Source organism: Pipra filicauda, unplaced genomic scaffold, assembly GCF_003945595.2.
Source record: "Pipra filicauda isolate LSUMZ 115617 unplaced genomic scaffold, ASM394559v2 scaffold126_size2276778_pilon, whole genome shotgun sequence".
NCBI classification, from domain to species: domain Eukaryota; kingdom Metazoa; phylum Chordata; class Aves; order Passeriformes; family Pipridae; genus Pipra; species Pipra filicauda.
Genome location: NW_024103729.1, coordinates 612,722 through 739,627, shown reverse-complemented (window position 1 = coordinate 739,627; position 126,906 = coordinate 612,722). Strand labels below are relative to the sequence as shown.

The following is a 126,906-nucleotide window of genomic DNA, read 5'->3' as shown; positions in this document are numbered from 1 at the left end:
AAGCAGTGTATGCCATCAGCCCATATCTCAGTCACGGCAGCAGCTTGACTGGTGCCACAATATCTGACTCATCCTGCAGCAGAAACTCTTAATTGCTGCTTTACTCTCCTGAGGTTTTTTTTATCTTTTTGTACTGAACAAACATTGCAGTTTTTCCTTTCTTCTTAAATCTAATAGTGTGACATTACAGTTAAGTAGCTTATGGTCCCTGCTGTTGAATAATAACATTTTTTGTATCAACAAGAATACTTTGTAATATTTCATGCAGTCAGTGCAGCTGTGAGCTGTGGCATTCTGAATGTTTTCTGTCTGAGTCCTTGAAAACCTCTTCTGTGTTTAAGATGTACAGAAGGGTTTTCTTGATTGAAGGAGATACAGTGACAGATTCTGCTGGATCAGGTCTCTACTATACACCTTCTGTTACTGCTCAGGTAGTGGAGATGAACGAGAGATGGGAACCTTTCTTCCTGTCAGTAATTCCAGAATTTTTTGAGAAGAGTCCATGTTCTTTTATGGAGAAGTTGTATGGATTTTCAATACTAGACTTTCTGCAATATTTGGGCTTGTGGGTGCAGGCAGTTTTTTTCCATACCAAGCAGAAATACAAATGGAAACAACACTTTGCTGTTCCTCTGTCTGTAAAAGTGATTTTCCTGTTGCTGCTATTCACTGGCTATTGAGTTGGAAAAGTAAATTCTGAATTTTGGCAACTTAGATCCATTGAAATTAGCAGAAAAATATACGGTCAATTTAGCAGAGGCTGAAGTTCCCATCAAGAGTGTGAGAGGGTCTGGTTTTATAGCACAGTTTGGTTCATATTCTGTGGAGCACAAAGTAGATATGAATATCTAAGGATAGTTAGGAACATATCAACATAAATATCAGTAAAATCAGTTGTGGTCAAGATAATGCCTATGCAAGACACAGATCTACCAGGACTATCTCCAGCCATTCTAAAGTTTCTCTGGGATGCAATAACTTACCTGTTTTATGACCTCTAGCTCAAACCTACCTTTGGTACTTGAGGGCTGAAAAACAGAAAATATGACATATGTGGTTCATAAGAAGGCCACAAAATTACAAGCCAATAAATCTGATGTCAATACCTCAAAAATCATTAGAAAGGACAAGAAAAATTGAAATAGATAAACTAGAATATAGATGAGTCTTTATTCTTTGTTTTTTTTAAGCAGACAAAAAGTCTTTGATAAAGGAGATCCACTTGATATATTTGGCTTTCTAAAAGGCTCTCAAAATCTCCCTCACCAAAGGAGAAGGATTAAAGAGCTGAAAACAGAGAGTAGAAGTTGAAGCTTCACTAAAGAAATACCCTTTGAGGGTATTTCTATAAAAACCCTTTGAGAGAGGCAACTGGTCATTGAAATGGTAGATAAAATCCAACAAAATAAATGGGAAATTATATAGATGAAGGAAAGAGAAATCACAGTTTCACATATAAAATGATGGGTTCTAAATTACTGCAGACTGCATCTTGCGGAGTAATACACAAGCCATCAGCTCACAGAATAGAAAAGATAAATGTTAGGGACTATTAAGAACAGGGAAAAAAGAAAACTCTCTCTGACTGAGGTAGTTTCTGATTTCATGTTTGGTCTGTCTTAGACATCTACTTTTGGTCATGGCTTGAGACAGCATATTAGGAACTTTGGTCTTACCCTGTATAGCCATTTTAATGCTTTTACCCACATGCCTCTGTATTAAGCAGTTTACTCAGTAAAAAGTATAAAAGACATACTTCTATAAATAAAATAACTAAGGCTTGCTTGCATTTCCAATGAGTATATATATATATATATATGTTTAATTTTTCTAATCCTAAATTGCAATGTTGTTTTTATTCCATCTTATATCCTCTATATTTATAGCTCCTTACATGCTCCTAATATGTTTCTCAAGACCATGACTCTGACTAGGAAGATGAAGGAACATTAAATCAACCATACTGAACTTGCCTGAACATAATTTGACTGGCAGTTTGCCTTAAAGACTATTTTGCTCTCTGTGTATCCTTTTGATTTTACAACAGAAATTTCCCTTAAGCAGCACTTATATTACAATGCTTTCCCTAAGACAGGTTAATTGCTATTCTTTTTTAATTATTCTCTACTCAGCTTCAGAAGAGCTGTCAAAATATATCTTCACAGTAATATATTTAACAATAAAATTGGAATGAAGACTGGACCACTGAAATAGTAGTAAAAAAAGAAATGTTATTTCTAGGAAAGTTAGTTTTTCTCATCAGCTACCTTGGAAGAAATTGGCCCAGCATAATGCATTGCATAAATTTTTTGCAAAAATGCTAGGAACAGCTTACTGAGAGCAACAACAATTAAAACAATTAAAATAATTTGATAGAGGAAAGATGCAAGCTTATAAAAACATACAAAAATATTTTTTATTAGATGTGAAGCATACATAGAATTGAACTCCTTCAAGTACCATCCTCCTTCTCCTACACCAAGCTCAGAATTAAACAAATTGAAAAACTGGTATAAAATTATGTCCCACCCTAGAAAATTTCTTCATCACTTTGCTGTAGGTCGCCAAAGAACTGTATAATAAATCAGGGTCTGCCTTGGATCTTGCCAATTTATTCTCTATTTTCCCTTGGTTTTTGAGATGTATTATTTTCTTTTGGCTTTTGCTACTCTCCATGAGGGACAGCTTTTCTCTTACTTATCTATCTTCCTCTGCACTTAAACAAACTGGCTTTACCTTGTCAAAGCTCACATACCTCAGGAGTCTGTGAGTGCACAATTTCTTCTGAAATGGGTACAGATATCCACAGGATGAAGCTTTCTCACTATTTCAGGCTGATCTAGATGGTGTGTTGTCAATGGCACAGTCTTTCAATTAGTCATAGAAAGTAATTGTTTTATTACTTGTTTGGGTACCTCAGAATGAAACTCAAGCCTACTCTTTGGATCTCTTTCTTTTTCTCTTCGCTCATAATCAAAATCACCCATCATGTAAGCTAAATTAATCTCAGCATTGTCAAGGAAACCAGAACCTTGGGTTATATTTCCCTCTTAAAATTTCTGGTTACCCATCTTTTGCTGGGTGAAGTAAATGCATTGGGCCATCATGTCTGCAGGGTATCTGGATTTTCAAGCACACAGCTTCCAATGCCTTCTGCTATGGGGCAGTGGGGTGTGTTTGTGCAAAGAATTCAGTAATTACCAAAAAGTTCTGGCATATCTGAAACTGGTCACAGGTATCTAACATGAAATACAATTCTGGTTTAAGTTTGTAAGACAAAGTGAAATCAAAAAACTGTTCAATGTGACAAATCTTTTTCAATGCATAGCTTGTATTTTTCAAGCCTACGTAGTTAAACAAAAAGACAGAGGCCAGCACCTCCTACACATCTGAGTTTGAAAAAAGTGTTTCTCTGAAAACGTAAAAATTCCATTTAGTTTCATGATTACTGTTCTAACATGCTCATTAAATGTAATGTAATACATGCAGGGTTTCCTAAAATTTTTTCTTTAAGAGGATTTTAGAAGATGTTTTGTTCTCATACAGCTCTCTCTGTATTCACTATTATTTGGCTGGTCAGATTTTGTAAGAGAGCTCAAACTTAGCCAAAGGGAGAGCCTTTAGGATTCAGAAAGAGCAGTAAGAGTTTGCAAATGCTCGTCTTGGTCTGTGCCTTTCTTTATGAGGACTGTACGTGAGCAAATACAGGTAATTGATCTTGCCTATCCCTGACTTGCCTATCCCTGTTGATTCCCAATTACTAGGTTTACCTCAACAAGATTATTTTTCAACTTTATCTTACTCTGAATCTCAAGCAGAGCAGCACAATCTTTTTTAGCAAAGTAATGTGTTTGTGGAACAGGGTTTAACATGCAGACAGAAATTGATGGCAGGATGAATCTGCTACATTTCTCTGCTTCCCACCTTCTTCCCTTAGCACAGTACTGCTTGTTCTAGAATAGAATAGAAAAGGTACTACTTTTCTGCAACTTTTTTTGTCAACATTTTGTGGTTGTTCTAAGTCTGTGATTTGGGGGCCTTCTCCATGGAATTTAGCCATTCCAATGATACTTTGTAATTTGCTTTGTTCGGGAGAGTTTTTCAGCCGCACAAGTAGCAGAAGTCAAGAATACAGAAAACTAAAATAAATGTTCTTCCAAACAGTGAGGTGTTTATATAGGAGGCTTACTGAGAAGTGATGTCATTATGGGAGGAATGAAAATATCCTGTAGAGGTCTAATGGTCACATACAGCTTTAGTGAATAACGCTTTGTGTTGTTTGGAATACCTATTCCAAAAACAAAACCGCAACAAAACCCACATGAAAGCTAGAAACCTTTCTCCTGCAATTTTCTGGACCTCTGAAATGTCAGATCTAAATGAAATTCTAAGTAGAAAACTCTTTGAACCTTCAGGAAAAAAAAAGTATTGTTTCAGTGCTTTTGTTGGCATATTTCAGTATGTTACTACAAAATTTTCTGTCTGGGCAAATGCCTGTTTATTTGTAATGGCACTGCCCAAGTGGCACAATATGAGGTGAGCATTTCATGTGCACTAACCATGGTGTGCACAGACAATAAACAACAAGCCCAGAGCAAGAAATGGCAACATAAGTGTGATTCAGAATGACTAAATGCGTGACTTAATTTTGTGCTATTAAGATAGCACGAATTAAATGTTTGTGCAGGGAACAACTATTTTTGGTGCTGTTCCATCCCTAATAGCAGCAAAGCAATTGAACTGAGGGCATCATGCAAAGGATTCACTGCAATATTGGCAATAGTTGGAATGTTGCTTTTTTTTCTGTCTGATAATAGGAATCTCTCACTATGAAGTTCCAGTTTTACTTCCATTTCAGTGTATAGGATCCTCACATCTCTGATTTTTCTGCCATCTATTTACTGTGTCATATTTATCATTTATGGGCACCCACATTCCAGGCCAGGAATGCCATGCAGGAGGCTACGTATGACCTGCATCTTGGGCACGGTGGGGCTGTAATTGAGTGACGGATTGTTACTTCCTCAGGGCTGCAGTCTGCAATATATATGTGGCATTTCTAGTCATTGCCAGCTTAACCAGAGCATTTTCTTTTTATGAGCAATTGCTCAATAGGGATTGAAGTGTGCAATGAAATATCAATACCTGTAGGTAAAGCCGTTTTCCACCTAGCCTGTTTTTATGGCTACTCTCGATCACTTTTTCATGTGTTCCCGTAGTAACTGTCTAGGAACTGTCTTCTACCAACACCTACAGTGGAAAATGGAAACCCACCCGTAGTGATGACAGCTAAATGAATATGCAGTATAATGCAAATATCTCCACATGTTACCTGGAACAAAATAAATTATTCCTATATGTGCCAAGACATTTCCAGGCAGATTTCACTGTTACAGCGGAATAAATCCAGTAACTCTGTTTCATAGTTGAAGAAGCATCAAAGGAAAGTTCACCATATTATTCCCACACTATTTTGTGTGGAAGTCACGTCTTGATCAAGGCTACAGAAAGCAGAAAAAAGTCAGCAGCAGCCCAAGGTTGAACTATCATTGAAAATAAGGAGTCAGTCCCTCTCTGGGCAGCATATGAGAGGAAATCTAGATCCCTGTATGTCACCACTGTCACCCACTTTTTGGTTCTATGTAATTTTCTGATCTTGAATTTGTGATGGGATTTGCTTTCCTTTGTAAAATTTGGCTATGCTAAAGGTTTTAACCCTTTTCTGATTGCACGAGGAGGCAGAAATAGCAGTGTAACTTTTCTGCACTGCAAAACTATGGAAACTTTAACCACAGGAAGTTGTGCAGCACTCAAAGACTTTGACTTCTCTTCCCTGATGGAACAGTGTGTTGCCATCAGTGGAGAGAACTCCTAAGTAATGCCAGAATTTTATAAGCAGATATTGTGCTCAATTTTTTATTCACTTCTAACAAATAAAAATAGAAATGGAAATCCTTCCTATAATAAGAATGGTTTTGGTGTAATTATTTTAATTTTTCATAGCTTCTCTTTTGTCAAGAGAAAGCAAAAATCAGGAACATATACAAGCACAGGAAAGAAGAAATTTAAAATAAAAAAAAGGATTCTGTGTAAATAAAAAACCCTCTTCGATTTTTGACAAACTTTTTTTTCCCTAATATTTTTCATGTTTTTTTCCTCCTGAGAAGTAGGTTCAAACACTTCTTTCACTCACTCCTTTTTATTGATTTCGAATTTGAAAAAATAAGAATTAAATGGTATTCTTGTAAAAAAAGGAGATTCTTATATCAGAAAATCCCTAGAAAATTAGAAACAGGACCTGTGCTGGCTTGTTTCATATCCTGCTGCACAACAGCCTTAAATAAAAACTTTTCCTTGTCAGCATAATGGGAGAAGGAGGATTTCCATTATGGTCTCTCACAAGAGAGAAACTAGTGACCAGTTCTGCGGTAATTTGCAGGATATAAATTATGTTAGTAAAATTTTGGCTCAAAATTTTACAAGAAATTTACTATAGCTCTTCTGCTATACAGTATTTTACAGTTGAAAATTTCATAGGAGACAGGGGTGTATTCCATTGTATTTTCTGCACATAAAAGTTAACAACCACAGAAGCTGAAATTTTTTCTCCAAGACTGGGTGCATCCAATACTAAGTGTGTCCTATCCCATTTGCATCACTCGTATGAAAACACTCCTGGCTGAGTTTAAGATTTTCCTGAGGAGGTCAGTGGACTTTATAATTATGTCTGAATGTATCTCGGAAACCATTGATAACTGGCCAAAAAAAGATGGCAATACCTGACTGGGAGAAGTGAGATATAAGAAAGGAAATGTGCTCTGCAGTTTGAGTTCTATGATTCAAATTGGGGAAAAAAATCATAGATGTTCTTACCAATGAGGTATGAACACAGTATGAACATACCAATGAGGTATGAACATTGAATAAAAATTTGATTGTAATCCCAAATCTGTTGAAGTCAGTGGAAGGACTCATATTGTCTTCAAAGAATGTTAAACTGTGGCATGGTTCCTCAGCTGCCTTTGGGTTATGGAAATCACAGGAACCGTCTGCTGAAATCATTGTTTCAACAGAAAAGTCAAGAGTGCACTTTAAATCATTTTCCATTTAATACAGAATTGTTTCATACAGAGTGGAACCTTTTCTTTCAAATAAGGTGTCAAATATGGCTTTCTATATGCATCAAAGAAATAGCTGTGTGGAAATAGATGTCACATTTCAAACTGGCACAGAATTGCCATTCTTTTTCAACTTAGAAGGTATCACAGATTTTTGCCAAAATACTTACCCGTCTGATCTCACTTATGTGTTAAAAATCATCACCACATACACTGCATTTAAGTTATTTTGACTTTTGGTCTTTTTTGTGAATGTATAAAGCACGTTTAACCTACTTTCAAAAATACATTGTGTGCAATACAATTTGTTTCTTCAGCAAAAATAAAACACTCTGTGAGGCACCTTTATGTGTGTTCTGCTGCAAAGCTCACATAGTTTTATGACTTTAACATTAACTGCTCCTGAAAGGAGGTCACTTGGAGTCTGTTCTCTGCCCTTAAAATAAAGACTCTTGTGTAAGGGTCAAAAGTCTGTACCCAAATGCTAAACTGCATGCAGTTAGATCAAAACTACCATGTCCAATATTGCTTTGGTTTATATCAAAATGAGGACCATGGATCTATGAATATACTACTTTAATATAATATTCATGTATTATAATGATAATATTACCATTTGGGGGCCTTATATTAACGTTTTGGGCCTCAATGGTCATAGTGAACACAACTCTGGTGACACATCCAGTCCTCATGTTCACTTAATGAGCTTCCAAGTATCATCAGAATGGACACAGATACTGTCAGAAAGTAAATACAGGAGGAAGGATTTAATTCTGGTTTTTAATCTAGAAAATAATTTTCAGAACTGATATCATTTAGTGGAGTCATCGGTTTTCAGTTTACCTATGTTGATTAAATAAGCACAGGTTTTAATATCAGCCAGTAGAGTGGAGCTGAAATATAGCAACGAGATTTCCTATTCTATCAAAACAGACTTCAGACAGAAGATGCTGTTTGTAAGGAATTAATGATTCCTTACAAATGATTTTGGATATATTTTAAACCTTTGCTCTAGACAGTATAAACCTTTGGCAATAAACAGTTTGGAAGAAAGCTAACATAGTTTTTGCTTAATAGTTAAATTCTTCATTCGTTTAGCCCTTTCAATGTGTCTTTTACTGTGTGGAAAGTTTTGAAATCCCAAACCAAACAACAACAGTATTTTTGAAAAATGCTATAATGTTTGGAATTACATCACTAAAATCAGAGACTTGTAGAAAAATCATAAATTTTTCACATTTATATCCTTTTGTAAATCAGATTCTTTTTTTAAGAGACAGATCACAGACTGAGTTGTGTAACATGGCTTCAATAAATTTCTGTCTGAAACCTGAACCAGCCAGTAAGTTTTTACTGAATATCAAGCTTTACATTTGCTCCTGCAAACTTCTATTTCAATGCAATACCAAATGGTGCCATGGTTATTAGGTACCAGTATGATCATGATAACCACAAACACACTTTTTTTCTTGCTTTTTCCCACTATGCCTCATCTGCCCCAGGCCTACATTGACTCCCTTCTGGTGTTAGAGACACAGTCCTTCTCATGAATCATGAATTGTACGTTTACAAAGGGAAAATTACACTATTTGGAATCAGCTTCCAGTACTTGAGCAAATGTTGTAGGCTTTTAGAGGAAGCAATGCTTGCTGCATAGACAGAAAAAGGATAGTTTAATAAAACAGGTGACATAGTGGGTCTGAAAAATGAAGCGGTTTGAAATAAGGATTTGTGTTAATCTGCTGGAAAAATTGCTTCTGGGATTTTCTGCTGGGATTGTTGCAGACAAGATGAACATAAATGATTATCAAATCCTTGTTTCTTACCTTTTGTTTTCTTTTTCACCCTGACTTCTACTTTTTCATTTTCCAGATATGGTGTTCCATCTTCTCTAGTGGTTCCTCCATATGTTTAAAAATCTTTCCTTCTGTTAAGCAAAACTATCACCTTTTAATTATTGATTTTTTTTAACCTTTTCAATTCTCTTTTAATGCTGCAAAACAATAAAATGCTATAGTTACCAGTAGTTCTCCACTACTTAATAAAGACAAAGTCCACCTCAGCTGTCACTCTTAGCATCCTCCTTAGTTCTTGCTTTATTTTCTAGAGGCAGAGATGACCACTGAGTAATTTCTTCAGGAGAGAAGAAACAATCACTAAGCAGATATTACAGTGATTGGGAGACTATGGTTATTTATTTCATTAGCTAGCACCAGCATCTCAATAGTTGTTTCTTCTTCTGACATCCTACAGTTAGACTTCAGAGAATTTAACTGTTTAAGCTGGTTTAATTAAAAAAATATCCTTGGCCTGGGTCCAGTTAGTCTGGAAATCTTCTTCCCAAGCTACATTGGAGATTATTGGTTTACTGTGTCCTGGCAAGCTTCCCAGGTGGTAAAACAGATGAGCAATCTGTATTGACCTGTGTACAGAGCCATGCTCCAAGAAGGAGGAATGTGCAGGTGTTTTCAGGGACCTAAGTATTTCTGAGTTGGTTTGTTTGAATCCATTGCACTGGGTATTGCAGAACACTGACAACAAACAATTCTTGGTTTGGAGGAAGCTGTTTATAAATCACCTTCATTAATTTGATCAGACGCTTGTAACAGGAAATTGATAGGATAGGACAATCTGAACTGGTCTGTTCAGTAAGAGAAGGACTACAGAGTGGGCTGTCCGCTACTGGTGGAACCCCATGATTCCACCCTAAACTGGACAAAACCAGGTAAACCTTCCTCCAGCTGGCAAAGTGACCTGCAGCTCCTTGGTTTCACAGCACGTACTGAAAGAAATGAGCAATGTGTGAAGCTTCCTGAAATAACTGACCAGGAAAAACTGGGCATCCTTCAACATTGCAGTAGCAGTGGCTTACCTACAGTATTAACGAAACCATGATATATCTTTTTGCATGTCATGTGTTTCTTAACGGGCTTCGTTACTTGGCTTTGTGTCTCAACTGGGCTCTTGTTCAAACAGAGTAGCTCATAGGTCACGAAGTAATGATGTTCTCAGCTAACAGAATATTTCTAATGATCTCGTACATCAGCCTTCCCAGTCTTTTAAAATCTAGCTTTCTGTGGGCTCCTGTCAGTTTTTAGTTTGCTGGACTTCGATTCAGCTCCATTTAAATTGCTTACTCAGACTCTCAGAAAGTGAATGTCAGCACTGGCACTGAAGTCCAATTAAGGAATTAAGACTGGAGTAATATTCAGAGGCCTCAGATAAGGTGAATGTCCTATTGCCTAAGGTATAGCATAAGAAATAACATGGTGTTAGGACATAGGCTATGGTATCAGAGGGAGAAAGTGTTTCTAAGGCACAGAAATAAAAGCAATTCACAGATCTCCTTCTCTGTCTTAATAAGAATTTTTCCTTCTGTACCCTGCTTTGTTATGTACTTTGTGCAGATGGCTTGAGCTAGATCCCAGTTGTTGACTTTTCTACTGGCCTGTTCTTGAAAAGTTTACTTTTAAAGATTTTCCTCTTGTATTTTAATATCTACCACAGCAGATAATCAGATTCCTAAACCACAAATTTGTTAAGGAGAAGGTCAGTTATGCCTGTGAATACACATGATATCACGTGAACTCATCCCTTTGCCTGCTGCGTGTTTCAGTGAGGAGCAGGCAGCACTCTCAGGCACAGTGAGAACAGCACAAGTCTTCACAGCTCTGACACTGTGCTAAAGAGCTGCTTTTCTAAGGAGTTATTCTAGTAACTCTCAGTACCAAAGGAAAGGTCCAGCCTTTGAATGCACATCTTTGTCTGCTGGCTGGAGGACACTGGTAAGGCCCAGCATAACCCTTGAGAGGTCATGCAGGGATAGGACTCATGTCCTTAAACAACATCCAGGAGAATTAAGCAAATACTGGAGAGAGTAAACAGTATTTTAAGTAAAAGGAGACTACTTTCGGTGTCTCTGTTTACAACAGTCTCACTTCTCAGTGAATTCAGAAACCTCAAACTCTCTCTTCATCTTCAGGCTTTTGCAGGTATAAAAATGAGCAAAACTTTTTCAGCTGACAGGATTTTGGCATGAGTCATTTGGCACCTAAATGCTGAGTTCATTTTGTCAGGCGTAAATTATTTATTATGACTTATTTTTAAAAATAATAATTATTTCTTATGCCCGGTGTTTATCATACAGGGAATCATGCTTTTTTTTGCAGCAAAATGACTAAATTTTTTAGAAAATTTTATCAATGAGTACACAAACAAAATTGACATAGCTTCAGCTTATATAACCCATCTTGTACCTCTCCATTTCTATTATAAACGTGATCTCAGCAATTCTTTTCATCTTTCACAAAATGCTTTAGAAAACACTTGCAAAAATAATAATCAGAAATTTAACTCCTTAGAGATCTGACCGGACTGTTTAAAAGAGCTTTAAATTTGTATTCTGAAAGCTCTGCTGTTGAAAATCTATTCTGATGAGAAAAAGTTCTAAATGCCCTTGACCATCAACAAGATTAAAAAATTAAGGTTGCTCATATTTTTTTCCATTTATAATTAATAGCAATGAAATGGTATCCAGCAATTACGTATAAAAAGCTTTTACTTCCTAGGTGCCTTTTCTAGAGCCACCTGCTCCATATAATGTCCTATTAATTTTTATTTCCAAAATGAAGAATATATTCAACTGCTTCTGTATAACAAGTGCAGATTTTTGACAAATATATGCAGAATGATAGCTCTGCTGCACTTACGGGTCTTATTTAAATTAGATCCCAGCAAAAGGCTGGAAAATAATCAGATTTCAGTGGACAAAGACCTAATTAATAAAGTGAAGTTTGCCAAAATACAAGTTCAGGTTGAATTTTCAAATTCAATTTAAAACATGTATTCCAAAAGAATGATTAATCAAGTAACTAGGGGGGAAAAAAGGGCAGGAAAAAGAAATCAAGTAGAACTGTTTTACAGTAGGATGGTAAAAAGTTTAAAGAATTTTAAGCCGAAAATTTAGATGTAATCATATGCCTACATTATTAATAAAGATGATAAAGTAGAATATGGAGATAAAACTGTGGTTAACTAATGAACTGTGAGTATAGAAATTAAAATTACCATATTCAAAATTCATCCAAAGCTGAATTGGATTTCCAAAGCTGAGCTGGATTTCTTGCGTGCTCACGCAAGAAATATCAATCCAGAATACTAAAAGAACTGGCGTGGGGTCAGACTTGAGATGCCTCATGCCAGAGGAAAAGTAAAACTTCCATTGACAAAAAAGGGAAAATTGAAATCCAAAGCGCTGACTATGTCATCACCACCAAGACAGAATAAGTTAAACCAGAAAATATATGAATATCATAAAATAATGAAAAATATTGATAAAGAAAACAAGGAGTAAAATGCAGCATGTGATTAATAGTGAACAGATGTATCAAAGTCATTGAGCTGATTCTTGAATGAACACTGGATGGTTTTTTGTTGCTGTGCTTTGTTTTTTGAAGATGTGGAAAAGTCTGTATTCTGCAGGAGTCATTTGGGCTGCTGAGAACGCTGTGGAACCCCGGAGCATCCCAGCCAAGCAGCTGATTGTGTCAGTCTATTCACATATCCTACCATCACCTGCTTCCACTCTCAGCAGATTTGCAGATCTCTGAAGACTGCACCTTCATTACAATTAGAAGGTAGAAATAGGATCACTAAGCCACTACAAACTTAAGAGGACAATTATACCATTTAGCTATCAATGAATATATCAATTCCAGATATTTATAGATAAAATTGTGTGCGCCAGTTTGTGCATATGTGAGTAATTTTAGCTTTTTGGACTTTTTATTTCATGCAATATGTGGGAGACACAGTAACTTATTTTTAAAACCCACAAAACATAAGCTTCATTTCCTCCTACTTATAAAAAGATCTGAGTTTATATACTTACATGGAAATACAGTGTTCAGCTTCCTGCTAAACTCTCAGCATGTTTCTGCCAACTTCTCAAAATATTTTCCTTTACCCTTGTTGATTGTGAAAAAAATCCAAATCTTGTGGCAAAACATACTGGAAAAGAACAGATGTTATAAGTGGCTACAATTAATTTTTCACATTGTGAGCTGATATTCATGAACCTTTTTCCTAGAGGTGTGAAAGATGAGAAATCAGACTACAGGAAGGGAAAGTCTGGGCCTGCCCAATAGAAACCATTTCTTCTGCCACCATGTCTGCCAACACGTCTGCCACCGTGAATTAAATAATGTTCCATGGACCACAAGCCCATCATTCCTGAGAAACCTCTGCCAACTCCCTTGTAAACTGTAACTGCATTTCCTAACTAAAGACTCAGCAAAAAGTCACTCACTGCTCCCTCAGCACTGGGGTAAAAACAAACAGTATGCATTTATGTCCTTCAATACAGTTCATGTATGATGGACTCTATTACGGGCCCTCCATCACAGATTCCCTCAGACTGGAATTCACTGACAGCGTAGCTGTGCTTGGGTCACATTTCTATGCAATATTTTTCTTATAGTCAAAGAAATTATTACACTTGCACTGAAACCAATCCGTTTCTTCAAGGCTGTGTCCTTATTGGAGTCACCATCCCACATAAAGGATCTGCTCTGATCTAGTAAAAATGAAAACTAAATAATGAAATACTCATGGCCACAGGAGAGTGATAACTCCAGCTTATGCTATTTCCACTGCCTGCCCCTACCATAATAATTTCTTGCAACTGGACAAACAGAAATAAAGGCAAAGAAACCTTAAGTTCTGTTGCCCAGAGTAGGGAAAAAAAATTAAGATCAATAAAAATCTTTGAAGCTTAGTTTGGAATAATCTCCATTTTCTTCACCCCTGAATTAGTAACTTCACTTTTAGTGGTTGCTTCTTCCTCTTTTTGTTTACCAGATGTAGACAGTGAGTTATAGCAAAATAAAAACAGAACTATCTTCCCCCTTCCAGCCCTTATTCCTGCATGCTTCTTCATATGGTTTTATTTTTAAACATTTTCCCATAAAGATGTAACTTACTTTAGGGCTTACTTCAAGGAAGCTTCCAACAAGTTCCCATATGCAATTGCTTAACGCAGAACAGCTGAGCTTTGTAAATCAGCAACAGACCCAGCAGCACAATCTGACTGCACCAGGCTGATGACTACTATTTGTAGTGCAGTCAGTTCACTAATGAGGAGCTGGCAAGAGGCACAATGCCCCCTGGACCTCATTAAATGAGCTTATTTTGGCCTGCTGAAACCTTACCTCAGGACTTGAGCACAGAGGCTGGAGCAGAAGTGCTACTGCAAAAATGGGGTCCTGTCTCCCTGTGGAGGTGGGGTCTTCATGAAGAGTTTTGAGTTTCCTCCCTGTCACTGTCTCTCTAGGTGTGACATAAGGATGCAACGACACTTTAATAGAAACTTGTTGATGTTCGCACTGAGGAGGCTCAGCCCCAGCCTGGGAACTCTCTGCACTTGCCCCCTCACACATCAACTTCTCTCTCACTGACAGTCTTCAAGCACATGCTGGCCCTGAAGAGCTGGCCAGTTTTAAACTTAACAAATTGCACAGGCATCTTCCCAAAGTAAGGGAAATTGCCTGAGCAGCAGCAGAGCCAGCCCACACCACGCTCTGCTCCCAGGAAGGCAGATTGGGGCTGCAGAACAGGGAAAAGCACATTACCATTGCTCTAGTAAAACTCATTACTCAGTTCTCTCAGGTGTAGGGGAGTCTGAAAGTGAACTGCAGTCATTAGTGCTTCCTAACCTACTCTCATTCTCCTCAGCTGTCATGTCCAGGTTTGCTATTTCTAGCTCAGACCTGCTGGCAAAAGAGATGCTTATGAAGTGAAGCTGAAGTGCCAAGTCCAATGGTCCCTTGAGGCTGCACATTATTTTGCTTGGAGACTCATCTCCACTTGTGACTAAACAGAAGAATAAAAACACGACAAATCTGATCAGTCTTTCCTCAGCCCACGAGTATGCAACTTCTAGTACTGTAGAAACGAGAACCTGAGGCTCTGGTTGTGCAAAATCCTCAAATTGCTTTAGAAGAGAAAGAACTACCTGAGGACCACTTGAGCTGTGACAGCAGTTCTTTGAGAGAAGAAAAACTGTGTACACCTTATCCCATGCCAGGGCTTGATGCACAGTGCCTGCCAACTCTGCACTGCTAATGGCATGTGCAGGAGTCTTGTGCAAGCGCAGTGGGAGCATTAGGTTGGTTGGGGGAGCCCCTGCTGAGTTTTGGACTCTCCCTGTGTTGGGCAGCCTTTGGGGCTGGTACAGGACTGTCAGCAGAATGGCCTTCTCCAGATTTTTGCTTTTAAGTCAGTGGGTGTTGGATTGCACCCAAAGCTGCAGAAGTATTTGGGAAAAAGACTTAGGATCATAACTGCAGATTTTCATTAGAAAAGATTAAAAGCTACTTTAAGTTAGCCTAACTAGGGGCTTTACTTACTAACAGAGCATTATACATTTCCAAGTCCCTCTAAGTCCAGCTGGAGGTGCAGTGTCAGCACAACTGCAGTTGGTGTCTGGAGACCACCCATGTCTGTGTCAGGTTGTTAGCCAGGCTGCACAGGTGGTGCTTGAAAATGTCCTGCTGCTTGGCTATCCCTGCAGAGGCAGGATTTATATAAAGAGATATGGGAGATGTGCTTTTCTAAATTAGTAATGACTTTATTAATCTGGACAGGAATATTCTGGCCATGAACATCTAATAAGAAATGAGAGAGCTATTTTCGCTCTTCTGTGTTGGGGCAGAAATATGTTTGACAATGCTGATAGCAGCCAGCTTTCTGAGACATCCATCGGAGTTACTGGAGCTCAGAGTTAAAGTGGGGCATTTGTTCCTGACAGCACCCCCAGCCCTCCTAGCCTTTCAGGGAGTTTGCATCTCCCACTGGCTCAGTGGGGTGCAGAGTTGGCTTGCTGTTGTCATGGCTCTGGCTGTGCTGTCACTTCCATCTAAGCCTTTATTCACTTGATTGAAACACAGTGTACTGAAAGGCAGGGACAAAATCTCAAACTTTGTGGTGTGCCTTATTTGACAAAGTTCACACCTCTGCTGCAGCCCTAGTTTATCATAATAAAGTAGCTGGTTTAGTGTACACAGAGCTGTTTCTTTTTCCTTTCAGTCTCCTGTTCTTCTGATGTATTGTGGTTCTGTGATGTGTCCCCTGATAACTGCTCTCACCACGTTTTCAGCAGACACATCTTGTGGCAGATTGCCATTTGGAAGGTAAGCAGTTTTTCCTGTTTTGAGATTTGCCATTCAGCATCTCAATGGAGAAAACTCACATTAACAAAGGAGAAAGCTGAGCACACAGCTCCTCCAACAAGATCCAGGAGCCAGGCTGCACAGCTGAGCAAGGAGCCATAAGGGGCTTCAGCAGCATTTCCCTGGTTCTCTCCTGTGGTGTGGGACAGCAGCTTAGGACCAGTGTGACAGATCTACAGCTGCTCAAAACAGAGAGAGAAAGATTGGCTTTGGTTACACTGTTTAATTTGTGATGGGATCTGGACATATTTTCTGTTTCTCTTATATACAGTTCATGTCTTAAATACAGAGTCAAGTCATAACTAGTACTACTTGAAAGCACTTTGCCTTATGGATTCAATAGATTTTTCAAAAGAGGTAATTATAGTCCAAAGCATTTTGACTGAAGAGGACTAAATGAAAAAAGAAAAACAGAAAAAAAGAATAAGTACAGGAATATCACATCTAGCACCTAATATCTCTGTTTAGCCTCAGATAACTTTTTACCCCAACTCATTCATTTCATTACTGGACACAAGCTGTGAGTGATTTGCTTTCATTGGTTTTGATGTCTATTTGATAAGAGACTGCTTGTTAACAAAGCTGCATGGAGGTTTAGGGAACCATTCGAGGTAGCATTAGAAAGCCACCTTTTAGTTTTCTCTAATTTGAATAGCACACTTTTGTCTGAGTGACCCACATTTCATGTCTGTTACCTTCATAAGATAAAAGCAAAAGTAGAAAAGTTCCATAAACTTCACTCTTAGCATAGGGCAGCTCTCAAAGGTCTGGTGAGGAGCCACTGCATCTTGATCCTTTCTGAAATTTACCCATCAAAAATTAGGTGAAGTGTACAGACAAGTTGTTTTGTTTTGGGCCATTCTGCCTAGTTACTGATACAGGAAAAAAAAATACATCTTAAAGAAATAAGTAGCAAAGGCAATTTAAAAACACATTAAGTTCATATATGATCGTATTCATCTCAGCTTTCTAAATTTCCACTAAAATTAAAATCCAGTGGTGCATTTCCCATGCTTACTTACAGAACTTAACCCACAGTACTTCATCAACACTACGTATCAACTGCTCACAGACAAACAGGCTAGCACTTTGATCATTACCTAAACCCTAATTTTCTGATTAATTTTTTTTTGTTGTTGTTCACCAAAACCCATTTGTGTTGCTAAATTATGTTACTGGCTTAATCAAGTTTCATTAGAACCTATTCTGCCTAAAGTTTAGTCTCTAACTAATAGCTTTTACACATCCTTGACAGGATTTCTTCTAAGATGGACAAAATTAGTATAAGACTCTTACCCATCTTGAGTGGTGTGCATCTGAGGGTCAGCTACACCTTGGTGGCTGAAGTTGTATTAATAATGAGTTGCAAAAATGCAGCTGTAGGATGAAACCCCACAGAAGTACAGCACTGAACAGTGGGAATTGTGTGAGATTTTGCAGGTTTTCTCTTGCCATGAGATCCTGAACCCCCAGAAAACTTTCCAGCCTGGCTGTAAGTGGAGGCCAGGCAGGCCTTCTGACAGGCTCTGTGGAAAACAGGATTGTAACAGTAATTTAAATAATTGCTTTAAAGTCAGTGTGCATGAGAAATATCTTTTCAGATGAGTTCTACTGATAGTGGCTTCAGACTGAACTGTTAAACAGATTAGTTCTAGATGGGACCTAGCATTGCCAATGCAAACTCTTTACATCCAGCTACAATCACTACATCCCAGTGGAAATGTTTCCACATAACTACATCCCTCAAGCTGGGGAAAAAAAAGGAAAAATTTGCACTTTTACTATTCAACTGCTGAATTATTTATCTTCCATTTTCTATTTCCAGTATGAATTAAGCTGTGCAATAGATCCCCAGAATCACTGATCTGTTTAAATAAACAATGTGACACACATCGGGCCACAAGGACCATCTGACACTGATTTCTTTAGTTTCCATTTGTGGAGCAGGAAAATTATATACTGCACAGTTTGAACAGACCTATGCATGTGATTTCACCAAAGATCTCCAGTTGTGGTGGTAAGTTCCACACACCACTTGATGGTATGTTTTTCATAAATGGAAACATTTCTGGCTCTCAGAAGGGAAAGGAGATGACATTTCCGTAAGAGAACTTGCTACATATACATTTGTGGTTCTGTCATTGGCACAACACTAGTAAATGCCAAACTCGTAGGGTTCAGGATCATATATGTGTTAACCACAGACTTGTTTCTCCTTTGAAGGAATTGAAAAGGAGCTTGATGGAAACTGTTTTTCTGCCAATTTGTGATACAATTTACAGGTTAGAAAGGCTAAATTCATAGGTACCATTTACTCTTATGCAGCAAGATTGCTTCCATAAGAAAAGAGGTACTATTTCCTGGTCTAAATATATATTAAGTAAAAAGACTCTTTGCACACAGAGTTAAAAATTGCACAAATGTTAATCGAGCAATTGAGCAAACATTCAGACTCCAAGACAGGAACACTCAGGAGAAGAGCATGTCTCTCCCTCACAGAGTGGAGGATGCTTTGTAGCACAGGACTCCTGCCTCTGTCTCAAGGAAGCATCTCCTTAAGATTGCCCCACAACCACACAGAGACATGGAGACCACCCAGGTCCGAGAGACTCACCAGAGTAAAGGCTGCACCAGCATTGCTTCCTTCTTGGTCCTCAGGTTCAGGAACTTGAGTCTCTGGGTTTCACCTTGTGGTCAAGACCCTGAAGCAGCAATACCAAGCTCTACAAGCAAAGACTCTGAGCGAAAAGAGGATAGAGGAAAGTTAATTGCTCAGAAGAAAACCTGTGAAGGCCCTCTAATGGCTCCTTAACAGAGAGAGAAGGAACCTAATACTGGGCGCCAGATGGTTACACTGTGTTCAGCAGCTCACCCAGTCCTCTTGCCGTGCAACAGTGACACTGAATATGAGGAAAAAAGTATGTGAAGCAATAAGGGTCTTTTTTTTTCATTTTTCTTAGATAGTGCACTTTACATGCCAGGGAACTTTTCCTCTTTATGTATAAGGCTTTACAGCCAGAAGTGTTGATATCCTATGCAAGTATTTTCTCATATATTATTATGAATAAAGGATAACATTTCTTCTACAGCCAGTTTATTTTGTTCCCTTAGTATTTTAGGCTATTGGCAGTCTAACTGCCTGCTATTTATCAGAAAACTAATTTGATCAATCCAGTAGTGGGCAAATCCATGGCCCTTCTCCAGACAGTATTGAAAATGCTTACGTTTAAATGTTTAGCATCAAGGAGGTTATAAATCCACATGATGTGATCAAGCTGAAGTTTCAAGGAACAACTATACTCAAAAATAACTAGTTCTGTTCCTACGGCCTTGAGATAATTTCTAAGATAGCTGGTCCCTCTAGAATCTGACTTATGTGCCATTACAGCATATAAACTCAAACAGTATTGTAAATCTGTAATCTGTGTAACTCCAAAGATTTCTAAATTTTCTAATGTTAAGAGGTAACTACATAGATTGACAGAGCACATTAAAAAATATTTGAGGGAAAATAAAAACTTCTGGGCCCTGGAGTCATATAAAAAATTGAACTTCCCTGTATTTAGACATGCCAGGAGAGTTTTCAGTTCATAAGCTTCATGTAGTCGGGAAGTCCTTGGTACTCTGAGAAGACCAGTAAATGTGATTTGTGTTGAAGATCACATGTTCTGGCAATATAACTTTCCCATTTATGTCTTCAGGAATATTCCTTTGTCTTGAAGATTGATGTATGCATGTCATTCTGCTTGGTGTGGCAGAAGATGTAGGAAGGAACTGTTAAAGTTTGGACAGAGCTGATGGTAACTTGCTTGCCTGCATTTCATGTGGAGTAGCAGGCTCTCTGTGTGCCTATGATAGAGGTGCTAACTTACGTGTGGAAGTGTTAATTAATAACAATTCATAAGGTCACTTCTTTACAGTTGAAACTCCTTCCCTGTGGACAAGAACAGAGAGCAGCAGTGATGCCTAAGAGCACTAGAGCCATTGTAGATAAACAGGCATGTCCATTCCCTGAGATTCTCTGCCTAGAAAAAAATATTCTAGCATCCAAATAGTCCATACAACTTCTCACATAATACAAGCCCAGGTATATCCTCTGCTGCAGAACAGGCATGTCAATTTACCTAATAAGGATTTACAGATTTGTAGGAAAAGCTTGTAAATTGGTAACAAAGTGGAAAAGGAATGCAAAAGAGCCATGTAATTTCTTTCTGTGAAAAAATATGCGAGACAACGAACAATTCCTGCCATTCCTGCCTAAGCACCTTCTCTGGGAGAACTGCTTGCAGGATAACAGAGTGAAGGTCATGAAGATCAAGGTGTTCCTTAAGGACTCTCAAGGCTCTGGGGTCAGTAGGAATTTCTCTTCAGATCTGTCTCCTCAAATGGCTTATCTCAGTCAAAAATTAAACCCAGGGAGGATGCTAAGAGGCTGGTTCAGAATGTAATAAAAACTATCTAAGAGGTATATTCCCTGGTCTCTTCTCCTAAGTGAGAGGGTGCTAAATCAGCTAAAAGAGCAAGCAGAGACCTGGCTCTGTTGAATTATATGACAGAGAAAGAGAAAATCCTTTGTGTAAGCCATTTTCCTACATGATGTGTCAGGGAATTTACATTCCATTATGTGATCAGCAAGTGTAAAGATACAACTCCTTCGAGCAGGTGTGAATAGACACGCAGGATCAATCTACATGACAAAGCCTTTGTTTTCCAGTATCCTGTGGGCTAGAATTTCACAGAGATGGTGAGCAGGGAACATCAACTAAAAAAGAAAATTGATAGAGTATGAATTAACATTTCATTATGTCACATGTAGGAAGGTTGGATGACTTCAGACATGCAAATAATATGCATGTCCAATTGCATATATGCCACTCATATTTGTTGCATGATAGGACAAGCATGATCAGAAAAGCAGTGATGCTGCCATCTCACACGGAGGTGATAGGTGTGAAGTCTGGAGTAAGACTATAGTCAAGTTATATAGTCATTTAGAGAGAGATATTAGTTGTATCCTTTTGTGACAGCTGAGGTCCCTGCATCTAGAAAGCTGCTTCTCTGAATTTTTTCTGTGAGGAAGGGACTAAGCATCCCTCTCCATGTGGGAGCAGCTGGAAGGATGCTTGGATGAGCCCTGAAGTCCATATACAACTGTGCCTGTTATGTCTCTATGTTTACCAGAAATGTAGAATTTTTGCACTCAGGTTTGACTTATGCAACTCCTTCTGAGCAAATGGAGTTGCTGCTTCTTTATCTATCTGTCATGGTGTGTGCTAGCTGTGCTGCTATAGATCCTTGTATTGAGTTTAGCCCTAAAGCTATTAGAGTTTCACAGGTACTAAATTCTCCAACATAATTTTCAGAAATATAAAATAAGGCAGTAAAGTTGTTAAATTAGAAGTCAGTTGATATATTGTCAGCTCGAGGTCTTTCTAAGAAAACACATGGCAGAAAAGTAAAACAAAACTTAACAGTAACATAAATTCCAAGTTAATAAAATGCTCAGTGCAATTTGTAGCATTGATAGTAGTTACAGTTCTGTCCTATACTGACAGGAAGTATTTAAACATGCTTACGTCTGTATGCACAATCCACCCTGCCAGACAAAACTGTATGCTACATAAAGACAGATGGGAAAGAGCTGGTTTTTTCTGTACTTGATTGTTGTGTTGTGTCAGACTAAGACTGGTCATAGTCATAAAGATGGTTCATGCAACTATATATTTACCTAGAAGTTCTCAAGGCAGTCATTGAAACAATAGTTGTTTTCTTATCCAAGAAAAAAAGTGCAGAGGGTTTGAAAGCATCTGAGCTCTTCTGGAAGATGCTATTGTAAGCAAAGATTGCTTAATGTTGCCTTCCTTTCAGTCACACAGGCAGATGGGTGGAATGTAGCAGGCACTGGACAGAAAATAAAGCACTTGGAGCTGGGAGCCAGACCAACATAACGAAACAAATGTTGGAGATAAAACCTGTGAATCATTCCAGAAATAAAGTGGTAGTGATTTAAGCTTTGGAGAAATATTACGCTGTAGTAAAAATATGTGAATCTTCATCAAGAAATAAATCTAAAGCAGGACTATTTTTTTAAAGGACTTCAGAATTAAATGCCTCTGTCGTTCAGTAACTCTAGAGTTTGCAAGAGAAGTACAGACCATCTGTTCAAGAGACCAGTAACACAATCTGTGCAGCTAATCAGCACGATAGCAGAAGGAAATTATTTCATAGGGACCTATCACATCTGGTTTTAAAATTAGTAGACTTTTTTGTTTTCATATATTCTCTGCATCTCTCACAAAACCTATTTCCTGATAGGATTTGTGCTTTAGTAGAAAGCTTTTAAAATTTTTCATCAGTCTCTGCACAGGAACACATGTGAGTACATAAATACATACCCAGTACAGTGCATGGGTATTCCTGCAGCCTATTACTACTTCAGTGAATAGCAGTCAGGTCTATCTCAGCAATGGATAACATCACTATCATTATAAAAGGCTAATATAAAAATCTCTTTACATGGATAGTTTTGATTAATTATTAAAAAAAAAAAAGGAGTGCTCCATTGATTGAACACTCTACCTAGTTTTCATTTTTACTAGCCTACATAATTATTGTCTGAGTATATTTTTTACTCTTTTTAAACATTTTGTTAAATTCTGAATATTGAAATCTGGAGTGCTTTACTGAGTGGATTTTCAATCAATTTATTTTCATCAAGAAAATGTATGTTAAAAAGTGCTACAGTTTTCAAAAATCTATTTACTGCTTCTTCCAGTGGTAGGAATACCTGATACAAAACATCTAAATGAACATGACTTAAAGCATTTGGGGGGAAAAAAAAGTGGTATCCAGTATTTCTGAGGATGGTAGGAGATGCAGGGGGGTTTTTTGCAGCAGTGTTACACAGGTCGATACAAATATCCTCAATATTGTACCAAAACATCTTTAATGCTTCAATGAATTTCATTTTCTTTTGCATTTACCTCTATAAAGTCTACCTGACTACCTCCTTGGAAGGATGGCTGTGTGCACCATGCTTGATTTCAGGGCACAAATTGGTCACAGATTTCAAACAGCTTCAAGAAACAAATAGAAACTAATAAAAAACCTGACCACATGACTCTGTTCCTGTTGGTCATTCCCCAGTAACAGAGGAATTACAGAGAAAAGGCCAGATGAACTCTGTAGAAGGAACAACAATATTACAAGAAGGAAAAAGCCTCCTCGAACATGCCCCACAGTGGATCAGCTACAGTTCCCCCACACCAGGAGCGAGCAGACAGCGACAACAAGCCTCAGGTGGCACCAAAGCCCAGACAGGTCTGACCACTGGTCAAATGAACGTGGACCAAGTGGGTCCATTGCTCACCTTGCTGTTGGTACAAACAGGATTTGTTGGCCTGTGGCAAGAAAGGGCATGGATGGCACCATGTATTGGAGACTGACTTCTTCGATACCACCTTTACTGTGAAGCAGTCATTTTATAAGTCATTTTATAAGTAGTGTTTTGAGCTCGCTGGAACATAAAAGACAGGAAAGATGCATATATATCTTATTTTTGAATCTGAAAATTACTTTGACATTTGCTATGTCTTCATTTTCTAGTGACATAAACACTGAGATAAAAATTGCCTCTTTACAAACTATCTGCTTCTCTAAGACCTCTGGGGCATAAGCACAAGAAAGTTCAAACTGCTGATAACCATAATAATACTAGATGTGAACATTCTACAACTAGAGACTAAACACCATTTGATTGCTGACAGTAAGGCATTGAAAACAACTTTTGTGTATACAGTATTGATTTCATTACTTCTTGGATGTATGAATCTGGAAAAAATACCCTGAGAAATAAACTGATAGAAAACAAAATTTCACACCAAGAGCAGTAAGAATGCTGTTCATACCACTGTATGTCAGCAACTTGGAAAGTCAGTATGAAAACAGCAATGTGCTCTGTATCTTTGTTCCAACAGAAATATTGACTCTCAACTCCATGTGTCATTTTGATGGTTTATGGGATTTTCACCTAATTTCATTGTCATTATGTCTCCAAATTATTAAATCAAGCATAAGAGTTCAAGAACACAAAATATCTAATCTGCCATATGCAGCAAGAATGGCAAAGCATGAATGGTCACCAGAATAAATAAATAAGGAAGAAATGGAAATATTTGAATGACTTCTTTACTGAAAATATTGCTTATATGTCTCGGTCCTGCATTGTCATATGAACAATTTTCCCCTTTTGCACTCTTGCTGACCTACTCCTTGTATTGTTTCTGGCAGCATGAAGGAGTTAATAGTACTCAAAGAGTTTGGAGCCATAATACGGTAAAATAGAAAAAAGGAACTATGTGCCAGGGAAGAAACTCACAGCCTCCCTTCCCACACCCCTGTACTCATGCCAGCAATTCCCCAATGAGCTGGAACTTCCTTTTCTTGTGGCAGCTCTCCCAGAGCTCAGTCGTCCAGCCTTAGGACCCCAGGACATTACCATGCCATCTGCTGAAGTCTGGCAACACAGAGCCCAACAGGATTCAAGTCCTGTTTCTCTGGTGGCTGGGTGAGCTTATGTCCTCCCTCTCTCTATCATAGGAAATGGGGCCAGAGGAGACTTCTTCCTAATAAGGTTCACTCCTTTGCTGTGGAGTGGACTTAGCAAGCCCTATCATAACAACAACTCAGAGGAGATCGATCTAAGTGGTCAGCATTTCTAATGAGGGTATTCAGAGTAGATATTGATCTACTGAACTGGTTCAGGAAACTTAAAGATCCATTTTTGTGGGATATGGCTTATTCCAGTGTCTTACACTCCTACCCAGAGAAGACTAAGCACTGTCACTGATGGATTTGGAAGCAGGAATACATTTCCATATTCTGCTTATCTCAGTGTTAAAATTCTGGTTGGTTCCACTGATAACAGGGATGCAGCTGAACCTGTGAGAAAATGAGCTGGGCCCTGAGAAGTGAAGAGCACAGTAATGGCGATGTATCACCCAGGATAGTTTGTATTTTTCCTGAAAACAAATTTGACTTGTTTGTTATCCTCATCTGTTTGCACATGCCACATGTTGTCACTGTGTTGACTGCAGCTGTTCCAATATGGATTGGCTTTATGGGAAAGAAGTTTTCCTGCACATGAACTCCACTTGAAAGCAAAGGTTGGCAGAAAGGATCAATGTATATTTGCAATTTATAAGCAGTTATCAATCAACTTAATTTAGGTGGTCCCTGGACAATGTAGATGAATATTTAAAGCTATCTGACTAAGATTAGGCTAATTAAACTAATTTTCAGCTACTGGGTTTTAATAATAGACTATTGCTGTGAAGAAAGTAAAAGAGACTATTTGAATTTAATTTTGATTCCAGATCTGATCTTTGCAAGTCAGTGTCTAAGCAGGGAACTGCTCACATTCCCATCTATCTTCTGCTCTCTCCCTACTCTTACCCTTATCATAACAAAAAATTCCAGCTGTGAACAGTTTGAGGACTGAGTTACTTATCACCGCTAGTCTGTAATCAGGGCTTTAAAAATACTAATACAAACAACAGAAGGCTTACACTGAAAAAGAGATAACTTAAAATATGAAGTGGAATGGCAGGAAAATATAAGTGTAAGACCCCTAAGTTATCTGCTAAGTCACCAGGAACTAAAAGTGCATTTGGCAAGCTATTATTGTTAGTCCCTTAAGTGCACTGGAGGTATGTAGTTATGCCTGTAGGCCAGCAGACAGAAACAGAGGACTTAGTTCCAGTTTCCCTCCACCTGATTTACTAGAGTGGTCTAACAGCTTCTGCAATGCTAGCATGAGCTCCAACAATAACCATGTGGTTTAGTAAGTATAATGACAACATCTGTAAGATATTTAGGCCCAAAAATCAGGTTTTCTTGCATATTCCTAAAGGGGTTTTTTAAAAGAAAAAAAAAAAGTAAAAAAGTACTTCATGAAATACTTTTTTTCAGTTGAGTGGTTAAAGGATGATTTGCAGTCAGGCACTTCCTAGAATCACAGAATCATTTAGGTCAGAAAACACCACTAAGATCAATGAGTCCCACTTTTAACCTTACACTGACAGGTCCACACTAAACCATGTCCATAAGCATCACAGCTACATGGTTTTTGAAGATTTCCAGGAACAGTGATTTCTACCATTTCCCTGGGCAGCATTGTTTCAATGCTTGACCACCTTTTTAGTGAAGAACTTTTTCCTAATATCCAATCTAAACCTCCTTTGGTGCAACTTGAGGGCATTTCCTCTTGTGTGGGTAGAGTCCTTCCCAAATCTTCCTTCACGAAGCCTAGCCCTCAATCAATTGCTTGTTACATGGGAGAAGAGACCCCCCCCACACCTGGCTACAACCTCCTTTCAGGTTCCTGCTACATTTGCAAGTAAGAATTGCATTATCATGTAGATGGCATAGAGTGTCTACAAAACCATAAAAAAAAAGGCATAGAGAGAGAGGGGAGACTATTTGGCATCCGTAGCAGAATGTAACTCTCCTGCCTTCAGGCATGAAGGACCATCCTCCATACCAGGGAAATGCTGATCAAAAAATTTTGCATTTGTCTTTTTTTTTAGTCTCAGAGTCTTTTCCAACATTTTTTTTCCCCATGCTGAAAACCATGCCACTCCTCAGGAAGAAAGAAGTAATGTTTCTATTTGAGACAGTAAGCACTTCAGAGAACGGTGTGGTTTGCTAGACGTACACAAACCAGAGCGTCTTCTGTCTGAGAATTTTCAAAGCAAGCACCAGATTCCTCCTGACCACTGTGGATGCTTTACAGTGCCCAAGTGGTAGCACCTAAAAAGGAAATATGGGTTACTGTAGCACATTTTCCCGAGCTTTCTATAATCAATGTAAGAGTCTGTAATGTCACCTAACGCGGAATATAACTTGCCTGTGTAACACACTGCTGCAGTGACAGAAACATTGCTTTCAATGAGTTCATTTAGAATATTGATCCCAAAATAAAAGCCTCATGTTTAAAAGCCTTCTTACTGTAATCCTTTCAAAACATGTCAATGAACTTTTTATACCCCTAAATTTGATCAAATATGTTTCACATATTTAGCATATTAATCAGGTACTGAATTTGCTAAATCAGGCAGTTTGAGGTCACTGTGGTGTGTATTTGCTACCTAAGTACTAATTTTTTCCACCACAATGAAGAATCTATGCCTTGACTCTACTTTCTCATCATTATTAAATAATCAATAATTCTGCCACAGAGGCCACCTAAACATTATGGTTTCATGGCTGTAGAAGCTGGTAAATGAAAACCAGCAAACATCCACAAACAGACATTTTCCTGATCCTTTACTGTCATGGAAACAGCAGTGGGGCAATTTGCAAAGCCACAGCATCCCTGAACTTGTGTGTTGACACGAGGAATAGAAGGAATGGATTGGGCAGGTAGTGGTGGTAATAAACATATCTTTAATACTGCCACAAGTTTCCATCCAGCCCGAAGCTTCCTAGAGAGCTTTATGAGAGAGAAGATAGCAATTTCAGCACACAACAAAGGTGTTTTCTGTTCAATGACAAGAGAGACATTTTTTGGGTAGCAAGAATTTTCTTCTACATTTAGGAAGGCAATTCTGATACTGCAATAATAAAAGATAGGAGGTTGAGAAAACTAGATTATCATGGAATGGCAGCCAAGCTCTGCTATGATAGAAGGGAATGATGCCCACTGCAAGGCTGGTCACAAATGCTTTGCACCAGCCAGTGCCACAACTTCAGTCACATCAGCAAAGCAGAATTTTGCACTAAATGGACTCACCGCTCTTAAATTACAGTGAAACAAAACAACCCTTAAAGAGAAGTGTAACAACAGAAGACATGCAGACTTCTTGACACGTAAATCATTCAAAACCTAGATCTCTTTTCTTTGCCACAGAAGATCCCTCTTACAAGGCACTAAGCACCAAACCATCCATGCAAGTCAGATACAAGTCTCAACACAGCAATAACATACAGTTGTCAAAGATCACTGAGAAATACTTAAGAGATGAAACTACCCAAAATCTGTCTTTTCCTGCAGTCTCACTACTTTCACTGGTAGTTAGCATGTGAGACTCGATTTTACAGATCTTAATAGATTTCTGTATATTAACAAGGTTTTACAGGCATTATCCCCTGCAGTTCTCTGATCCACTCTTTCTGTATAGATCCTGAAGGTTAATAAGGTAGAAATTTTACTTACAGGTAACTTTTTTCCAATCAAGGAATAAATTATAGACAACTTCTGTGTAAAAAAAACAGGGGGAAGAGGCATATGTAATAGTGCTTTAAAATATTAGCAGGTTAATGTAATACATTCTTTAAAGATATATTTGCAGATGGTTACTCTAAAAAGACCGTGGATAATTATATACATAGATAAATATCCAGCTGATAATATTATAGTTATAAATAATATCAAAATATCCTGTGATTCAAATGAGGAAAATCTGGAAAATCAGCACTCTTTTATATTTTCTTATATAAAAGAGATGTTGAAATCTGTATAACACTTTTTTTGGAAAGCCAAGGTTATCCTGACTTTTATGGGTTTTTTTCCTGTGTTTGTCCTTAGATAACCTGGAGGACAGTGAAGAAGGCAGAATACCTGATGGGGTTTTTCTGATGACAGCTATTTTTTCAAAGCTGTATCAAGAATAGTAATCTCTTAAGACTTTAAATTTCCTTTCTTTGTAGTACTAAAGACTTCATCCAGAAGAAAAATTCGTTGGTAAGATTGCCACAAGTTGCCCATAAAATATATATATAAAAGTCAAATAATACAAATAACTCATAGAAACTTTGTTTGAGAGAATGACTATCTAAAAGTTTATCAAAAACATACACTTTATCAAAGATGAGATACAAACCATGTCACCTAGGTGGCAAAGCAATGGATGGCAAAAAACTTTGCAAAATGTTTGAAAACAAGTCTCAGAAATAGCTTGTCAAAGGATGTACTTCACTTTTCATTCTGAAACAGAAATTAGGACCCTCTTTGTTATATACTCAGCTAGGACTGACTACATTCAGATTACATGTGACTGTAAGCAATGTAATCAGAGAAGTAGGAGGAAATTTTCTTATTTCCTTGGCTAAACCAGAAATCCTAAATATGTAAAAGCAGGCTAACCACTTAAAAAAATTGCTTTATACCATTAATGGCTGTAAAGGAAACTGAAAAAAAAAAAAGACTACGTGCAGGTTTTTTCAAGTTTTTTTGCTCTTGAAAGACTTATAAAGATGAATACCAATTTTCAGCCTTAAAGATGACCACTACAACACCACATCCTGTGCTCTGAATATGTGGACACATGAGAAATTATTTCATTCTTGATTTCCGATAGAAAAAGGCTTTTTTGAAAAAAACATAGCCACCCTGAAATTTTTTAATAATTTGATTTAAATTCTCATTTGTTCTTTGTGAATAAAAGTTTGTGTCCTGGTATCTCTGACGTCAGTAATGCATAGCTTTTTGATTAAAGCAAGCAGCAGAAAAAGACATGGCTGGGAAGAATCTCTAAGACCTTAAATAACTGAAAAACCCTATCTTTCTTAAGCTTTAGAAACCATAAATATAGAAAGACTTGTATTCCACCTTAAACAAAACCGATCTAGCTTTTACTGAGAATATAAACTGTCTTCCTTCTCCAGTATAGATATATCCTTCCTATTTTGTACTAAAATCCTACTTAGGCTTCAATATACATGAAGTTTAAACCAAGGCATCAAAAGCAAACAAGTCTGATAACCTCAAATCCTGTGCAGGTGTTTTTCCAGTAATGAATAATTAAGTATTTTGATTAATCCCTACTCTTGAAGCCAGTGATAGTTTTATCATCAGTTTTAATTGTAGTAAGCACACATCTGAAAATTATAAACACGTTAAAGAAGTTTTAATAAAAGGATTGGATATTCTAGAGCCTTTTTTATAGATTTCTAAAATGAACTTTTTTACACTTAAATAAGTGATGGAAAAAGGCTGGTTACTCTGCCGGCTTTGCACACCTACCAATTCTAATTGCTGTAAGAATTTCAGCATTGAAATATTTCCGACTCTGAACATAATGGCTTTCATCTGTTTATTCTGGGCTTTTACACCTCCAGGCGAGTTAGAGCTTGAGAGCACAAAGCCCAGGAGGAAAGAAAAGCCACTGCCCATGGATCTCGCAGTTCTCCTTACGACCACTCCTCCATACAGTGCCAGGAAACCCCCCCAGGGTGAGATAGGCTTGTACATGTGCTCAGGCAGGTCCATGAGCACCCAAGGACAGGCTTGGTGTCTGGTGCTTTGGGTCATGGCCTTTGGAGTAGAAGATGGTGTGCAGCCACCGTGGCACAGCCTGGGGCTGGATCTGGGCTCAGTGCCATGGAGCACAGCTTGGAGTCCTCGAAACGTCCCGTTCCCTCTCACTCCAGACCACACACAAATAATGAGAGAGAATGGAGGGACTGGGTTAGATGAGTGCTAAAAGAAGCACAAACCTCATGTGCTTAAAAGCCAAGCTGAAAGAAATTAAAAAAAAAAATAAAATTCGTATTGGATTAAACTCCCTGTCTACCCCCACGCCATTGAGCTGAGACGTGAGATCAGCAGATGTGATAGCAGAATTTACCTTGGAGGACAACATTATCCAGCTATCACTTTTAGAAACATCTTTCTAAAAGATGAGCCTAGACTCAAAGGCATTTTAACCTGGAAATTAAAGAATTGGGAGAAATTATTCCTCAAAGGAAACCACCCATGTAGTTAATTAGCAATGAGCCCTTCCATGACAGGGTGCTTTTTCATAATTTTACTTTCACTGAACTCAAATGAATCATATATTAGCTTTTGAAAATGCTTTGAAATGAAGATTTCTGGCCTTAATGTAAGTAGTCATAAGAGAACGTAAAGGGGGTTAAAAGTTCAGGAAGATACTCGAGACAAATAATTGCATAAAATGTGTCAGTACATTCTCGAGGAGGAGAAAAAGCAATGGTCACGTATGAATATTTAATGATTTTACTCCAGGATCAGCAAAGTCTTAATCAAAGGGGGATGCATACTTAGCCTGAGCAAATAAGGCATGAAGATTCAAACACTCTTTCTGAATACTAATGTGGTTTTATACTTGGACATCTAAGTAACTGAGATTTGAAAAATGTCGGAAGACCTCCAGAGCATGTGGAAGAAATTCATGATTCAGTTAAATATTTTAACTTTCATGTCTTGAACATAGATATTATCCTAATTACTGAAATAATCTCTCCACTAAACATTTTTTTTTTCCAAGCAGACTCAGGAATGCTGAATGCCATTTGCAAGCACACTCTCAGAAAGTCTCTGAATATCCTCTTTAGCATCAGAAGCTATTTATCTTCTCCTCAGCAAAGAGCACAGCAGGCAATAGTAACACACAGAGAAATGCTGAAAGGTAGGAAACTCCACCCTTCTATGTTATGGCAAGATTGCTAGATGTGAAAATGGTCAAGTATTTCCCAGGAACAAAAAGAACTGTCAGGCGAAATATGCTGCTGTTTTGATTTTGCCAAACCTTTTTTTTTCCTTTAATACTTAATTTACTTTGTTTTCTAATCAATACTATTGCATTTAACTGCAAACATGACCTAACGGTTTATTAGGTTTTGTAGTTAATTAAAGCTACAGCTACAACAAACAAGATTTTGACTTTACTAAACTGGCCATTCTCCAAGGATACCCCAGTGTGAGTGCTGCTGCACACCTGGGCTTTGCCTGTTTTGTTTTTACTGTTATTATGTGCATTTGCACACATTGTCTAAACCTGAAAGAGGAAGAAATATGAAATCACAGCTATTAGTAACATCATTTATCTATGATTTGTAAAGCTCCCTGTAATCTTTTTTCATATCAGAAGGAAACTGCTTAATCAGTTGTATGGAAATTCAGTGATGGTCAATGATCACTAGTCAAACCTCACTTATTTTCCGAGACACAAGTTCTATAGAGAGAAAGTCAAAGATATTTAACAGCAGGCAGTAGAGACCAGCCAACATATGCATTTATTTTAATGAGCAAGAAGGGATTGATTTTAAGGTGCCCAATGCAGAAATATTTTTACATAATGTATGTTCCCCACAAAGACACCTTTAGTATTTTAATATTCAAAATATATATACAGGAAAAAGCCTGATATCCCTGGGAAGTAGGAGATTGAGATTTGCAATTATTTTTAATGAGTGCCATTTATGCAGTTAATTTTTAGAGGCTGGAAAGCTAGGTGGATAAATTACTTATGAAAGATGATAATGCTCAAAAGATTTTGCTATAGTGAGACTATTCAAAATCTATTCATTGATAAATGGGTGTCATATAAATCCATGTAGAAGACAGTAAGCAGAGAGAAAACTCAGTGAATGTATGAATACCAACGAAATATACAGGACAAATATTCATAAATTCTTAACATTTAGGAAATGGATGTTTATCCCTTTAAAAAAGAACCAGGATTAGCAGTTCCTTCTTGAATGTACACTGAAATAACTTGTACTTTGATGAAGAAGATTACTAATTCCTGCCACTAAGCTAAAACTAATAGGCAGTAATTTTTGCTGTTTAGCACTACTAAGAGTTTGCCTTCATTCAAATACATGTTGGCAGAATTTTAATATAAATTCCTCTAATCTGGATTTAGAACTGCTAGTAATCCATCTACGTTGTTTGGGTTTTTCTAGGGTTTTTTAAAGTGTCTGCTGAAAACAAATCCACTGTTATGATAGTCAGAATACCTGCCCTTAATCTGTATAGCTGTGATGTAAAAAACGCAAGCCAGCTGTACCCAAGGGGAGCTGGATGCAAACAGATTATCCTGACATTTGTTGGTGGTATTTCCTTCCCTGGCTTTATGAAATAAGTCTTAAAAGTATGAAAATCATCAGCACTCACAGCAAACTCTGGAAAATATTATGAGACCTGTGTAGTTCAACTTGCCTTTTGCTCCTGGAGGTGGCCCTTTCAAAACAAAGCTGAGCAGCTTTACCAGTGCTCAGTGCCAGCATTGGTATTGCTGAGTTTGTGCACACACTGAACTCATAGTTTCCACCTCTGCTGACATTTAGCAGAAGTTCTTTTTAGGAAGAAATGAAAGAGAAATCCTTATTTCAATGGGCTAGCTGAAAAAAACAGATTTTCAAACAACAAAAAATCCAGGATGGCTTTCTAAGGTCAGGTACTTCTGTTTATAGAATTCCTGAGGGAAAAAGTCCAGTCAGTTCAAATCACAAGTATTTGACCCTTACCAGCTCTTTGAGGGCACTGAGTTTGTGAGACAGTGGTATTAATTGTGTCTAGCAAAAAATGGACACTACAGTCTAGAAACTTATGGATCCCTTATTTGATAAAGGAGGACTGGCACCAAATAATTGATCCTGCAGTCAAGAACTGATTTCTAGTCACCACTCCTATTGTTTAGAGGAATTCCCAGGGAGACCAAAACACCAGTTCTGAGGGTCTGCTCAAACAGCATTGGCATACTACTGGATCTAATGGTTCCTGACTCCAATTTGACAACTGGGAGGATAGACTTATCCATACCTGCTGGGTAGAGAATTGCTCTTGGCAATTAGATTGACAAAACCTCAAAAAACCTAGATAATCAGGAACTTTAAATAGTAGTTGCTTTCCTTTCCTTTATGATATCTATTTTTGAAAAATCATTGTTTTCTGCCTTAGCAATGCAGATACTTTGGACTAATAAAACAAAGCAAATATACAGGGACTTCTAAATTTTCAAAATGGGAGCATCACATGCTCCTTAGTACTCTGTTTCCAGATATATGAGCTCCTTGCCTGTTCACTCTCAAATGTTTTCATAAGTATTTTCTCCAGAGGTGACACTTCTGGTCAAAAATCTCAGTAGAAAAAGCATAAGAAAAGGTTGGTTTATTATCCGTGGCTCTCTATTGGGGTTTTATTTTCTGTCACTACACAAGTACTGTGTGTTTAGATCTTAGAATTGGTATCAATTATTAACAAAGGTGGTGGAGAAAGCAAGCACAGTTTTTCATGACAAATGACACCATAAGCAGAGTTCCATAATGCAGCACGTAGCGTTTTCATTTTTCAGAGGACAAAGAGAAGAATGACTAATACATCAATTTCAGTGCTGTTCCCTTGCTTTTTTTGGAAAGCACCTTGCTATCTAGGACCACCCTTAATTTACCATCTTTTCAAGACAGAAAATGTAATGAAAACATCCGTCTCTGGTTTCAGCTAGCCTGTAATATTAAACATCAAAGTAATAGTTATTCTCCACCCACTCATCAATCATGCCCCTGCTCTTCTGACACATCATTTAAGCGATCTAAAATGGACACCCTTGCTTAAAGAAATTTCCACTATTGCGGAAGGGAATGAAAACTCTGAACTCTATGAAATTAAGATGTACAGTCCTTCTCTTACACTGATGATCCCAAGCTTTAGATATTAATTTCTTAGTCTTGTTAAGGAGTTTAGAATTCAATTCATCATGACATGCCAGGGGCCAAACTCTACAGCAAGAGGTTTATGGGAGATACATCATCATGTACTTCAGGAGAATGAGGGTGTTTATACCCACCTGAGAGCTTCCCATCCTTTTTACAATTAGATAAACAAGTTGTCCTTTACCTACCTGTGACAGTCAGAGCCAACTTGGGCTCACTGTGCCTATGCCCTGGAGGACACAAGCCTCCTCATCTGATCCAAAAGCCACCTGACCTGATCCAAAAGCCATCCGGGGGCTTGTTTCTGTCCATTACCCATCCCCATCCAGGGAGCAGGCTTGCTGGTTTGTGACACACAGCAGCATCATGAAAGATTTATAAGACACAGTGGAACAATGTCAGTCTCTCCTTGACAAAAATTAATGGCAACTGCCTGTTTCTGTAGGAGGGACTGTGCTTTTTAGCTGCAGAAACTGCTTGTTACCAAGCCTGGCTGCTCCAAGGTTCTCTGGCCATGATGTGCAGCCTCCTACCAACCCATCTGCCCTCCTTTACAAAGTTCTCAATTTCCCCAGCCCTTCACAGGTATATCTCAGGGTTCTGCCTACGATCACCCAATACCAGTCCCTGAACCCTTTGTAGAGTTCCTAACTCCTCCACAGTAGCAAGTCACTGCTGGGAAATAAATTTCAAATCATTTACGAATGTTCAAGGGCTCAGAAGCTGGGTGTCTAAGAGATTACAGATAGAACATACAGTGCATGCTGAGCACTTCTTAGGAGAACAATTTGTGTGTGTGCCTGCGAGCGTAGGTGTGTTGAGCAAATTTTTCAGTGACAGAATTTGGAAACACCAGTTAATCTTCCTAATCCTTTCATCTACTTCACTGACCTAGGCAAAGACTCTGCATACCTTGAATAAGGCAATCACTACAGCTGTATGGATTTCTGCCACATCCGTAGTTACTCAGGAAGGTCTCAACATCAGTGAATCATAGCCTAGTCCTGGCATACATACCAACGGTCCAGAGGCCAAGAAACTAATTGAAATCAGTGAGTTTATACACAAACACAACTACACGCACACAAAAACATGTTTCATTTTGAAATGCATTAATATTTTTCAATTGAAATAGTCAAACAGAGCCAGAAATCACTCACAAGTACTTGGTAGCAGAAAACTATTACACACCACCCTAATTGGTGTGATGTGTATAGCTTTGTCCAAGAGGTTGACATCATTGTTCAATGTTTTATGTTTTCTGAAACTTGATTTATCAGGGCTACAGAGTAAAGAAGTCTTTCACATTTACGTTGAAACAATATTAACTCCTGTACCAGCCCTCTATCCGGTCTCCTCCCTCAGTTTTGGATTTTCCTCTAAATTTCACCATTTGACACTTCAGTGTAGAAACTTGGCCAATAACTGGATCCAGTCCAAATGCTTCATGCTTTTTAGACACAGAGCGGGAGAGAAAGGGAGTTCTTTTGATGGGCTGTGTTTTTATGAATGTCATATTTCCATACTACATCATCCCACTTGCTGTAAATCAAGTGCCACTGAGAATCTGACACTCCAGCTTCACAGGCATTTCTCATAGCAGCAGCAATACCTTTGAGATGTTTCTCATCCAACCACAGACAGAATTTGTGCAGCTCCTCAGCAGCAAAGGCTCATCAGTGGCTGCCAGAGCAAGGCACCAGTGCAGGGGCTGGAGGAGGCACTGCCACCAGAGATAGCTTGTGAAACTACTCATTGTCAGAAAGGGTTTGTAGAGTGCTCCAGGGGTAGAAAAGGGGGGTTGGAGAACAGGGGTTATGGGTGGCATGAGAGGGGAATTTGTAGATAGAGATAAATTGAACACACTTGGGACCTCAGTTTGAGGCAAGTCAGGGTAGATTGTGCTCATCTAAAAAAGTGTCTTACCTACTCTTGTTACTCTAGCCTTGGGTTTCTAGTAAACAGGACTGAAAGGGAGGGCTTTGGTAGGCCTGGCATTGCTTCACCTGTTGTGTGAGCACTTCACTGTGATGGCAGATGTGGCTGGCTGAGCACTGGTGGCTGCCTTGCATGGACTCCTTTAGCCAGAGAAGGTGCTGTGCTGTACACAAGCCTGAGCCCTCCTCCTGCCCATCACCAGCATCACCACACCTGCATATTTCCATATGTCCACCTCCATGTGCTCATTTTGCCCCCTTTTTTTTTCCTGGATTTGATATACCTGACTGCTCTTTATAGGGCAGCCCTCCCCCCGTAGCAATGCATGGACCACCTTGCATTTTGACAAAGTGGTAGGAGGAAGTAAAATATAAGTGGGACAAATTTCCTAAAATTCTTCCACATAACCCATCAAAACTAAATCAAATGTACTTGTAGAAAATGAAGTTATTTTTAAGAAGTAACTCTTAAGAGAGTTAAAACTCATTTGTGCCTCTTTGGGTTTTTTTTTTTGTCTAAGTTTTTGTTAGCATAATTGAATTTAACTAAAAGCACTGAGCATTTTTATTACTCACCCGGAAAGAGATCATTCTGATTAATCTCTTAGTATCTGTACTTATACCCTTTGCTGATAAGTTGAGTAAATGCATCCAAAGACCTACAGTTCTTACTGGCAAGGCCAGAATGGCACAGACAAACAAACCTGTTCTTTGAGAGTCCAGTAATGCAAGGCCAACAGAGTAGATCTGAAGACCAGATCATTTCCGGACTCTTTTTTTTTCCTTTATTAAAGCATAATAATTTGGAATGGTTTTCAAATGCAAGTCTGGCTCCCAAGGACCCAAGAAGGGCATTTGCTGATAAGAGCAAAACAGACACAAGCCTCTTCTACTTGAGATTATTTTGAGACTTTGCAAGATTGATAGTTTCCCAAAATGTCAATTCCCAGAGAGTTAATCTTACTGGCTATATGAAATTAGGTATCTGCCTGTGGCTAAACTAGAAGTGATACACATCCAAACAAGTGCTTTCCTAATAAAATACTAGAATGTATCCTTTACACACCAATCCATCATCTACAACATCCTGTCAATGCTGTTTTAGTATATGCCAATATACTTCAGGAGTTCCTAAGGAAAAAAAAAAAGGAAAAAAGGGGCCAGGGGGAGGCATAGTTTGGTCTTTCCTGCTTTGAACATTAAAAAGGGATTTCAAGTACTATCCACTTGCAGAAACATGGAGTTTGGCACAACAATCTATGCCTTGTTACAGACTCCTGTAACTCATTTTCAGTTTCAAAAATGCTTTTAACTTATATGGTTGGGAGAGGACAGGCGTTTCCAAACTGTAGATTTTGTTTTAATTGGCAATATGTTGCCTCTATGAGTCCCCAAAGCGCATGAACAAAGATCTCTTAACCATACCATAAACTTCAGTGTAAAACCTGAAACTTCCTTCAACCTGAGTGTGGATCAGTTAATCTAATAGAGGACACCACTTTTACTAAATAACTTTGCCTTGTTTAACCCTCCTGATAGATACTGGTGTTTCTAACCAAAACTGTTATACCACAACCTCCACCTGTGCCTCCATCCTCCTTTGAAGAAAAAGCCCTGAAAGCTCAGGTACCCTGGTAATTCCCCTGGCAAAAACAGTGTTGCCAGCCAAAGGAATACAGCAGAAATGAGGATTGAAGAAAGGTTTGTGATGTCCCTGTTTCAGTCATTGGCCCTCTCTTCCCTTCACTTTCCTCTTACCACCAGCTCAGCCAGCACCCGGGGCTCAATATCCCAGGGCTCAGTATCAGTGGAAATGGGCACCAGACTGTAGAGTAAGCCCCTGCACATCACATCTCCTTACTAAGTCTTTAGCCATTTATTCTTTACTACTTTTCTTCATTTCATCTATACAAAGGCCTTATGGGAATAACGAATCTCTATATGTCCATAACAGAATAAGCAATCCTGCCTTCTTCATCCAGATTGAGGTCACAGTTCACAGATTCTGTGCCTGTTCATTTGCCCTTCCTAAACTTCTCCATGCTCTTTCATGATATTTGGTGCTCTCATTCCACTTGGTTAGCTCAAAGTTTCAATGTAGGTAGAGTACAGCACCTGCTTCTTGGACTGCTCTGCCATGCTCTGGCTCTGCCCTGTGCACTAACACAGGCAAAGGTACCAGACATCTGCTCCCACTCCTACCCTTACGTATCTTTGCTCCTACTTACTATTTCTAGCTTAGCTACCTGTATAGAAGAAGAAATGCTTAATTTTAGTAACTGACTGCAACCTGAAAACATCGTGTGTCCAGAGACTCAGGAAGCGTGAGCTCCCAGATCCCTTTGATCTGGCTTCCCAGCCTCTTAGGATCTGGCATATCTGCCTCATTTCTCAGCTCCTCAAAGTCAGGTTTCTCAGCCTCCCAAAGCACCTCACTCCAGACTGTGATCAGAATTTATGGAGACTACAGGTTACTGCAAAACAGGACCCTCTGTGCCCCTACCTTTGGTACACTGCTATTACAACTGAAAGCCACCTGCATGAAACACTACAGCTCATATGTTGCCAAAAGAACTGAACTTCATGCCATGAGTATCGTGCAATTCCCAACCTGCAATCCATGTAACAGTCCTTAACATACAGGTACTCTTTAGATAATGTCACAAATCAAAATCATAACCCTAACAGTCCATTTTCTTCAACACACAGTATTATGCAATACAGTTTGGAAAGAGAAGCATGAAGAAAAAAAGCAGAGCTACCATCCAATAAACAACTTTGTCTTATTGTTGACAACACATTCTTGTTGGCCACAGATGACAAAAGCAATTTAGAACAATTACAGATTAACCACAAATACAACCAAACCCAAAGTGGATGCAGAGCAACTAAATAGCCACAGTCTATAATACCTCTAAATTAGCTAATTCGTCTCAGTTCATTGATTCTTAACTCAGTAAATTGTTCACCTCCTCTGGCAACGCTTGTTTCAGCTGCAGCTCGATGTTGCCCTCCTGTGGGCCGGAAAAACGGGAGAGTTCTTGTGCTCCTTCACCCTATCAAGAGAAATCTGGGCATGGTTTGCTCTTTCCAGCTGAGATAGAGTAAGCACAGATGAGCTGAATCCCTGTGAATCATGTAAAAGCAACATTGTTCTCCAGATAAAATCTCTTCTGGACTACTTTTGGAAAAAGTCTGCTGCATAGGAAATTATTCCATAGGAATAAACATCTGCATCTTGCCAAATCAACCACAGCTTACAAGATGTTATTTATGCTTTCTTCCAACTGAGAAAGGGGTGGTGATATATGGAGTTTTCTGAAACAAAAAAAAGCAAAGCCTGCTCTTCATTTTTTTTCAGCAGGTTTTAATGGCAGATTGATTTTTTTTTTTTTTTACATCCTTTGCCTGAAATTAGGAGGCTTCAATCTTGAGTGACCCACGCATAAACCATTTATGCTTACAATTTGAGGAAGGCCTCTCCCTTGACTAGACTGGGGTAATCTGTCTACAACAGCCTTGTTACAACACAGTTAGGTGTTTGTCACTGCCCATGTTTTTGTCACTTGGGGACTGCAGGTCCCCATTTCTGTACCAGACTGAATTTGGGGCCCATCTGTATTCCAACCTGTGGTTGAACTGATTTGGGATAGTATGTAGTTAGGTTGGTCTCCAGCTACTTTTCCACTTCCTAAGGATGGGATAAAGAGACAAATTCTCCACCAGTAGGAGGTAGGAAATGCTCCAAACCCAGTGACTCGCAAAATACAGACAGCACTTAAAAACTGGGAAGCTAATATTTGATTTCTTCATGCCAGAAGCAACAGCAAGGAGACGGGATAGGATTACCTGGGCTTTGTGAGAAAAGACCATACTCCTTGAGCTTGATTCATGAGTAGTGAGAGCGGTTGAGGAGCACAGGGGAAGAGGGCTTGTTTTGGTATTTACACTGGTAATGAATAATTCTTTCTGCAAAGCCCCTAGCACTGTCACATCTGTCACTCCAGCAAGGTTGACTCCCCAAGACTCCTCCAGGAACTGCACAGACCTAAGGGAAGGAAAATGTGTTTGAGGCAGCTGCAAGCAGAAACTGAGCTCCAACTCCTCTTATCAGACCAGCACAGCTCAGGTCTGTGCCAGGGTCAGTGCAAACCTCGAGGAGAGATGGTCTCACTTCCAGCCTATAAAGTGAGACCATCCTCTGTCCTGCCATGATACTTATGGCCCTCAAGAGCAAAAGCACCTCAAGCAGAGACTTTCAGGTTATTTAATTCCTCTGAAGATGCAAGTTGTCCATAGCATTCTTACGAACGAACAAACAAAGGGGTTAAATCCTTAGCAATAGAATTTGACTCTACACGTAGTCAACATGAAGCAATCAGTTGCATAGTCTTGACTCACTGGTAAAATCCACCTCTGAATTCAGAAATGCACTTAGTGGTTGGGTTTGACTGTTGCTATGGGCCAAACCAACTTCTTAAATCCAAACATAACCTCAAACTGAGGAAACTGAGGTCAGACAATTGTGGCTTGGGTTCATGTCTGCTTGCTACCAAGTCAAAGGCTTCCCCCTTGAAAACAGAGTGCTAATGATAAGCGACAATCCAAATGCAAACAAGAAAAATGCACCAAGAAAACATCTGGAAGCAATCCTGGTAGGAAGAGAACACGGAGACGTGGTCAAATGCTTCACTGCCAAAGAGGGGTGAAAAAAAAGGAAAATATTTATGACAAGGGGCTTTTCCCTGCCTGTGTTCAAAGATCATCAATAGAACATCTGTGTAGAATAAAAGACTAGGAAAGTACATACGTGGCGAGGGAATGGGGAAAGAAGAAACTGCTAGAAAAGCAACTCCAGACTAGCTTTTTAGCTGCTGATTAGTATGCAGTCAGTTGAGATCTACACAATAAATAGCATAATCAGCATTCACATACATCTGTCCAATAGAGTCTGTAAGAGCCACCATTTTCCCTTAACAATCATCAAGTTTAAATCAGAAATTACCATGTGCTGGCAAAAGAAGTAAAATTTCTGAAATCTTTCTTGCCACAATTCATCCATTGATTAAGCAGCAGGATAACACAAGGAGTCAAATTAATCAAAGTCCCTGGAAACTTTTACAGTAGTGCTTAGGCTACAGTGGCTGCTGACTCAATGAATTTAAATGAATTCCAGAGACCAGCTGGCAAAGAAAATATGTTGAAGCAGAAAGAAATTTTAAAAGCAAATCTGTGCATTTCCTGAAAAGCTAATTTTGCTGGATCTTGTTTCTGGGGAGGGGAAAAAAAAACAAAACAAAACAAAACCCAAATCCATGCAGTTACTTTTCTCTCTTCTGCAGACACTTTAACAGAAACATTCCTCCTTATTCCCTGTCCAGTTCTTACACACACACACACCTTCAGGGCAGAACTCCAAATATTAGGAGATGGATAGAGATTAAGGACAAATATTTACTATGTTCTGGGAAGGAGAAAATGAGGGGCAGTAAAAACCAGGTTTTACTCTCTTATAAAAAGAGATGCATGTTGCCAAGAGCACCCACGGCCTGGTTTACATTTTCAAGCTCCCAACACCTCTCTGCAGGAGGCTGAGGCTCCTACCGGGGTCGGGAGAGCTCACAGCCTGGCAGCAGGCAGGACTCATGGTCTCTGTCCTCAGGAATCAGCTTTGGCACACATCTTTGAGCTGAGCTTCCTCCTCACAGGCTGTAACCACACGAACCAACTCCCCTCACCAACTCAGGACACAGAAAAATCTGTTGTCTGCTTTTAGAAGACCTGGTTGTGCAGCTGAAAGCACTTTTAACCTACTGTCAAATTATATAATGGAGCAAGAGACAAATTACTGTCTCTTTTCAGCCCTGTTTGAATTGAGTTTCACAGACTTTATTCTTCCTCTGAATCACTTCAGCTCTGAAACAGTCTTCCAGTTAAAAAGCCATTTCTGAAAGTGCCTTCATCCAAATGACAATTCAAATAAAATATACTACACACGTTTATTTGTCCTTAATAGCACCTTCCTTGATGGATATATACTTTCCATACATCTAGGAAATGAAACCTGACCAGAGATGTGAAGAATTTGCAAGAAGGCAAGGTCGTTTATTAGCAGCCATACAAATCTTGATTTAGAGGCTTCATTCACTCAGAGCTGAGAAACTTCTTCTGTGCCTGATGCTATAAATGTCAGTAAGGACTAAAAATGGCAACAGGACATTTCTGTTGCTTCCCAGACATGTCACCCGAGCTCAGTGAAGCTGAACGGGTGATAGAAGAAGCAGATCCCCTGGCAGTGGTGCAGCAGTCTCATCTCTCACATCCACACCTCCTCCTGTGTTCCTGCAGCAAGGACAGCTGTCGAGGGAAAGCAGAGCCATGAAAATAAACAGGTCTCCCAGTGACTGCCCAGCACACACTGAACCCACTCTGCATCTCAAAACTTTTCCACTAATGTGATGAAACCCTGGTGTCTCCAGCACTGCTGTGTACTTGCAAAACTATCTGGACTGCCAGATCTGTACTCGATCATGGCCAAGACTGACCTCTCAATACAAACACAGCATCATTTACCCAGCTGACAGCCCAGCTGTGGTTGAAGAGTGCTGTAGGATAATCAGGGCATCCAGCAGGACACTGGAGGAGACCAGCACCATGGTATTTGTGAAACAGTGCTGACACGTGGCACAAGAGCAACTTGATGTACCTTCGTGTTACCAACAACCTGATTTCTTTGTAAAGAAAGTTGTTCTTCTCCTCTTGTCCTGCAAGTCTGCTTTAACCTGACTCAGTGCAAGCAACCACAGGAGTCCCATTGTAATTAAGGATAGTTGCTACATTTTCCATTCTTATAGGAAAGACTGCTCTTAACCCTTTATGTTCCTTTAGTTTTTAATGCATTTAGAAAGAGTAAAACCTTAAGTAATCATCAAACAAGATATGGATTCTTTTCTGGATTAGTTTTTAAAGATAGTTTTGGAATTTCTTTTTTTTCCCAGTTAATACTTTCAAAATGCTCTTCCCATTCATCACAGATAGATAGGAAATCCTGCAGGATGAAAAGGCTCTATGTGTTTCAAAACTCTAACTTTTGAGCTCACATAAAAGAGTTAATACTTTCTACTAAGAAAAAAATTCTGCAGTTCTATTCTCCAATCTGCCACACCCACAAACTCAAAAAACAATCCAAAAAACTCAAACTGGCTTTACTCACTAAAAAAATTGCCTCTTTTCCTGATAATGACTTCCTTTGACAATAAAATTACATTGAAACAACTGAACTTTGCCAACAGAGAACTTACAAGATAGCTCAAAGATTTCACATTCTATCAGTCAGCAGCTCAAGATCTAGTGTAGAGCAGGTAATCAAATTATTGTTAACAATGAATATTTATAAAACATAATAGTCCAAGCATTTTACAGTTTTAATATATAAAATGTACATAATTTTTCCTTTATGTCTTTCCCTCTGCAGCCCACAAAGCACACAACCAGTTAATACACTCACTGAAGTATACAAAGAGTTTCCACTTAAATTTTTCTAACTTGACTAAAATCAGTAGGCAAATCCATCAAATTAGAACTGATAAAAATGGCTCTATCCAGCTACCTCTTGTTAAGAAACTTCAAGAAATGGTTCTGTGCAATTTTTTTTTTTAAATATAGTTTTAAGTTCTGTTATTTTTCTGACCTGGCTTTGAAAAGGTACAACCAAACATATATTTCAGTGGTCACTTGAAATATTTGACAGTGTTCTGTAAGGACTGAAGATAGCAAAGATAAGCAAAGAAAAAAAGAGCACCATCAAAAAATAAAATTAGTGCTTCAGTACTTGGAACAGTAAATAATTTCAAAGAAATATGATGGAATTTTACTTCTGGGAGGTAACTGTTATTTTCTCTCATCCAAATAATTAGCAGAAAGGCTTGAAAAAGGGGTCACACCTCTACAGGTAACTTCATACTTACCACATGCACTGTACTGAAATGGCACATCCAACCAACATCTAGGAAAGCAATAAACAAGTTACTCGCTCCATTATGTATTAATAGAATCTCTGTACATTAACAATCAAACAACAGAGGCACCATTTCATTAGAATGTAAAATGAGTGCTTAAGTGCCAAGTACGGGAGAGACTGTTCACAGTGTAGGGAGGTGGAGGCCTCTCTGAAGACAAGAGGAGGGAAGAGATGCTCCCACAGCATCGCATTGGCTGGTGTTGCTCTTGGCTCCTGCAGTCCGTGAGATTCTGATTTCATACCAGAAGACATTTTTAGAAAGTAACAGAATAGGACTGAGAAGAGATCCCGCACTAGACATCAGCTTGTTGGGGAAGTTTTGTCTTACTTTTTTGCTCTACACATCAAGCTGGCAGAGAGCTCTGTCTGGTATGTGAAGCACGTCCCTCCTCACAGCCCCCTCCCGTCCCGCCGCCCCCAGACTCGAGCGGGGCTGCCGGGAAGGCAGTCGGATGAATCGCGGACGCTCGCCTGGCAACTGAGTCACTCAGGCAGAGGTCAAAGCCAAGACTGAAAACCGAGACTCTGCAGTCTCTTCCCAGATTTGCTGCCAAATGGTATGAACAAATCAGTTCTTCTGAGCCACAGTTTTCCCATCTACTTACAAAATACTTTGACGCATTTAGATGAAAGGCTATACAAGCACTGCTCTATTACCAGACACTGTTTCATCCTCTCTCAGGTTATAAATTGCACTAGCTAAAAATGTGGGTATGCAAGTATTATTCATTTTTTTTTAGGTGTACATGTCCAAATGCACACTGTCCAAATATGGCAATATAGCTAGATTTGAATTCTATAACTGTGCCTTAAGTATTCTGTTGAAGTCTTTTTGCAGCTATTATTTCTATCCTAATTTCTATTATCCAGACCCCATCCTGTTTCTAACAAGCATCTGTAAAATTCAATTTTGGCTGCAGGATGGTAGACAGAGTATAAAGGCACTATTTTATCTTCAATTTCTACTCACCAGGGAAAAAGTAAATACATAAGGTAAAGCGCTTTTTCTTTCCACTGTCTGTTTGCTCAGACTTTTATTAACTAGGTTAAATACTTTGACCTCCCCAGTAAATTACAGAAGAGAGTTTATAGAATGCAAAGATCATGAAATGAAATTGAGAAAGGTAATTTCCAAGAGGAATCTTAAGTCAGATGTGCAGAAATTCAGCAATTTGCAAGTGTGACCCAAAAACAGATCTCACTATGGTTCATGCATACTGCTATTTTAATTGGGTTAAAATTACTATTATTTAGTTCTTTATTTATGAGTTTTAAAGATTATTCTTGTTAACAGTCTTAAGTAACCAACAAATTAATTAAATCTTGTTCTTATGGTATTTATGGAATACATACCCATGACAGCAGAATAACAGACCAGAAACTTAGGAGACAGAAGGCTATTGTAGGCCTATCCAAAACTCTCTCCTAAATTATAAGCATTTTTTCATGCTGCTATTATTCTTGGTTTAAGTTTAGTGAATTTGAGAATTTTTATAGCCTTCTGCCCCAGCTTCTCAAGAAAATAAGCATAGAGAGCAACATGAAATATTCAGAGGGCCTTCTTTGAGCTTTGTGTTATTTAACCAAAACATAATTCTCTGCAACTTGCAGAGGGTAGCAGTTCAGTTCAAAGAGTTACAACACACCTTCAGATAATTTCATGAATGATAAATACAAAATTGTCACTCTGCAAAGCTGTTAGTGCACTATCTATGAAAGTTTTCACATAGTACTGAACCTATTGCTAGTCTAAGAACAAAAGGAAAGTTCTTAGGCATTTGGTTTGAATATATTTATTTCTGAACTGAAGGAGGGATGGAAACAGAGAGGAACCAGAGCCCAGAGAAGCACACCATGAAGAAACCATGGTTCACATTTAAGTAGCATTTTTATTGCCAATGGTATCGGCTGTGTTGTTGGAGTGTTTTTTCCCTTCCCACACCACTCTTCTACAAAGAAAAACATTCATAATTTGAAATTTAGGCAGTTGGAAAGCTAGCTCAAAGGAAGAATATTCTCTTTATCAAGGTTCGCTTTATACAGAGGGCTACCAACATGCTGAACTAAAGCCAGGTGGGAATGCAGAAAGAAGCTCTGTATCTACAACCAATTTCCAGGAATCCAAGAGAAGTAGTTTCATAAAGTGGTAAGGAAGGACTGCAGGCACCTCTGTAATCGCTTTACCAGTGGACCACAGGCATTTAGGAAAATACTGGATTCAAGAAAGAAGTTGGCGCAAAGGATGGAGAAATGCCATGTCTTAGTACTCTGCCTGTACCATGAGACACTCCCTCAAGCAACACACACAAAAGGCAGCACAGTAAAGTCAAAAAATAATGAATCACATTTATCTAAAAGCTGGTGGCAAGGAAACAAAGAGTAAACTTAAGTTGGGGCGGGGGAACCTAAGAGTTCCGATTAGTTGCCTTATAAATAATTCTCATTGTTTCAGCTGGCCAAATGTGACAAATGACAGCAGTGATCTTACTGGGAATTCAGCTCCTTAGAGCAGAAAATAAACGACAGAGGATCTGCTAACTTCAGACATGATCAATACATTTCACTGTCCATTACAGCTTGGCAGGTGGATTGAAATAAGTCACTAAAATTAATGTTATTTTTTGCATGAATGGTACTCCATGATATGCAGTGTTGTCACTAGCTTACTCAGTTCCACTGCCTTGCACTTTTTCTAAACTCAATTCCTACACATTTAGACTTACAGTATTACTTCATATACAATTACATGGTTCCATTATTAAAGAAAAAAAAAACAAAACCAAACTCAAAAAACAAGACCACAAACTTTTATTTCTTGCCTTGTAAAAAAACTGAATTCCTAACCAGTTTTCTTCAGTATTTTTTCTTTTTTTTTTTTTCTTGGATCTGCAAGCTTCAATAGTGAAAGGAAAATATTCTTCTCATTAGCAACAAACACTCATCACTTCTTAGACATTTAAAAGAGAAAAGATAAAAATCTAGTAAAGTTTGCTGTAAGTTTTTATCACGAGCAAGTATTCTCTGGGAGATGTTCAGTCCAAAAGAGCTTCTTTGGCTTATCTTTGAAGTAAGGAGCAGCACTACAATACAGCATGCTGCACATAAAATCTTCAGTTTTGAAGATAAACACATCAAAAACAAAAGAGCAGACACAGATGGGAATATTTATAAAATAACTACACAGAAGCAGAATTTATGTATGAGTTACTCACAGTAAATGCAAGGGTATCCTTCTCTAAAGTTTCTTTGTGAAGCAAGGAAATATTTTTCAGCTATATGAGACCAATTCCTTTTGCATTAGCTAAGAGCTGAAGTTTTACTTTGTGCATATTTTACTCAGTTATCTGAAGAAATCAAATAATGCTGTAAGGGTATTTCCAGCAAAAAGAATAAGATTTGCTTACTGCAGATCTCCTACACTTTGTCAACGGGAATTTCTTTATGTTGGAACACTCAGATTATGTATTTTATCTATTTCTCTGAAAGAAGTGTTCACTTCTCATGTGTTAACACATTTCTATAGTTCTAGTGATTTCCATTGCTCAAGAACTGTATTAGCTTCCTTCATTGTCCAGTGTTAGTTCCTGCATGAAATCTGTCAAAAACACACCTGTCCCTACACTCTTCTGTCTGCTATCTTTGCAGAACTTATTTGCCACAGAATTTTAATGCCAAGCATGAGACTGGACAGGTATTAGAGCTATACACAGTACTGCATGTGGGAGCTTTTCAGCTGGGGAATGTTGGCTAGGTTGGAAATTTGGCTACATTTTTGAATACATATGCTTCAATGATATCTCTCATTTTTGGTTGTACATGAAGAAAAGATCCTTTAGGAATAAAGTCTGCAACTAGGAGATCTTTAAGACAGTTAAAATGGTACGAAAAAAAGAAATAGGTCTCCAGGCTGCAGTATTTTGATGACATTCCTCAAGCGCCATCTCAGGGTTCTGGTCATAAAATACTCCATGTAGGGAATATTTTTGTTGTTTTAATGGCTGCAAAGTTTTCCCCTCCTCTACAATATAATCTCAATTTATTATTATTTTTTTCCCAAGCTTCTGATTCCCAGCATTTGAATGCTGCTATGGCTTTATAATGTGCTTTTGTCCCCTTCAGACTAAAAGTAAATAAAAATGGGAACAACTTGCCAAGAATAGATCCATTTATTTGCTCAAACAACATTTCAAAAACACCTGCACAGCTATTTTGGAAACATACTGAGATGTCCATTCAGCCTTTCCCGTCTGTGTAATTTCAGGTAGATTATGTCTACCTAATGATGAAAAATGTACAGCATTTCCTGTACGTCTGTGTTCAAGCTGAAATATATCTCATTCATCCTACTTCTGCTATTTAAACAATCAATTTAATTGCTATTTAATCAATTAATTCATGCAAAGGTCATACTCATATTCCCGTTGTGTCAGTGATATTTAGAGAAAAATAAATCAAGTCCTGCCTGTGTACTCTTCTGTGTGCCGTAATTATCAGAATAAGGGAATAATTTTTTTCAAGTCTAAGCTGCACGAAGAAAAAAATCCTATTTGCAGAACAAGGCCAAGATACAGCCATGGAAAAAATCAACCATAGGTTTGTGCCAATACACAGACACATGATGGATAATGAGATGAAGACTAAAAAACCCTCACCAAATACACACCACAATAGTGAAACATGGCAGTGGTCACCTACTCCAACAGCCACCAGCGATGCCACAGGTCAGCATGAAGGACTTGCCTGTGGGATCCGAGAAACTGCTCTTGCCTGAAGCCCTCTGTATCCATCTCATCCCACTGGCTGTATAAACTACAAGATAAAAAAAAATCAGGAAATGTCATCTGTGCTGTTTTATAGAGCATAGCTCAGCTATACCCCTGATATATAATAGCTCCCTAGTTCTGATCCTAAGGCATCTTTCATTACCACAGAAGAAACAGTTTAAAAATTTACACTTCAAGAACACTTTAAAATAAAGATCCCTTGTCTCTGCCTTCCTTGCTCCTGCTTGCATTTATGCAAGAGTCATTGGCCACCCGTGCTCTTTTTTTTTGTCTCTGATGGAAAGCTGACATCTGGCAAACATATGGGACATGAAGGGGGTATGGTTTGAATGGAAAGAAATGTGCACATCAGGGATGGGGGCACATGCAAAGAGTATAAAAGAATCAAAAGTGGCCAAAATGCTCTCATGCAAATTAATGCACGTGATTGAAGTACAAGAACTGATAACTTCCTATTTTTTCAAGTAATGCTATCAAAATCTCCACTCTACAATTGATGATGGCACAGCAAAGAAAAGTCTGAGACAGCTGGATCTAGAAATTTTATGGCAAAATACCATTTTATACACCAGGACCTGTCCTTCTTTACATGGTACGTGTTTTAAAGAATGACCAAATGCTTGAAATAGCTCCCTAGTGAATCACAGTGTACAAAAGTGATTCAGAGATGATGAGTCTCTAAATTTGGCTGGGCCAGAAGTTCATTGTTGCACTGTGCACCCGCCCACGTCTTACATTCTCCCAGTACTGCCAAAGGTAAAAACTAGCTTTTAGTAACTTATGCTTAATAATTTCTTCCTCAAGTTCTCATGAGTTTGTGTTCACTTCATGCTAGAGTAACTTCCTTTAGAAGGCACTTACAGAAATGTCTCAAGGATGCAGCTTGCTTTCTCAGGTACCCTCACCAACTCCATCTCTCCACCCTAACTGCTACCACAAGAGGATGAAGAATATTAACACCACCAGTTGGACACACCTACTCCTTACAGAAGAACAACAGCTGTTATCAGTCACCAATTTACTTTAAGGAACCAAGACCTGAGCAGTTATTCTACTAGTTCTGCTGCTCTATGACATGGAGAAGATAATTTACTTTTCAAGCTTGGAAGAATATGCTTTAAGGTAAAACTGAACACCACTACTCTTAAAAAAAAAAAAAGGTGGAAAAAAGCAAGGTTGCAAACCTTCTCTTGACACACTGCAGTGGATGTACACTGTGAGAGATTAGTAATCCATGTCTGAGAAAGCTTAAAGCCTGAAGTGCTAGTCAAGCCCACTCTGAAAGGTAGTCTTGATGTCTTAAGGTATTAAGTATAGGCTTACAGTACTGCTCACACCAACTGCCCCTCCAGCTGAAGCTGGGGAAATGCACTGCCTTCATGCCCCGCTCCCTTACTCCTCTCTCTCCTCCCCACCCTCAACAGAGTACAGAAACAAAATGCTGCAGAGTCATTAGTAGCTGAGCAACTTCTTTAAAACTAAGTAAAATTCTTGGAAAAACAAAAATTTTGATTTGATGCCAGAAAACTAGTTCCCGACTAAATTTGTTACATCTTCCTTGCCAACCTCAGGCACCCTGAGACATTCGACAACCATAAACCACCAGTAAGTGCAGTAGGCAAGAGCAAAGGGATCAATATTCAGGACCCAAAACCCAAGTGAGTTTTTTCAAAAAAAGGCAGTTTTCTCCACCACCTAAGGGCCATGGCATCACCCCAAAGCACCACCTGCAACACGGCCAATACCTCCTCACTGGCCAGGCTCTCAGCTTTGCTATTTCTGCAGCTGCACTGATGCCAATAAAGGCTGTAATCATGCTGACTGAAATCCTTCTTTTGAACTGTTGCCATACTCCATTAAATAACTTAAGACCAATATGTTTTTATCAGAGAGCTGATCTTACATTTGATCCTTGTGCAAAATAATCCTGAGGGGCATTGCTTTAGCACAGCCAAAACATCTTTTCTGAAGTGAAGCTCAATCCAGAAAACTAACTTTCCAGAAGCAGTAAGTTACTAAGAGAAAAAGTTGATCCAGCATTTAACAGCCTTAGCATCATGCCAGGATATCAACTGCTTCTCAGATCTCCTCCTGTTAGTTTAGGACTGAAGTGCCATAGGAACACAGCACACAGCTCTGCACTAACAGCTGCAGAAGGAAGCAATTGCATGGGGTGAATTCTGAACTGTCACCTATTCCTTCCTCATTCCACCTTTCCCCAGCCCTAAAATACACTAAAAGACAACCATCATCCTGTAAGTGGGATGCATTTATACAGATCTCACCCATATATCAAATGGAAAATAATTATAGAAGGAAAGATTAAAAAAAAGAGGGAAATGGCTAAAAAGTTTGCTGTAGATAAAAGCTTCTCTTTTCAATTGTATTTCAGGTTTGGACTGAGGGTCTTCAGTACTGTTGAGTAAGACTATCTGCTTCATTAGATTCCAAATAACTTTTTATATTAAAATGAAGTAAGTATTTGGGAAACCATGCTGGAAAGCTGTTTGAAGTGACACTTCCACCATCTAGGTACAATAAAATCCTGGCAGTCAAGTCAATTACTTATTCTTGCAACTCTACAGTTAACTCTATTAGTGCAAATCTCATATCTAAGAACTACCAACATCAATTCTACAAATTTATTTTATGAAAGCTGTGCCCTCCAATTCACACTCTGCTATGGAATCAAAAACATCCCATACCTAAAAACACTAATAGTCAAGTCATTTATCTGACACCTCAGTCATAGAGGGCTGCTGAGACAGGTAATGTGTTCCCTTTCACTCACAAAAACAGCAGAGCAACCTACTCTGCCATGCAAGAAAGTGAGAGTTCATGGAAGAAAAGATTCAAAAAATACTTACTCATTCCAGAACTGAATCCACTGAGGCCATGTCAGAAATAAATCAAACAAAACTGAAGTTCTTAAAAAATCTCATTGCAGAAGCTGAAAAGAAAAATCTGAACCAATTCTTTGAAGCAGAAAAACAAAAGCAAAACTAGATACGTGCACATGGGAGGAAATAATCACAGAGGGCCTTTCTAGACTTTTCTGTCTCTTTAATATCCCAGTCTCCTTACTTCATACATGCTGAGAAACTGCTGTGGAAGCCCTGCATTGAATTAACATTTATTCCACAAATACAGCAGACATGGGAAAAGCATTAAAAAGCAATAGGCACAATCAAATAGATTTCATTATTATTGCCTTACTGCAAAAAAAAAAAAAAAAAAAAAAAATCTTCTTTTGGGGCTTGTAATAGCCTTACTCCTACCCATTCACAATCAGAGTGAAACAGTAATCCTTTGGGAACAACAAAAAAAAATAAAAATGAAGTGACAAATACATATTGGAATTACTTGTTCAACATGTATAAAATACTACTAAATGCCTTGAACATTTTTTAGGAGAACAGATGGAATAGTTCACAAATATGAAATAAAACCAAGCTATACTCAGTATTTTTAACCAAAAGAAGACTTAAAAAATATATTGCCTATATACACTCTTACCCACATCACAGTCCCTTCAACTACTTAACAGTTAAAAGTAAAGTTAGATGAAAGCAGAACAGACAAAATATTTTACAAATGTCTTATCTGTTGCAGAGCACCCTTATGTCCCTGTACTCCCAAGGTTTCTCATACAGTGCTGGAATTAGGGTTGCTGTTTTCCTACTAATGCATATATCTTCCACACCCTGAAACAAACTTTGTTAAGGAGACACGAGAGTCTAAGTGCTTTTAAGAATAATGAAAGAACATTCTAATAGTGACAATTCTGTTTAGCCTGTGTCAGCTTGTGTGCTCAACAGTATAGCATAGCTTTTGGAACTAATTCAGGTGAACTGTTCAGAATAAACTTCTTTTCCTGGCATGTGTCAGCTCCTAAGAAGTTAATGAGAACACTTCCATACCTGTTGCTGTCCACCTGAAAGGCAGCTGTCAGCTTTTGCAAATACTTCATTAAAAGAAAAAATAAGTGAGAATCTTAGTAACTTGAGCATGGTAAACACATTTTCCCTTCCAACAAATGTGCAGCACAGTAAACACAGCATTACGTGTCACTACGTGACAGTGAATTAATAGTTGCAAACAAAAATTTAAAAGTAAGTAATGCCATTCATATGTTTGATGAGAAAATATGCATTAAAAAAATAAAATGTGACCTAGAATACAAAAATACATAATTAAAACAGAAGTGTGTGGGGGGGGAATCTGCAAAAGAACTCCCCCTGTGTTACAGGATTGTATTTTTGTGAGTTTTTTCCAAGGAAGTTCCTCGTAACAATAAACTGACTGTAACTGATCCAGTGGTAGAAATATCATTCTAAGTCAGCTTAAGAGATCACAGGCAAATTCTCAGAAAAAGATGATTAACAAAGGCTGCTTTCATTCTGAAGGCTTGAAGATTTTGTTATCTGTAAGGCTTGCCTAAGCACAGGCAAGAGAGAGAGAGAGAGACACTAAGACAGCTGTTCCATGCCTGGAAATAAAGTTGAGGGATATCAATCTCCAAATATTAGCCTGAAAAGAAGAAAAGTTGACAGTGTAAAGAGAAATTAAAAGAAAGCAAAGCATTTTCCATCAAAAGCCATTCCTTTTCAAGCCAGCCCATTTTAATACATTTTTGAGGTTACCTCACTTTGATGTATTTGCTTCAGCATAACTTTAAGTACAGAAAAATGCAGAGCATGGAAATAAGCAGACATGCTTATATTCAGTAAACGAAAAATCTTTGAAACCCTCTCCAAGTCCTGTCAGCTGCAAATAAAGTTTCTGTCTGGGAAATGTGATATAAAACTTCTTCAAAGATTCACAGGTAAAAAGTAAATACTGTTTAGATCATCAAATAGCCTCTATATAAAAACAATACCAAGAATTATCACTCCTGCTGGGGTTGGTCTGAAAATGTAATGCAAGGCTTGGTACACAGGCACCAACACACATAAGAAATAATTTCAGTAGTAAATAAACCAAAACCCTACACTTAGAGAAACCTCCCATCTAAATGTATCTACAGATCGTTAGAAAATACTTGTCAGTAAGTCCAGTTTCTGTAAAACAGTGGCAAATGCAAAGAAACTATCTAATACAGTCAAGTAACAGCTGTTACATTAATTTAAAATTACCCTTTATTTTTCACAAGTTTTTCCAACATGTTGTGCATTTTGGCACTGTAGACTTTGAGACAGCTTCAAGTTTCTTTAAATTACAAACAGTAGATACAGTAGGAATATTTTAAACCAATTTCTTTAAAATAAATGTCAAGTTAAGACCCTTAGCTTTAAAGAGAGACTGCCACCATTTCATCTTCCTGATACAAAATTCAAGTAATTTTAAGAGTAGAAAATTGTCTCTACAAAACATCCTATTATTACAATTTACCAGCATTCTGAAAATAAACATCAAATTTCCAGTATCAATTGGGTGCAATTACACACTTAGAAAAATAACTCACTTTAAATGAAGGTCACTTGCTGAAGAAAAGTAAGTTTTCAACAGGATGAGTTCTCAAAAACAAATGATAAACCATTTTTTCCCCTGGATAAATGATTTAATCCTTGTTCTATCTCTGCAATTAATTTATTTTTTCTTCTAAAGGTGTACATTTCAGTATTGAAAATGAATTAAGGAAACAGGCTACGGGGATATTTTCCCTTCAGTATATACCGGCATATGCAATTATTGCTTATCCGAAACAACTGTAAACAAGATGCACTTCATTTTGTTTTTATGTTGTGATTTTTCACTGCTTGGTACCAAATATACAGACCACACAAACTTTAGCTGTGTCGCTTTACTGAACGAAAACCACAACAATTTTTTCCGATGATTTTGTATCTAGAGTTGTTTGGGTTTGTTTTTTTCTCAACGAAGACATGGATTCACTGTGCTTTTCCATTTGCCCTCCTTACCTACTCTTTAGGTCAGCAGAATGGAAAAACAAGCAGGACACGTTTATTTGTGACTGAAGGCTCAGAGCAGATATCGAGAAATCTTCAACAATATCAGAACATTTTCTGTTTTTCATTCTTTTTCCCCAAAGTACCTTTGTTGCGTAGGTACAAGAACTTAAAGTTTCTTTTATCACCATCTTCCAGAAGAAATCTATAAATAAATGTTTGTGTAAAGAACACTGCTGTTGAAGAGGGGAAAAAAAAATAAAATTAAGGATCAATAAATGATACTGCAATGTATCTTGTGCCATTCAAGATAGGAAGTCCTTCGTGTAAATGTGTAAGTCTTCCCGGGTGCATGAAACTCCATCCTTTCCTGGGAGACTCAATGGAGCAGTTGTACCTAATAAATTTGCATCCACCTCCCTGTAGTAAAAACACAAACAAAATAAAACCCTAAACATTTATCCTGTGTTTTAGTAAAGTAAGTTCATTTTTATATATCCATGACTTCAAATATTTTACTATTATTAATAGGCTGTTAATTTTTTCTTTTACTATACTAGTTATTTAAATGTCACCATCTTTAGAGCATTACACAATACACATCCATCTGCAATCAAAGATTTCCCCTTGCTTTGCTTTAGCGTTTGCTGGATAACAACTCATTCAAGAAGCAACTCTGACAAACATCTTCAGTAGTTTTATTGCAAATTATACCAGAGAGAAGCAAATCATGTTCACAGGCCTTGTTTCAGGACTGCATCCCTAACCAGGATAGCATTTAAACAAATCTTAAATGAATTAATCTGGCTGCTGCTTTCAGACTGAAGGTGTGTTTTCTAGAGTAGTAAGTGTGGCAAGCACCTTTATGGGTTTTAAGGACTATGGATGACACAGGCTTATAAACACAACAGGTTAAGCTTCTCTGCTAGTCAATGTTGGATATTACTGCCACTGCCCTGCCTAGCTCTATGCTCTGGGGACTGTTTTATTTCAATCAATATCAGAGTAGAAAATAATTTAGCTCAGAAAAAAACTAAACAGGTAAAAGAGTTGAAAATCTTCATTCTGCAGCTGATCTAAAAGAGAACCATTAAAAAAGTTCTATAGAAAAGAAGCCATTTGAGTCAACTTGGTCCTGTTTAAACCTGAAAAGGAATTAAGGAATTCAGAAATATTAAAAAAGAAATGGTTAACATCTCCAAAGTTTTTCTTTAAACCCCTTCTCTCCCATCATCTGAAACCAGTTTGATCAATTCAGCCTGACTGCACCAACAGTTCTGAATCCTGCAATTAAGCAAATTTAGTACTTGTCAAAAAACACTAAGGCATTATATATCCCAATTTGTGATATGCATCTTTTCATCTTGGTCTCTAAGAATATGCATTTGGGCTCTAATTTGAAAATAACATTGGGCACTCAAAGGACATTTTTTAAGTTGGTAAGTTGTCAACTTACTTGAAAGTCCTCTCCTACTTTGTTGAGAGCAATGTTGATTGTGAACGTGGAGGAATCATGATGAGGTCTGAGTGACCGTTGTCTGTCAGGGCTGTATTTCACAACAAAATTCAGTAAAGCATACCCCTGAAATAAAACATACAGTCAGACTTCAAGTTGTGAACTGCCAAGTCACATACAGGACACTTGGGATTTTTTCAAGTTTAGTTAAAAAAACAACCAACCAACCAACATTTGTTTATACCTACTGCTATGCCATGTATAAACTCCCCAACAAAATCAAATAGGGTAATTCGATAAAATTCTTAAATTTAGTCATGCCACGGAGTAATTATCTGCAAAAGTTTTAATCCCATACCTTGGTATAATAGCCAGCAAACACTTTCAGCGTTACTGGTGCAATGAACTCCCTTATGAAATGCAGCCATTCATTATCCAGTCCGATTTGCTTCATATGAATATCATCAGTTGGGACATTTTCATAACCTCCAGAAATACGGCTGTCCTAATGAAAACACCGCAAACAGCCATGAAATATGAACGTGAAATGTTTCTGGCATTTTTACAAATATTTATTTGAAATCTACAGAATCACAGAACTGCAACAAAGCAATACTTCAGTGAGCATATGTGAGCTTGCTGTATAGCAAATTCCACAGCTAACTGTCATAGAAAAATCCTGAGATATTAATTAGCAAAAGCTGGAAGTTTTTTAAAGGATGAGTAAATATTTGGATGTGTTGCCTGTAAGTAAGAAGGTTTCTTAGGGTAATGGTTTTATTTATTGAGTTGCAGATGGAATTGAAGTTGTATCAGATTAAGAGAGTACAGGCCTCAACTTGACATGGCAAAAAACATTGAAATAATTTGAAGACGAAAGTATGGTAAAATCCTTTCTGGAGGCTCCTACCTTCAGTAAAATTGTGACTACAATTATTCTCATTTCCATGGTACCACATTTGTGAATTAGACAAATAAAATCCTCTGCTTTTAGTGGTAGTTAATAAATACCTTAAAATTTCTGAAAACACTGACACAACACCTCAGAACATCCCCCTTAGGGGGATGAATTTGACAAATTAGTACTTAGGTGGTAAATTAGCAAAACTTGTGGAACAGTTATCAACAGCCATCCAAAAATCAGCCTTGGGTAACTGTCAGGTAACTACTACAGAAACTGCACTACTGTTAGTGTCTAATTTGCTAATTCAATCTTGCATCGGGTTTATGTGGCAGTTTTGGTAGCGGGGGGGGCTACAGGGGTGGCCTTTGTCAGAAGCTGCTGGAAGCTTCCCTTACATCTGAGAGGGCCAATGTCAGCTGCCTCCAAGACAGACCCACAGCAGGCCAAGGACAAGCCCAATGGTGTCAGAGACAGCACCTCTGTGATGGTCATGTCTTTAAGAAAGGGGGGGGGGCGGGAAAAACAGTGCAACAGAAATTGCAGCTGGAGAGGGGAGTGAGAATATGTGAGAGAAATAGCCCTACAGACAGCAGGGTCAGTGCAGAAGGAGGGGGAGGAGGTGCTCCAGGCACTGGAGCAGAGATTTCCCTGCAGCCCGTGGTGCAGACCATGGTGAGGCAGCTGTGCCCGTGTAGCCCACAGAGGTCCAAGGTGGAGCAGAGATCCACCTGCAGCCCCTGGAGGACCCCATGTCAGATCAGGCGAATGCCCAAGGAAAGCTGTGACCCCATGGGAAGCCTGCGCTGGAGCAGGGTTCTAGCAGGATCAGTGATGCTACAGGGATCCCACACTGGAGCAGACTGTTCCTGAAGGGCTGCACCCCATGGAAAGGACCCACACTGGAGCAGAGGAAGTGTGCAAGTCCTCCCCCTGAGGAGGAAGGGGTGGCAGGAGACAATGTGTGATGATCACAATCTCCCATTTTCCCATCCACATGAGTTGCTGAGGAGGAGGAGGTAGAGAAAATGAGGACTAAATTTAAGCCTGAGAGGGAGGAGTGGGGAGAAGGTGTTTTTAAGATGTGGTTTCATCGCTCATTATATTATCAATCAAATCAGAGTAGGAAGGAAACTAATCTCCTGAAGTTGAGTGTGTTCTGCCTGTGATGGCAGTTGATGAGTGATCTCTCCCTGTCCTTAACTCAGGAGCCTTTCGCTGTATTTTCTCTCCCCTGTTCAGCTGAGGAGGGCAGTGATAGAGCGGCTTTGGTGTCCAGCCAGGGTCAACCCACCACTGGATTAATTGAAGAATACCTCTAAATCTACTGAACAAGAAGCTACGTGCTAGACAAAACTAAGCATTTTACACCACAAAGCAGAGGTTTCAGGTCATTGGCAATTGTTGGGATATTTTTTGTTGCAGTACACTGTGACTCACTATTGTAAAGGTACTCACTCATTTAAGGTCATGTTTATATAGGCTGACACTTACCTGGTGTTTTCCACCAGACCATTGTCCAAAATGTTCCATTTCTTCTACCAGTTCGTCACAGGCAGCGTCAGAAAATATGGGAAACCAAAACACATCTGGACATGGCTATAAACAAAATAAAATTTAAAAACTTTATCCCCAAGTGCATTCTCACAAAAGCAAAAAGTACGAGCTACCTTGTAAGCCATGACCCAGCATTAACAGGTGTGTCAGTGTACCCACACATTCTGTGCCTTATGGCTCTAAATAACAACCCTGATCTTCTGCATTACAAGCTATTATGAGGAACAGTTTAAAACTTAACATTGTTTTAAACACAAAACCAATTTATGACAGCTTCTTAAGGAGGCAAAGTTCATTAAGTCACTGTCCCTAATTGGCACAGAACTCATCATCCAACACAAGGGCTCTGTCCAGATCAGCTGCATGAAAGCAAGAAGCCTGGACCAAATGGACCGTCATGGCAAACATTCAGTTCTGATCCAAAACATTAAAAAAATTTTCAATCATAGACTAAAACAGCATTTGTGTGGAAATAGCTACTGTATGCCAATTTATTATCAGTCAGTTCCACAAATTTTTAGAAAACTACTTATACCCACCTGTTCTACTATATTATCAGTGAAGATCTTTGAGTAGTTTGGATTTATATAAGTTTCCTTCCAGTCCTAAAAAAAACCATGATTTTAAGACATTACAACAAAACAAATAAATTTAAGTGACAAAGAATCTATTCATTTGCTCTGTCAAAAGCATTGAAACAATTAAACAATTTCTTATACCCATAAAAAAAATGGTTCTTATCATGTCAAAACTCATGAAACCTGTTACATCAGGGCCATATCTCCAACTCCTTACTCTCATCATCAGTTAGCTTATTGCTATATTGTTTGCTTAGATGGGTTAGAGAGAACACCTTTCAGTACATAATCAATATTATGCATAGCAGACAAATGTTCTCCATGTAAAGTCCTTAAAACCTAAGCCCTTTATAATATATAAACTTTACTTTTTTCTTGATAAAATAACTCTTTCATCAATAATTAGATGCATACCACAGGATTTTCAAATATCTGCCAGAGGTCATTGTTGTAGTGGGAAGTATTGTAATTGGCTGTAGAAAGAAGTCTTCCAAATTCATGTCTGTTGGTAATGTACATGAAAACACCCTATACCAAGCAGAGAAAGCATCATTAGCAAAACTGTCCATTTTAGCAAATACCAAGTTTTAAAAAGGTCTGTTTATGACTGCACTTCCATAAAATATATCACACACTTGGACACACATTATTATACATGTGCAGATCATTTAGCATCCTAATTTTCAAATGTTTGACTCCAATCACCAGCTACTGTTCATAATATTTTCTTTACAAGCATTTGGTTGTATTATTTTCTAAACACATTAAACTGAAACATATATTGTTGAGAACATAAAACCATGTACAGTTATAGAAAGGAAAAAACAGAGAAGCAACTGGTTGATTTGTTTCCCAGAAAACCTAAGCAGACACACTGGAAGCATCTTTTCTCAAACTGAAAATGCTCACACAAGAAAACCAACATCTAGGGTTTAGTTTCCAATCAAAAACTGAAAGAATAAGCTAACAATCACAGGGCTCTTGAAAGTCAGAACAAGAAACTTATTTCAGAGTATTCACTACGTGATCCGTCTGGTGAATTGGCCTGAAATAAAAAGATATTGGCAAATACAGCATACAACAATATTCAGATCAGCATACAAAACAGCTGAGCACTCTGAAGTCTGGTCACGTAATTATATGCAAGATATGAAGTGTGGTAAGATACAGCTTTATTATCAAGCTATTAACAGAAGATATTAACAGAACTCTCTTGATTAGAAATAGTAGTAGAAAATAGTATTTTTAAAAAGAAACTTAGGTTCTGTGGGACTTTTTTTAGTTTACAGTTTTTCAGACTAAAACTTCATTTCTGAAATGTTTGTGACTTTTGGATTTGCAGCGGATAAAGACAACATCATTTGGGCATTTTGGTACTTCTGTCTACGTTTTTGTCTGAAAAAGAGTTAAACTGTTAGAAAGATAATGATTATGTTAAACATGCCCAAAATCATTGGGCGCTTACCAAATCATAAAATAGCTGCAGCAAGGAGAATAAGGAGGGCCTGGGTCAAGAAACACAGCTTAAACTGACATTGTGGTCACTGAGGGGGCCTGGCAGACTTGGGTGATTAGAGCTTTACTCCTTCCTAAGACTGCTGAATCAATTTTAGCTACAGAGGCACAGCGTCAGCACACCTTGATCTCAGAAGCACTAAGAAACCTCCCTGGGGAAACAATGAGCCTCTCTAAGATACATTGAGCTGGTCATGAAGAACCTGTCCCTGGCAAAAACTTGAACCTCAGAAGACTGAAGAGAAAGCTAGAGCAGTATTTCATTAGAGTGAGTGGACAGAAGAGAAGTTATCTTCCTGTGGTAGAATAATACTGCATGTAATAATAACTCATTAATAAAAAAAATAAAGCAAAACCTTTGGGGGTCTGAGCATATGGAATGTTTCCGAAGAAGGGGAGTCTTTTTCCCTTTGTAAAGTCTAAAATGAAGGAGAATCATCACATCAGTTTTCTGATACATAATCTCTCTTTTTCTGACTATGAATAGGTTTCCACAGTTACATCAGGTAAATAGCAGCCTTCGCTTTATAGCTGATATGCCTTTACAGACAACATGCATCTCCAAGCAAAGCTCTTAATACACATGTCCAAGCTGTTTCCACCAGCCCCTTCTTATCTGCTGCCAATACAAAAACAAGCACATACCAAACCATCCTACAGCCCAGACTGAGAAGGGGGAAAAGAGAAAGCAATTTTCTGAGGAGCCAGTCAGATTAGTTTAATGAGCACATGGAAAGCACAAGTTGGCAATAACTGATGCTGAGAAGGTTTGAACACAACAGGATTGGACAGGAACGTTCTGAGGAATCAGTACAAACAAAGGAGATCATGCCTTGTTATGAGGGAATAAAAAAATCAATACTTGCCAACTTTTCTTGTTCAATTCAGCAAAATTATTTTTCAATGCTATAGTGTCTGGAAATAGGTCTGGTTTAGGTCTTATTTGTTTCTGTGCTGAAACTAGTGTAAATATCAGTAGAAATGTGGATTTACATATTCAAAACTTTACAGTACAAATACGTTTTCTCTCAGTACTTACAGCTTAATGCAAGTAACACATTTCTGATACAGTTTTTAATCTATCTAGAAAACTTAATGAGTAATTCATGCTCCTTAAGAAGATTCTGACCATTTGATAAATGATTTAGGCTTCTCATATAACACAGTTCACCCTTATTTTAAATATATACCTACTTAGATAAAAAAAATTGCAAAATATTCCAGCTTAGTCTGCTACAAGTTGCACACTGTATAAAAATGTGCATAAAAAAGGTGGTCCAAATGCATTGGTAAGTTTTAAATAAAACACAGCAGCGAAGTTGAGCCCTCTTTCATCTGTTGAGGTTGCGCCAATGAGAAAGGTATTTTAACCTCAATAGAAATTTCCAGGGAATTTAACTAGAAACCATCATGCAGTCAGTGCACCAGTGCACCAGTTTTGCAAAAACCTCTGTTCTCAACAATTTAAAGAAATAAACCTAATGTTCTATCTCACAAAAATTGGCCAGTACTTTAAATTAGAATTAAAATATAATATCCAAGATCAATCAAGTAAAGCAGCGAAGTATAGCAGGACACGAAGACATGAGTGTATTTGAAAGCAAGCTGTTATAGATACACCTTACCATTTCCCTGGCATTCCTGCAGAGTGCCATATCAGGATCCAACTTATCACGCATGAAGTAGTTCTTTTCTTTCATCTCTGATCTGAGAGTTTGTCCCTTAATTAAGTATATATTAGCCATGTAAGGGATATTCCATACTCCTCTGTTGAAAAAAAACCAAAAACAAACCCAACACATACAAATAGTTTAAAGCTATGAAAACTAATTTGTTGCCTATTCTATTAAATCAGGATCTCTATATCTGTTGACAAGAGTAAGCAATTTGCAAGGAGAAGAAGTTGAAAGGTTCCCAAGACATTTGAAAAACTACATCTGGACATCTCAAACATAGGCGTAGGCAGTAACTCAATTTTTATGAAGTATTGTTATAAAAATATAGAGAGGTCAAATTCTCTATGGAGTTTTAACTAGAAATTTACTTCATATTTCTATAGTTAAAGCAATCAGTCAAACTCTCTTAAAATATTATTCTACACTGCCAGATGGAAAAAGTAATTCCAAAACAGATTTTTAAATGAGTTTAAAGACTTCACTGAGACTTCACACAGCTGGTCTGACCTCCTCACACAAATACCCATGGACCACAGCAGGCTGTGTATTTACGTGAGTTGGGCCAATATCAACACAAAAGCATTGCTTTCAGAATGCTCACTCTGCAGATTTCCTCCCTCTCAGCACCACGAGCACATCTTTCAGTACAACTGAAAACAAGCAGTCAATCTGTTTCTGACCTTTCTGTTCTTCCACAGCAATGAAAAGGCATCACCACATGGGAAAGTCAAGCTTGGAACAACTTACATCACATTCATTAGGGGAAGGATAAACCCAAAAGTTTATCCTTGACAAAAGTATTGCTGAAGAGCTCCTTAAGATATATCTGACAAAATATACAGGATGAAAAACACAATGAAATTACAGTTGTCCCACTGGTTAAGCATTTGTCCCAAAGAGATGACAAAGTCATTTGATGAATGCAACAATCGTTCCTTTTGGCTGAGATTCCAGGGACAAAGTTTTGGGGTTGCTATTTGTTTGTCCTGCCTTTTCCTGTATTATGCACTGCTAGAGTAATCAGGCACAAACAGACCAGTACTAGTAAACTAGTAATGATTTTGTCCAGTACTAACATCAGCTCATTAGGTTAAGCACTTTGCTTTTTTTTTTTTAAGCTGTGAATGGGAAGTGACAAGCGTATTTCTATGAAATTAAAAATGCAAAACAATATAAGCATATTGGGTGCCTTGACTTTAACAATTAGCTTACAACTACTTACACTCTGTTCCCTTGGACAATATCAACATAATCTTCTGATCGGGCATAGTAGCCATCTGGGCTCAAAGCACCCCAGAAATTGGACCAAAGCTTCCCGTGACGAGTTACGAGTGGAGCAATTATCTTTCTGTGAAATGACATATTTGAATAAGAAAATATCAAACTCTGAAGCATTTGAAATTCACATCAGGAATTGCTGCTTGACAGGTACAAAATGCTTTGTGAATTGTTGGTCTCCAAGCCTGTTATGAAATATGGCAATGAAATACCACAGGTAAACAAAGAGGATCTAACTCTATGAGAACAGAGGGGATCTTATTTTCTCTGGACGGGCCCCAGAGAATCCTTTCAACCCAAAGGAAATTCTACAAAATAAGAGATATACTACACCTGTTCTGTTCTATCAGTATTCTTAAAGTTTTTGGGTTTGTCAGCACAACATCTGCATCTATGTTTAAGTAATATTCACATGCTTTATCCTGGCGACAAAGGTCCCTAAGAAGACAAAAAAAGAATTATTAACTCCCATATGTCCAGGAAAAAAAAATCACAAACAATAAAACAAACAAACAGATTAAAAACCCCAAACCACAACTAAGTACTCTACTAATTCATTGCATTAAAAGCCCTCTGAAGCACAGTATTGTAAAGAAAGGTGTGTTTGGATTACAGTAGAGTGATTAACTAAAAGAAAATTTAAATACATGGATCAGATGCCTTATATTTTTCTTTTAATAAACTAAGTGACCTCTAACATTTACCAAGTTCAGTAATACCTACTATACAGTTTCCTAATGGAAAATAGGGTGGGGGAATCATGCCACTAATTTATATAGCTGGATATCGGTACAGTCACTTCATAGTGAAACAGTGAAGTAAGAGTAAGCTCCTCTAGCAAGACTCCATGTGGTTGTAATATTATCTTTGGAAAAAGATTCTACAGATGTGATCTGATGATCTGAATAGTAATTGAAACCTTATGGAGGGTGTAAGACAGAAAGTATAAAGAAATATACATTTAAAGACCTTTTCTTTGTCTTTTTTGTGACTTACGAGAACAACAGGGTTGGTAAAGAGAAATATAAACAAACTGCACAGGCAGTGAATGGAAATTAGAAAAAGTAATTGAAATTGTCCATACACTATTTCTGTGTTACCATTTTGATCTCAGAAGAATAAACTATCTGTGCAGATTCCCAGGCCTTCAAGAGAAAGCTGCCACCAAGCAAAAAACACATTCTACTGTAAAAATAAAGGATACACGGACGACGTTTGTGTGTTTCTGTCAGGGTGCACTTGCTAGGCTATACCTGCTAGAGTGAATTTAGCTTTCCTATGCCATCAGAACAGCAGGAGATTACAGCAAATCAACTATACTTTTAGAGGAAGTGCAACAATTTCCTCAAGTCAATACTACAGCAGTAGCTTCCTATCATGCAGGTGGTGGCATTGATTTTGTGTATTTTTTCCCTATTTTAATTCCATCGTAACAGCTTGAAACACTAAAATTATTTTACTTTCTTGTTTTAAAACATCTATAAATACTGCTTTAGTTTAAGTTCCACCTGATTTGATTGATTGTGACTGTTTTCTGCAAAGGAAAAGATCTCTGTCACTTCAGAAGATCTTATAAACACTGGATGTGACAGGTTACATACAAGTCAAGAAAACGGCTGGCATGGTTTCCTGCCTGCTTTTCTTCCCTTCTACTACCTAGCACTAAATGTTCCATAAGAACTACTACTTATCAACATCTTATAGGTCTTTTTGTTCAAACTTTCTCCTGCACAAAGGACTGAAGAGGTGTAACTTGGTTGGAATCATAAAAGGTACAGCTTTTTTATTCCATAAATTTAAGACATTCTTCCTCTTCAAGTCTGATCACTAAAGATGTGATAATTGATCTGAGATACATTTTTAAGATACTCAAATATCAGAAGTGGTCTCCCCACTACTGCTGAGATCACTGTGTTTGGACAACACCCTCAGTTTAAATCTTTGGTCTGTCCTTTGAGGCAAAACTAGAGACTTTCTTCTATCTTACGCATATATTTTTATGACAGAAATTCCTTAATCAGCACTTTCACACATAATTGCCCCAGTTGAAACTACCAGGTTTTATTTTGGCCATAACATGGTCCTACAATTCAGTCTTTATGACATTTTCCATTACTAATCTATTCTGTTCAAAGCTTTATAACTACTGAATGCAATTCACATGTAGCTTTATCATTAGCTTAATTACAATCACTAATAGTAACCTGACTTTTATATTGCACTTGGCATTGGATGTTAATTTTCTTCCAAAAACATTCAGCTCCTTTGTCATTATTCTAATGAGGAAAATAAACCCAAGAGACCAACAGACTTGATGCCAGTCCAGGGTTCCAGCCACAACACTGGCCAGCACGTCCCCAAAAGCAGGTAAGCTGTTTGCTGCTAAGAAAAATATGAGTGGAATTAACGTTTTTAATTACAAACATGTGATAAAGTGGAACAGATTTATAGTTAGTTGTAGATAAACATAACTGGAAAATTAATTGCATAATAGCGAAATGAATTGTCCTTCAACTTTTGCCTTTTTATTTTTTGCGTCCCCATTCCCTTTAAATCCAGAACCAGAGAATTCTATTACAATTGGTCCCATGTGCTTAGTGTTAGAAATCCTCCTGTTCTTCATTCACACAGTAATCCAAACCACAGAATACTAAAAAGCTTTGGTCTAAGTCACATTTATTCATTCAGTAATCTACTGAAAACTCCTTGAAAGCATTACTGTCTTAAATAGTCCAGAAATGTCAAAGTTGCCATTCTGACTTATTTCTTCCTCGCATTTCTTTCTCTACAACGTTGAAGACTGGATCACCAAATGGTAAAACTTATTCTTCACATTTGACATGATGACTTGTATCTGAAAATGCTAGGAGAATTATGCTTTAAAACAGCAAGTTTTGCCTTTTGGTGATCCTTTGTGCTTTAAGCTCACTAACAAAAATCTCCCTAAAACACTACAAGTTTCACATAGAGATAGAAAGACAGTGATAAAAGTTTCAGTCAACATTAATAAAGCACACATACACTCAAGAAATTCATGCATCTTCTCTTTAGGTTTTCAGTGCTGCCAAGTAGCTTTCTCAAGGAGATAAATGTAATCCTGAATATTCTCATGTTTTAAAGTATTACATTCTTACAGTATATGTTAATCTCTCCAGATGCAGAAATTCCAGATCATATGTAAAACTATTTCTTGTGTATATCCAGGTCACTGCAAGGAACAAGTGGAAAGTGCTTTCTAGCAATGCTCATATGTATTGTAATATACTTTCTTACCTAAATGCAATGGCTAAAACCTTCAAACTACTTGCTTTACACTCCACCTGCTCTAAACCAAGACCAAATGTTGAAAAGAAAGCTGTATTCTTGTACATAGAGTAATTTCAGTGTAGTGATTAACAAAAATTTAGAAGGTGGCCAAGATTTTTTTGTTGGAAGTGTAAAGTGAAGCTCAGCAGATCAGTTTGAAGTATTTTGCAATCAGAGTGATGTTCGACTTCGTTTACAAACCACAAACCCATCTGGAACAGTGACCTCATCTGAAAATGGGAAAGTGTCACTGCTCTCTTCCTCATACTTTCCACTGAGATATTCCAAAGAATTAGCTGTTTATAAGAGTTAGACATATTGTCTACCCAATTTCTTTGCCATTGAGCCACCTTCTTTTTTGACATAGTTTGAACTTGCAATTAATCAAGTTACTGTTTTTACACCCCTCAGTTTGAAAATACAATTCCACATGTGGACTGCAAGCCCAAAGTGAGAGTACTTAAACCATCTGACAGATCTCTGAAAGAAAAGGTGTTCCAGATACAAGACTTCAACACCCACCAAAAGACAGGTTGTCATCACCTGCCATTTAGAGTTACATTTTGCATCTCTCCAGGCAGCCACGATAGTATAAAGAAACTCTTATCAACCATCACTAAAAACAAACAAATGTAGCCAGAAAACAGCACTAATGTTTAGTTTTGCCTCTCATGTTTAAGTATTGTTACCACAGTCTACCACACCTGGAAGCTACTGAAATCAGGAACAGGTGGAAAAGTTGTTTTTCTGCAACACTCAAAATTCAAAATGCTGAAGTGTTTTGGAGAAGCAGCTCCAGAAAATCCAAGTCTCTAATGGAAAACACATGACATCTAGGAGAAAAAGATTTAATCCCCCCTGCTCTTACTTCAACCACAGCCAAGACACTTGCCCTACTCAAAGGACTGAAGGGGGGTCCTCCTGTGTCCATGACATTGTTTATCAACACCAAATGGGAGCTCAGAGACAATGATTTAATATCCTCCTTCAAGAAACACACAGGAAATCCCAAATCTAGCTCAAAATTCAATGGTGGTGTCAATGAACTCTAACTGATTCTGATCTACTCTTCCTGAAACTTTGGAAAGCTTTCAGTGTAAACTTTCACTAAAATGTGCACTTTACCACTAAAAGCTGAGGTAAAAGAAATTTTTTTTAAAAGTTAAGGAAAAACTGCACACAGTTCTGTTACTAATGTTTTTGAGAGAGGAGAAAAAAAAAAAGAAACAAGCCCCCCAAAAGAAAAACCCTGAAGACTAAGTACTGGGGGAAAAAATATAATGCAAAATAAAAAGCTTTTTATAAATAAAGCCTCAGAAATGCATGAGGAAAATTCCCATATCTCCTGACTTTCTGTTATTGCTTGAACATATTTAATTACTATTTTATGTTTTCTGACATAACAAATTCTGTAACAGCTGGATGAAATCTCATCTGCAACCAAGGCAAAAATCACAGATTTTTTTCTTAAAGAAAAAAAGAAAAAACTGTAAGAACTATACCTTATAGACAAAGGCTACAAAAAAAAAAAAAAGACACAGAAATCAAGTGATGTACATTCAGGGAACATATTAAGAAAACATGCAGCTGAACCTTCCTTCTCTTTATTCTACTTGGTTCTCTTTCCATTTTGATTCAGCCCACAACAAGGAAAGCTGTGCACTCCTGTTCCCCAGTATTGTTGAATTCTAACAAGTTTTTGCAGATTGCAAAATTTTTGGTCCCTACTGAACTTTCACAAGCGCAGGAGAGGGCTTTCCATGTCAAGAAGAAGCAAGAAAGTAAATGATTCAATTATTCTTTATTATGTGAATGAGAAAAGTAGATCAACTGCATTATATACTCAAAGTATTCTGCTGAAAAACTAGTCCTTCAATGCTTAAGTTGCCCCTCTTTGTATTTATTGAATCCTGTTTTGCTTCTTCAAATAAATAGACTCTGTGTGAAATGTGCAAGTGAGGAGAACAAATTAATTCTAAGTCTACCGGAAATTAACAGATACTAAAACCAGCTAATTTGGAAAAGGAGAGAAAGCAAGTGTTTGAGGCAGATGAAACAAAACTATCAGTCAATAATGCAGATAGAGGCAGGAGAAAATTAATCAGAAGACTGAATATATCAATCTCTGTAAATCAAAACAATAAACAAGTTTGAAGAATTACTCTTTTCAAGTTATTCCCATTGCAGTATTAGTGAGAAATAAATGAGGTTATGATGCTCAAAGCCAGATGAAGGGTTGAAAAGCAAATAATTTATTAGAGTAACTGCCCTTGCCTTGAACATCCTGTACTTCCAAATTAGATTTTTTAAAGAAATGTAAAATGTGTTTGTTCCAGTGAAGTTGGTGAGGTTCACAAGGGCAGCCATGCAGACCAGGTGTGCAAAGCAAGCAGCAGATTAACTGAATCTGCTTCAGACAAATTGAAGGGAGCCATTGAATTATATCTACATTGTCCACATGAAAGATCCTACTACTAACACTCAGGCTTTTTGGATGATTCAGTGTTTTGCCATTGTCTCATTCCACACACATTACACTTCATGTTTTCTCTATATACAATACATCTCTTTAGGACAGACTCTTTATTAGAGGGGCCTTTCAAAACGGGAGCAACGTGGGTCAAATTACATCCACACAGGGATAACACATCACACATATGATTATCTCCCTGCCTTTCAAACAGAATTTAAAATAATTTTGTGTAAATATTACAGAATCACAGAATCAGCTCGGTTGGAAAAGACTAAACAAATAAAAGACCTCTGAGATCGTTGAGTTCAACCTAAATGGATAGCATTTTTATTTATTTAGCATACTAAATATGCACTTAAATTACTATTTTTTTATCCATAGATCAATCAAAGACCATATATCAAAAGCTCTTTCACATAAGTAGGTATATTCTATCAAAAGATGACAGGTTTAAAGATCTTTGGGTGAGATTTAGTAACAGTATAGATAGTGATTACACTGAAGATTCTGCTTTATGCTGTCTATATAGCAAAAAAGAGGCAAAGGCAACTCCAGAATCTCCAGCTCAGTTACACATAACATACACTAAAAAGAGTTTGCAAACATGGCACATTTGCTTTAGAGACTATTAGAAATAAAGAAAAGAATTATTTATAAACAAGTGAATGGTTGCATAGACTAACACTGGACATCTGCGGCATTCTAGAAAGGCAAGGGGAGAGGCTTGGATCTCAGCCACAGATTAGTTTCCAAGTGGCTTCAGCACAACAAAATGGCATTTAAACAAATTTCCAAGAACACCACAGAAACTCAAGACTAGACCCTCATTCTTTCAGTTGATGCTATGAACAGCCTATGCTTTGCTCTTAAGCTCTGAATAGAAAATGGCCTTTTCAAACTAACTTCTCTACTTATGGAAGATTTGGTAGAAGAGAGAGTGAAAGAACTATCAGAGAATGACGTCTGCTCAAGGGCCACCTGGGACTCTGATCTTGGTGGGATCCTGGTCTGTAAAACTCTATACTATGACTGATGTCCTGGAAGAGCCACGAGCAACTCTGTGATAGCAACCAGTGCTGAAGCCAGTAAAGAAACCTTTGGACAGGGAGACCTGATGTGGGATAAAAACTCCGAGGTTCAGATTTAGGCCTGGCAAGTGCCAGGTTTAAAAGCTAAAGTTTTGGATACTCTAGTAAGAAGAAAAAAAAAAAAAAAAAAAAAAAAAAAAAGCAAGACAAAGCATAAGATAAAGTCAGTTGCCTTTGCAAGTCTCGGTTTTGGTTTGTTTTTTTTCTTTTTTTCCCCAATGGAAGAAGAAGCTAGATCACTTAAAAAAATATTCCTGCCTCTTTGAACCACAGGAAGAAATATAATTCCATCACCTGTACACCCAGATCAAGCCTTAACGGTATGTTTACGTAAATATAATGTCACTTAAGGAAAAGAGTAGGGACATAAACAACCAAAGTGCAATTGTTAAAAGCATATCCAATGCAACAGGTACTTCTATTCCATAAAAAGTTAGCTTAAAAATGTTTTGAATAAAAAAAACAAAAATAAAACAAATACTATTGTTTATGCATTGTCTATGCCTCCATCAGAAGATGAGGCTATTAGGTAGTCCAAAGCAGAAGAAGGATGTTTTCACAATGACTAAAAGCTTCTTATATTAGGCAAAAACATAAAACACTCAACAGTTCATATCTTATGTCTAGATCTTTTCTACCAAAAAAAGCTCCCACTTTCATATCTGAATATATAAAGTTGTTAATGATTAAGATGCAAAATAACGTACATGCAAAATGAAAACATGCTAGTGGTATGCATCAGTAGAACATATTTATAAATTACAACTTACATTCCCATGTTTCGGGCCTCTGCTTGACTCAGATTTTCTTCAGGTCCAACAATTTTTATATTTTTGATAATATTCTTGGCTTTTTCCCAGAATTTCTTGATGTGCTTTTCATGGTAAACCTCCTGCAATCATGTTAACATTGTTTATAGCAGATGTAAAGTACACTGCTATGAAATCATAAACATAAGTGTCCAAGAACACATTGTATTCTTCCCTAAAGAAACAGATGCCAAACATTTAAAATAAAGCTCTTCTGCCCAAAATTTTAGCAAAATAATCCAGAACATCAGCAATATTAATCAAAGCTGTACAATGATGCAAGATTCACAGATTGTTTATGCAATATTTTTCAGGATATTTATGTTACAATCTTTAAAACCCATCCTACAACCTCACGTAGGAGTTTTTCATGCAACTCTAAACGGCTTTAGAGAGGGAGCTGCCACCTGTATCAAAGTGTGCAGGCACAGTCATTGTTTCTTTAAAATGCAGTCACACTGATTGTTTCTTTAATTTCTATTTACCCTACCTCTATTTACGAGAGCTCAGCTGCATTCACTGCTTCCAAACCAGTGTCTTCAGTGTAGCTTCTGACTATTATGCCTGACTTTAGAATAATTAAAATATTGGGTAGGGGTTTTCCTCCCACTATAATAAAAAGCTATTCAGTTTTTATATTCATTTCAAATACCATAATATGACTTCTGGCTGAAGCAACAAAATAGCCTATAATTCCTATGTGCATATCACATTTATACCTTTAACATCCCCTTAGGAAAGCACATTGAAGGCTTTGAAGATAAGCTCTACTTCTGTTACTTATCCCTTTCATGCTATCATATCAACAGTAATGTACACACAGTGAGAAAGGGTACAATTAATTTTTATTCCCATTTCTCTTCCAGACCAATTTCTTCCAAAAGAATCGTACACATTTGACATCTCGCTCACTAAAATCACAGAATCATAGAATGGTTTGGGTTGAACAGCACCTTAAGGATCATCTCCTTCCAACCCCACACCTTCCATTAGACCAGGCTGCTCAAAATAGCAAAACTTGACTGAAGGCACTAGTGAAGGATCAGCAACACCAGATCATTAGGTAATTAGCAAAAAGTATTTGAAAGCAACTTCTCTGTAGTACCAATCAGACTATATCTGAACACATCAATCTTTCCCATGGGTCCCAGGAGGAATGCCAAGAGAAACACAAATGCATTGGAGTATCAAGATGAAAAGCAAAACCTATGTCAATTATTAGATGCAATTATTAATAACATTTGGCCAGTCCAGAAGTGGTCAGGTAGTTGGCCTAGATGATCGTTGTAGGTGCCTCCCAACTGGAACTATTCTATTTTTACACTCTTCTCTTGTTTTACGTCAAGCAGTACCTCCCCCAGAAGCACACACTTCAAAATACATTCTTTTTCATTACTAAAAGAATCTAAGCAGTTTCTTTAAAAAGACTTCAGTAAGCCCTGCAACAATTTAATTTAATTTGTGCATTTTTCACAGTTCAGCATACTAAACTCTGAAAAATTATCTCTTCCTATGCATTTTAACTGTGTTCCTATATAGAATCCATATACTCCCTCACGCACTTCGATTTATCACATAATTTCCAAAACTGAAGTTTTGCACAATAGTAACATCATACTTACATTATTATGAACGAAGATACTGAGTGCCTCCCGTGGGTAGTCCAGAGTCAACAGTCTGTCTAAAAATTTAGGTAGGAAAGGAGTTGGTTGTTCAATGAAAACACCAATTTTTACTCTTGGATATTCCTAAAAAAAATGATATTTTGACATAACCAATAAGATTTGCCTCCTTTCTAAGATGAGTTATATTAAAGAGCAACTAATGTCACATTGTAGTAAATTTAGTCCACATAGCTTTCAAGCAGTCAAAACCGACTAGCTCAAAAGTGCTATGTGCCCTGTTTATTTTCACTAGCTTCACAAAAAAGCAAAGATAATGGATTTAATATTGCTGGAAAATTCTTTGAATTCAATAACAAACTGGAAGCAGAAAATAATGTATTATTGTTTTTAAAATTCTTACTTTAAAAGAATACTAAAACACCAAAAGAAGCATTTAAGGAAACATACCTAGAATGGCACAGCAAACTCATTTTTTGAAAATAACACACATACATATATAAGTTACATTTACAAGAAAATATAAGGAAGACTAGTTTTTTAAAAATAGTTAAAGAATAAATACCACAAAATATTTTAATCATTTGTACTTTAAGATGAAGACTGCAGTACCCTTCTGTAAATGTATATGCACTATTCCTCCCTGATCATTTCAAGTGGGCTTTGCATTACTTCCCCACCCACTGATTTTAGGAAGATCTTTGATAATCTAATTAGAGATTCTCTCCTCACATCCAAAGATATTGAACTTTTATCCACCTTCTTTTAATGTGAATTCACATCTTTTGAACAGTGGTATTAATTCCTGGTGTGGAATTCCTGTGCTTGATAGAGATCATAACCACTAAAACAAACACTGACAGCACCTTTGTGCTTTGTGTATTCTAAAGTATAGCATTACATTATGCAAGACAAAGAAATTTAACCTTCAGAGGCCTCAACTCCTACACAAAGAAATACATTGATTTAACAAAAATTATTTCCATCTCAAACCCAGACAATTATTACAAACGTCTAATCCACTACAAGGCTCAGAGAGAAACCTTATATGAGTATAAAAGTCTGCCAGTTAGCTTTCCCTAGCTTTCCAACACCCACTTGAAGAGTGTCTGGATAAACCATCAACACATGCTGAGATTTTAGTGTCACTGTCTACATCGGAAATCCAGAAACACCCTGGCAAAGGCACCAGATCGGAAACATCAGGCACCAGTGTTTACCCTGACTACCTCCTATTCACAGCTTCATCTGCAAACCTAATAAGCACTCACAGGGAGATCCTAATATCTTCAAAATAACTGATGAAGACATATGTGTCTCCAAAACAGCACCTGAGAGTGGTGTCACAGGAACTGGTACCACTGATGGCCAGGAAAGCCATTGGACCAAGCTGAGTACACACATGTGCTGCCAGTGGTAGAACTGCTGCAATAACTGTATTTTGTCATTCTCCCCTTATTCTCTAGGACAAAGGGAAATAGGTTCAGGTTGGACCTGCAAAGTTTATACAGAGAGTGAGGAATTACTGACACTGCTTCAGTACACTGAAGTGTGAACCACTTGGCTCTGCACTAAAATCTGTGACTAAAGCAAAATAGTGTTTAAAAAATTGAGTAAAAATTCCTGTAAACTGCATCTTCTCAAAGTAGAGTTCATCAATGTAGACCTTGGTTTACCACAGAGTTGTCACTGCATAATCTGAATCTACATTACAACAAGTATTTTGAGTATATTAAGTCAGAGGTTTTGGTTCTTCCCAGTTGTGCCTGAGCAAAAACACATTGGAAACACACAGTCTGCACCAGGATGTTACGTTTTCTCTGAGGTCACATATTTTTACTTTTTCACAAGCAGTAGTTGAGTATGTGACAATTTCTGGAAGAAATACAGAACAGTGTCTCAGTACAACTACACAGAGCAAAGTCCCAGATCACCTGACACAGGAGTTACCAGTGAAGTGAGAGGATGAGTGAGGTCATCCTTTCCAGATGCACTGAGAAGTCTTCATAGCAGTAGCAAGCTTTAGGACTTAAGAAGCAGTTCTAGGGGGATTAAGTTTGTTGTCCAGTTTAGTTTAGGTTTTAGAAAAAAAAAAATTAAAAAACCCAACAACTTAAGAAAAGTGGTAAAAATTTACATTTTTGTCCAGGTGCATTCTTCAACTTATTTTCCATTACCTTGTTTTTACCTGAAGAGATAACTAATTTGAGGGTGGCAGAGGCTGCTGACATTACCAGATGAAAGTAGCTACTGAGTGTTTCCACACCTCAGCCATGATCACTGCCCAGGAGATCCTGTTTCTGTGAAGGGCACAAGGATTGAGCAGAAGACTCTGCACATGAAGCTCTCAGCTCCTTTGAACAAAACTCCAAAAAACGAGCAAAATCCTCAGAAGATATGAGTGTACAAATGCAGAAAGTTAAATAAAACAATATGGGAAAAATTATCAGAGTAGTACTGCTCTTTTCACTGAGGATTTCTTGTCAAGTAGCAACCAGACAGGCCTGAACAGAAAGCACGTTCAGAAAATGAAATACTGCTTGTACTTCGAAATGCCTGAAGTAAACACTTCCACTGAGGCCAAGAAAAGCCTTGTTATTTTTACTGGCAGAGTAAGCGAGGTATGAAGTCCAAAGAATGCATTACAGTAAGGAATACACATTCCAAGTAGATGTACATAAACCATAGGAAACTGTCCAGTAAATCATTGCAAGCTACTCCCCGTTACTGGCTTTAAGATTTAACTGCTCCCTCAACCATGTTTTAATTACCAATACCATTAGAAAAAACTTAGACAATTTGTTTTCTGCAGGTAAACTTTATGATGCGAGTGCCAACACTATTTCATTAAATCACCATTCAAATGTTGTCTCTTAAAAATAAAATTAAAAAATATTAAAAAAATCTGAAAGTTATTACAATCCCAGTAATGACTTTCTAAATTTATATCCCAGTCCATTAGCTACTTATTGCCCAGAAATTCTTTCACTTTTTCCCTTCACTACAAAGATAACAAGCCACTACTTCTTTCATGCTATCCTCAATGCCACCTTCTAAGACCTGTTCCCATTCAAAACTTCAGTACTGAACAGAAACAAAACAGCTGCTGAAAACAGCCTGTTAAGAAAAATCAGAATTTCTTTTTAAGTACAAGCCTCACAATTCCACATGGTAGAGCTTAGTCTTTACTCTGCCTAAAATTTACTGAGTACAAGCTGAAATATTCATAAAGACACTAAAGACATCATGCTTGGAGCCAAAGAGCCAAAATTGCCAAATACTGGATATACACACATGTCATGTGTATGTTTTTTCTACAAGAATTCTGTACTGAAATCCAGTCTCAATCACATTATACTTTTTCTACAGAGACACATTTGCATATACAATACAGATATCTGTATTGTCCTTTACAAGGTAAAGCAGTTTTGACTGTTTATCTCAGAAAATAGGAATTGTAACCATATTAGTTAACTATTAAACTCTTTGTAATAGAAATTGTTGAACTGATGCATACTTAGTATTTTGTAGGTCTGCTGCTAAAAATCTGAAATATCTAAAGAGTTTTTCTACTTCCCCCAAAATTCTAATTATTCACTTATACGTTGCATGATTCAAAAATTATTCATTCACCCTCAGTAACAGAGGTAAAGATCTGGAAGGCTTTTGGGGATGGGATCATTTTCAGTAATACTGAGGAAGCCTATATTAAAGCCACTGATTATTCCAGTGAATTACAATTTCATCTTTACAGTTTCACGTACCAGAAAAAAAGTCCTGATGTGTCTAAGAAACATGATATTGCATAACAAAGCCACTTTGCCTCCGAAATCACTATACACCTCTCAACTGTATTCAAAAGGGGTTTGTTCCAGATAGGAGTATTCTTACCGTTAATGTTGACAGGTCTAACAAGTCTAAATCACAAACACTGCAACCAGTTTCCCGTGTCCAAGCATTAGGAATATAGTTTCCCAAATAATTCAAGTGAATCTGGTAAATAAATGAACAATTCAGATTAATGAAACATGTATGCAAATGGTGATCTGTACCTTTAAACAATTCAGGCTTATTCTTTAATCTCTTGTAACTAAAGGCAACTGACAAGAAACAAGCAAAAACAGATGGTAAAAACTTCTTATCCTTTTTATTTACAAAACAGATTACAAATGTACTATAAAGTCTATGAAAATGAGTATTTCATAAAAATGACATTGCACTTGAGGTAAAAAAAATATTTCATGTCAGAAGGTGAGGATAATTTGGTATCCATTTCAAAAAGTTTCTCTAACCAATGTTATTTACTAACCTGCCAATTGGAGAGATTAAATATGAAACAGAAGTATCTTCTAAATAAAAAGAATGTTTGGAATAAATTCTGGGAATTACTTTCATTCTAGTTTCTTTACTAACTAATTAAAAATTTTTCCAATCCTAGTATACTATTGTCCTCTTAATTCAATTCTAAGTTTAAAAGAGAAGAATCTAACCACACTGACAAAGTGATGCATAGTAAGAGTTTCCTCTTTGTTTTTAAAACCACATCACTACATGCCAAGATTGAGTTTTGTTGAATGTAACATAACTCATGGATTGGTATAAGAAGTTCCATCCTAAACTGTGTGCCCTACTGTAAAACACAGAACTTTTCTTTGGCAATGTGTCAGCAAAGCCAGTGATGACAGATAACTTCAGGATTTAATTGAGGCAAAAATAACTGTAGCAATATGGAAGAAATTGGTCAAATATTTCACTACTAGTGAGTAATTATAAGCCGAACAGATAACAACATCATTATATTCACTAATTCCAAAAATGAAAAACAGTGCAAAAACTAAGCAGCAGCCATCTCTGGGATATTAATGAGTTTCAAACCTAATTCTCCTGAAAGCCGTTTTTCTGAAAACAAGGAGCTAGCTATAGTAAGGAACACTTATTCAAAAGAACTTAGAAAGTAGCCATGCCCAATCCTTCAGCCACCAGATGCTCCTATAAATGATACACCCTTACACTTTGACACAGAGCAAAAAAATGCAACTGCCATATTACCAAAACATAGTCATTTTTCTCAGAGAAACTGTGCAAGGTTCTCTGGACCAATGAATCCTTACACATGAACAGAATCTGTCACAACAGCTCTTTCACAGGGCAGAGAGTGCTCTACCGTGAACCCAAAGCTCTTGAGCCGTGGGCACACTGCAGGCAGTGATCAATGACACTGAAGACAACAAAGGCCACCCACACACATAGAGAATTTTTTTTTTTCTGCCTGTATTCGATATATGTTTTTATATTTGTATATACACACCTAGGTCTCTGGTAGGAATGGATGTGTTACTGTTTTGTATCCCAGACTGTCACTCTTGGTTAGTTTATCTTCCCCCTGAAAATCTCTTCTTCTGATCACAGTTTAATAACCATATAGACATTCATCTCTAGCTTCAAGAACTGTTTTGTGTTAGTGACCAAATTAACATAAGCTTACTCTCTCCTAATATCCCATGCTACAATGAATTTGGGAGCAGAACAAGTTGTTTCAGCAGTGATATCAAGTTACAGTGACAGCAGAATAACATGATTGAGAGAGCTATTAGAATAGGGGTTTTATCCTTGCAATTCCTAATATTAAATGGAAATGTGTAGTGGTGGTTGCTATGACAACTTCAGACACTTCTACCACTGTTTGTTTTTTTTTTTTTACTTATGTTAGAATTGTGGTTTTGCAAGAAAATAAAAACAAACTACCACTCACTTTAGTTGGACCATTTCCATGAATGGTGACTGGTAGTGTGTCATACACTGAATTCCTTGCTCTTACTTTTCCTTCTTCAAATTTCAAAAGGACTTCATCTGCAAATCAAAGCCATACAGTAATAAATTCATAAATAAAAGCTAAAATTTCAGAGTTTTTAAGTCGTTGCTGATACAATATACCTTGCTGTTGCTATCATTATCAGAGTTACTTATTTGGAAGCTTTTGTTCATTTTTTTTTTTTAATTAGATCTTGAATTCTAAGCTCTTTATGCTAAATAAGGTGACAAAACCTCAGAGTTTGTCATCAGCAGCCTTCAGTATTGGAATAAAATCTGCTTAAAAAATAATTCTAATTTAGTGCAAATGCTATTTATAGAGAAATCATAGTTGTTTCAGATGTGATCTGACTACAGAAAGTTGTTCCATAATTGGAGGTTAAATGTAAGAAAAGAAGGTTGCACAGATGCATTTTTCTATTTAAATTCATGACATTTGAGTAAAGGAAATTCTACATTATTCCACATTGCATTTCATTATGTATAGCCATTTGCTTGAGAACATCTAAAATACAATTTTAATTACCTATCTTACTCCTGTAATTAAGTTTGTGAAAGTTTATGAAAATTTTTCTTAACTCCATATTTACTGCTAACTTAATTTATTAAAAAACTATTTCTCTATTTTAAATCAAATATTTTATCAACATGAGAAATCAATTAATTAATTAATATTCAACTGAAAAGACCTGTAACTAATCTATTAATCAGGCCTATCCATCCAAATATTTCTTTAAAAGAAGCATATGTTTAGGGAACTACATTCATTGTTAAGCAAAGAAAGTGTTAATAACAGTTAATAAAACACACAATGTGCAAATCATACACTTACCAACAGCTCCATTTAGGGTCTGGAAAATTGTACATTTGTGGTCCAAAGTAATGTTAATGCGTTCCTGAAATAAAAGTACCAAAGATGTTGAGGCATTCTAAAAGCCAATATTTTTACAGTAATGTTGCAATTATACCACAGTGGCAGCAAGTAATCAGGAAAAACTAAACTACATGTTCAGCTCTTAAATACAATTCTTTATTTTATATTGTTACTTTTTTTGAATTCCAGAGTTGTGCAGCTATAGAACAATCAGTTTTGTATATGCAAAAATTTTAAAGCCGAAGGATAAAGGTCATAACTCTCCAAACAAAGAGCAATTTAGCAGTATAAGCCAAAGCAAATCTGTGTCTCAAGAAAATTAGCAAGTGTTGGCCAAGCAACAAAACATACTGTGTTTCACAGTTTCAAAAATACAAAAGTCAACTTTAAGTATCATGTCAGAATAGAAAACACTAGCGGTTTTAAAACATTTTTCTAATGTATTATTAATCGTACCTCAATTCTTACTTTGAGTACCATGTTTTACCATTTTTAAAAAGTTAATCAAAGTGGATAACCTTTAAAACACAGTTAAAAACCCTTATACAGACAGCACACTTTGCTTTGGTCTTCCAAAATTTTCTCACGTATTCTACAGCGTTGGGCACTGTCATATAAAACAGCAGTAGCAACGCACAGTAAGCACCATGGAGGTGTTTTGAATCATGGTGCAGTAGTGCCTTGCACAGAGATACACATTTCTTGTCTGGAAGACAATCTGTTTAGACAACTAATTATATTACTTCTGACTTTGGTGCAGAGTCAGCTTTAATGTCTCTACACCCTGTCTTTTCAATTGCATACCTGGCATCTGACTTCACTTCCATGAAATCAATTCAAACATTAAAGGTTGGAAGGAACATCCTATGAGGAGCTGCTGAGGACTCCAGGTTTGTCTAGTTCGGAGGAGGTGGCTGAGGGGCCACCTCCTTGCTCTCTACAGCTTCCTGAGGAGGGGAAGGGGAGAGGGAGGTGCTGAGCTGCTGGGAGTGGTTCAAAGCTGCACCAGAGGAGCTTCAGACTGGACATCAGGAAGCATTTCTTTATGAAGAGGGTGGTAAAACCCTGGATCAGGCTCTCTAGAGAGGTTGTCAATGCCCCCAGCCTGTCAAGTGTTTAAGAGGCAGTTGGACAATGACCTTAACAACATGCTTTAGCTTTTGGTCAGTCCTGTACTAGTGAGCCAGTTGGACTAGATGGTCACTGTATGTCCCTTCTAACAGAAATATTCTATTCTATTTCTGAACCTGCATCCAAATAGACATGATTTTCCATTAAGTTATGCCAGGAAAAACATGTATATATTTCAAAAACTTTGCATCTGCCTTAAGCATACAAATTATCAAAATCATTTTCAAAATTCTGTTTTATCAGCTTCTAAAAGTCTTTTTGCATCAATACACTGCTAACTTTCCTTAGCTCTCTTTTTCCAGCACCAGGGACATGCCTCTGACATCTATCATGCTTTAATGCTGCTACTCAGCAGAGAACTTTGTTAAGCTAGGGCACAAAGAGGTCTTCACCAAAAATTTACGATGCAGCTTTATTGAACATATTTGCACAAAAAGCTGAAGGCAGGATCTGAAATGGCAGCAAGCCAAAGTATAAAACACTGGATCAGCAAGTAGTTCAGTGACACCCTGGAAAAATGCCACATTCTCTGGCCGTCAAACTGCCAAGTACATGGGACCCTCATTGAGATGAATGTGTCTGATCATATACCTCAGAGCTATTATTTCTAACAGTGAAGCTCAACCTGACTGGATCTGAAGACAGCCTGAAATAATATATCAAGTCATGACCCTTTGGAAGCCTGTTCATCATTCCTGCAGTAAGAACCTCAGGAGAGCAAACACAACTGTCAATATGGCACTCCAGAACAAAGAGACAGCATTCCTTTTCTTTTTATCTCTTGGTGTTTTAGGAGGAGTAGCATGTTATTTCAAGCAGAAAGAAATGAGAAAGCCATTCACTACCTACCCTTGCCAATGGGTCAACATAGATTTTGGTGTAAAACAGCTGGTCATCATCATTATCCTGCAGATTCCATTGCTGCACAATACGATTTATATATGGAGCATAACCAATAAATCCTGCAAAATCACACACACAGAAGTTATTTCCATAAAAAGCACTACCCTGCCAATGCTGTCTACCAGTCAGGGACTTCATTCTGACTGGTGCCAGCAAAGGAAAAGTATGAAATTCATACAACTTGGCTCAGAATCCAGTTTTCTTCCTGTGATACATAACAGTTCTGTTTCAAAAATTTCATAATTAATGGTTACTTTTATACTAATGGTATTTTAAGGAAAAATTAAAACAGATCTGTTTAGGATGGTCCTGAGAACACCAAAGAGATGAGACTACCACTTTTCCCAAGAAGCTCATCTGTGGAAAAAGTTCGATATTCATCAATCACTTCTTATTGGCAGAGATGCCTGAATGTCATACTGCCGGAAATATAAAAAGAATTCAACTCAAAACCAATATACATTATTTTTAAGCCAAAATAAAAAAAAAGATAGTGCAGATAGGTGAGGTAAAGGAGGAGGTAAAGAAACAGGGACACTCCCAGGCTTGCACACTGCCCAACTCCATGTACTTAGAAGTGACGTTCTGTGCTCTGCAGCAGTTATAGAGTATCAGTGTCAGTGTATGTATTAATCAACTCCAAAATTATTACCAAAACTGGCATTTAAATGAGGATTCCAGAATTAACCCATCATTGAGATTAACAGGAGTAACTCCCACTCCTTTTGGAATGAGCCATGTCAGCCATGCTGACAGACTGGGCAGAGCTACCAGTTCATCCCTCCCGGATGCTGAGATCCACAAGAACAAGGCAGCCAAGTCAGGAAATTCTGACCCAGCTAAACTGTACCTATAAATAATAACATCTGATGCTTTGACTGGGCTTGAACACTACATTGTTTCTGAAGCAATTGGGTCATCTCTGCACAGCCTTTCCTTGCAATGCACAGTTGCTTGCTAAGCTGTCACTTTATTTACCTGCTTTTTAGAAGTTATTGCCAAGCAAACTATGCAAATTCAAATGAAAACTATGCTTAAGCACAGAAGAGCAGCTATTGAAGTGGGAAGGAGAGGGGAAGAAGAGGACAGCAAACTCAGTCCTCAATATTATACTTGGGGAATTCAGGAACAGTTCCACATACAAACACATAAAACAGATAACAGAGATAAGTCATGTTCAAGTCCAAGGGTTTAATGGGTTCACAAGAGGATCACACTTGCCTCCTGAGTTCAGGAATCGTTTTCCACTCCGGACAACAGGATACTTGTCAGCTAGCCTTTTATCCGGCCAAATTAGTCCATCTGCTGCAAACACCACTTTATGATTAGTTTCCTGAAATTTCTTTAGGAGCTCTTCAGGGCCCCCAGCAAAGATAACATCATAGCTGAAAAGTAAAGAAATACATCCCTTAGATGAGTTTAATTTTAATGCTTCTATGTTGAAAACAAAAAATCATTGGACTATTCGAATTTTAAAAATCAAACAGCCTTTTTATTCTGAAAAATGACTCAGTGAAATCATGTTTTATCACCATGTAAAAAATTTTATACCCTTCTAGGAGAAAAATTTCAATCAACACTATTTATCCAATACAATTTCCCCTTCTGCTTTTTAACCACCCACATTTTGGACATTCTTTTTCCTTCAGGTTTTGTCTGCCTGAAATCAATTTGCCTATTTCAGATATTTTGAGAAAAAAAAAATTCCCTTTAGAACACTGTTTGCTTTTTAAGAACAGCAACTAAAAAAAAATCAAAACAGATGAAAGTAGGACTGAAAGATGATCTAGGTGACTTTCACTGGGAAACTCTAGATGATCTTGTTCCAAAACACAATAGCACTGACTCTTCAGAAAAGTATTATTAAGAATGTATTTAGATCTCAATAAAGTCAAGTTGCACATAAACTGTGTTGCATCCTGACAATACACAGATTTCTCCCTAAGCCTCTTTAATGTGCTGAAGACCTTAAAAGGCTCTAAATGTCACAACATGTATTTATGAAAAACTTCACCTGCCTTTACGTGTTGATCAGATTTGAGTCTCAATTCCTATTGAGGACAAAGACCTAAAAGTGGAGGGCTCATCTCTGGCAGTTACCCACAGCCAAAGATCAACACTACCCCAAAACAGAAAGAAATCTGGATGGGGTTGGCAAAGGTCATGTAAGAATGTGGTATCACGAGCTTAGTGGTTTCTTGTTGTTGAACCATATCTAAACCAATGCCTCGGAGGGGAGGCGTGGAGCACAGCCAACCAAACCAAACAAACAAAACCACACACAGAAACCAAACCAAAACCTCAAAATACATATAAAGTATTAAAATATTCACAGTATATGGTTTCTTTTTTGTACTTGAGATACACATATAAAAGCATTATTCATAGAATGGTTTGGGTCAGAAGGGACTTTAAAGACCATTTATTTCCAATTCCCCCCCCACAGGCAGGGATGCCACACACTAGCCCACTTTGCTCAAAGGCCCATCCAACCTGGCCTAGAACACTGCCAGGGATGGAGCATCCACACTTTCCCTGGGTAACCTGTGCCAGTGCCTCCCAGTTCAAGGTTCACTTTACACAGCATGAAGAATGACACAGTAAAATTGGAATCACGTCACAGATTAGTCTCTGACTGAAGAAGCACAATAGTTTAATTTAATGGCAGCATCTCAGCCTCAAAGTTTCCTCATCTGAATACAGGTATATTCTTATTCCACACATATAACTTAGTAACTGAAAGTCATCAGCCCTGATAATGGGCAAAGGAATGGTACAGCTGCCAAAAATCAAGGTCTAACCTTGACCAAGATGTTTTTCTTGCAAAGTCTTTTAGCTTCAGCAGCTTTCAGCTTGCAGGGCACAGAACTTTCTGCATTGCAATGTATTATTACACAGTAATAGTGCCAACAGATCAACCATTACTGACTTATGATACTCCTTTATTATAGTTCTGAAATTATTAAAGATGTCTTTAATTCAAAGAGGATTTCATGAAATTGGCCTAAGAGAAGTAACAACAGCTGGCTTACAAATGCAAAAGATTTTCACCGCAAAGCAAAGTATGAACCCTGGAGAGGAAGTGTGTTATGTAGTCTATATAAGTAAGTGGGTTTCTGAAACCTCTCACTGTTATGTTTGTCTGTAACTTTGGCAGAAGAATGCTGGAAAGAAATAGTGTACATTTTGGAGCTTCCCCAGTTTTGCAAAAAATGCCTGTTTCTGCCCAAATATACAGGAATACACTTCACTCTCTTTTCCATTTGATTTCTGTAGCCCGATTGAATGCCAGAATGAGCCTGTAGAACATGCAAGAAACAGGAGACAAGTTGAAGGCAGACAAAAAGAGATTTGTCTGAGGCTTCAACTTAATAGCTTATGGCAGGCTGTGCTTCTCCTCTTTGATCAGGTTAGTGCTGCTGCTGCTATGACTTACAGCTGCAGGAAGGAACCAAATAGCCCTGGAACATTGCTTCCTAGCACTGTCATTCTGTAAAAGAAAGCCAAAGTTGAGCAACTTTGTGCTGGGCCAGCCACAGGCTCTGTTTGTGAAAGGGATATGCTACTTAATACAGTACAGTTTATAATCCAAAGCACAGTACTGAGCTGCTGAACTGCAATGGATATTATGCAGGAGTATTAATCCAGCATGAACCTACATTTTCCATTAATGTCCAAGGCACTCTGTTTTATCAAGAGGTGATTTACTGCCACCACATCTCTTCCTGGGCAGGACCTCCGCCAGCCTTCTGCCCCTTGCTGCCAGTGTCCTCATCAGATGCTTTATGAGGCTCCCACTTTTCTCTCCAGGCAACAGGGAAACTCCTGGAGTCAAATGAAAACCTATAAATGCATCATTTTTCTTGTTTACCTGCTATGTCAGATTACATTTGGCCTATCCAGCACTCAACTTCTACTGTAAGGGAAGATTCACCTCAGGTCTACACCACTAAGACCACCATAAAACAGGTCCCAGGACTATCCTTTACAGTTTATGCTGTTATTAAGGGTGATGCACATGGCTTGCTTTAAACAGGATTTCAAAATTTGACAGGGAAGAGTGTGGATATATCCAGGAAAAAGCAGGCTTCCTTGGCAAGCAGGAAAAAGCTCAGATACTCTTATTTATTCTTCATAATTCCTTCTGATTCCTTCTGAAAGCAAGGGGAAAAAAAGAACCCAAAAAGTTTCCACAACCCAATCCTATTTCCTGAAGCTCCCAGATGGCAGTTGCTTGGGACTGGAATCTAACCATGTCTCCTCCTCCTTTGGAGTAGCAAAGCATCCTGGCTGTGCACCCGGCAACACGGGAAACAGCAACGCTGACTTGGGTCCTCTAAAACTGACCACGCAATTTTTGCATCCACAACTTTTGTAACAATGAGAACTTGTTACTATTGGAGCTGCAGGTTAAGAGCTCAAAATACAAATGAGAGAGGGCCCACTAGTGACTAGCAGTTCAGGTCCCCTATCTCATCTATCTTAGCTGCATTGTGCAGCCACACAGCTATTTTGTCATTTACACTGTATCCCCACCAGGATCACACCTTAAACATTTTGAGATATGTTTATCCCTTAAACTGTTAAAATTTAACATTTTAACAAATGTTAGGAAAAAAAACCCCACAAAACAAAACAACAAAACAAACAACAAACTGAGAGGCTTCAAAACTCTTTCATGATACAAAGAGATGGCTGTGGGAATTCTGGATGAACAGTCACAGCATCAACCAATTTATCCAGTCTATACTGGCCATTAGCCAGTTCAATCTGAAATGGTCCAAAATAAACCAGTAGTTAGCTCAAGCGAAAAAAAAGCCTCATTTAAATGAGGTTCCCTCTGCAGACATTTTTCTATGTACACCTAGACATGAATTGTCAACAAAAGAAGTTCAAATTATTTCCAGCATTCTGAGCTATTAAAAAAACTGATCAAAAATAAAAAACCCAAGAAACTAAGTTTAAGTAAACAGTTCTCTAGAAATTTTTTGCCTAGTTACAGTAAGCAAACCAGACATTTCCTTTCCCCACCCCCAAGATTAATATTTCAAATGCTTCACAATGAATATAATAAGAAACACTTGAAGAAGAAAGGAAGTTCATGACACTTGTCTTTTCCAAACTTTCTGCTATATTGATCAACACTTAAATTGCAAACCGGTATTTTTGGAAATGAAAAAGCTCATTAGAATTAAAATATAATGCTAGAATCAGCAAACTATTTTTTTCTTCTATCTGGAAACAGTTCCACCAGTTTTAAATATATATGTACTTGGGATTACGGATCTCGAGAACTTGGGAGGTCTTAAATCCTGTGATTTTTCATGGCAAGAAAGATTATTGCCTCTGCACTTTGATACACATGGTCCTCTGTACTCTCTCCTCCACGCCAGCAGACAGCCTGCCCCTCAAGAGAATAAACTATGGTGGAGAGGAATTTGAGCTATACCCTGATAGCAATCTGATAACAAATTTGCATATTTTACTATATAGGAAGAAAATAGTGAAGAATCAGGATAATAAATTTGAAAACAAAGAAATTCAATATAAGTTGAAAACATTTGGGAAACGTTTGATTCATCTGAGTTTTAGTAAAAAATAAAATCTCCCAAATTAATCTCTTAAAGTTTCAGCTATTGTATGGTTAGTAGGATAACATCATGAACAAACATGTAATATATTTACTTTTAGAAAGATCCTTTTTCCACTTAGCAAATGCAAAATTGATCAAGTCAATAACAAAAAACATTCACAACCCGAATGTCTACCTTCAAACTATGTTACCTTTACAGTCAACTAGGCATACAAAGAAGATCTTCATCAAAAGTGTCCCTTATAATGCTTATTTATAAATTGCTGAAGATGATTTAGATTTTTGGCTTTCTAGGTCTATCTTCAACTCATCACAAAGGGTAGAATTATAACAAAAACAGTTTCATAGGCTACTCCAACTTTCCTGAAGTGATAACTTCAGCAAAACAACAAATTAACTATCCATAAAATGCTACTGTCCAACCACTTCCTGTCTTGTGATGATGTCTGCTGTACAAATACTATCAAAACTCTACCTCAAAAAAGTGTCCCTAAAATTCTTCTGCTGTCAAATTTGAATAAATAAATAAATAGAACAAGTTAAAAGCTGACAGACAATTCCGGAGCAGACATTCCAATATGACTTGGTACCAGCAGTGTGAACTCATGCATGCACCTCTCCAAGCTTGCACTCTCAAGCTGAGCCTCTCCAAGGCTGCCTGTCTGCAATCAGAGCTTCTTTGTCCCTGATTCAAGGCTTGGTTCCATGCCTTCCTTGCAGAGATTAAAGTTGTGACCCTGCTCTGGTTAACTTTAGTGTGGAAGAGCTTGGTAGCTGCTCTAAGTTGTATTCTTAGCTACTGTGATCATGCTGTTGTCACAGAAGTAAAATAAGAGGAGGAGGAGAAGGAAAAAGCAGAGGGAAGCAATGGAAAAAGTGTGATTCGAACATGTTTGAGCTCCATGTTTTCTGTGACAAGGAGAAACCTATCTGGCCTCCAGGGAGGATGTTCAAGCATAGCTGTGCTATGAGCTATAATCTGGCACCTGCTCACAGCAGTACTGTCTCTGCATCCTTCTATCACACAGACAGGACAGATACAACTGGCACCAAGTCTCTTGTCTTGGTACTCTAACATGTAAAAGCAGTTCTCCTGTTAAATGATTTCCTCAGGGACCCATTTTCCAGCTTCCTCCATATCACTATAACTTCATGGAACAAGGTTATGCCTCTAGTCCCTACTGGCCACTTTATTTCTGGAGCTGCTTTTGCTCCCCCTCCCATTCACACTCCCAGCCTGCAGCCACATCCTGCTCTCACCACAGCTGAACAAGGAGAGGACAAATGCTTCCCTAAAAGCCTGTCAGCTCTCAATAACATTTTTTTACCCCCTTGAGGCAGTAGAACTATGAACAAATCTTACATCTGTAAATCTGTTAAAAAAGTAATGATTGCTCCAAAAGCAATCTACTATTTTTATGAATGAAGAAAAATAGAAGCAAACTCTCTCGAATAAAACAGCGAGGAGGAAAAGCAGTGTGCAACTTTCAGCATGTCACAGCAGCTACTTTTGCATGCCTGCCCAGACTAAAATATAAAGACAAGAAGACAGGTTTGCTCACCATTCAACAAACAATACAACCAAGTCCTCTTGATCGGCATAGCTTTCTATGCCTTCTTTCAGCAATCGAACTTTCTGCCCTCCACCAATAGAGTTAGGCAGCTCACCACCTTTCCACTCTTCACCTTTTCCAAGAACCTGGAACAAGAAAAAAGAAAAGCACTTTTTGCTAGTACCCAAAACCATGAGGCTTTTTTAAAGCAGGCCCTTATTAAAAACAGATGCTAAAGCAGAAGCAACACACTAAGGCATAGCAAGCCATCATTTCCAGCATGGTAAGTTTTCCATGTCTGAAGCAGCATTCAGCACAATGACATCACTGCAAAAACATGAGAGAGACATTTTTTAACCAAATAAGAATCAAGCAATTGCCTGTTACTGCCATTTATTTCAGTGTGCCTCCTTCAGAAAGAAAAAAGGCAAGAATTGTACCAAAATTTCTATTAGACAAACATTCTGAATGAGACCTTTAAAAATCAATAGAATCACTTTAGGAACAGGAGGCTCAAGAGACTTTGGTGGATCAGGGCATAACTAATTCAAATTGCAAACTCCAGTCTTTTTGCACAAAAAGGGAAGGACAGGTTCCCCATTATACAGCTCACTGCTAAAAATCAGATAAACAAAAAATTCCTCCCAAGCCAAGCGCTATAGCAGATTACCTGTCAAAAAAAAAAGAAAAAAATAAACTCTTACTGGGTTTTGAACATAATGTTTTTGGAACGTATAAAGGGTGGAAGAACTACATTGCATGGTGTTTCACACAAATCTGCAAAGCTAAGAGACATATCCAGAGCCCAGGCTTCCCGGGTAGAAGTCAAATTTCAGAGACCCAAATAATTTCCTATTTATAGTGCAGGCACTGTGGTAAGTAAGCTGAAAAATTTCATAACACCATATGAATTCCTGGATTTTCTCTTGGCAGAACCAATTTGTGGGGAAAGTTTAGAAGGTTGGTGCCCTCCCTTTTCCCAAGGTCACGCAGAGGCCAGCCTAAGAACGGGACATACGGAGGCATGGAGCGAGGCAGAAAAGGCTGGTAAGAATTACAGAAATGCACTGTCCTCTCAGAATTAGAGGTTCCTGGAAAACACAGTGAAATTTTCAGTTGTGACCCTCACTCCTTCCTTGCAGCAGGGATCCAGCCTTTCTTGAGGAAGGAGATCCAAGCCCTATGAGTACAGTACAGCTTCCAGAAGTATTCATGCAAACAAAGTCAGCCACACTGAAAAACAAGGTTATATGATAAATCATGAGAGAACCGGTGAGTGACTGAGGATGCTGACCACAAGGGCTACAAATCTGTAAAGCAGCTCCCTCCCATGATGCTTCAGAGGGGAACCAGCAGATAAGCAACAGGGAGAGCAGCAAGTGCCCTTCCTGCCCCCAAGCTCTGCAACTATTTTACTTTGTCCCAGCACACGAGAAAGCTCAGACAAGGTCAGTTACTCTTTACTGGTTCTGTTTTACAGCATGTACAGTACGAATATTTGGTACAAAACATGCAATACCTTCACTGTGTAGTTGAAGTGCTTTGCAGTTTGCATGAAACGGTGAAAGCCGTCGGTTTCTTTAGTTGCTACAGTAAAGACTAGTAGTTTATCTGAGGGAGAAAAATAAGGAACACGTATTAATACGTTTTCAGGGCACAGTTTATAAGAAAAAATACACAGAACAGAACTGGATCAGGGGGCTTTATGACCTGCCTGTATCTCATTCAAACAGAGGAGGCAAATACACTGTCATATTATAGGCTTGAAACATCACCAAACAAGAACTGCTATGGACAAGGGTGCTGTATCTAAAATTATCCTCAGGGAGAAGAAGCAAGTAAACTCATCTACTCTGTAAATAACTAGATCAAGACAAATACAAAGCTAGTATGACTCCTGGACAGGAAGGAATCTTCAAAGCAAAAATAACTTACTAGTTTTCAGTCTGAGCTAATTCTGTGACCTCTTATCACAGGACTGAATGGTGCCAGAGAACTTCACCCATCCTCAGTAACTCCCCTGAAAGCCAGTGGTTCATACTCTTCATGAAAACAAGACAAAAAAACCAGTCATGGAAATCAGTCCCCCAAAGGACAGCATTTAGTGCTTTTAAGTCCTTGGGCAGAGACAAAAGGGCAGGGGTTTGCTTGGTTGGTTTTTTTATTCAGAGCCTATGCACGTTATAGCAGTGGTAATTTTGCCCTCTTACTGCATGCAGGCAAATGACCATGCAACCCATTTCCTCTTCACATTCCAGAGCTTTTAACACAGTTCGAATAGGGTCACAAAATCCCACTAACAGCTTCCCAATTAAACTACTAAATGACATTTAGAACCCTATGCATTACGCTGAATAATCAAACTATGCAATTCAAAGCTACGAGGAGGACAGGACTCCTATCCAAAATCAAGTATTTAATCAGACCAGCCAGGATGCCAGAGAACACTGCAGTTCCCCAATTCAGTCCAAGTGCAAGCAGCAGCTGCCCTCTAAGCAGAGCCCATAAGATCAATCCTCACAAGAAAATAAAATCAATCGCCTACAAATAGCATTCCAGACACAGTGCTTGTTGCTGCTTCACTTTCTCAAAAAACATCCTCTGGATTTATCTTCACCAGCCCAGTAACGTGCTAGAAGTGGCTACTATGGAAAACATTCCTAATAACCCTTCAGCCTTGCCCACCACTGCAGGCTTAGCAGCCTTCAGACACTCCAGACATCATCCTAAGTGTATTAATATCATTTGCCACTTGCCATTTTGTTCTATGTGACACCAGCAAAATTAACACACGAGATGATAATCCACTTCTCACTTTGTGGAAGAAATGCACCTTGCAAATTACTCATGTGATGCTCTGCAACCCCCTACCAGGATACTTCAAGTGTACCTCTGCTCAGTCAAGCAAAAATACCTGTCAGAGCACACAGTCTGTAGAGAAACATAAAACCCCTTGTAATGAAATTCAAGTCTGTCTGAACTAGCAGTCAAACTATGGAGATTAGTCTCAGGAGCCACCAGGACTGTTTCCACTGAAATAAAGCTTAGATTCAGTCCTGGTCAACAGATCTCTTCCAAGAACACTCCTACCAGGCCTGGCTAGTCCATCCTCAACTGCAGCTGTAATGGTGTATGTGAGGAAGAGCAGGGATAAGATAACCACATATGATGCTTTCTCTGCCTTTTTTTTTTTCTTGTCTCTAAGGGTTTTCCTGACTTAGATGGTATTTCTGTACATTCCAAAACACTCAATCTGCTTTGAGACCTTGCTCTTACCTAGTCACTCCTTGATGCAACCTTTAAGCAGTGACAACACCATGTACCCAGTACCTACAGTTTTATCTGACACTGCCCAAGTTCATCAACTGCAGACATTTCTACCTGCCCTCCCCACCACGCACAGTTTCATAGATTTCTCTCACATCCTGACACCACTTTTTCTTTTTCAAGTGGGAGTGGGGGAACAGGTGACAACACACAATCCTTTTCCTCAACAGTCCCAGTGACAATTTTAACTGCTGGTTCTACTGAACCAGACTGACACTCTTGCGATACAATGCATAGCAAAGAAGAAACTAGAAATAAATACTTTAAATGCTTCAATCAATTCGAACATCCAAAAATTTGGGTAAGACAGATTTGGAAGATAAATTGCTCCATCTTTATCTCATTTAAGTGTTAGCAGCCTTTTGTAGGCAAGAATCAGAAGAAAATCCCACAAGTACATCTCAAAAGGACAGGAGGACATCCACAGAGGATTCCAATGCAAGGCGTTCACAGACATACTGACTCACAGAGAGACACAAACACAGCAATTATGGTTCAATACCTTCAAAATCATTTATTCTAAAGGTCATGCAATTTAAAGTAATTCTACAGAAGCCACCACAGAAAGAATAAAGAACATGATATCTTAGATTATGACTAAAACAGAACAGAAGACAGAGGATAGGGTTTTCCTCTATGGAACAGATTAAATTATGACTTTTTTTTGTTGTTCAAGCACTACATTTTCAAATTACAGGGAACTGGAAAAATCTGATCATACCAGACTGCATTACCAAGCCAAGAGAATCCATTATTAAAAGTTTCCTAGGTGACCAGTCAAGCACTGACTAGAACTATGGAATTTGGTTTGGAGTGGGCATATTTCACACCTACACCTTCCTGAGGAATGCTAGCAACAAGGATTTCAAAGATCTGTACTTGACAACATCATGTAAATTACAAAATGTGGGCTGTACCAGATTCCCTCCATAGTCACTAAGTCAAAAAAAGTATTAAAGTAACATACAAGTACAGTTTGGCAAGCAAAAAATAATCTACTGTCCTTTATGGGATATTGTTACTCTCTCTTAATGGAATACACATTATTCATGTATTTCAAGAATCACTATGGGGCCTGGTATGTTACTTGACTTTTGTGGAACAGGAGGAAAGAGAACAATGTGCCAAAGCATAAGGGATTTCAACCTGAGCTATATAAAAAGAAGAAAGCTGAGCAGACAAATAATGCAGTTTATATTGACATGAAAAAGGAAAAGAACCTGTATTGCACTGGCAGCCAGTGAAGAAATCTAAGTAGGCTGTCTGAGTCAGGTTTGCAAACAGACACAGTACAAAAGAAAGCTATTTTTAAAGTTATTATTCATGTTGAAAATGTTTTTCTTTTTAACATACTCGTCTATGGTCAATTTTTTTAAATTACAGATTAAAAGGTTTAAAAGACTTTATTTTCATGTCTTTGTTGTACCACTGACTTTTAGATGCATGTGGTACTTAAATAATTTTTAAGTGCAGCAGAAGTGTAATTATAGGATTTAAAGTCCCTTTAGAATTAGAGATTCTTTATAGATTACTTAGGCTTTGTTGTTTTGTGGGGTTTTTTTGTTTGTTTGCATTTGTTTAGTTTGTGGTGGTTTGTTTGGGTTTTTTGAAGTAAGCTGTGTCTGACCAAAGTGCAGAGAAACATGTTTTTATTCTATATATAGTATGTATGGAGAGACAATGCAAAGTGCATTAAATGAGAGTTACCTTGGCACATTATAGGGGGTATTATTATCAAATGAGGAAAGCAGAACTATTTTCCTCTAGCTAATAAAAATCATTAATCTAATTCCTGTAGGTTGCTGTGATTTTATTTAGATTTAAGTGACAACTTGTACAGTTTCACTGGCAGACTTCTACTAAATGTAGCTTGGAAATATTTGTTTCTTCCAGTGGAAGTGAGTGAAGAGAATGCTTCTGACCACTGAATACTTCTGGTAATTTCTTTTTAACCTTTTAACTGCATTCAGTTTGAAAAATCTATTCCTTGCTCACTACATTTAGGTCCATCAATCTCTTAGAACACTTGTCCCATTTGTGTTTAGCAACATGAATCCAAAGTGACTTTCATGATGGCACAGGAGCGTCAAAGTGCAAGTACAACACTCCCAAGGGAGTAAGTTTATCCAAGTGCTGTTTCCATTTCAGGATGTGCTGAGCTACATCTATTTCAGCTGCAGCCACCCGCAGTGTCCCTGCTGTGCAGAGCAGGTCTGGCCCCACGACAAGCCCTGTCAGTGCAGAGGCTCAGGGCCTGTACCAGAGCCCTCCCACATAGAGGTTGAGTGACCAGCCCAGCGTCCCCAGAAGCATCACTGTACCAGCTCCAGGGCTCCAACAGGGTGCAATGAAGACCAGGTGTAGCAGTGGAAAGATGCCTGCAATTACACAGACCCCAGGCTACTACTGTGGCCCGGAACTCCCCAGTGAGAGTGCCACAAAAAACCCACAAGGATTTCTAGCTGCAGCAAGTTCCTGCTTCACCATCCACTTTGCACAAACCCCTGCCCTCCACTGAGGTGTTCACCCTGAAGGAGCTCTGCTGTGTGGTCTTACATATAGGCTTGAGCTCTACAGTTTAAGTCTGACTATCCCCTACACACAAGGGGATGAATATACACTCTCAGTAATATCTTCCCACAGTAACAGCATCCCCAAAGTGCAAACACATATGAAAACAAGAACACAGCAGGTGGTCACATTCCTCCCCACTCACATTCCTCTGAACTGGGATGCCACAGAGGGTACAGGCTGCCTGGAAGGGCTGGGCTACCCCAGCACACAGGCTGCCAGAGGCATCTTGGCAGTCACTGGAGGGGATTACCAAGCTTGGTATTTATTTCCACAAGTCAAGTCAGTTTGTGTAAAAAGGAAATGCAAACCCTATACTGAAGTTCAACAGGAAGGCATGAAAAAAAAAATCTCCTCAGAGCTCCATGCCAGGTATGAGGGTGCTTAAGTTACTAGAATGCAATTTTTTTCAGGCAGATTTCCAGTAGTTACACCCACAAAACAGCTGTTCTGTTTTGAAAACAAGCCTGAGAGAGCATGTGTTTGGCCAAGGAAAGTATATCCAGTGACATACAGAATTCGTTTTTATATGCAAATTCAGAAACCCTTCAGCACAGATAACACCACATATAGAGCACATGCAGTGCATTAGGAAATCCAGTGAAGGTTTATCAAAACATCTGACTCTTCTTCCCATTTTTTTGTGCTGCTATCTTCAGGGACCTGGCTGCATCAGAAATATTTATTTCCAGAAATAAGAACAATAAGCCAGAGCCTTTGTCTTCAGTGAATTGCCTGGCAAGGTCTCACTCAGGAATTTTCATGGCAGGACTGCTTTAAGTAGCAGTGACCTTTCTCCTCGTATCCTGGCAAAGAAGCATGCAAAGAACTGCAGTCATTCCTCACACACCCACATGGTTCTTATTTATCTTGAATGAACACTGACAGAGATTACTACATAATTTCTACCAGGGGTTGTGGGCACTAGTATAGTAGATTCAGAGCAGCCAAAACTGAGGATATTGCTTACAGCCACACGGAAGCTGACATTTAGTCCTTGGATTCAAGTACCATGGCCTCCTCTGGAACAGAAGCAAGCTGGAAGATCAAAGGACATCTGTGCATGGTACCACATTATGACATTAAAATCTATCTCTATCTTTAAAACTAGAGGCTTATAATGGTAAACAAATGATGTTTGTACTTGTAATACATTTTTATTCATGTTCCAGTGTCTACATTTAACACAATCTACTTTCCCATTTGCACATTACACCCCACCCAGAGCTGCTTAACAGAGTAATGACTGTGTATCCATCTTCCCATTAAATGTGTAAAGTTATGTATAATTGAAAAATAAATCACCAAACATTTCCAGCAAGCTAATAAACAAGTTGCTGAATATCACAGAAAAACCTTGGAAACCAGAAGCATACTAGGAACACCTCCATGGATTTAAGGAAGAAAAAAAAAAAAAAGCCCACACACTGGCAAAGAAAGGTCAAGTAGTACTAAGGCATGGGTTAAGCAGATGCCTGGAAGAGAAGATGGATGGGATAGATAACTGGAAGAAGCACATAGATGCATCCAAGCCCATTGATTAAGCTATGTAATTGTGCCTACTATGTCTCTTGCATCTCTGGAGATATGGGAAACCAACAGGATGTAGTTTCCCACAAAAACAAACAAACGAAAAAGAAAACAAACTCCAAACTTGCCTTTACACCCCACAGGAGCATCATTGGAGGAATGTACTAAAGCTCAACACAATTAAAAAAGTGTTTTCAACCTGGATTCCTCTTGTCACAGTTCAAGATCACAAAAAACCATTCTTCTATATGCTTTCAAGACAAGCTGAAGCTCTGCAGATGGTTATAGAGTCATCAGTGGTGCCAACAGTAATTTCTGTTCCCTATTTATATGGACTTAGACTGTATGTTCAAAATCCAAAGAACCATTAAGACAACTAAAATATCAAAGAATACTTTCAGACCCCAGATCTTTTAGCAGAACACGATCTTCCACTTATCCTTCACAAAGGCAAGATTAGACTACTCAAAAAGAAACTTGATTTTAGGATTATTGCCTAAACTTAAGATTCTGCATCAAATAAAACCATTGAAAATCCACATACTGTGAAAAAATGGCAAACAGACAGAGACAGGAGAAACCCATCATATCTCATGGCTAGGCTTCGTAAACAAACCCATCATATACAATGTAACCATTATATCTACAGACATATACTTGGCTAATGTAATCCAGCAGCAAACAAATATCTTAAGTATACAACGAGAAAAAACACAAGCTTTAAACATATATACCCATCCAGTGTGAATTTGTGACGTACATATGGTCAAAGAAAGCAGTAAGCCAACAGAAGAATTTCTGGTCAAGTAAAACTTTTGGCATAAAGAGAGAAAAGACAGAGCCATCCGACAGCTGTTTATTTTCTCCCTAGGATTCTTTAGAAAGGCAACAATGTGCTGAAATAGCAAACATGGTCATCTTCTTTTCTCAGTAAATAAATGTGCATTACACTGCAGGAGGGGGAAAGATGAATGGGGCATAAACAATACTACTTCCTATTTGGAAGTCCTGAAGTTTTTTTAATCTGATCTTTATATAATACAGTCAACTTCCGCTCTGCACAGGACACTGCTGCATTCCTCCATTTATCCCACATTTTTGTGCTTCCCAGAAAGGCAGACTGGTTTCAAAGTTCCACTAACCATAGCCATGATCACATTGTAAGACTGGATTCTCTGCAACTAAATAGCATGGTTAGATTGATGCTAAAAAATACCCTTGGATGGGAGACAAAATACGCTTGAAAAACTCATGAAATATCAGCAAGAACCAATGCTTAAAATACTTCCGAAAGGCCAGATTTAGAAGAAGCAGACCTTCCTGTACCAACCTCTTCTGAAAGTTTGGTCTGTCTTCCTCTGTATCACAAACCTCCCTTTAATCACTGCACCTCAATACATGCATACACACATGCCTTGCTGCAAAATACAGAGAGTAGCACGAACATTATTTATGTGATTTCCAAAAACTTAGAAATCCTTCTTAGCAGATTTGTGAAAGTCTTTATTTTGTTAGTATAAAGTTATTGCAGAACTAATGGAGGTGCACATGTATCATCCCTGCTACCACCTGACCCTTAAATTGGTTCAACCTGCAGGAAAAAAAGAATAACTTCTGCCTTGAAACTGTTGCAAACAGTTTCTGACCACGACTGGCATTTATGGTTATCAGGATCACTCAATGCATGGGCTATCTGTGGATAATCCTTCCTGTGCTCCTCCAGGTTGTTTGTAAACCTTGCTGAAATTACAGAGCAATAGCTAGTGGTATCAAAGCTGCCAACACTGTTCCAAGCCAGGGAATAGAACCAATAAATGCAGGAAGCTTTCAGGAGCTCCCTAGGGAGAGAAATATAGAAAGTATCATTTCCTGGTTTCAGTTACTTTCAAATAGCTGGTACTATTGCGACTTCCTCAGCCACAGTACATTCTGCCTGTTCTCATGTGTTTTAAAGAACAAAGAAGTTTGGTTAGCAGAAACGCACACTTAGACTAAGCAGGAGCTGCTCTGAATTTTCTCCTATTATAGAATCTATGTTAGATTAGCACTTGCTAACACACGGTTCCTGGCCAGGACACTAAATTTTTTTTTCTCTTCTTTTTCTTTTCTACAAACTGTAATTCCCTCATGCTTTAATTCACAGTCCAGGGTGTGAACACACATTTCCCTCTCCCATGCAGACTGACTCCAACAGCAAGCCTGCTGAGCTGCTGCTTACTGCTGTCTATTACCACATCACTTCTGATGTTTCACTGATACAGCACCTAAAATGATTACATTAAAATGATCAAATGTTGAACAGAGCCAGTTCTAAAACAATTAAATAAAAACTCATGGCCCACAGGCTGTAACTATTTTTCTGTATATGCATATACATTACCTATACACAGCTTCAAGGATTGGTAGTTACTCCCAATATACAACTGATTTCAGGAAACATTTAAAAGCTGATTATGTCTCAGCCCTTAACTTACTTTTTTAATTTAGTAGTACTGAACACACAGTCAACAAGAGCTCATTAAGAACTGTATGTGCACTCATCAATCACACACATCAGTCCCGGGTGCAGCGCTGGCCAGTGCTCTGGCCTGCACTCACTCTAATGCAAGATTTCCTTGTTTTGATAGTTGAACAAAGCCAAATACAAGCAGGAGTAAAGTGTTTTTCCATCAGTTTCAGAGGACTTGGATAAGACCCTATTTACTGAGTCAGTTATTCTGTAGTAAAGCAAAGATAAGACGAGTTCCTTAGTTCCCAGATGAGAAAAAAATTAAAATCAACTGTTTGTAAATGACATCATTGCCATGCATGAAGGAACTGCCTAACTTCCTGACAAATGGGGAACAGATCAGGTTACAGCTGTTTATTGGTGCCCAGACAGCAATCAAACCACAAAAATCTTCTTGAGAGTGGGAATGGATGGAGTCATGGCACGAGCTGTGTCTCGCTTGAATGCACCGATTGGATGGCCCTGCTATAAACTGTCATCGGGGCTGTGCAGCTGAGAGCAGGACACAATTAGCATCAGGTGGCTAAGTGAGAAAGTTTACTCAGCTTCTGCCTTTTTGTAGCCTTGCCCTCTCTGCTTCTCTCATAAATATGTATCTAGAGGAGAGCATGTTACTTCTTAAGCTGTTGTTTAGCAAATCCAGCTGTTTAAACAGAAGTAGTGACACATAGCAACAGGCACTGTTCAAGTCCATTTTTTGACAGGTAATCAATCCATCAATGAAACTCAGCAGTTAGGACTTGCAATAATGGTTTTGCCTTAGACTAGTCTTTACTTTAAGAAAAGAGAGAAATTTAAGCTGGAACTGCAGCCATCCTGAAGACACAGAGCTGTCCTTCGTGCCCGCACTGTGGTTCATGTTGTAAGCAGATGCTACCACCCGGATCAGTCAGTTCATTTGAAAAAGATGCCCTACAGCTTCACATCTGGTCCTGTGTACAAACACTGGACATCTAAAATTCTCCAAACAGAACCACAGGCCACACTACCCTGGAAAGGAAGGAAATCCCATACTTTTCAAAGTTCTCTTTTCTGTGCAAACAAGCAACTTAAACTCCACGCTGGTGGGATCAGTGCCCTGTTTTGAACAACTCAGTTCTTCAAATCCTGAAATGGCAGTAAAAACTTCTGTCCTACTTCTGACACAAGACATGTCATGTCATGTATGATGCACGTTTAAAGATGCTTTTAACATAATACACTTGACCCAGCAACTTCAGCTCATAAAGTTATGGGCCTGGTTCTGATCCAACACAAGTACAGCTGCTTTACAGCAAAGCAAAACAGCATTAGTAAATTGCTTATGAAAATAGTCATAAACTATAGGAAACACTTTACTGTATTAAAGTTTCATGTGAACTACAGAACTAAACAATCTACTTTTACTTTTTAAAAAAGTAAAAAATTAGGAAAGCAATTGTATCAGATACTGATTAGTTCTTGCACAGCTGATTTCAACAATGGGCTCATTCAGAACACTAACACTTAGACCCACAGGTAAAGAATTCATTCTCAGAGGAGTGGCACTTTAATGACAAACCTATTTTTGTTTAGCTTTTTTTCCTGTGTCTTTTTTTTCCTTACAGTTTGTTAGCATTAATTACGAATACTGTAGCTTTAAAAACATACTTGCTCTATCATTGCAAGAATCAGTATTACCATCAAAAAGGATTCCCCACACACCTTTCCCCCCCCCCCCATGTCTATTTTTTAAGAAAATCCACAATGGATCAAGAGATTGTCAATTTTTCCAAGAATGAACCCTCAAATATTTTCAAAGGGCAGACCATAAGAGCTGGTGGGGCGAACACTAAAATAGAGGTAGTTTCTTCAGAATTGTCCTATAAATTCGAAAGTCATGTTTTAAGCCAAAGCAGAGTTCTACTGATTAGCTTTAAACTATTACGGAAATTCGTCTGTAATTGCTTTGTAACTCCATTACAAAAATAGTCATGTCTGAAAAGAAATTATACAGTAATACAGAGTATCTTTAATTTTGGTTCATGCAGAAACAGAATAAAATATTTAAATATGTCAACTGTATCACTAGTCAATAATCTAAATATTTAAACAATGAGTAGGTACCTAAGTTTCTCCAGTCTTAATGTTCATTGTAACCAATGTTAAAACATTATATTAAAAAAACCAGTTCACAGCAAGAAAGGCATGTACACACACAGAAAACATGAAGAAGCCAGATTACTCTGATGATCAAATAATGTTTCTTTAGTGCACTTGTAATTTGTTTTTCATTTGTTTGTTTTACTTCTACTACAAACTGTAAGCAAATTCTAGCTCCTGGAAAACAGACTTCTGAGATGAAACAGCATCTCCTCATGACCAGTACCATCCATATTTTTAAAACTGAATTCACCTTAAGGAAATACTCCAGGAGCAGTTCTATTAATCCTAAAGCCACTTGTGGTGTCAGGCTGTGCTTGCAAGCATGTATTCCTTGATAATTAAGTGTTGTTTATTCTCTAGAGCTACAACACTCCCACACATTAGTAGCAGGATTGTGTCTTATCTGTTTGGTCAAGCTGTGTTTTGTGCTTGAGAGAACCCTGCTCATGTTTAAATTAAGAAAGATCAAAAACATTCTTCACTTTCAAACTTGTTTGCAACTGGTCACTCAAAAACTATAAAAACCCCTAACAACATAAATAAAAACAAAAATGCCCTTATTGCAACCATACTTATTCTTCATGACAAGGAAATTCACTTGAGCAGCATGTCAAGTAATTTGTAATTCAGATTGGCAGCTCTACACAAATGGAAAGATACGGCTTCTGATTACACAACATAACAGTGTTAGTTCAACAGACAAACTAAACACTTCCCTGTGAAGAGACTGAGTCACTTTTGCTTAAATAAGCAGAAAGGAGGGAAAAAGCCAAGAACTTGCACATAAATAATGACCCTCCAGAATGTGCCACGAACATAAAGACAACCTTGAGAAATAATATTAGTTCAGACCCCTGACAGGGACACATTTCACACAAAACACCCCCAGCTCAGATAATCATGGCAGTCATTCCACTGTACCTTTACAGTGCAGTTTACAGCATCTAATGCTGATGATAAAGGTCACAACTGTTTTACTTTTTCTTGCTTTAATTAAAAATGCATTTTACAGTCAAAGTTGCAGTAATTCCACTGTATATCACAGAGAGAAACAATGTCATGTCCATCTCTGTGGTCTACTTCCACAGCCTCATTATTCCCTCTACCTACAGAAAGGAAGAAAAGCCTGAACAAAAATGTCTAGATTTTCTTTTGCCACAGATATTGGCATTGTGCAGCCTCTAAAACAAGTGCTACACAGAACTCAGACTGCAAACTTTGGGTGTTTTCAAGGATGAGTATTTTCATGGGAAAAAGAGGTGATGAAAGAACAATTTTGCTGGTTTGCACCTCCACAGCCATATTTTCTTACTTTTATCTTATTTCCAAATACTCACACCCCTCACTACACACTGTTACATTTGTCAGTCACTATTGATTTCAAAGCTGTAGGCTAAAGGTATCTTTTGAAATAGATACTTCTATTTGAAGTGGAGCACACTGATGCTAAATGTATGATGGTGCCCCAGACACAGGCAACCCAAGTGCTGTCTCCTGCAGGGTCAGTTCTGGGCTCATCAATCTCTGCTTTTACCATTCACCTCTAAGGGGAGGTGGCAGCTTTTTCATAGAGTCCCCACAAAAAGGGCACAGCCCCAAGAGACCCAGAGGAGGTTTTTCCACAATACAGGTTTATGCAGTTTTTTTGGTACTGTGGTGACAAGAGAAGACAGAAGTAGCACCAGCAAAGAAGCAAGACACTGAAGATTGGGCAGAGAGATGGAGGCAGGCATAGAGTGCTGTATTTATGATCTCTCCTCCACCAAGCAGGCTGACTCTGTCAGTACTTCTAATAAGTATGTCAAGATGGCTGAATGACCAAAATCTCTTGTTTGGGCACCACAAGCAACCCAGAAGGGAAGGTCTATCGATGGCTATCACTCATAGATACTATTTTGGCTGACCCCAAAAAAGTCAACACAAATGGCAACAGTACGTACTGTATCTTCAAGTGAGTCCTCACAGAGCTAGGCCAGCCAGCAGTTACTGCTTGAAGCATTTGTGACCAGCAGCTGATGGATGCCGAGGTGGAGGAAAGCCCACTGGCTCCGAGCGCTCCCGCAGCCAGCTGTGCTGCCCCACCTCCTGGCCAGGCTTCTCTGGAAAGCCACCCACGCTGCTGGAGCCCTGTTCCCCCCAGCCCACCCCTCCCACTTCAGGAGCACACACAGACACCATGGACCCACCTCAAAACCTGCCCATTTGCCGCCGCTGCAACCTGGGCCCCAACACCTCAACATGGGCGTGCTCCAGCCCAGTCCCCACAGCTGCTCTGGGGAACAGACTCAAAGGCAGCAAACTCATTTTCCATGCAAACAGCTGACTGACAAAACATTTTAGGTGAGAACATCATCTGCATCTGCTGCCAAGAGCAGTGTCTGCCTCTCAGACAACGATAAATGTCATTTCCACTGTCTTTCTGTGTGTCACAATCAGCAATGTGCATGCAGCAAGTGTGGTGCAGTGGCAATATTTCAACACTGGTGTTTTAACACAGAAACTTTGCATCTTCACCACACAGGGCCCAGTGTTTCAGAGCTCAACAGTGCTCTTCTCTGCAACTGCCTGAAATATAAACCTGTGGCCAAGGAAGGAGCGCAGGACAGATTTCTGCAAACAGTTTGCCACAGGGCCACACTGACTGTCACTGTAACCAGTGCTGTGCAACAGGCAGCTCTTTCCAAAGACTTTTTGAATAAAGTCTTATGAAGATGCAGCTTGGCAGTCAGTTTCAGACACTTGTTAGAGCTTTCGTCTCAAGTAAGCAATATGAATGGACTGTGTTAAAAATCGACAAGCAAATTGTGTCTTTGCCTGCTGTTTTACACCAAACTGTACAAAGTATCAAGAGACTAGAAATTGAAAAACAGATTTCTAGAACTAGAGGCACCATAAGGTCTGCCTCTCTTCAGACCATACAGCACAGGGAAAACATTTAAGGGTTAAAACTGGAATAAAAACACGTAACACAGCAGGAAGTGTCTGGGGTCAAGAAACTACTCACAGAGTGGTTTCAGCCCTACACAGATTTCTACAGTTCAGGTTATTCATGTTTAAACTAAAAGGAATTAAGGTCTTCCTGTGTGAACACCTATATATAAACTTATCAGTGCTTTCTTGCACTGTAATTTGTGTAGCGTCATTTTTACTATTGATATAGACATAGCAGTCTATTTTTGGGTTGCTGAATCATACAGAGCTGTCTGGACTACGCACTCTGCTTTTCACAGATTTGAAAAGCAGCAGGATTAAAGAAAAATCCTTACCATACCAGCTACTAATTTAGATCAGCCTGAGATCCCACATTTCAAGCACATAGCTTAAAAAAGCATTATTTGAATAGATATGTTCGTGAAAACATAACTGTGTTTGCAATAACTGATTTCCAAAGGTGCTCAACTTGCAGTCACTGCCCTGAAAACAGGTACAGGAGCTCAACTTTTTGCTCAAAACTGTTCCTGTGGAGTGCACCTCCGAGGGGCAGCAAAGGCTGAATGGTAACGCTCACACCCCTCTGATAGACAGCATCCACACCACAGCCTTCAGATAAATCCTCTGAATGACCAAAAGTAGCAAAGTACCAAGAAAAGTGGAAATGAGAAGTTCATTGAGTGGAGTCTGCTATCCGTCAACACCATTCTTTTTAACTGTTTTAACTTTTCACTAGTTATCAACCAAGTCAGCAGTTTTCATATCAAAGAACTTGCTGACAAAACTTGCTTCTCAAATAAAGCAGCCTCCTTATGCACACTAGAAAATTAAGCCAGATATTAAAAATAACTTGATTACACTTGAGTAAAACAAGCCAAGAAATGAAACTATTTTGGATATCATGTGGTAATAATCTAGTGGGATGAAATACCTTTGTACGCTTAGAATAGAAATCAGAACTACGGACTCTCAAAAAGTATTAGCGCAAAAAACATGTTTTGGCATATTGATGGACATACATGTGCTTGGACACCTCTCTCTGAGAGAATTTCCTGCATACGTTCCTTTATTTTACATGCTGAAGATAAAATTTTCTTCTACCTTCTGGTTCCTTGAAGTTAAAGCTGCTAGAGAACACAAGAGAAAGGCAAGGCAGGCACTGGAGTGAGTCTCCAGCTGACTTCTGCACGAAGTAGGAAACTTCATCAGCAGTTGCTACAGTTTAGAGACACAGCGACTGACGCTATTGCTTTCCCCAGCCTGGAAAAACATGTTCATCAACACCTTGTCTCAGGGAGAGGGAAGAAAAGGGGGGAGGCGGGCAAGGCAAAAGCCTAAGAGACTCAATTCCCTTTAAGGAATCCTTTTTCTTTTCTCCCGAGGGTGATCATGCATCTATGACCCCCTGGGCGGGTTAAGGCACTTTCAAGCCGAGCGGTTCCTCTTGTCAGCAACCTGGGGAGCGCTGCCCCGGCCGGCGCCGCCGCCACTCCCGCACGGCCGAGCCGCTCCGCCGCCCCGAGCGGCGCGTTACCGTGCGGGGCGGGAGGAAATAAATAAATAACCCGGGAAAGCGGCGGGTCCCAGCCTCCACCGAGGCGGGAGGGCTTTCCCTCCCTGGCAGATGTTACCGATCCGGAAGGCACAAAGCCGCCGGCGCATCCCCGCCGCCCGCACACGCCGCCCGCGGGGCACCGCCATCGCATCCCAACCCCCGCACCGCACCGAGCTCACCTGCGGGGCCGGGGCGCCGCTCCGCCGCCGCCCGCAGCGCCAGGGCCAGCAGCAGCAGCAGCAGCGGCGGCGGCGGCAGGAGGAGGCGCGGCCACCGGGCGCCGCTCCTCGCCATCTTCCCCCTCCGCACCCGCCGGCCTGCCCGCGCCACCAGCCCCCGACAGCGGGGGGAGAGGGGCGGGCGTGGAAAACCAGAAGGGAAAGCGGTGCCTGGGGGCCGCCGCGGCGCGGTACCGCTGCTGCTCCTCCTCCTCCGCGGCGGGCAGGAGCGATGGGCGCTGCCGCCCGCCCCGGGCTTTATACGGCGGTGGGAGGGCCGGGGCTCCGAGGGCACCGGCGGCGCAACAGGAGCCGCTGGCGGCGCACGGTGCTGCTGCTGCTGCCGCCGCCGCCGGGGAGGGGCGAGCGGCCAAGCCCCGCCTCGGCCCCGCCGCCGGAGGTGTGGGAGCTGCAGGGATGGAGCGGAGCGGGCCGGGCTGGCGGGGCGCGGGACCAGCGAGACCCGGCTCGGCCCGCGCTGTGTCCCCGCGTCGGTACCAGCCGGGTGCGGGGCCAGTGCTGGCCATGTGGGCAATTACACTCGCCTGCTCCTCTAGACAGTTGCTCAGTGCTTTCATTGGCTGTTATGTCCCCATAAACCTATTTCTGAAAATTTAATTTTGTTCGGGCGATTGTGAGCACCTGAAGCTGCTGCTCCATGAGCCAACAGAAACAACGCGACCCTTTCGCATGTGCGCCCTGATGGCATCGGGACCGCGCTGCTCATCCCCTCTGCTTGTGGAAGACATACCTGTCAAACACTCCATCAGCTCAGCATTCAACTTTCCATAAGGACACAGGTCATTTACCTAAGCTTAACACGTAAAACGATTACACTTTTAACATTAAAGAAACGCCCAAAAAAGTCACTGAAGGCAAGCACAGCCATGGTAAACGTGGTGTACTGACCCACTCCACTCTTTTTCTTATTATGATACAAAGTATATTCAAAAAAACTGCCATAAATCTTTAAAAGTCATGTAAAATTATTAAAGCAGATGTCAGCCTATTGGAATCAGTATGGATTTACACCTTGGAAATATTATTTGAAGACCAAAGGCATAATCCAAACCAAAAATTAGTGGTGAAAGCAACAGTCATGTATGTGAGATCCACCTATATAATCATCAAAGACACCTCATTTTTTATCCTAAATGTTTCTATGGGCTTAACAGATGTGCTTTCCTGGAGCCACAGAGAAAAGAAAAAAAGGGTGAAAGAAGGGAAAACTTGACCTGGGCTACTGCAGCTGTAAGAAGTGTGTGCTTTTCTTTGGAACCCAGGGCAGAAGTCAGAGCCTGCATTATGTGCCCAGATACTTTTACGTTTAATTGGGAGAGCTCATTCTTTCTAGATCAGGCAGCACACACAGCAGGGAAGGAGGTAGAGCCAACCAAAGAAAAAGACTGGGTCTTTGGTCTGAAGGAGCTCCTACAACATAGAGGCCCATGAAAGCAGCAGCTGGGAACTGAAAATGTAATCATGCAATTGATGATGGCGCAGCTGCAAACTATGGAGAAACAAAAAAGATCCTCCAATTCTTGGGCAATTACTCATGACATACTTTCTCCTGCCACCTCCGACAGGCACACAGAGATTCACCAGAGAACAAGTACCTTTTAAATGTAAACGGTATGACCACATTTATGCACATGTCCATGGTGGGATGCTACTAAATCTTTGGTTTGTTTGTGTTTTTTAAATAAGTTCAAGAAATTTTGCTAATGAAAAACAGCGATGGAAAAAATAATATAGGACAGCTATAGTTTTAAGGTAGAAAACAGTTTAAACAAGCATTTCAAAAGAGGTCCTCAACAGATCAAACCTCACCTCAGATCCAGAACAGCTTAATCGTAACACTTGTACTGAGAGATATAAAGAACGTGTAATTACAAAGCTGAAAAAAGTAAAAACACATTGAGAAGAGATTAAATCAGAAAAGACATGTAGAACACACTTAATACCATCATCCCTGAAAGAAATGACTGATTTCATCACTAAAGTCTGAGAGGAAAAGACAGGACCGTTGGGTAACATTTCAGAATACCATGGAGATGATGTCATGGCTCCCATGGGTGGGACGGGAAGCAGATGAAGCTTTGGCCTTGAGAATTGAGAGTAAAATCAGCAGCTGTCTGTCACGTACATACACAGTGCTCTGAGAGATCAGCCTGGCACCTCACCTCTGTCATAAGCAGCTCGTTTCACCAGAGAAAACACACAGGTCCTGAAACAGCACTATTAGGTGGAAACCAACAGGCATAAAGAGGAGGGAGCAGCCATGAGAGATCCCATGAGGCATTTTGTTATCAAAACGTACACGTAAACAGTAGCAGGGAAGAATGAAAACAATTGGTGAAAGAATTCTGTAAACATGCAACAATGACAGGAAAGGAAATAGCTGGAAAAGAGAGATTTCTAATGTATGAAGAAAATGGGTTGAGAAAATTGTGATATAAACACAGCTCGTACCTGTAAGGGCAAGCCCAGACTTGGACTAGAAACTTATACATTTTCTTGTCATTTTCCTTGGTCTCTTGAAGGCTAGTTTCATTTTTGACTGTTCTTAGAAAATGCAAGCTTTGTCCCCAGAGAGAAAACAGAGCTGAAAGCTACCCAAAACACTCTTTCAAAGTGACAGATGTGGTCAAGACATCTCCCGCCCCCCAGAGGCTTCACTCGGACATTGGCTGATGGAAGGGAAAATGTTTGTGAAACTCCAGAACAGAGCTCCACCAGCTGTGCAGTGCCCAAGGGCTCTGTCTCGCCCTGCCTTCACAGACACTTGGGTTAGAAATGTTACTTTTGTCCACAAATACCAACTTCAAGGCATGAACTGGCAGCTGGTAGTTAGCAGTGTCTTCAGCTCTCCTGATGCTGTTGCTTCAATACTGTATTACTGTTATAGCAACTCATCCTTTAAATCTCTGAACTGCTAAGTAGGAACTTAGCTCAAACCAAAATAATTTTTAAGAATAACATAAGCAGTGTGTAATGTAAAGTGCAAACGTACCTGTTATGCTACAGAGGTTAACTGCAGAAACAATTCCTACACATGTCCCAAAAAACAGGATCACTTTCTTGCTCTTGTCACTGTTTGTTCTTTTGACTTTTGACTTTATCAAGCCTTTTTCCTTCTCCTCTGCAACAAGACCATTTCTTCATGATTCTAAGAAATTAATCAGTTTGGTTAAGTAGGCATGGAGGAGAGGAGAGGGTTTTAGCTGTGGGGCCCTGAACGTGGAAGCCCAAGGAGTTTTCTTGTCCTAAAACTACAGCAGTAGTGAGGAAAACAAGAACAGTCTTGCAAGAAGTCCTCACTTCTGAAAGTAACTGTGAAAAGTGATTTTCTAACCTTATAATCAGTTGCCAAATTTTTAATTTTTTTTTTTCAGACCCTGTGCATTTTCAACAGATCAGCACTAATATCTAGGATTCAGCTGGCAGGTGTTTGGGCAAAATTTAACAGGACCTCTGCAGACGACAACAGCTTCCTGAATTGTTTCTAATCTCAATTCCTTCAGTGCCCCTTTCTCAGATGTTTAGAGAGTTCTTTTGTGGTCATGGCAACTCCCTGTCTGTATCTTTCTATCCACAGGTCTCTTTCTTGGTTGTCTGTAGGAAATTATCACAGGGTTGGCAACTTCCATCTTCCCCAAACCACCACCAATTTTATTTCAAAATGCATATAGATGGTGTCACATGGCATGGAAACAGAGTTACCAGAGAGAGTTACCATTACCAGCCCACCACTGCAGTCAAAGGGAGGGAAGCCCTGTCGCAGGAAGCTGCCTTCTAAACCACAGACACTTCTTATGGACCTTTTTCACATCCTCTGACTGCTCTTCATTTCACTGTCTTTATAAAACACAGTCTCTGCTCCTACTGTGCTTTGCCTGTCCTTGAACTCACCTCATCTTGCATCTAGGCCTCTAAAGCTATTCTTTTATTCTGGAGACCCACTAGAATATCTTTTCAATAAATGTTACTATGGAGAAGTGTTGGTCACATGAACTTCCTTCCCTAATCTTATAACACTGAAATTGTTCATTATATAGCAATTAAAACAAAAGAAAAATAACAAGATTGGTCTGTGGAAAGCCACGTGACAGAAGTAATTGTCAACAATTCCCCAGCAGCAGTATAATATAATAGCAATAGAAACTGACATTCTAAAGTAATAAAAAATTTAAAAATCGCTTTTCAGTCAACCTTCATTTAGATGCCTGAAGTTGTTTGAATTTGACCACAAGCCAATGAAACAGTAGAATTTAACTAGAATTAATTTTGGTTTTTCTTTTTTCACAAAAACATTAATATGAATGTGAAAGTCCATCTGGCAATAATATAGAACTAAAATGTGCATCACATTGCTTGACTTATGTGTATAAGAGCCTGTAATAAGGGCCTCTTAAGTACTTAAACCCTAGTAAGATATCTTCCATAGACAATTTATTTCCAAAGAATCAGGCTAAATGTTACTGAAATTCTAGACTTGCTGTCTGAAAATAGTTTCTCTTTGGTTGCCTCCCTTTAATTTATCCCCAACTTCAATAAGAACATTTCTTTGAGTTGCTGCCCCAGTCTTGTTATTGTGGGTGTGATCCAGCCCATTGCCAAGATGTGCCGAGTGCTCCTCAGGGATGCTGAGCCCCCCGATTTCAGTGGAGGCTCAGCACCTTGTGCTATTGAGCACTGAGTGAACCCTTTGGGCCACAGTCATAATTTCTTTCCCAAATCAACCAATCAGAAATTACTTCATTTTATTCACTCATTTATAATTATAGCTATAAACAGCCCATATGAGCAAAAGATTAATAGTGTTAGCAAGCATTTTCAGGGTATAATCGGCTGTCATCCCATAATTACTCAAAAAGATTGAACGAGTGGCTTTGAAATTACAAGGAGAGTTACATTCCTGTACTGAGATGGGAGCAAGAAGACACGAGTGCTCATGAAAAGCCGTGCTAAGTTTTTGTCTGTGGTCCATCCTTTGGCATTATGACATGATTGCTCCAGCCTCAAGGGCCTGTCCTGTGCTACAGAAGTCAGTGAGCAGCATAAGAGAAGAAATCCTGCTCACCTGGCCTTAAACCAGATGCATTAGACCTCTGTCACTGCTTCTGGTGGACACAAATATCTGATTCCCATTTTTCACTTTCATTGCATTCATGTTTATGTTATTTATATAGGCAAAGAAATCAAGAATTAAATCCTGCAGACGAAGCTGATCACGGTTGATCTTGTAAAGATTTTGCTTCCATCACCCAATAAACTATAAAATGTTTCCCAGATTCTCAAATGAGAGGTGTTGAAATGCACAATTAATCATAATGACTAATGTAAAGTGTTGCTTTTGTTATTTTGGGATGTAGAAAAGAATATAACAGAAAATGAACTGACATTCAAGAAAACTGGCAAAGAAAAATAATTTTAAACATTAACTGTGGGATTCATAGAAACTAGTAGAAAAATGCCTTTAAGAAATTTTATGAAACTGGGAGGCACTTTAAGTTTTGTGTCTGTCAACAAACGATCGTAATGTAAAAGTGTTCCTCCAAACACGCCTGTGGTATTGAACAGGCCAAAGTGTGTCACACGTGTAGGATCGACACAGGAGGGGGGTCAGTATGTGTTTTACAATAGTTGACCTAAAGCCTACTTTTTTTGTGATTTCAGAAGACTAGTGGAGAGTTCTACAGTGGCAATTTGGGAAAACCGCTGGAGCAGAGAAGCATGTCCCACAAGTATTCCCCTACGGGAAGACATCAGATTTCATATTCTCTGTTACTGGAATGGTTTTGGTCCAAGTTTCTTTTCCTGCCTCTGCTCTGGGAGTTTTGTGTCTGTTCTGTCTGTCCACAATGATCTCATTCTCTCCAGCTGACTTGTATAAGGTAAATAGAAACTGCTGTCTGACAAAACCTAATTTTGACAGGTAGTTTTTTTAGTAATTTAGTTTGATTTATAACAACGTTGCCATTAAATTAGTCTTATTTCATACTTACTGTATGATCTAAATGAGGAAGCCCAGATGGCCCCAAAACAACTTCTGGCAGCATTTCTGGAGCACTGGATTCAAGAGAGAAAGAAAGGAGGTGGACTGACCATTATTTTGCTGCTGCAAAGTCCCCTTGCACAGAGCCTTTCAGCTCCCACTTTTCAGCAGGCAGTGTGTGAAAGAGCAACCACAGGAAAGGTGAGGAAAAGCTAAGAACCACAGATCTTTCCTAATTTAGTCATTGGTCAAAATACTATATGGCTTTGCAATACCTAACTATTTTGCCTCCTGACAAAAAAAACCTTTATAGGGAAAAAAAAGGTGGTGGCCAATAAAAACAAGGTGTGGAAAGTAAAAATAGCATCTTTAAATGAACAGCTAAATACAGTTACCAGGAAAGCTGAGGTTTTGAGCAGTGTCCTTGGCATAAGCAATCAAGCAAGAAAATCTCATGACTGAATCAGTAGGAGAATGTGCTTTCAAACTTAGAAACATTTAGGAGCTTTATACATTTGAGGGTTTTTTCCTCATCCTCTTCTCCCATCTTGCATTGTGTGTGTACATAGTTTTATTTGATAAAAGGGGATTTGAAGGGAGGTTAGGTTCAGATCACTATCAGAAAACTTTCTTTGCAGAGAAGCATTCACAACTGTTAACCCACACTTGTGGACTTAATCACTTCACTCAGTCACTGATAGGGCAAGTGTGAGAGCAAAACAAATTCAGACTTTTAACACTAAAATGGCAAGGAGTTACTGAAGCAATGAAAAAGTTTTAGGTTACAGGCTGTGTACTGTGAAAGGGAAATACATCCAGTACACTGGATGCTTCTTCTCAATTGTATTTTTCAGGCCAGTGAGCAAAAGCACACATCCCTTTTTTTAAGACTGGGAGCTTGACTGCTCTCAGCTTACATGGAAAGGGGCATAGAAGAGGCAAACTTTGAATAGCAGCATAGTTTTGATGAATGTTATCCACTCTGCATTCAAGACAACTTACCTATCAGCTGTTAATGGAATGACAATAAATTAAGAACTTCCAACAGATCCTCAAGAGGACTCTTCTCAAAAGATTTTGAAATTTAATTATTTTTAGCACATCACTCAACAGAAGCCAGGAGGATGGCTACTTTGAATCTCTGAAATAATTTCTCAGAGACTGCAATTGTGCTTATTTTGTTTGGATGCTCAGGAAGATGAAGTCTGTAACTAAAATAATTCTGATGACGTGTCAAGGTTGGCAAAACCTGACATTGGCAGTACATCTTGCTCCTGTAGTCTGGGCTTTAGGAGGGTGATCTGGCTGCTTCACTTCCAGATAATCCAAAGCCTGTGCTGTTCAAGGCAACATACAGATTGAGTCTACATTAGGGAATGTGATGGAATGAAATTCCTTCCTGTTTAAAGTAAACTAAACAAACTTGCTTGACGTATTGGAAGGAGGCAACAATCTCCTCCAGACTGGGGAGAAACAGTGTGATGGATAAATAGCAGGAGTCACAGGTAGCCCTGTAGTGCTCCAGCACTGAGTGGCTGTTTATAAAATCCCAAACAGAATTAACAAAGTGGCCCAAGATGGCACATAGACTAAATAACACACGCTGGCAAGCCTGGGTCTCTGTCTTCTTCAGCTTTTTCCTCTTCCTCAGTCTTTTTCCCCTCCATCAAGAGGATATGTGTAGTATATTTTCCTGCAGCCAAAATCACTTCTGTAGGGTTTAGAAGAATGAAAATTACAACACTCAACCTAATAGTATCCTCAGATAAACCATGCAGGCAACCTCTATTCCAGAGTGCCTAAAGGAAGCTGGAAACTTGGTAGGCACAGAGCACACATCCCCAGGACACTCCTAGTAAATCTCCAGGTAAAATCCATCCTGTTGTCACAGCAAAGAAAAGGGGTGGATACAACTCCCTTTTCCTTGTATCCCTGTACCAATGTAAGGATATACTTGCCTTTGAGGTATTTACACATTAACAGTGTTTTTTGATGTAGCCAGAATGAAATAAGGAAAAACTTTTAGCCCCTATGTCTGACTCTGGCAGGCAGCTATGTAGCAAATTATCACCTCTGCAAAATTCTTACATACACAAAGTCTTACTAATGTGGCTGTCTCATTGTGCTTATATTCTGCATGCTAGAATTTAGAATTCTTCTGAAATAAGGCCTGCAGAATTCGCTGTGCTCAGCTGTAATGCTCCCCACATGTAGTGGGGAATATTAGTATTCCTTGCATTCAGATTCCCAGAGTGGGACTTGTACACATGATTCAGGAAAAAAAAATCAGTAATACTACTCTAGTTATTCTGCTTGGAAAAGCTACACAAACATTTGTGTTAAGCTACTAAAATGTTTCTAACCGGAGATATTTCATACAAATTATAAACAAAAAAATTAACTTTACACCAGCCATTGTCATATCATTTCCCTTTCATGTATCCTTGTTTTCAAGATGCTTCTTGTTCACTTTTTTTTTTGCTGCAATATGCTCATGAAATGTATCTAGAACTGCATTAGCCCAGTCTCAGTATAAAAGCTCTGCAGGTCCATACATATTTCATTCTCTGTGTTTCGTGACGGGGACATGTGACTATCTTTAACTCTGTTGCGCTCTTTTGTGTATAATTGTTTGTCCTGCCCCCTCTGTGTGGAGATGACTCAACTGTCTCTAAGTTCACCAGTCTGCTCCAACCTGGAACAGTGCTCAGAAACATCAGCACACTTTTCCAGCCCCTTGGTGAACGGATTCAGCCACAAGCACAGCGTTTCCAGTCCCGTGGCCTTCATTTTTTATCAAGATGCTTTTGAAGTTGTTGGTTCATGAGAAGGAGGAATCAGATCACTTTGCATGTACTTTTATACTCCAGTTGGGGTGTTTATACCTACACTGAATGCAGATCCAGGCAGTTGTTGGATCAGGCCCCTGAAGGTTAGTGCCATACAAAAGATTTCAAGTTGCCAGTTAACATAAAAGCCATGGTTTCAAGTTCTCAAAATAGTGTCCATGAAAGTAATTTCGAAATTGTATTGTGTGCAGGAAACCAGGGACTCTTACAAATGTTACTGGTTTCTCATCCCAAGGCAAGGCAATTAGGCAATTTTTTTATTTTTCAACCTTGCCTTCCTAAATAACACATCCCTATTATAACCATCTTTGGAAGTTTTTTGGAGGAAAAAAATATTTAGTAAACGTTTTTCCTCAGCAGGAAACATGAAGTAATCCTAGTAGATTATTATTAATTTGATTTTATGATTGCTACCAGTTTAGTAAATATGTTTGACTCCAGAAGAGTGTCAGGCACATTGTGCTCAGCATTGTGGTGACAGCCTGCAAAAACCTACTGAGCACCACCTGGGATAGTGTGAGGCTAGCAATCTGAATGATGATGTTGAGACTGTTATTAAATATTTACTGAGCCATCAGGACTCCTCAAATCACTATATAAAGCCGTTGTGAGGTATTATTATTGCCACAGGCTATTCACGTTACTCAGTTTTAAGGTTCACCCCCCCAGAGGTAATAGTGATAACATCCCCAGCTTTCCAGTCTAAAGAATAGAAACCACTTGCTTCCACAACAAAATATAATCTTTAAATTGGACCATGCTCCAAGCAGCTACCAAAGCCAGAGAAAGAACTATGACACAATTTCCAAAGCAAAACAAAGACAATATAAAGGCAGAAAAAATTCCCCTTTAAATCAGAGAAATTCAAGAAAACTCATATGCCACTAAAGCCAGGATTCTGCAAAATCTCAGTGGCAGCCTCTTTCTGTCCTTGATACCTCATGTGTCTTTTTCCAGATCAGTATCAGAGAGAATGAAGATTCTTGTTGTTCTAGTAAGAGTGGGCCATTTAATCCTGCTCTTCATATCTTCCTTTGGCTGCTCAAAAGCAGCCCAGATTGCTGTATATCAATACGCAATTGTTCTGTTGAATTGCTATAAACAATCCTCTAGTTCTCAAACATAATTTCAGCTTTTTATTCTCCCTGTGCTCTAGGGCTGTTTGAGACAGATGACGGTGTAGCTGAATATAAGCTTCTATAAACAAACGCTGTGCATTGGAACTGAACTGCACGTAGGCCATCCACACACTCTTTCCACTCTGGCTGCTTTTCCCTGAAGCCAGTTGGGGAAGATGTTTTGGCTGTGACTCCACTATAGGTTATTCCATATCAAACCAACAACCAACTGGAGTGAGGAAAAAGCTACTGGTTAAATGTCCACGGTTTTCAGTGGGCATGCCAAAAGCCTCTGACAAGATGCACTTCTTTTCTCTTCTGAAAAGGATCAACATTCCCAGGCTGGCCTTTAAAGCTGAGCTCTGTTTTTGGGAGTCTGTGCTGTTCACCTCTCAAAGACAGGGAACCTACTGCAGCAATTAAAATTTTACTGTCTGAGTTTGCTTTTCATATAGTGTAGATGGGATATAAGGCAGGGATTTGCTTTACAATCACCGTTTATATCATTTACTCTCGTTCTTTTCATCCCAGAGAAAGCCTAACCTTTTTCCCATGGAATTTCTTTTCAGTGAGTCACAGAAGTCAACTGCTGCCCAGGCACTCACAGGAAAAAAGGATTTACATTTTATGTGTGTTTTTAGGAACACTCTTCTATCACACCATTCATCTCAATGACTAAATTAGGTCACCCCTTTGCTTTTTTTCCTCTTTGCATTGTAGAGGAAAGCAGACGTGATTTATCGGTCTCTCATTATGGAGGAGGTTTGATTCTGAATTTGTCCATCCACTTCTAACTCCACACAAACCTCAGTCTGTGATTCCCATCATTTTAGGGTTCCATAACCAGAGAGCATGACTAGGCAGAGAAAGGCTTTGACACTTAGGTGATTAAACATTTACAAAACACCTAATTTAGATGATGGGTGGGTGAGAGTTAGGAAGCAGCACCTCTCTGTGATGTGGTCTCCCCATAACCCACTGGAAAATACTTGGCAGTAAGGAAAGATTCAGAAAACAGGTACTAGCAAATATGCTTTGTTTCTCCACGTATGCTGTGGCTGAGGTGCCAGTTCATGACAAGTCACTGGGGGACAGCACATGTCACTGGGAACAGGACCTGCAGCCCCTCTGGCAACACCCTGGCCCTCCCCACCTGCCTTGAGATCACTCCCCATAGCAGTGCTGCTGGGAACCCTGTGCCTTTTCAGTGGTGATAGAGAAAGTGAATATGACTTTTAAGGAAATGATTCCTGTGAACTCTTTCCAGCCTTCTACAGACTTTAAATTTATGGAATAAATTGTTAGTCTTGCACCAAAACTCATTTGCAAGTTGCATATGTAAACTTTTAAAGCAAAGCAATCTTTTGCACTTGTGACCTACTCCATTATTACCATGGAACTGATGGGACTTGGAAGAAACTTAGTTACTGCTCCACAGTCACAGAAATCTCCAATAAACAGGGCAATGTCTAACTAAATCTAATATAACAATTAATTCAAGTATCTTATTTAGACAATTTCATCGTATATGAAAATATAAAAACCTTATGCACAAAATTGCTAGATTAAGAGGAGCATCTTCATCATTCTTCATGGCTTCTTTTTTTTCCTTCTTTTGTAAGAAAAAATTATAGTTCTTATCTTTTAACCTGAGAAGAGACACTTGATCAGGTGTTCTGACCAGAATGGCCCACTCACTGCATTCCTCTTACATACACTCATATTACAGCCAAAAAAGAACATGCATTAGATTAAAACATTTTGGTCCTCAGCAGAATTAACTGTTGATGCCATTCTGACAGCCATCAGCTATTAGTAGAATTGCTGTGGGAGTTTGTAAGAAGGCATTTACAAATGTTTATCAATACAAATTTACCTCAGCAGCAAAAGGACCGACAGAATCAGTTGTAGGCTGGGTGGATAAGCCTTGTTCTTCCTCCTAGCTGAACAAAAAGCACCTGAATCAATATGAATTGCAGGAAGATAGCTCAGGAGCTATCTGGGGCACAACATAATGGTCTCAGGGGAGGAATGAAGTTCCAGGAATTACAATAGTTTTCCAATTTTTACCTATAATCAGGCAGGACCAAAGCACATCTCCAGGAAGGCACATCCCAAGGAAAGCCCTCATCATGCTCTCTTATCCAGTCACTCCAGACTGCAGCTTGATTATGCTGATATTTTTAGTCCCCCTTCTCTTGCTATTTCCCACTGTCAGCAGCTATATTTGCATTTCTAAATGGTCAAATTCTAATCATAAATGTACATTAACCAAGAATCACCTAATCTGTACCTGGATAGAAATACTGCTCTGGCTACATCTGAGCTGAGATACAGGGATTACATGGTGTTAGGTGCCCTCTGGACCAGGTAGCTAACTGCCTTTGACTTTGCAGAGCTTTAGCTCAAAGGATTTTGAAGTCAAACATGTTTTATGTTTGACCTCATTACATCTTTCTGAAAAGATAAAAACTTGACTTGTGCATACTTCCGTCTACAAATTTGGCTTGAGTTTATCTGATAGTGAAAGCTTTTGCTAAATTTCACCACATAATTACTGAAGTGCAAATCCCCAGGAAGAACAATTTGCTGTAAAGATTTCATATTAGCAGCTTAAGAGGTGTTGATTAGTTGCTGTTTTACTGTGGCACCACATCGTAGTAGCTTCCTTAGAGCATACATAACCACTGACATTTTTAAAATTTATTTTCCATTCCTTTTCTTTTCTATGCACTTTTGCACAAATATTTCCTTCAGCTAAACTTATTGCTTAAGAAGCTGAACACCATAAATGGAGCACAAACAATGTTCATAAATATAGTTGATTTAGTCAACAGAGATTTTACCTTTCTCTGTCTTGCACTCCTCCCTACTACTGAAACATTAACTAATTGCTCTTTTTTTTTGCCCATGTGTTCTGCAACACAGAGATACGTTCTTGTTCATTTCAATGGCTGGCTTTAATTCTTGCTGCATTTTAATATTAGCTTACTACCTCTCATAGCCTTTCCAAAGTTTGTCCAGTGGAAAGGACAGGGCACAGTGAGCCCTTGTCTGTGTTGAACAACTTTGCTTGTATTTCTTTTCTGTCCCAAGCTGGCAACAAGCAGAATACGGACATAAACAGAGTGTCAGCAAGCTCAGCCTCAGTCTGCTGAAAGACCTATATTTTCCAGGAGCCACAAATTCTCTTCTTAGAAAAATGAGACACTTGCTGACACAATAAAGCAGTGTGCCTTGGCTCCATTGTACAGCCATAATCAATGAGATTAAAAAAAGAAAAGTTTTATACCAGTTAAAAAGCAGGATTGGTTGCACGAGTAGAAAAAGACAGGGTTTAGGTGCTAATGTGTAGGTCTTTGGCAAACATACACAGCCCTTACAGTATCAGGATTGATTTTGTTCAAATTCCCAAGGGCAAGTGTTGTTCCTTGTAATACTACATGGCTGGAGAGAGCCACAGTGAGACAGAGCCTGAGCTGAAATACTGAAATATCAGCTGGGGTTGGAAAAGATTCATAAATAACTGAAGGAGCAACTTACAGCCTGTAAAGACTGTTGGAGTGAGTTCCTCAATGATGTATATGACAACTCAGTTCTATAGCAGGGTATAACTAAACAGAAAGTGGACCAGCACAGAGCAATGCTTGTGCAAGTTCAGATACCTTGGGAAGTTGTGCTGTTCAAATTGTGCCAAAAAAAATCCGAACATTCAGGAGGAACCGTACACTTACACAAGAGGGACTGTACTTCAGAGCAGGAATATGCAGCCAGGACCTCAATTACAAAACACCACTGCACTGACGTGCGGGTCATACATAATACCAGCAAAACACTGCTGTAAGCCACTAAGTCAAGGCAGCCCCAAAGTCTTCAGCGTCTTCAGGGTCAAAACGTATAACTGGGTCATTTAAATTAGCAAGTTACCTTTTGTTTATACTTCTCTTATTATAAATAGCTTTAATTACAGCCTTCACCACAAACTTCAGCCTCACCAGTTTGTTTAGGAGTTTCCATACAGCATTTCCCACCCACTGCTCCCTCCTGGGCCCTGTGCCAGCTCACTGCACCACCACAGTGCCAGCACCACCGTGCCAGTGCTGACTCCCAGCTCCTCACGCAGTGCCGTGGCAGCATTGCACTTACCTTGAATAAAATTCAAGGTAATTTGAACACTTACCTTTGGAATAAAACTTTGTCCATGCTCCTTGAAGTTGTGATGTAGAGTTGCACGGGAATTTTCCTGTTGCTGAACATCTCTGTGTCACTCCCTCTCTGTAGCACGTGAATCAAGGAAGAGGAGGCTCCTAGACAGAAGGCAGCCAGACCATCAGTACCTGCACTGCACTAGCTCACTCTCCCTTCTTTTTTTTTGGCATGCATTTGCCCTCAGGGGCTGATGGTGGTTGCGCATCAGGGGCAGGGACACAAGAAGCTTCAAGGGTCCTGGTGTACACAGGACCAGTGCAGGCTCCCCTCCGTGCTGCTCAGCTTCACACCAGTGTCTGTGTGTCTGCTCCTCGGTAAAAGGCAAGCAACAAAGGAGAAATATTGACTTCCTCAGATGCTACCAGCTGCCCTGGTTCAATAACTAGGTCAGCTAAAGGTTAAACCAGCTGAGGCATGAGCAGCAAGTTTAAATGTAACAGAGAAAAACACAACCAAAGCCTGGGGGGAAGCCTGGAGCAGATTCCTAGGCCTGCCTGGCACAGGTCTCCTGTCTCTCGCCCTCTCCTCCACTGCCCTGCAGTGTGGTCCACGTCATAGCCATGCACACTGAGCCTATCTCGTGTCTAGGGGGCTAAATGCACCTCAGACATAAGTCAGTGACATTAAAGCAGCAATGAAATCAGCCTGTTTGCTTTGATGTACCCTGCTGTGGCACATTAATAACTTTTTGCTTTCAGTAGTAAATTCTGTCAGAAATCATAGTCCAATTCCAAATTATACCATTTACCAAGACTAATGCAACTTTAAGGACATTACACAGTATTTTGTCTAAGTATTCTAAATCAATCATGGTTTAACATACTTTCATGCACATTTTTTAATTTTCCTAGTGGTGCATAATTGCATTTGAAGCTTGGGATTTTACTGCTTGGGTGGGAAAGACACATCGAGCTTTCCACACTCATGTAGGGAATACATACTTTGGACATAGTGTAATCTGAAATTCTTCCACTAAGAAAATCAGAATGACATCTAAGCAAACCGCCTGTGGATCTCATAGCCAGGTTTTAAGCAGTGAAAAAATAATTTCTGTGCTAACACTGCCACCCATCGACAAATAGGAGACACAGTCATATATCCTTGTTTTCATCTCTTCTCCCTCTTTGGTATGCTGCAATGCTCTCATGTATACTTAATCATCACTGCTGTCTTTAATAACGGTGTCATTAATGAAGTGTTATCAGGTAAAACATGTAAATAAACTAGAACTAAGGGATAGGTCAAATATATCTATAGAACAGAAGATAAACTCTCTCCAGAACAAAATCAGTAATGTATGGAAGTCTCCCTGTGAATGGTGACAGGGAGCTACTAGAGCCTTAGAGCAATCTGATCAGTACATAAGCATATATATCATGAAAGAACACATAAAGCCCTGATCCAATCCAAGAGAATTCTCCACTAGCTGGGCTTTTCCCTCCACCCTGAGAGAGCTGCCCTTTTTTCTTTGTTATTCTCTCCCTCCGACCTCTTGCTGTTTTCTGTGGTGCTCTTGTACTTTTTTTTATCTCCTGTCTCACTAATTTTAAGATCCAGTCACATAATTGCTTTTTGCTTGACATGGTTTCTTCATCTTGTAGTGTAGTGGTGGTTTCCCCTGCATGCAACCTGTACCTGTTTCCTTGCCCTGATCATGAGAGGTTCCCTTATCTGCAAGTTCCTCTGGTTCCACAACTCCATCCCTGCATCATGCTTTTACCTTTACCATTTATCAGTTTCATAAGTATTCCTGTCACAAATTGTAACTATCCATATCATACAATGCCCATTAGTAGTCAAACACTTTAGCCATGCTATTTTTCAATAAATTCCCTTGAACATAGATTTGATTTTCTTTATTATCACTCATTTCCAATGTACCTGTACCTACAGTAAACGAGATAAATTCAGTTCAGGAAAAACAGTTGTTTTCTCCTTCCCTGACTCACCTTTTGTTGTGCAGTCTTTCTCGACTCTCAGCTCCTGGTCAAAGTTATTCTTTTTAGTAAAACCAACATGATGTATGTGAGGGATGTAAGGGCTGCCCTTGGGTCAACAAAAAGACCCAAGGAGACTTTATTATGATTTTTGCAAATATGAATTAAAATGTTTTCAAAAGACACCAACTGTTAGACAATGTACTTTAAAACAATGCTCCTTCTCTTTTTCAATTAGCAAGATTATTCTCTCTCTTCAATTAGCAAAAAACCAATCTTGATTATGACTAAAGGAGTAAATTTTTTTTGTTTACACTTATAATTTTGGTTTCTGGAAACCAGAATTAACTGTGCTTTTTTTACTGAGAAACATCATATAAATTATGTCTTTCTGTGCTATATAGACCCTGGGGTTTCATTAAGTGACTGCATCTCCTGATCAGCTGGAAATTAAAAACTTACAGGGATGATACAGATGGAAAGATCATTAACCGAACTAGAGAAATCCATCTGCAAATCTCACTCTCTAAAGGTTTTATGTAACAGCTCCATCTCACTGAGATGCTGTGGAATAACAGGTGGCATGCTGAAAGTCTTCTAATGTTTTCCAAAGCCTGGATTTATGGATGGGGGGTAAATCACTCTGTTGCTTACAATCTGATGGATGAAGAGTGGAGAGTTCTAGTCTGATGATTTATTAAATATGGATGCTGTTACGGGTTCTTTCAAAATGAAGAAAGACAGCTCAAAGAATTATTTATTCTGCATTTAGCACAATCAGTTTCAGAAATGAGAAAGTCTCCCGAAGTTCTTGTAAAATTTAAGGATTAAGCATTTTTCAACTAAATAGCAATAGGAAAAAAAGTGAGATTACAAAGGTGATAAGATACCATTTGGTTAACTAAAGAGTTACCCCTTGATAGTTTTAGTTAGGACTTCCCATGCAATATTTTTGCCTTCATAAGAGACCATGAACTGTTTCACAAGACGACAGTTTATGAGGTGTGTAACCAGCATCAGAGCTATTCAGTTACCAAACCAATGGCAAGTTCCTCTAGTCCAATGCTCTCTCTATCATTTTATCATCTAAGATTGCAGAACTTCTTTCCTGTTCTTACCACAATTCTGGCAAATCTAAGATTCTTAGCTTCTACTTCTTACTCCTTAGATGGATTCGCATACTTTTTCTCTTGGGTTATCTAATTCTTCACCTTATTTACTAATTTTGCTAAATACGTGGAAAAGGAACAAGCTGGAGTAATTTGACCACTAGACTTCACCAGCATAAAATCCAAAAATCTAAATGGAAACTTCATTGTTGGGATTCACTGTATTTGAGAAACCTGTTTTAAGCACAGATATCTTTGCTTTGATTATATTTCACAGAATTATTACTGTTTGCAACTGAAATTCTCCTTAAGATATGAGAGTTGCAACATTTTTTTCGACCACATCTTGACGTGAAGCTGATCATTCTTAACCATTTACGTTCTTGCATTCTTCCCTTACTGCTCTGCAGAGATATACATGATTTTTCCTTTGTAATTTCATATGCAAGACTGTTGAGGCAATGGAGTTTTCAGGACTTATGCTGAATACCTAAGAACAACATTTGAACAAAAAAAATTTAATTACCTGGAGGAATGAAAATAAAGTCTCCTGGTTATGCTGTATTAGCCCAAGCTCCTAATACCTTACTTAAATTTGCATACATTGGCCAGTTTATTGACAGTGGATGAATTTATGATACTAAGGTTCTTTTTACCATGGGCAAAGGGATCCCTGCTTTGCTTACTTGCAAAGTATTATTCAAACCCTTTGTCAAACAGCCATAGACCTCACTCTAATGCAAATTGTAAATTTAAACTCTATGCAGCACTTGCCATGGAAGTAAATAGGTACTTTCAAGTATCTCCAAAACAATCTTTATGGAATATTTATTTAAGTAACTCCGCTCCCTGCTGAAGTCAGCTATCAAATGTGCTTGAGCCTGGGACTTCAGAGCTACAGGCAGAACTGAAGCTGTGTGTCACCCCTTTGCAGGGGTGATAATGGTGGACTTACCCATATGAATCCCTAGAAGACAGGTCTGGTCCTTGGTCTTTTACTTTGGTTTCTAATATATATAGCTTCTATTCCTTATTCAAGCAATCATAAACTTTTAGCAGATTTTAGCGAGACTGAATTTCTGATATCTCATTAATACCTGGTTATTAAAGCACAAAATTTTTTCAAAATAATAATAATAAATTAATTCCCTAAGAATAGTGTTGATGAATTAAAAATGCACCTCCAGCAATTCCACATACAAGGAACTTTAGCAGCAGAAGCTAACTTTAAAAAGGCATAATATACACATTTCATGTGTCTGCTTTTGAAGTGGAATTGTTCTGTTTATTATTCCTGCACCCTCACACCAACAGGCAGACTTAAAATCCATGAAAACCATGGAAAAAATGAGGAGGAAAGATAACTGGAGAAACAGAAAAGTAACTAACTAGTTTTTCCTTGCCTCAGGACACACTCATGCACAAAGCAATTACGAAAGGATTATTAAACAGAAGCAAACACGGACATATATATTTCCTGTCTCCTCTAACTTCTATTACTGAAAATATAAACTTTAAGTTTCAAAACAACCAAAATCAGGAAACACTTAGGAGTCATCCTTGACAACATATTTATCACCAGATGTGGTGGGCTGACCTTGGCTGGATGCCAGTTGCACACCAAGCCACTTTATCACACCTCCTTCTCAGCTCCATAGGGAAGAGAAAATAAGATGGAAAAGGATTCATAGGTTGAGATACGTCAGTTTACTAAAGCAAAAGTGAAAGTTTGTGTGTGCACAAAGAGAAAAAAAACAACTATATTCTTCTAATTGTCTTCTTTCTTCTACAGCAAGTGATGTCTGGCCACTTCCTGGGAAGCAAGGCTTCAGCACATGTAGCAGTTGGTCCAGAAGGCAAACATTAATGCCCCTGCTTCCTCCTCCTCCTCCTTTTCTTAGCTTTTATATCTGAGTTGACATCATATGGTATGGAATATCCCTTTGGTCAATTTGGGTCAGCCGGTGTAGTTGTGTTCCCTCCCAGGATCTTACCCACTCCCAGCCTACTGATGGGGGCTGGAATGTTGAGAGACAGCACTGATGCCGTGCCAGCTCCGCTCAGCAGTAGCCAAAACACTGATGTGTTACCAACACCTTTCCAGCTATCAACACAAAGCACAGCACTGGGAGGGCAGCTGTGGCAAAACGAAGTCAGATCCAATACACCAAATTAATACAATTTTACACTGATTTCAGATAGTTCTTTTCACATCCGTTACATTGTTTCGAATGTATATATTTGATATATTTGGATTAGAAGTTGAAAACTACAGGATGTGAACACCAAAGCAAAACTACCAAAGGATACACAGGAAAAGATCAGCACCTCTTTATTAGGCTCACTGCTAACATTAATATTGAATATAGAAGTAGTCCTCTTTTTTAGGAATTAAAGTATTACTATAAGTAGTTACTTTACAATTCCAAATATCTCGGGAATAAAAAGGTTGCCATATATTTCTACAAATCACAGTATTTACCTGTGCAGATAAAGGATTTTTATTTCAACACTACAAACTATTTCATCAGAGTACAAGAAAAAAAAAAAAAAAAAACAAGAAAAAGAAGATCATAAAGCTTTTCCCTTCTAGAAATGTAACTGTAATATGTACATTTCTCACATTCTTACTGGAGCTCTGCAATTCACTGGGAAGTTGGGACATCCAGGTTCTTCTTTCTTCTATATAAAACTTCTAGATTTCATCACCAAACTCCTGATCGCTGGTTCTTATCAGCACCATGCTCAAAAAACATGAAGTCCTTAGGGGGCAAAAAAAAGCAAACAAACAAATACTTAATGTGGTTCTTATTTCAGAGATCTCCTGGCTGCTCTGCAAGGTGTTCACCTTCCTCTCTGAAACCTCAAATGATAAGAAGGTGGGGGTGCCTGTTGCGTGCCCTCATCACTTGGGTCTCTCAGCACGGGACACCCACAGAGAGAGATGGTGAAAGACCAACATGGAAACTTTTATCACTAGCCAAAGCTAGTGATCCTTTACTTGGGATTCTTGCCCTGGCTTTGTTCAACCTGACTCAGTCTCTTTCATTTTACCTCAAACTGGATTCCATTGTAATAATGATTATCTTTAAGTTTACATGTGGGAGGCCCGTTTTCTGTGCTTGGAGTCCTGGCTTGCTCAAACTCACTAATGCTGTACTTGATGCACAGGAACACACACAGCTAAACAAAGCCTGGTTTGTGCACAGGGCTGTTAGAGGCTGGTGAGACCTTCCCACACGCAAGGTGCTTCACATACCCCTTTCCTCCCCCTCTGCAGCCCTGCCAGCACAGAAGCAGTGCACGTTTTGAAATTATACTGATGCAGAATTGCACAGGTAAGTGG

At 38.7% G+C, this 126,906-nt stretch overlaps 2 protein-coding genes across 4 annotated transcripts in view; both read right to left on the bottom strand.

Annotated features, from left to right (window-relative positions):
- Positions 1-54,142: 54,142 nt before the first annotated feature.
- Positions 54,143-106,641, bottom strand: PLOD2 (procollagen-lysine,2-oxoglutarate 5-dioxygenase 2). Of its 2 annotated transcripts, XM_039389667.1 has the most exons (20): positions 106,302-106,641; positions 91,095-91,186; positions 89,585-89,721; positions 83,651-83,814; positions 82,376-82,488; positions 80,354-80,417; positions 79,463-79,560; positions 77,602-77,703; positions 73,711-73,836; positions 72,050-72,171; positions 64,746-64,850; positions 64,357-64,482; positions 63,084-63,225; positions 61,815-61,877; positions 60,358-60,471; positions 59,905-59,970; positions 59,303-59,407; positions 57,266-57,412; positions 56,908-57,033; positions 54,143-55,871 (listed from the first exon to the last, which is right to left on the bottom strand). In XM_039389667.1, the coding sequence occupies exons 1-20, from the start codon at positions 106,414-106,416 to the stop codon at positions 55,716-55,718; spliced, it is 2,283 nt and encodes a 760-aa protein (XP_039245601.1). In that variant the 5' UTR covers positions 106,417-106,641; the 3' UTR covers positions 54,143-55,715. The 2 variants fall into 2 exon arrangements, with proteins under 2 accessions (XP_039245601.1, XP_027595834.1); XM_027740033.2 differs by lacking the exon at positions 61,815-61,877.
- Positions 106,642-125,869: 19,228 nt separating this feature from the next.
- The window catches only part of PLSCR1 (phospholipid scramblase 1), a 14,556-nt gene continuing 13,519 nt past the window's right edge, over positions 125,870-126,906 (bottom strand). For both annotated transcript variants that reach the window (XM_027740083.2, XM_027740100.2), the window contains exon 10: positions 125,870-126,322. In XM_027740083.2, the coding sequence (XP_027595884.1) occupies positions 126,266-126,322 (57 nt within the window). In that variant the 3' untranslated portion in view covers positions 125,870-126,265. The remainder of the gene's footprint in view (positions 126,323-126,906) is intronic.

What these genes read in the sequence shown, in the direction of transcription:
- PLOD2 (XM_039389667.1), bottom strand. Translation starts at nt 106,416, where the DNA reads ATGGCGAGGAGCGGCGCCCGGTGGCCGCGCCTCCTCCTGCCGCCGCCG. An exon ending in ACTTCAACTACACAGTGAAG is followed by an intron (nt 89,722 to 91,094) that starts GTATTGCATGTT and finishes TTCTTGTTCCAG; the next exon opens with GTTCTTGGAAAAGGTGAAGA. An exon ending in ATGTTGACCCATTGGCAAGG is followed by an intron (nt 80,418 to 82,375) that starts GTAGGTAGTGAA and finishes CTTTTATTTCAG; the next exon opens with GAACGCATTAACATTACTTT.